The sequence below is a fragment of the Manihot esculenta genome, chromosome 18 (assembly GCF_001659605.2).
Source record: "Manihot esculenta cultivar AM560-2 chromosome 18, M.esculenta_v8, whole genome shotgun sequence".
NCBI classification, from domain to species: Eukaryota; Viridiplantae; Streptophyta; class Magnoliopsida; order Malpighiales; family Euphorbiaceae; genus Manihot; species Manihot esculenta.
The window spans coordinates 3,461,685-3,588,382 of record NC_035178.2 but is presented as its reverse complement, the minus strand read 5'-3'; the positions used below and the strand labels follow the sequence as shown (position 1 = coordinate 3,588,382).

Sequence of the window (126,698 nt, the reverse complement as noted above, 5' to 3'; positions counted from 1 at the left end):
TTCTGCTTCTTCTCCTTTTTCTTCTTTTGCTTTTTTTTCTTCTTTTTCTTCTTTATCTTCTTCTTCTTCTTCTCATTCTTCTCCTTCTTCTTCTTCTTTTTCTTCTTTTTCTTCTTTCTCTCCTCCTTCTTCTTCTTCTCCTTCTTCTTCTTCTTCTCCTTCTTCTTCTTTTTCTTCTTTCTCTTCTTCTTCTTCTTCTTCCTCTTCTTCTTCTTTTTCGGAGGAGGAGGAGGAGGAGGAGGAGGAAAAGGAAAGAAAAGATAGGGACTATTTTGTTGATAAAAAGAAACAATAAGGATGTTTTAATAGATCTGAGAAAAGATAGGGACTATTTCGTTGACAAAAAGAAACAATAAGGACGTTTTAATATATTTCTAAAAATATAGGGAGAGACGATTTCGTTGACAGAAAGAAACGATAAGGATGTTTTAATAGATGTGAGAAAAGATAGGGACTATTTCATTGATGGAAAAAAATAATAAGGACGTTTTAATAGATATGAAAAAAGATAAAAATATTTTAATAGATTTTTGAAAATGTAAGGACTAACTTGTTAATAATTACAATATACAAGGACTAAATAAATGGTTTTATTTGAGGGTAAAATTGGATTTTAAAAATTTTCTCTCTCCTCCTTTATCTAATTTTAACGGAAAATAGGACGGAAGGACTATTTCGTTGACGGAAATAAAACATAAGGACGTTTTAATAGGTTTCTGAAAATACAGGGACTGACTTATTAATAATGGCAATACCCAGGGACTAAATCGTAAATTACCCTTTTATTAAATGAGTTTTTATTTAAATTTAAATTTCATTCCATCAATCGATAAGATTTTTGTTATTTTTATTTTAAATTTTAATTATGAACTAAAATAATATTTTAATTAAATGAATTTCTTATTTTAACTTTAAAATTTAAATTTCTTGATGAATATAATTTTACTATAATTTTTAATTCAATTATAATTATAAGTTTATACTTAAAAATATTAAAATTAAAATTATACAATAAATTATTTTTATTAATTTTTTTATTATAATTAAAATTATTATAAAAGCTTTCAACGTAGATATAAACTTGCTCTTACAGTTTTAATTACAGTTTTAATTTGGAGGTAAGTGCATTTAAATAAATTCGAGAGATCTATTTTTAATTATTAAATTAATTTTATGTTTATCTATATTTGATTTATTTTTTTAAATATTTTATGCAATGCTCATACAAACTGTAATTTTAAAAATTATATATATAATTTTTTAGTCTAAAATATATAAATTTTTTTCATATAAGCATCCCATTAAATAAAAAAGATACTAAAAAAAGAAAAAAGAATTTTCTTTAAATTTAAAAAATAAAAACCTTTGTAAATATAAAGTGCTAAAATTTTATTTTTTGACTATATATATTATTTAATGTAATAATTGAGTAAATTATTTTAAATATTTATTTGAAATTAATATTTTTATTTTAGATTTGAATTATTTTATTTAATAAAATATAATTAATAAAAAAATGAAGTGGAATGATTTTATAAAAGTGAGATGAGGAAAGAATAATGAAATTTAATAATGGATGCAGTTGAATTTGATAATTGTAATTTAATTTTTAATTTAACTGGTTAAATATTTTTTATTTGAATATAAATTTTATTTTATAAAATAATATAATTTTACTTAATTAAATATATAATTTTTTTATTAAAAAAATTCTTAAATAATCAAAACTCTAAATAAAATGCTTTTTCTTTTAAAATTAAAAAATTATTTTTCATTAATTATTTTATTATATAAATTAAAAAAAATATTATTAATAGAGCTATAAACCATTAACAATTTTAAAAAATTTTATATAAAAGCTTTTGTTGATATTATTTTATAAATTACTAATTTTCATTAACGTGCTTTTAAACATTATCCATATTTATTAAATGCACATTATTCATATTCGTTGAATACACGAGTATAAATAACTCTAATTATTATTTTTTTATAATATAATCATTGAAGGATTATTGCAAACGATAATAAAATATAATTAATAAAATATTAATATTAATATTAAAATATAAAATTACATCACATTTTATAAATTTAACTAATTTTAAAAAATAAAGTAAAAACGTGAGGTTTAATAAATATATTTGAAATTATTAATTTTAAATAATAAATTATTATAAAAAGTAAAATTCATTGATTTGATAGTTATTTAAATCAAACAATATGCTAGGTGACTAGATATAATAATTTTATATAATTTTAAATTCATCAATAATTTATTTTATATAATTCTTTTAACCAAATTCAAACACGTGTGTATAAAAAAAAGTAATTTTAAACTCATCTATATATTATAAAATAAATTATTATTAATTGAATAAAATCTATTTGTTTAATTATAGTTTTTAAATTAAATTAAAAATGTGCATTTTGATAAATAAAATTATAATTTTCAAATAAATTATTAATTTTAAATAATAAATCATCATAAATTTAACTAATTTTAAAATTGAAGTAATAAAACCTACAGTTTTTTTGTCTATTATAAATTTAACTAATTTAAAAATTATATTAAACAACGTGCAGTTTAATAAATATATTTAAAATTATTAATTTTAATTAATTTAAATAATAAATTGTTATTTATTATATAAACAAATATTATTTAAATAGTTATCTAAATCAAAGGACAACCTTGCAGTCTCCGCCCTTTGGGTAGGGGCTCCTCCTCTTTGCGGGTTTTTAGCAACTGGCCACAGCTAGCTGGACAGTTGCATTCCCCTTGTCTCTCCAACTACTAGCAACTAATTCGCTGTGTATATTTTTGCATTTTAAAAACGTCTAATTATATATTTCCTAGCTTAGCTTAGAGTAATAGTTAAAAACACATCACTAATTTTCACAGATTTATTTGATAATAATTTTAAATATATTATTAATGTCTGAATTAAGAAAAATATATATTATAATATTTGACAAATCACTGTCATATAATTAAAAATATTTAATATTATTAAATAAAACTTAAATTAACTCAACATATACTTTAACTAATAAAGAAACGAGTATTCGATCGATTCAATTTAAAATTAAATCGAATTAAATAAATTAAAAATTAAAATTTTAATATTTATAAAAACAGAATCAAACTGATTTTAATCAGAAATTAAATCAAATCGAATTGATCTGATTTGATTTAATTTAGTTCGATTTAATCAGTTTTAATTTTTAATAATTTTTTTTTATTTTTTACATTTTATTTTTAATATTTTGACATTTAATTGAAATATTTTAATTTTAATATGATCTAATTTCTCTAACAATAACATATTATTATCACTAATCGATTCAGTTCAGTTTTTTCGATTTTTTCTCATCAAACTCAGATCAAATCAAAATAATCGAAATTTTTAAAATTAAAAATCAAATCAAACTGAATCAAAATGAGTAAAAAATCGAACTGAATTTTATAATTAATTAATTTTATAATTAATTTAATTCGATAAGTTTTTTTAATTTAAATCAAATTATCAAATTTTTCATCCATTAAAAAAATATATTTATTTAAAATTTTCATTTATCTCAAATTATACATGATTTTTTATACAATAATTATTTATTAGATTTATAACATATCTTATTTAATATGTCTGAAATATATATTAATTACATTTTTTAATCTAAAAATTTATATAAAAATAACAAGACTTATTTTTATGTTCCTATTTCAAATAATAATTAAAAAAAAACTTTTTTTTTTTTTTGAAAAGAAAGAATAGAGCCCCTTAATTTATTATACGATCATGAAAAATATTCATACAGTCAGCATCCAAGAGGAGTTCAATACTAGATGAAGGCAAATTAATAAGACTCATACCAAAAACTCCACCATGCGCACTATTCGCAAGATAATCAGCTACCATATTAGCTTCCCTATATATTTGCACAACCTTAACCTCTCATTCCCGCCGGATAAGAGCTCTGCAATTAATAACAGTCTATAAACACCACTGCCTTGACATTGAAGAAGCTGAACAGCAATTTGAGAATCAGTTTGAATAATAATTCTCCGCCATCCCCTACTCCAAGCTACATTCAAAGCATGATATATGACCCATAATTCTGTCTCAACCACACCACAAACTCCCAACACACAATGAAAATCAAATAGCCATTTACCAAAACTGTCTCGAAAAGATCCCGCACAGGTTGCAGCTCCTGAATTTTGACGCACACTACCATCTGTGTTGATTGTAATTCACCCTATAGCTGCTGGTGTCTAGGCCACTCTAATCACTCGACATTGACGTTGAATAGAAGAAGAAAAATAACCATTCCATACTTGATATATTTCCTTAGCCTTGCCCAAGATTAGTGGGCGAGAAACTGATCTTTGAACTCCAAGATTAAAAGATCGTTCATTGCGAAATTTTTATACCCACCAAACTGTAACCATAAAAACTACAGGTCAGGCAAGCTCACCAATACAAAAACTTATTTTATCGGAGAGAGAGTGAAATTAAAATACTTACTTTATTATGCTTTGATGGTTTTTGTCGATAAGGCGTGAGTTTTTATTAAAGCTTTAATTAACAAGAAAATTCGAGTCTTCAAATTAGTGATAGGTGAGAGAGCCGACAGACAACACAAGTCACCATTTTGGACAAATCACAATTTATCCTTTTTACGGCAGCGGTACGTGGCTATCATAAGGGATGTCTAAATTCATCTAAATTTTTGAACAGAATGACTTTGCAGTCATAATTATATTTTAATTTTTTCTTTATAATAAAAATTCATTTAATTTTTTTATTTTACTAATAAAATAATTTATCTGTAAATTTATTGTTAATCAAACATATGTTAAAACATGTCATTATAAATTAAAATAATTAAATTATTATAAATGTTTTAAAGATAATAACTTTATTTGTGTTTTCATTTCAAAAACTATTAAAAATTTATTTACATATTAAATTAAACTTTAAAGTAAACTTCTTTTCAAATAAAATAATCATGAAAAATATAGATTTTAATATCATCTAAATCAAAATTCATTAGATTTTATTTTTATAAACTATAAATTAAGAATAATAATTTTTTTTCTGACTAATTAATGTAAAATATTTTCTTTTTTTTTTTTTTGTTTACTGAAAAAAAACTTCTTTAGTTTTTCCATTTATCATTGCTAGAATAAAGGGATAAGAAATCATAGTTGTTATCCAGAGAAAGAAACAAAAGATTCTCCAATTATTTGATTTAACTTATTTCAGGTCGACAACAGAGAAAATCCTAATTTTGTTATTGCTGACCAAGACACAAGAAATTATATGGTAACTTTTATATAAATAATTAATAAAAAAATTATTTAATATAATTTTAAATAAATTCCATTTATAGATTTAACCTAATAATAAGTGCAAACATGTAAATTTGAGAAATATTTTATTTTATTTTTTTAATTTTTAATTTTTATTTTAAAAAAAAGGCTTAATTTTAAATAACGGATACGTGGATAAATAAATATAATTCTCAAAGTTATTTTTTTAAAAGGTATTTTTAATTGAAATAATTAAACTTAAAAAATAAAATTGATAAAAAATTAATTTAACTAAATTCTTTGAATTAGGGGATAGAGTATTTGTATGAATCACGATTGGTAGAGGAGTAAGTAAATATCCACGTGGCATTCCCAATTGTATCCAACATTACATAAAATTGAACATGTAAAAAGCTTCTATGATTATTTTAATGCTAATTATAGATGAATGTAGAAAGAAGTTGTCAAGAGAGATTTGAGTTTAACAAGGGCAGAGAGATCGGGAAGTTTGGACTGAAATCATTCGATTTTATCGTCTACAGTACCATTCAGGTTGAAATTCTCCAGAATCATACACTATTTGATCACTTGCCATTTGCAGGCATCGCTTTCTTTGGCACAATGTAGATGTGAGAGTGATCTGCACTGGACAAATCGTGGGGTTTGGGTGAATACATGAGATTGGAGAGCATCAAGTATTTCTCATGGTTGGTTTGGGCAGGTGGGTCCGTGGGGAGCCAAGTCTTGGGTTGGGTTTGAGGGGTTTGAATCAGGAAAATATTATTATTAACGAGTTTATTGTCAATGAAAAATAAAATATCTAGTATATTTTGGTTCTTTCTAATAAAAAAGAATGTAGATGTAAATACTAATTAATTTTATTTTTAAAATTAATGGATATATTTTTAAATAATAATAAAATTTTAAATTAATTGAATATCTAAATAATTAACGACTAGAAAGTGAGGTAAACTAACCAATTCGATACTATTAAATTTCTCTATCGGTAGATAGTAAATGTTAAAGTGTATAAATAGTTTTATAATTGTTTTGATATGCAGGTCCATATTTTTTATATAACTTTTTTATTTTTATTTATTTATCGTGGTGAATTTGAATTGTAACTGCATTATCACCATCGATGGTCAAGGTAATCCGAGTATACTCCTTAAATAGCTCTTTGACAATATTAGACCGAAAACACCAAAGGTCTAACCCTATTCCAGCTTTTGTGCACACTAAGCTTATTGGTTCCTATTTGAAGCTTGTTTGTTTTAGTTGCTGGTATTTTGTTCCGAAACCTAGGTTTCGGCTTGATCTTGTTGGCTTGGTTTCTCTTGTCTCAACTTGGGCTGTTGCTTTTTGTTGATGGTTCTAGTTGGTTGTGTAGGGTGTTGGTGGGTTACTTTCTCTGGAGGTGTTTGCATTGTGCGCTTCAATGTTGCTCGGTGGCAGTGTGTCGGTGGGTTGTGCAGGTCGTCATCTTAGGGTTGGAATGTGTTTTTAGATTTGGGCTGCATCTTCGTGTTGGGCTTCTCTGTTTATTGAGTTGTGAGGTTGGTTACACATCTGTAAAGTTACAGTGATCCATTTGACAGCATAGTGCAAACTAATTTGTATGGTTAAAAAATAAATTTTTAAAACTCTATTTATTTTATAGGAAATATTTTTTAAAAAAATATTTTTATATATTTTAACATTTGTAATGTTTAAAAATTTTAATTAAAAAAATAAATAACTTTATTTTTTCACACTTTGAAGTTTTTATTAAGGTAAGACATTTAATCGGAGTGACGATTGGAAAAGCTGTGAGAAGCAGCTATCGCATGGAAAAAGTGGGAAGAGGAAGTCTGGCAGTTGTTTTTGCAAAATTAAGAAAGAGATATTAGGTCTTTCATTTTAAGTGAGGTTTTGAACTTTTTGAAAGATTAACGACATACAAATTCTGTGGTAATTAGTTGGTTTTTCGTCACTAATTTGTTGGAGATAGCACATTATATATTTTTTTTTCTCAAATTTGTGAATTTTTTTCCAATAAAAATAAAATTCCTCGCTAAATTTATCACATTTATTTTTTTTTACGGTGCAAGAAGTATCTATATATATAAATAATAAAAAAATATATTATTCTATTAAAAAATATTTTTCATAAAAAATAATTTATAATTTTCCGTAAACAAATGAGTCTTAAAATTTTTTTTTTAATTCTTTATTTTATTATAGTTACGCTACAGGTGCCCAGAACAGATGTATATATACACACATACAAGGTAGACTGCAGACAAGTAGGGAGATGGACGAGTACATAGGAGAGAGATGAGAGGTGATGGAGTATGTCGGCCAAATTTGGATTTATCTTGACGAAAGATCAACGTGGCGCCCGTGCCCCAACGAGACACTAGCAGCCAAGTAGGAACTCCTGTGTCCTACCCCTCTCTCTCTTTCTCTCTCCATTTCTCTATATTTCTTCCTTTCTCTTCCTTTGTTTCTTTCTCTCTCTATATATATTATATAAACAAACCATGGTGTCAAGGGCAACCGTTCTGGCCTTATGCGATTGAAACGACATATTCTTTCCGACCTCTTTTACACCAAAAAACTTCATTAAAACATGGAGGGGGAGTGCTGTTCAAGTTCCAGCTCCACTTCCCCCACTACAACCACCGAGAAGCGCAAGCACAGGCAACAACAAGACAAACCTTATAGAGGCATAAGGATGAGGAAGTGGGGTAAGTGGGTTGCTGAGATTAGAGAACCCAATAAACGGTCTAGGATTTGGCTTGGCTCCTACTCAACGCCTATCGCCGCCGCACGTGCCTACGACACCGCCGTTTTCTACCTTCGAGGCCCTTCCGCGAGGCTTAATTTCCCCGATTTGATATACCAAGATGACGAACTACGGGACATATCTGCTGCTTCTATTCGCAAGAAAGCCACTGAAGTTGGGGCTCAGGTGGACGCCCTGCAGCAAACAGGACTCCATGCATCAGAAAACAACTCCAACCGAGTAGTCTCAGAGAAACCTGATTTGAACCAGTATCCGACCCCAGAAAATTCCGATGACGAGTAAACAGAGTATCGTTGATTAGTTAGTAATTAAGAACTCCTTGTAATCATTTTATGTTTTATTTAATCTTTTTTTTTTATGATATAATTCGCTTAACTAGCCAGCCAGCCGCCATACGTGCCTGGGAAAATTTCACAAAGGAAAATTGAGGGGTGTGTTTATAAAGATTTTAAAAGAGAAATAGATATGAGAAGGATTCTATTTCGACCTGGGTAATGAAACGGAAGCAAGTCTCCTCTATCAGTTTGTAATAGAAATGGTTAAAAGCAGCAAGATAGTTTCTTTTAGTTAGTTAAGCCATCAAGTTTAAATCTGTGTTTGTCTTGTAGTAGCATTAGCAGTTGTATTGTTGATTCTCTTATTGTACGATTCCAATAACATGGTTTGGAAAATTATATGATGATGAAGAGAAGTTAGAAATGGGAATGGAATTTTTAACTGTAAGAATATGAAGAAACAGCGATGGCCTACCATTATAAATCTAAACATAAATATACATCTCTTTTTTTTCTTTTTTTTTTTTTTGGTATAAGACTAAATGGGTAGCTCGCCAAAGGAAACGAATCAAGTAGATAAGAAGATAAGGGAGAGGGCTGGGCACCATGAAGGTGGCAGTGGCTTGACGTGCTTGTGGACACCACAAAAACACAAATGAAAATATGCGAGAGAAAGAGAGGGCAAGTGGTCCTCAATGAGGGAGGTTGTCACCGTCATGAGATGGTGCAAAGCTTACGAAAGTTTGTTCGGTGGGAGTTGATGGGTGGCGAAAGGTGGGCGGTGAGTGAGCGTTTTCTTTTATATATATATATTTGATGTCTATTTTATCAGACGTATATATGTATTTAATAAATTATACGGTCTATATATGACCAGTGTGGGACCATTTTACGCTGCTACTTGTATCGTTTTCTCAAGTTGTTTAAGTTTGGACGGTTGCTTATTATTAGTTTTGCTGTGACCAAAATCTGCGGCTGCCTAATTGTAATCTAATACAATACAATTGCATTGCCTTCCAAGAAAACAACTACTAAGCATGATCTCATCCATGATTGTTATTGTTATTGTTATTTGTTAATTATATTTCTTTTGTTGGGTTCCCATATCTATCATTTAATTTTTCTTGATTAATTACCTAATTATTTTTTTCCTTACCTTTTTTTCTGACTTTATTTAACAATATTAAAATAATCAATACATTCAAATACAGATAAAAAAAAATTTTCTACTCAATTTCACTTGCTAATAGATTTCTTTGCAATTTGCATGTACCACCTTTCTTTAATTGTTTTGCTCTGATTCCTTTTAAGGAAGTGGGTTTTTTTTTTCTTCTTTTCTAATTCCAAATTTTGGATTTGTAAGATTAATATGGATTCGGAGTTATTATTTTAATTTTTTTAAATGATGATATTATATTTGATTAATAAGTAATAAAAAAATTTATTTTTTATAATTAAATATTATCTTTTTAAATTACTTCAAATAGACTCAACCGTTATTTATACTATTAAAAAATTAACAGAATTAAAATATCACTACACTCCACAATTTATACTATTAAAAAATTAATAAAATTAAAACATCACAATATTTAAACGTTATTTATATCATTAAAAAATTAATAAAATTAAAATTTCATTCACCCCGTCAATATCATATTATGATATCATATCAGCAAAGTTTAAACTTAATTGTTAAAAAAATTCTATACTATACCCTTATTATAATTTCACCCCATATGTTTTTATAAAATTTAATTTAATATTTGATCAAATACACCCTACTATTACTTTAATTATATAATTGAAGGCTTATAAAATTATCAAGTTATCTTTTTTATTATTAAATGTATTTAAAAATTATTATTTATATTATTATTTAATTTTTTTATTTTTATAAATAATTTTATAATAATAATTTATTTTAATTTTATTTTAACTAAAATCATTATTAACTTTTTTTTTTCCAATCCATGGAATATACTTACTATTTAACTTTCTTTTTAAAATTATTGTTAAGAAAATAATTTTATTAAATATATTGATAATGAAATATTAAAAAATTAAGATAATATTTAATATAATTTGATTTAAAAATATTAAAAAAAATAAAATATTTTTAAATTAATTTTTTAAAATTTTAATAATATATAAATTAAATATTTTATTATCGATTAAAGTAATATATAATTTATATGAAATTATAAATTTATTTATTTTTCTCATTTTCTAAAAAAAATTATTAATAAAATAAATAATTATAAAAAATATTATAATTTTAATTTTATTATAATTTTCTTTAAATTTTAAAATTATTATTAATTTTATTTTAAAATTTTATTTAATTTTATTTTAAAATTTAATTATGTGATATATTAATGTGATAATTTTATTAATTTTTAATAATATAAATAATAACAAGTATTTTTAAAAAATTAAAATTTAATTGATAAAAAATAAAAAAATATAATTATATTAAAATTAAAAATATAAAAAATTTTTTACCATTAATTCTTAATATGTAGTATTATCATTGATTGGACAGTTATTAACACAAGTACATTTAATTAGTCGGCAGATGCTAAAGCAATTTTCAAACCACATCCAAATGCTTGATTTTTTATCCATTAAAAATTACGTGTTCAGTTTTTCTGGCTTAGTTAAAACTTTTCAGTAATAGAGTTTTTTTTTGTTTTTTCCTATGAAATACTCATATTTAATGTCAGTGCATATCACGTGTAAGAAATTTCTAAAAAGCAGTGAGTTCAATTTTTTTTTTTCATGATATAACTCCTGATTGCAGTAAAATTATTATAATAAAAATAAAAACTGTAATTTAGACTATCTAATTTAGTGGGATATAATTTTTTTTCTTTCTATTTTAAAAAATTTTTAATTTAATCCTTCATATTTAAAAAAATTATAAAATAGTACATACTATCAAATTTTCAGTTAACATTCCATTTATTTTAAGAAAAATAACTAAACTACCATTTTCTTCTTATCATTCTCCTTCTTTTCTTGATCATTTTCTTCATTTTCTTCTCATCTTTCTCCTCCTCCTCCTTCTTCTTCTTCTTCTTCTTCTTTTTCTTCTTCTCCTTCTCCTTCTTATTTTGATCCTTTTTCCTCCTTCTTCTTCTCCTCCTCCTTGTGATCCTCTTATTTATTTTCTCCAAGTGTAGTTTAGTTATTTTTATTAAAATAAACGGAAGGTTAACTGAAAATTCGACGATAAAAATTATTTTATAATTTTTTAAATGTGAATGATTAAATTGAAAATTTTTTAAAATAGAGAAACAAAATATTATATTTCACATCAGAGAGATTAAATTATAATTTACCCTAATAAAAAATATAAATTTAACATTCATACTCATAAATTTAATTGATAGTAATAAATACATCAGAGAGAGATCAGATTTCAATTCCCAATCCTCAACGAATTAATTCAATAATGGAAACCAATACCATGTAACAATACTAAAATATAGTGTCGGATGTACTCAATAATTTCGCTCTCAAGACGATGGCTGAACCGTGAAGTTTGGAGTGTGGTGGTCCACAAGCACAACTGAGGATTAGGAGTGGATGGTCCACAACTGCAAGCTTGGGAGTTGGAAGGAGATGGACACAACAAGAAGTCTTGACCATGATATTTTGAAACCAATACCATGATTGGACAACTAAATGACTCTGTCAGCCACTTGTCCAAATTAAATGTATTTCACTGCCACGTGTAACACAAATTATACGCTAAGCTTCTATGCTAGTACACGATGTTGCAACCTCAATAATCCAAATCAATTATTAATTAATCACCTTTTGCTCTGTAATTTGTGCATCATTTGTTTTAATTATAAATTCCCTATTGAACGCTTCTATATTCTATCTTAAAGTTTCTCAACTGGGTAATTAATTAAAATACTAGCCCAATATAATTTTTTTAATTTATGTAAATATAAACAAGATGCAAATACTTTACGTTTTCAAAAAAAAAAAAAAAATTCTCATATGTGCAGACAATGGGTTTATAATTGAGATGGGCTTGTAAAGCTTCTCTTCTGGGTCTATATAATATATTCCTTCTTTGGTTTATTCTAATCCTAGTTATAATGTATACTCTTTTTAAAATATGAAAAAAATAAATTTTATTCAATATTTTTAATAGAGAGATCCACGTATTTATTTTTTTAATCGTAGCAGTTTGGTTAAAATTTTTTGCACAAATGCCACCTGGACTTTATTTATTATTTTTATATAAGCTCTTTCTTCTGACTCAGATGTATACTTTACAGCCCAAACCATTAGTAGAGCTCATTAATAGTAGGCCCCAGAAAACAGAATCTTAAGCCCAATAATTTAATTTTCTACCTTTTTTTTTTTTTTTTTTTCTCAAAATAGTTTTCATTCTTTTAAAATTATTAACTAGTAAAATCTATTTAAGTAAATACACAGCTATTTTTAATAAAATTTTTAAAATTTTGTGATTATCCAAGTTATATTTAATATTTATTGGAATACTTTTGATAAAAATCCAGAGCATTTATTTAACTCATAATGGGAATTTAAATTCAAAATGTCTCAAACTTTAAAATAAAATAAAGTGATTATACAAATTATTTAATTATTGGATTCCCTCTTATTCCTTGCAATCCTTGGGGTCCAAATGGGTCGAAATTGGAACCCGAAATATTTCCAAAACCATAATTAACATTTTGAAATTGTTAAAAATGAATAACATGTGTATGTGATTCCCGAAATGTTAATATTTTCACAGAAACGTGACTCCCTTTTTCTTTCCGCATAATATTATTCTGTCAACTTGCATGGCTGCAATCACCCATTTAACCTAATGATAATTGTATCAAAATTAAATTGAAAAATATTATTTTTTTTTTAACTAAATGTAATGAAACATGAAGTTATTATAATTAATTTTAAATTATTATTTATTTATTTATTTATTAAATATATTTATACCGAATGTATATATATATATATATATCTCCCCTTGAGCTTGGGATTGTGAATTAATGTGTTGTGTAGCAATATTTTCAAAGGGATCATGATTGCATGTTGATTAAATAATAATATCATTGTCATCAATTCTTTCACTGATTAATCCAGAAAATCCAAAACACTAAATCTAATCCCAAAAATTTAACTTTTATTTATTTTTCTTTCTTTTTATGGTGCTACTTTATTTGCTATCTTTAGCTATCGAATAAGTTTTGGACATATATGGAAAATTGCACCTCTGCTAGCCCACATTAGATTTACTTGGTTTGAGTTTGATTTCTAAAAAAATTAGCACCAAAATAAAAATATTTAAATCCTACGACTAATATAGGGGTAGGAATTCACTTCCTCGAGATCATAAAATATATTGATAAAAATTCTGATATTTCAACTTTTTATTTTATTTATATTGACATAAATCGGATATTTAAGTTATCAAAATCTCTAAAAATGAAAATATGTGCATAGTAACAAAAATAAATAGATACTAAAAATTACATTTTAAGACCCATGCTTTCTATTCCATGACACCTTTATGCTATATATATGCATGCATGGTGGATTGTGAGTTGTGGCACTTTGGGTGTATTTGATTGGAGAATAGTTTTTACACACTTAATGAAAAGCTCGAATTTATGATGAAAAAAAAACAAAAAAGAGAGTCTACAAGTATAGCGACTTAAAATATTTTTAAGTGGTGAGATGAGACGACACAAATCATTTATCTTTTAATTAAAAATTTAGAATTTAAAATTCTGTATATGAAATATTTTTAAAAATTTAAAAGAAAATATTTTGCCTCTTTAATAATTTTGTATGGTGCGAATAAGATTTTGAATATTTTATACAAAAAATAAGAGTTAAAATTTAATTTGAGTTTATAGAAAGTATGGGTGGAGTCATATGGATAAAATTTAAAAAAAAAATCAAAAGAAAGCAAGAGAGGACTTAAAAAGAAAAGAAAAAAGAATGTGTAAAGGGAAAATAAGAAAAAGGATGGAAAAAAAAAAGTTAGCATATAATGAAGATTTTTTCAGTGCAATCAATTCAATTAATTAATTGTGGTAGGACTGTCATCCATTTACTCTCAAAACAAAATCCCTGTACTTTACACATTTGCACTCACTTTTCCTTACACGACATGACAATTTTCTCACTAAGTGATCATGTTCCTCATCCTACAGCTTCTTTCTAATATTTTCTTGGACTCTTTCTCGAGAAAAAAGAAAAAAAGGAGAACGAAAAAGCAAAGAGAATTAAACTGTAGAACCATAAAGTCATGAGCTAAGTATATACCTAAATCTAGTTGGGAATATATTTCAATCTAAACAATGATGCCTCCCCACATTCACTTTATTTGTCACCTTGCATATTAAAGTTTTTTTTTTTTAAATATAGTAATAATCATATGTGAAAACAGAAAAAAAAAGCAGGCTCAGTAACAAAGAGCAGTACGCAACGATCCCTTTCTATCAATTTCCAAGCTAGAAAGGCTTCCAAGCAAAACGAAAACTAGAGTATAGAAATATAAAGTGATTAGCAAAAGTGGGTGAAGATGACCCTTTTCGTTAATTTTTACTCTGTAATTTTATGATTAATTTGTGTGTGAATCCCATTTCTTGCCACATGTCCCATAACACTTTTCTCCTACCGACATCTTTGTCCCATGGATCAACTTCCAACCGCATCTCAAATATTTTTTCACTTTCTACCTTAATTTCTTCTTGGATTTTAGTTCTTTTAACGGTCTTCCAACTACAACCGTTGGATCCATTCCAATTTTCCTTCACTTGGCTGAACCACTTGATATCTGACCACAACAACAATTACCCCTTCTTTTATTTTTTAAGAAAAATCCAATCTTTATGTATTATTTTTAGTTATTATAATAAAAATTAATTATTACATGTCATATCATAATTAAATTTAATAATCCAGTTACGATGAAAGAAGAATTTTAATGTTTCATGCATAAATATTAAAACTCGTAAAAGGGAAATAATTACGAGTTTGGTGTGGTGGTTCGAGAAGTAAAATTAGAAGATTTTAAATAAAAGTTTGGGAGCGAAGTATGAGGTTTAAAATTAGGAAGAGGAGTAATTGAATGAATGGTGATGCATAGGATAGTGTGGGGGTGTGGCCCATGACACGTGAAAATGATGGCATTGTCTTGTCTAATGATGAATTCGCACCGTTTCTTCCACTGTGTGGGATCCACTCTTATCATGCAACCCTACTTCTCTTTGTTCTCTTTATCTTTGACCAAAACGGAATCTCATTACCAAACAAAATAATTAATCTCTCTTCTTTTCTTTTCTTTATTTTCTTTTAAATACTTAAGTTGCTCCAATCAGTGTTATATTATTTATTTACATTATTACTAAAATATGGGTATTTAAATTAATATCACCTTTTGAACGCCTGCAATTTTAATTATATCAAAATTAATTATTAATCAAAACATGGTTAACATTTAAATTATTGAATAGTGAGCTATCTAATCACTTAGTCGTAATGAGCTCACGAAAAGATTACTACGCATAGTCTGACACTTGAATGAATGATTTGTATGGATCAATTGCACAATTCATCTTTAATTATTAACTTGTAATCATTACTTTTGAAGAAAGTATGTTCCAATATATATACTGAGAAAAGCTTTGTGCTCTCGAAACTCCTTGCTTTACAGAAAGTAAGAGCTACTATTATGTAAGCAGCCGTGGCTCTCGTTGGCCAAAATGAAACAATCCCAGCGCTAGACATTTAAATTAAGGTTAGGTACAGAATGATGCCCTCCTCTATGATCATATCTAACTTTGTTAGGTTAAGATTTGAGAGAAACTTATTATTATTATTATTTTCCTTGTGTGTTGATGTCGTGATTGAAGGGGCCAGGGTGGATAATCGTAGGTGTAATTAATGAGGCAATGGGTATGTGAGTTACGTGAGGCCAAAACACATGGGCTCAACTTCATATATAATTAAGTAATCTAATTATATGTCAACATCTGATATTATTATCCAAAGCATTGTAGTCAAGCTGGAATGACACCTGGCCAATAGAGTTTAACCTCAGTGAAATTTGCTTTTGGAAGTAAGATCTTCCTCTTTTGGAGCATTATAATAACCAGGACAATATAACTACTTTTCTCTAGGAGCACTGATGAGATGCCCATGGTTTTATTACTAGCCAGAGTAATTAGATGATCATTTGAATCATAACAAAAACAAATAATTGAAGATGAAAATGCATAAAGCTTCCCAACTGGATCCAAGAGGTTTAAATCTTGTCTGTGTAAACCCATAAAGAGTTTAGAATGAGCTGTTAAGCAAATCTCAGAATCCAAATATCACGCCAATTAAATTTGTAAGGGAATCTCTTGCACTGCATGCATTCACAAATCAAAGGTCGAGAGAGACAAGGAGAAAGGGTCACATCAACCCGGCAACTAAATCTTCATATTTGAAAAACTCCTTGTTGATTTTGCAGGAAACCATGAAGCAGATGCATAAGAAATAACATGGGAATGTTCTACGTAGCTGCTGTGGTAAGATCAGGAAAATGACTGCTTGCATTAGTCTTTTAATTGGGAAGATGGTAGCTCTGTAGGCTTTAACTACTACTTGAAAACAAGTGTTTTTGTGAAGAAAAAACCACAACCCTTTGGGCTGATTTCCACAATCACCCCCCACAAAATCAGTGCAGATAGAGATTGATGGTAAACCCACCGCAAAAACCAAGTAAAATAATATAAATATTAAAAAAAATCTCCAACTGTTACAGTTAAAATTTAATGCAAGAAATCAAGAATGTAGGGAGCATACGACACAATTGAGGTCAAGATTCTTGCACCTGCTTCTGGACATGAATTCTAACCATTATCCATTACCAGGAAAATAAAAATGAAAATCCAATTTTCCTATGTGAATAGTCAAAATAATTTTATATGTCCACATTGCCTTCCCATGAGAGAATATTCAAATTAAATTACATGCACATTAATCTAATTGTTGAATTTAAAATGAATGATTAGTTAAATTCATCGTTTTGAGTTAATGATATTTCTTTTCTTTTTTAAAAAAAAATTTAAAAAGTAAATGCTTAATTATATGTTGTAAATATATTAAAAATAATTTTCATATCAAAAGAAATTTTAAAAAATAAAGCTATTATAATGTTTTGGGAAGAAAGAAAAAAAATAAGGATATAAAATAAGTGTAAAAAAAAGTAATGATTTTTACTTACTTGGGAATGGTGATGAAAAATAAAAATATATAAATAATTATAATTTTATTAAAAATATTGTCTGTCGTCAAGTCATGATAAATTTAATAGAAATAAAAATTTAAAATTTCTCTTAACTATTCAACTCAACAAATAATTAAATTTCTCTTACCTTTCCAATTAAACTGGTTTCATCCTTAGTTTAAAATTTGGATAAGATTGAACCCGATAATAGAATCATGAAGAACAAAACCAAACTGGTTTTTCACCCACTACTCATTACCCTATCAAAAAAAAATAACATACACTCTTTAGTATTAAAAAAAGGAGAAGGAGACACTGTTTCTTTCTGTTAAGTTTCAGAAGCGAAACAGTCTGAGCTAGAACAAGATCATGATTGAAGGAATTAACCATAGCAGCAAGGTAATTGATGATAAACAATTCGTGGAAATGATTTTGAATTGAGCATAAATTCTGTTCATGTTTCACTTGTCACTTGATGATATAAACATGCCCAATCACACGTGCATGCACTTGACAGTACTCACCAAGAATTGTCCATGATTGAAGTCCAGATGCTTCTGCAATGCTGGTTTTACTCAACCACTCATCATAATTTACAAGGAAGCAGAATTATTATTCACCCCTTTGTTATAATACGTACTGATTATCAGCTCATCAGTGGCCATAGAATACCCAAATATGGCGTTGCCGGACACAATAGACCAGACCAAGATAATGGGGTTTAAAAAAACTGAAGGTGGGGTTTGGGTTTGGTGGGTTTGTATTAGTTTATACTATTTGGGAAATTGGAGCTACAGTTCCAAAAGAAGAGGGATTGGATATGGCAAGCACTAACAAAAGATTTGGTCTTTATTGTAATGTTTTTTCAACATTCTCTCCACCACATGGAAAAGACGACGGCATTCATCACCTGTGCTTCTCAGTTTTCACTCACCACCAATATCCGTATCTGGAAAAGCAAAACAAATTCCATTTTCAAGTATTGGGATTGGAGGAATCTTTTTTCATTCCTCACTCTTCATCTCCATCTTCCTCTAGCTCTCTACCTTTTTGAGAAAAAGCTTGAGAGAGGCCACCGAAAAGCATACACACCTTATCATGAAAGCAAGAAAAAAAACGACCCGACTAGACGGGCCAGCCCACACGCATATACACACTCTCACATACCCACACGCTCACAACAATTATCTTCTCTCTCAGTCTCACTGTTTCTGGTGTGTCTTTTCCTCTTTGCTTTTTAAAAAAATGGAAATCCCAAGTCAACCTCGCCTCATGATTTGGTCTTGGGTTCTCCTATGCACCACCTCATATCCCACTTTCTTTAGCATCCTCTATATAATTAACACTCTCTCTCTTTCAGTTCTCCACCATGGGAAGCATGAAGGTGCATCAGTTAGCACGTGCATTCTGGGAGCACGAACCCTCTCTTACTCTTGGTTGCAAGCGTCTTCGCCCTCTTGCTCCCAAGCTGGCCAACACAGATAGTGTTTCCTCTTTCGATCTCAAGAGCTTCATTAGACCCGAAAGTGGTCCTAGAAAAATTGGATCCTCTGACGAGAAGAAAGATTCACCTCAGGTGATTGTCATTCTTAACTACATATATGTACTTCCCATACTTCTTTGTCTCTATATTATGTGTCCTTTACTATCCAAACGGCTGCTGAAAACTTCACAACACCAAATGGATAGATATGCAAGTTATAACACTATAGTTCAGCAACAGACAGTTCTAGCAAGCTTATAATTGAGAAATGGGACTGAATATTATTATTACTGCATTGTTCAAGGAGAACTAGGGCAGAGTATCACTTATGGCCTGTATATTGGTGATGATGAAACATAATTATATTGATGTAGGTGGAGACACACCCAGGAGGGACCCGATGGAATCCGACGCAAGAACAGATAGGGATACTGGAGATGCTGTACAGAGGAGGAATGAGAACTCCCAATGCCCAACAAATAGAACAAATCACTGCACAGCTAGGCAGATATGGCAAGATCGAAGGGAAGAACGTGTTTTACTGGTTCCAAAACCACAAAGCCCGAGAAAGGCAAAAGCAGAAGCGCAATAGCCTTGGTCTAAGCCATAGTCTGAGAACCTCAAGCCCTATTACCGCTATATCTTTGGATTCGAGGGTATGTATTCAGTCGCTATTCAATGCTGTTTTCTTTTCAAACAAATTCTACTAGATTCCTTTGAAAGCCGAAGCTGGTTTGATTGAGGTGTGTATAAATTTATACAGGTAGAAGTTGAGAGAGACCAAGACAGTCCATATAAGAGAAAGTGCAGGAGCTGGGCATTTGAGTACCTAGATTTAGAAGAAAGCAGATCATGTAGAGAGGAAGGAGATAGAACTCTGGAGCTTTTCCCATTGCACCCGGAAGGCAGATGATGGGGTTCGAAAAAATTTCTAATTCATCAACTTTGTTTCATTTATGATCAGGAACGTGCTTGATGTGTTTTTTTCCTTTAATTCTTCTTTTCGAGAAAGAGGAAAAACAAGGTGTCTCTTTGTACTCTATTTTCTGACTTGGAAGCAAAGCTCTTTGTCACCCTTTTATTCAAGCTCTGGTTGCGATCCTTTTGGGGTTTTGACTAACAATGGCAAAGCTTTTTTAGGTTAAAAAAGAAGTAGGCTATGGACACTGAAGTCCAAGCTTAAGCCTGCCTACTCCGTTGATATATATTTTAAGTTTCGAATGGGAAAGGGTGTCGTGTCTTCTTCCATCAATACCAATAAAAAAAATGACAAGAGTTGCACTACTTGGAAGACTTTTATAAAGCAATGTATCAAATATCGGCAGACTTTTTCTTTTCTTTTCTTTTTTTTTTGAGAGAGAGCGATTGACATGCATTTTCCAAGGAGAGAATAATACTGCTAGTGTTGTAGTGGGGTTGCCCATCGCCATCAGCCTTGCCGCTGGGGTTTTGGGGGAAAGATTGACGCCTAAATTTGAAACTAAATTGGAGGGTTTGGTCAACCCAAAGCTCCAACTTCTTACCACGACTATCCTTACTAAGGCCTACGTGAACTGGTGAATGAAGCCGTAAGCTGTTAGTTTTTACTATTATAAATAATTGATGGTAATTGATTTATGTATGCAGGTTATATGTATGATATAATTTATTTTACTGTAAAAATATTAATTATTATATCAGACTATTTAATTTATTATTAATATTATATTTATCCTAAAAGAGTAGGAGGTAATCTCAAATTACTCTAATTTCCTAATTTTTTGAATTGTAATAATTTAGGATCTATTAGTTAAACAACAACTATTACATACTTTTTAACAGATAAATTTATAGCAGCGGTTGAAAATTAATAAGTAATAGATATCTCCGCTCATTATATGTTTTTCTTTCTTTTGGATAAATGAAACAATGTTAGAAAATTTCTCCATGTAAAAAGGCCAAATTTGCACATAAATAGTACCAAATTTTACCTTTCAATTTAAATTTACTAAATTAAATGACTAAAAATCAATAATTAATAAAAAATTATAAATAGAGAGTCCTCTTATTTTAAGAGAAGCAAGTCAAGGACTAAATAATTGAATTTTCAAAATTAAAGAATCAGTTCATAATTATTTACAAATTCTGAAGTCTAAATAGTGAAATTTTCAATATCAAAATCTATTGTTAAGTTATGAACGGATTTAATAAATGGCATTATGTAAACTCACATTTTTATCTCATTTCAATACTTGAAAGAAAACCGAAACATGTTTGTTAATGGACATGCAGAGTTATTGTGTTTTTGGTGGATGAAAAATAGGGCTCTAGTGGGAGTGGGCTTTTTCTGTTAATTTGGCGTTGGGCTTCTGTAAGTAACTCCTGTCTATTGGCTCTTAAACCAACAACTATTGCAGTTCATTTACAAAAAAAGGGCCAAACCTAATAGAAACCCTCGTTCCTTGATTTCCAATTTTTGCTAACTTTCAAGTTGCGTGACATGTATCCTAATAGCCATCAGTTTCTCAAGGATGAGACGCAATTTTAGTGAGTGATATACACTGCTTCCTGGCCAGATCGGGCACCAGATGAGGGGATATGCTCTTATTGCTCATCATTGTCATGTATACAATTACGTGCTCAAACTTCTCTCCCTAGTATTTTTTTTCACAGACATTTGTCTTTTGCTTTTGATGTCTGCCCTCGTCTCTGCTGAGAGTTGTCGGTTTTTCATGTCCTCAACGGATAGAGAAGGCTTTTCATCCTAGCCGAAGTGCGGATTTTCTTCCCCACCTTTATTGAGATTGTATATATATTTTATTTTATTTGCAATTTTTGGTACAAAATTTATGCTTCAAAGAAAAGGATTTCTAGTTGTGGATCTGCAGTTTATGCACTCTGCCGCTCTAAATGGTTGGTTCATCTCCTGCTTTGTTATGGAAGAGTCTTTTTATTTTATTTTATTTTATTTTTTTTTATGGCTGTAAATATCTCTAAGGTCGCTGAGCCGTTTTTCCCTTAGATTACTTGAAGACCAGAGAAAATTAAAGACTACTTTTAGCGCTCTGCTGGTAGCCATAATGGGATTCAGCTTGTCAAAATTTGACTAAGCTTTATTGGCTTGTTTCGGGATAGATTTGCAGGCTTTGCACATGCGTTTTTCCTTTAAATTTAGTGGTGTAGAGATGTCTCTCTTTCGTGGCAACTCGGTTCTTCTCACAAATTTGATTCTATGGTGTAAACTTGTATTTTCTCTCTTAATTTTGAGTGGCTTGAGCTAGACATGGCCAATGTCCGTGCCACGGTCCGATATGGATGGTAAATTAGATATATCAAATTTAAAATTGAATTAATTAATTAATTTCAATTTTAAAATAAGACTAAAATCGATTTTAATTTTTGAATCAGATTAAAATTGATTTTTTTATGCACTAAAATTAAAATTAAATTAGAATCGGTTAATTTAGATAGGTGATAAGTTTAATTTTGATTAATTTTTATTTTTAAAATAAATTATTTTATAATATTGTGTCACTTAAAATTATATATAAATAAATTAAATTATTAAATAATTAAATTTAAATTTATTTTTAATTTATAAAAAATATTATTTACATTAAATATAATATTATTTTATTTTTTACTTCAAGTAAATGAATACATTTTATATAGTTTATTTATTTGATAAAATATATATTTAATAATATTTAAAAGTTATATTTATTTCTTTACATTTTATTTAAATTTTTTATTTTTAATTTTTTAAATTGAATTTACTGTTTATAATTAAAATTAAAAATATAAAAAATTAAAACCATGAACACTTTAAAATCATATCAAAATCATTAAAAAATTAAAACTGTTTCGATCATTTTAAATTTAATTTAATTTAATTTAATTTGATAAATAAATTGAACGGCTGGTTCCGGCCATCTTAGAAAAAAAAAATTTTTTTTTTTCGGGCGATGATTTTAGTTTGGGGCAAGTCTTTTACGGCTGCGATACCTCTTCTTAGTTGAACGTATATATTAATACGGCAGGTTGTGGGCCTTTTTCTTATAATGAACGTTATTTTTGAAAAAAATAATAGTTCATCACTGTTTTCTGATTTTTTTTATTTTTATTGATTCTTAAAATTTTTCATTTTCTTCCAGAATCCATCTTTTCATTTAAGGTTATAAAACAAAGTTGAATTGATATTTAAAAAGTTTAAATTTAATTCGTCTAAAAAAATTTTGATTAAATTTAAACTTTACATATTTTGAATTAGTATTAACAAATTTAAATTTGGTTCAATTAATAAATAATTTTATAAAAATTAAATTTTTTTCGAATTTATTTTTAAATAATTTAATTTATTTATAGATATAATAAATTTTAATTTAAAACTAAATAATTTACTGTAGCTCGCAAATTTTTAAATGATTAAAGTTTTAAATTTTAAAAATTAAAATATTTATAAGTTTTTCAAATATAATTAGAGTATAATTTTAAAAAATTTAAATTTAGTGGATGAATGTTGATGTAAAATTTGAATTTAATTTTTTATGAAATTAATTTTATTTTATTTAATAAAATCATTCAGAAATCTGTATGATCATTCTTTAGAAAAAAATCGAACCCATAAATTTTAGCAAGTGAATACGATAAATTTTAAATTTAACTGATTTATCAATGAGTCTAAATATTAAATTAAAATTTAATTCATTTAAAAATCAAATTAAACTTAATCAAATTTTTATTAAGCCTAATTTAATAAAATTTTTATTAAATCAAATATCAAATATCTCATACAGATTAATTCGTTTACTCCTCCATTATTTTTTTTTTACTATGAATTAAATCGTTGGTAGCCCCCTCTTCTCATATATTTCGCTAACCAAATTTGACCATTTTTTTACTTTTTCAATTTTTGTTTTTGAAAAAAAATCAGAATCCAATAATTTTCTTGTTTGAATGCCATATTATTTGTCAGGTCGGTGAAAAGCACCGATCTTGCACCTCAATTAATTTTGGAAATTTTAAATACTATCCCTTTTGGTAAACAAAAGAATACAAAAGAAACTAAGAAGCGACAGAAACATCTATCACACCATCTTTTTTTGGATTGAATATCACATTGTTTGCAGATTTATATTTTATTTCCATTCTCGCGCACCACTCCTCAAAGGTTTTGTTTTGTTTTCTTTCTAACCACACCAAGAAATCATATGAAATTATTGGACTTTGAACCTGGAAAGTTTTTAAGAACAAAAGAAGTAGCAAAACTTGTAATTCACTGCCATATAAACCTCAAGTAAAAATGCCACAATTTGAAAATAGCACGAATGAATAAGAATCCATTTGAGGAAAACAAAAATAAAAAACCTCCATTTCAGGAAAAAAGAAAACAATAGGAAACCTCCAGGAAAATCTCAGAATTGTAAGTGATTACGAAAATGACTTTTTAATGAATCTGATTTGTGATTGCGTGGAGCAGGGATGAAGTAGGTGAAACCCAACAAATTATTAAATATTGTATATTCATACTTCAAATTAATACTATTTATAATAAATAACTACAAAAATTTTAAATTTAATAAATTTATTTTAAACTTTTATTTTCATGTATATATATTTTAATAATGGTATGAATTTAATTGATAGTTTTTATTATATGTTTTAATATCATTGGTCTGAAGCACACTTATCATGTTGAGCCATTATTAAAACATTATACATATATGGAAATGAAAATTTTATTTAAATTTATTAAATTTTATTTTTTTAATTATTTATCTTAAATGTTATTGGCTCAACATGATAAGGTGTTAACCTGTAGCACCAAATACTCTTTCCATAAACCCAACATGCACTTAAAATAGCATAAACATAAAGCCAAAATGGCGTGAGGGTGAGTAAAGAAAAGCAACCAAGACCACCAGGTACTGCCACTAGCAATGAATCCCAAAACTGTACATCACATCTCTGAGTGCTTCATCAAGCCCCACCGCATCTTACCAGAAGCAATGCGCCCTTGGTATTTGACGCCATGGGAGCTTGTTATGCTCTCTGTCAACTACATCCAAAAGGGCCTCCTCTTTGCCAAACCAACATCACATCAAGACTTTAACATCGTGGACCTGCTGCAGAAGCTCAAGCATTCCCTCGCTCTCACGCTTGTCCATTTCTACCCACTCTCTGGCCGCCTTGCAACCTCAAAGACTGAAGACCCTGCTTCCTATGTAGTCTACGTCGACTGCAGTAATAGCCCAGGAGCCAGATTCGTCTATGCAGCTCTGGACATGACAATTTCTGACATTCTTTCGCCTGCTTATGTGCCTCAGGTGGTTCAGTCTTTTTTCGACCATGATAGATCTCTCAACCATGATGGGCATGTGCAATCTTTGGTTACAATACAAGTCACAGAACTCATCGATGTGGTCTTTATTGGGTGTTCTATGAACCATGTTCTCGGTGACGGAAGCTCTTTCTGGCATTTTTTGAACACTTTGTCTGAAATTTTTCAAGCACAGGGAGGTGGTGTTCCGATCACACACCCGCCAGTGCTTGAACGGTGGTTTCCTGATGGTTGTGGTCCAATAATCAGTCTTCCCTTTACCCACCATGACCATTTCTTATCCCCATTTGAAGCACCCTTGCTCAAAGAGAGGATCTTCCACTTCTCATCAGAATCCATAGCAAAACTCAAAGCAAAAGCAAACGCAGAAAGCAACACCAACAAGATTTCCTCCTTCCAGTCCCTGTCTGCTTTCATGTGGAGGTGCATAACCCGAATCCGTCATCTCCCACATGATCAAATTACTAGTTGCAGGTTGGCCTGCAACAATCGAGATTGAACCCACCTCTATCTCCAAACTACTTTGGAAGCTGTATTGATACATTTAGAGCTTCAACGACAGCAGGTGAACTGTTAGAGCACAATCTTGGTTGGTCAGCATGGCTAGTCCACGAGGCTGTGGTTACTCAAGGGGATCAAAAGATCAGGGAGCGGCTTGACTCGTGGATGAAATCACCTTCCTTTTATAAACTTGGTCAGATATTTGATCCCTGCAGTGTGATAATGGGGAGCTCACCGAAGTTCAACATGTATGGAAATGAATTTGGAATGGGGAAAGCGGTAGCAATTCGAAGTGGGTATGCACATAAATTCAGTGGGAAAGTGTCAGCCTACCCAGGACGTGAAGGTGGGGGAAGTGTGGATCTGGAGGTTTGCCTTCCCCCTGATTTAATGACTGCTCTCGAGTCTGATGATGAATTCATTAATGCTATAGCATAGCAATGTAGCTAGTTGAAGCTGGTTGCTCGTCCCCAAACACCATCCAATTGAAAATGTAGCTTCACTGAATAATAATGGGGTAATTATGCTAATGATGCCCAACATGGGGATAAATCTCCTTTAAAATTTAATGGACGGTGTTTAAGAACTCATGAATTTATAATAATAAAATACCATAACTTTAGTATATATAATGCGAAACCTCTAATCTTTTAACTTATGTAAAATAAAAATTTATTTACCCTTTCGATTTCAAGGATTTCAAGCTACCCACCATTTTTGAACCATAGCATAATATTATTTCTAACCACTGTAAAAATTTTTAGATTAGTAATGGATTTTTTTCGTTACTAAACAATGAAAAATCCATTACTAATTAGTTCACTGACGGATTAGTAATAAATTTATATTTGTTACTATGAAACTCGTTGCTAATATAATAGCAACCGATTAGCAATTCGTTACTAATGTTGTAACAAATCTATAATGAAATTTAAAAATGGATTCAAAATCTGTTATTAATTTAATACAAATTTAATATATGTATTAAATCCGTTACTAATTTAATAAAATAAAAAATAAAAAATATATTTAATTTATATTTTATTATTAAATCTGTTGTTAATTTTTAAAAAATATTAAAAAATTATATTAAATTGTTAATTTATTTCATTATATTTTACATTAAATAATAATTTAATTATGATAAACTATTAATTTTTTCATTATATTTTACATTAAATATTAACTTTAATATTTTAAATTTTATTAATTTTATGTGAAAATTATTATAAAATTATATGAGATAAATCTGAAAAAATGAAAAAAATGTGAGAGAATGGAAAAAATGAGATACAAAAGAGAAAATAAGAAAAAAAAGAAAATAGAAGAAAATAATGATAAAAATGAAGAGAAAATAAGGAAAAAGGGGAAAATTAAAGAAAATAAGAAAAAAAAAGGAAAATGAGAGAAAGATGAAGAAAAAATGAAGAAAAATAAAAGAGAAAATAAAAGATATAGAAAAAAATGAAAGAAAAAAAAAATAGAGTATACTTATGAGAGAAAAGAAAGCAAATGATGAATAATGAAAGAAAAAGTATGGGAAAATAATAGAAAGTGGAAGAAATAATAAAAGAAAATGAAAGAAAATGAAAGAAAAGTATGTGAGAAAACAAAGAAAATGAAAGACAAATACAGAGATAAAAGAAAGATTAATAATGAAAGAAAATTGTTGAGAAAATGGAAGAAAATGAAAAAAAAGAAAGAAAATAGAGTTAATAATGAGGAGAAGAAAATCATATATGGAAAAAATGAAGGAACGATGAGAGACGAGGAGATAAAATAAATGAAATGAACGAAAATAAAACATGGAAGTGTATAAATACGTTAATTATTAATGTATTGAATTCGTTATTAAATTTTAAAAAATATGCGGGTGAATTAAAATAAAAAGACGGTATTATTATTTAAATTTTAGTTATAAATTTTTTAATCCGTTACTAAATTAAAAAAAAAAAACGATAGAATTTTAAAATATAAACGCAGTACTTTATTTTTTAAAATTTAGTAACGGATTATAAAATCTATTACTAATTTAAAATATATAAAATTTTAAAAAATAAAAAGTTAATTTTTTTATTAGAAAATAGTAACGGATTAAATTTGTTACTAAATCCGTTAATAATTATATAATAAATTACATTCCGTTATTAAATTTATTATTCTTTTATTCATTTAATTTATTTATTTAGTAATCGATTTAATAATAAATTTATTAATGGATTGTTAATTAGTAACGGAATAACGAATTTTAAAATCAGTTATTAAATTTATAAATAATTTTATTAAGTAACAGATTTGGTAACAAAATTATTAATTCATTACTAAATAATAAAAATTAATTATAAAATACAAAATTCATTACTAATCCATTATAAATTTGTAATGGATTTAAATTCATTATTAATATTCGTTATTATTCGATAGATTTTTGTAGTGAACTTTCTATAATGTTTTTAACACTAAAATGAATATTTTATTTTATTTATATATATATATATATATTTTAATATTATTTTTTTATTTAAATTTTATTTATCCAATTTCACTCTTAAATGTTTTAATTATATTTACGGTGATGTTCATGAATGGTTCAGAATATTATAAAGATTTTAATTTTTGAACTGTTGGATTATACCTATTTGCACAAATACCTCGACGATTCCGCTTGTTAATACATAGAGTCCAATAAGCATATCTTGAGTTGGTACGAAAATAGGATCTCCAATAACCGGAGATAGAAGATTCATATGAGAAAATATAAGTAAACGATCCTCCGCTTGAGCCTCCAACGATAAGGGGATGTGTTTATTTATCTATCTCTCGACTCAAATGGGAGCATGTTTGAAAAAGTAACTTAAAGTGTTTAAGGTGAGATTAGAAAATGAAATAATCGAGAATCCCTAGTAATTGGCCGATCCTGAAAAAAAATTAGTGTTCCTATGCCAAATATAGCATAACACTGCCAATACACAAAATTGACGCTAAATTATAAAGCTGCATTGGAATATCAACTCTAACGCTAAAATTGAATTTGAAGTAGCAGTTTGTAGTTAGTCTTAGACCTGAAAGTGATCTTAGAAAACTTGGATCCTCTAACAAGAAAAAAGATTCACCTCAGGTGATGGTCATTCTCAACTAAATATATGTACTTCCTGTACTTCTTTGTCTCGATACTGTATTATTTTCATGCGTCCTTTACTATCCAAACGGCTGCCAACCACTTAATGACACCACTTCTAAGCCATAGTCTGAGAACCTCAAGCCCTATTACCGCTATATCTTTGGATTCGAGGATATGTATTCAGTCGCTATTCAATGCTGTTTTCTTTTCAAACAAATTCTACTAGATTCCTTTGAAAGCGAAGCTGGTTTTGATTGAGGTGTGTATATTTATACAGATAGAAGTTGAGAGAGACCAAGACAGTCTATATAAGAGAAAGTGCAGGAGCTGGGCATTTGAGTACCTAGAATTAGAAGAAAGCAGATCATGTAGAGAGGAAGGAGATAGAACTCTAGAGCTTTTCCCATTGCACCAGGAAGGCAGATGATGGGGTTCGAAAAAATTTCTAATTGGTCAACTTTGTTTCATTTATTATTGTTATTATATATTTTTCTTTCTTTCGGATAGATGAAACAAAGCTAGATACAATATTGCTAATTTTGTTTCAAATGGAGCTTAAACAATCCTCTCATACTGTAAACTCTAAATTTGTTGAAAACTTTGTGAAATCAACATATTAATATGAATTTCTAGAATTTTCCGTGGATCCATATAAATTAAATTTTTTTTTCCCTTGAAGTAAACCGAAGTGATGTTTTACAAAAGTGAACTATGTGTTTAATTAAGCTAATGCATATGCGAGTTATTGTGTTTTTGGTGGATGAAAAATAGGGCTCTAGTAGGAATGGGCTTTGTCTGTTAATTGGTGTTGGGCAGTAAGCAACTCCTATCTATTTGGGTCTTAATACAACAACTATTGCTGTTCATTTAATAAAAGGGCCAAACCTAATAGAAAGCCTGGTTCCATGATTTCCAAATTTTGCCGACCTTCAAGTCGTGTGGCGTGTACGCTAAACGCCTTCAGTTTCTCATGGATGAGACGTAATTTTAGTAAGGGTGATATGCACTGCTTCATGGCCAGATCGGACACGAGATGAGAGGATATGCCCTTAACATTTTTTATGCTCTCATTGTTCATCGCTGTTATATATACAATTATGTGGCTTTTTCCCTTTTTGGGTACAAAATAAATTTATTTGACAATTTAAATTTATATTAAAATTATTTGTCAAATAAGAGTGTAACCATCAGATCTCACTTATAATATACTCATAAAATTATAAGGAGTATTCATTCAATTCGAAAGATAAAATTTTAGTATTTATAAAAATTAAACTGATTTTGATAAGAAATTAAATCGAACTAAATTAGTTTGATTCGGTTTGATTCGATTTAATTTAATTAATTTAAAATTTTAATAAAATTTTTATTTTTTAATAAATTATTTTAAAATTTATTTAGAATATTTTAATTTTAATATAATCTAATCTCTCTATATTATTATTATAACTAATCGGTCCGGTTTAATTTTTTTATTTTCTTATTAAAATTAAACCAAACTAAAATAATTAAAATTTTTAAAATTAAAAATTAAATCAAATTAAAATAAATAAAAAATTAAATTAAAATTTTAAATTAATTTAATTTAATTAATTTTTTCAATTTGAATTAAATATTATTATCTCTTATATAAAACATGTATATACGGTATAAATATATTTTAATAAAAAATAACACGTCAGCATTTTTTTTTTCAATTTTAACTCAGCACCACTAACGTGGCGCTAGGTAAATGTTTTTTAAAATTTTTTTTAATTATTAATGTATTATAATAATATATTTTTATTATATTACTTTATAATATTATTTAAAATATAATTTTTAACAATAAATATTTTTAATTATTTATTATAAATATATTTTATTATTTTTAATATATTATTGTAATAATATTGTAATTAAAAAGTATAAGTTAGACGTGTATACTTTATAATTTATTCAAAAAATTAATTAATTAATTAATTAATTAATTAATATAAATATTTAAAATTATAAAAATTAAATTTATATTTTATTGAATTGGCCTAATATAATCATATATATCTAATTATAGAATAATATTAATTTTATAGTACTGAAATTAGTAATATTTTTTATTTAAATATTTATAATAAAATATATTAAATATATTAATATTTAGAGTTATAAAATTATGTTATACTGCATGAAATCAGTGAATTATATATAATTAATTAAAAAAATTAATTAATTAATATGAATATTTAAAATTATAAAAATTAAATTTATATTTTATTTAATATTTTATATCATAGTATATATTTAATCACAAAATAATATTAATTTTATAATATTGAAATTATATAGTGTTAATAATATTTTTATTTAAATATTAATAATAAAATTATTAAATATTAATATATAAAATATATTAATATTTAAAATTATAAAATAATATTATATTGTGATTATATGTGTACGAAATTATTATATTATTTATAATTTATTAAAGAGAAATAAATAAATAAATTAATTAATTAATATAAATATTTAAAATTATAAAAATTAAACTTATATTTTATTTGATTATTCTCGTTTAATTTTATAATATTAAAATTATATAGTGTAATAATTTTTTTATTTAGATATTAATAATAAAATATGTTAAATATTAATATATTAAGAATTATAAAAAAATATTTATTATTATAAAAAATTATAACATAAATAATATTATTAAATTAATATAACATAAATATATTATTATAATATATTAATAATTAAAAAATTAAAAAAAAATAAATTTCTTTTATCCGGCTCCACTTACACAAGCACTCTGGCAGATATTTTTCTGCCAACCCATATATTTTTTAAAATAAAAAAAAAAATTAGAACCTAAATTGTTAAATAAACTTTTTTATTCTAAAAAAGCAAAAAGTCCCAATTATGTGCTCATTAAACTTTCTCTCTCTAGTCCTCCAGAGATTTTTTCTTTTGTTTTTGATGCCGCCTAAGTGGATTTGTAGACTGTTGGTTTTTCATTCCCTCTCCAAATAGGGGAGGCTTCTCATCCCCGCCGAAATGCGGCTTTCCTTGCCCACCTTTAGTTAGGGCTGTATATATGTTTTTATTTTATTTGTAGTTTTATTATAATTATTTGGAAATCGAACCATTATCGATATTAGAGTTTAAATCGATTGAAAGTTGTCGAAATACATAGTAAATATATTATACATCTTGTTACGCTTAATATAATTTTAAATATAATCATAAAAATATATAAAAATATTTTTATTTCATAAACCAAAACTCGACATAAACATGCAATATAATTGAAAATATAAAATTTATATTGAAACACTCATCAAATTCTCCGGTATGGTTATTATTACATTATATGTCTCAACTTAATTCAACAAAATTTAAGCTTTAAAATTTTTATATAAAAAGATAACCAATAATGGATTATAAAAGAAAATTTGGACAAAATACAATTTTAATCCACAATATGAATTATATGTTCACAGTTATACTATCACATCTTAACTATACCAAATAACTCTGCTAATCTCCCGAAGTAACTCTAGTCCTGCAAACCTGAGATTAGGAGAAAGGAATAAGTTACAAGAGTCTAGTGAGTAATAGCATAAACAAAAACAGTTTAATAAAATATACGATCATATAAATGTGTCACAATACAAACAATTCACATCAAAATGAACTTATCACCAGTAACCCTCCATAATTTCAATAGTGTCCGACCAGCAACAGGTGCTCTTCAGAACTTTCTCTAAGATATAACATAATATATATATAATGTCAGAGATGTAGAATGAGCAATCTTGGTCTTTTTCTTACATAATGTCAGAAGTGCATAGTGAGCAATTTTGGTCTTTCCATATCTGTCATAATATATCATAGTATGGTCAAGAGCTAATGGGTTATCCAATATCCATCCACAACAATAATTAATTATGTAATGCATTATATTCGTGAATTCTAATCCAAAATAATACAATCATATATACACAATATTCGCGATGTATGAGTATGTTTAAAACGTTTAATTTCTTTAAAAAATAATAGTTTAGTTTAGTTTTACTCACCTTTGACTGACGCAAGTCTAGTTCTGAAGTAGTTATCTCACTACTGTTCTCTACGGTCTTCCAAATCTGATTTTATATAGATGAACTTAAATGATAAATTAAACATAATTTTTACAATACTTGAAACTACCCCAAGAAAATCCTATAAAAATATAAGAAAATATGTGGAAAACGAGCTAAAAGTAAGACAATTCGATTCATAAACTTTTCAAATGGAATCACTGTCTTCAAAATGATCTCTTTTCCTGCTCTTGACAACGAAGTGCCTTTCCACCACTATAGTCGTTTCCAATCTTTGTACGGAACATAATTGAAAACATCATTTCTGTTTCTACCAATAACCAACGGAAGACCCAAGTAACGATTAAAAGCAAAAGCCTCCTTAACCCCAAGTAATTAGCGAATATCATTCTGAACAAGCTCATCAGTATTGGAAGTAAAATAAATATCAGACTTCAAAAAATTTATCTGTCGGCCAGAAGCTGTCACACCCAATCCCCAAACTGTAGAGACTGATCTGACCCGGAAAACTGACAGAACTTCCCCTGATAATTATACTTGTCCAACTATCAGGTTTTTCTCTTATATGTTTTATCATTTGGAATTATAGCAGGTTACATGTTTTTATAAGTATAATTATCAGGGGAAGTTCTGTCAGTTTTCCGGGTCAGATCAGTCTCTACAGTTTGGGGATTGGGTGTGACAATTTTTGGTATCAGAGCAAAGGTTTATAGATTGTGTAGACTTGCCTCGAGTCCGTATTTTGAATTATATTTTGATAATTCTTTTCCTTGTTTCGTTTGTAGGACAATGCCGCCTAGAGTAGGTAATAGAAGTCGGGGCCGTGGTGTTCGTACAGCTAGATTAGCTGATATTGGTCGACCTCTTAGGGATCCTACAGTTGCACCTCCACCTCTTGAAGGGGTGGCAAATCATGAGTTATCTGAGAGCCGAGAAGGACATGGAGAATCTGTTTCTCATGGTGTTGAATCAGGGGCATATCCGACTCCACCATCGCTTTCCTCGGCACCTCCTGTTGCACCTGCAGTTCCACCTTTTGTTCCACCTGTAGCACCAGCCCATCCTTTCCAGATAAATGCAGACTTGGGTGCTTTTGTGGCACAAGTAGTTACAGCAGCTGTTACAGCCAAACCTAAAGATCCGTGGGAGATAGTGGATCGTGCTAGACGTTTGGGAGCTTATGATTTTGAGGGTTCCTCTGATGTTGACATTGCAGATAAATGGTTAAAGAAAGTGCTAAAAGTGTTTGAATTAATGAAGTTGACTGATCCAGAAAAGGTAGATAATGTACATGGTTTGCTTCAGGGTAAGGCTGATGCTTGGTTCGATGGCATCCGTCGCAGACATGGAGTCAGACTGACTTGGGATCAATTTATTCATGAATTTCGCCAGGAATATTTGTCAGATAGTTACAGGAAAGGAAAACAGGATGCCTTTTTCAGGTTGTTTCAGGAAAGCCTCTCAATAAGAGAGTATGTTGAAAAGTTTGAAGATCTTTATTGCTTTGTTTCAGATATATTGCCTTCTGAGGAAGCAAAATGTGACAGATTCAGACAGGGTCTACATGTTAATATCAGATCATCTATGACCTGGTTCAGAGGTAAGTACTCCCAAAAATACCCAAACTCAACAAAAATACTCAATAAGCTGTAAATATTATTTAAATCAACCTATGAAACTCATAACTCACTTACCCAATTTTGGAGCCTCAAGAAGAAATTATTAAATGTCTGAACAGGATGTAGGTTTAATCAGGATCTTGCTAAAGGATCTTAGAAGTTTGTGGGTTAATTGGGTTAAGAAGGAGGAGATTTTTAAACTACTAGAGCAAAAGCTATGTTCTCTCTCTCTCTTTTTTTTCTTGCGAGAAAGAAGGGTTCTCTGGTTTCGGGAATGTTTCGGGACATTCCCGAAACAAGAGCTTTAATGCTCATTTTCTTTTTTTTTTCTTTTTTTTTAATTAAAATTAATAGGCCTAGGCCTGGGCCTTATAGAAGCACTCTGATAAAGGGCTAAATAATGCTGAACAATACGTTCTTTCTCTATAGTTGCTTTGAAAAAATACAAAGCGTCATCGACAAAGAAGAAGTGACTAACAAAAGGAGCTTGCAACACCACCTTACAATCAGAAATCAACCAGAAATCAACCGTCGTCGCTCAAAAGTACCAAGAAAACATAAAAGTGTATAGGCATAAATAATAAATAAATACGGTAAAATAGAATCACTTTACCGAAAGCCCTGAGATGAAACAATAGGGCATATAAATTACCTTGATGCGAAATATGATGTCATTGTACTTGCAAGTTTCATCACCTTGGCCACCCATCGATTGCTAAAGCCCATTTTCATCATCAATTCCTGCAAAAACAGCCATTCAACGTGACCATAAGCCAAATTCATAAGTAGTTGGTAATACCCTCTTCTCATATATTTGGCTCACCGAATTTGACCATTTCTTTTTTCTTTTTTTTTTTTTTTTTACAAAATAAATAAAAATCTATTTTTTTTTTCTTGTTTGAATACCCCATTATTTGCAGGTCTGGCAAAAGCTATATTTATTAATTTTTCACCTCAATTACACCTCAATTACTGCAAAGAATCTTTCTATAAATAGTTAGCGTGTTACACCAGTTTCAGAGAAATTTGGGTCTAAGTGCAATATAGATATTGGTATTGATATAAATTTAATAAAGTATATATAACCTATTTCAAAAATTATTAAATAATTTTAATTAATTATTTTAAGTTAAATAAAAAAAGTTTAAAAGTTATTAAAGATTCTTTTGAGTTGGTATGTTATAATTGATATCAAAATTACTATAAATTAAAAAAATTTGTATAGAACAGCGAGAAAAAGACTATTCTCGTGTAGCAGACTGAAACACTAATAAACTTATTACTCAAAAATTTAATTCTAGCCTTGCAATTACATCCGACTCAATATAGCACAATAAAATTGAAAGATTGCAATATCGGAAAAATAAATTTAATAAAGTTTGAAGATGAGAAAAATTTTATTATAGAATTATCTGATTTTACGGTTCTTGTTCTTCCGAGATCAGCGGAAGTTCTAACTCTTTGATAAACTCTGTTTTTTGCTTATAAATAGGAATTATCATGATACGGATATTGAAATTGATGTTAAAATTATCATGAATATTGTTGAGTCAATTAATGACTATTAATCATAACTTGGTCAATTAATAGATGAGTGTAAAATTCTTGGTTCTTAAAAATCTAATTGGATTCGATCTTAAATTTCAAAATAAACTAATATAATTGTTTATTTATTATATAGAATAGTCATATTTTATACTAATTTTAAAGTTTAATCTGAGTTTTCAACTCTATTTGTAATATTCTTTATTATAATATTAATTCAGAATATTTCACTTAATTTTTTAAATTTTAAATTGGATATATGTGGATAGTATTGATGGCTTGGATTATTTGGAACCACTAAATTAAGTTTTTTTTTTATAGATTAATAAAATTTTGATTAAAAAGAAAAGCTACAGAAACATCCACCACACCATCCTTTTTTGGATTTAAGTTCACACTGTTTGCAGATTTATATTTTATCTCCATTCTCGTGGACCATTCCGCAAAGGTTTTTTCTTTTCTTTTCTTTTCTTTTTGTTTTTTCAAAATAATGAAATTATCAAATTTATTAGCTAGGCCCCACCGCCCCAGGCCACTAAATGAATTATTGTATAAAAAAAAAAAAAAGAAAATAAAGTAGGCGGACTTACAAGTTATTATTCTTTGTTTTGGTGGTTGGGAGTAGGGGTGAGCAGAATCCGGTTCGAACCGAAAAAACCGACCGAATCGAATCGATTTGAAAATTTAGTTCGGTTTTTTATATATTTCGGTTCGGTTCGGTTTTAAATTTCAGAAATTTTAGTTATTTCGATTCGATTCGGTTTTGATCAGAAAAAAACCGAAAAAACCGAACCGAACCGATTAGGAATAATAATATGTTTTTTCAATAATATTGAGAAATTAAATTATATTAAAATTAAAATATTTTAATTAAATTTTAAAATACTAAAAATAAAGTGTAAAAAATTAAAAAAATATTAAAAATCGAAACCGATCAAACCGAACCGAATCGAACCGAATCAGACCGGTTCGGTTCGATTCGGTTTCTGACCAAAATCGGTTCGGTTTGGTTTTCATAAAATCTAAAATTTTGGTTTTCGGTTTATTCGGTTCGGTTCGGTTTTGAACCGAACCGACCGAATGCTCACCCCTAGTTGGGAGATGTTTAGAGCTAGACCTTGTTGGAAAAATAAATTAAGATATTAATGTATTTTAATTAGTTATTTGTAATTGAGTATATTTAATTAATAAATTAAGTGAATCTTATCCATATGTGAGCATTGAAAAATCGTATTATTTGTTGCGAGTGAAATTTCATTATATAATATATGTTTACTTTCTTAAAAATACTCTTTTTTTTTTTAAATATAACTATGGGATCACTTTATTCCAATAATGAGATATCAAAACAAAAAGAACAAATGATATTAGAACAAAATTAACATACATAATTGTTTATCAAAAAAATAAAAAACATACATAATTGTGGTTTGATTTGGATTATTTAGAGAAATTATAATCGAATGTTTGGATTTTTTTGATATGGTATAATTTAGGTTAAATTTATAAATTTTTTTATTTTTATTTTTAAAAAAAGAAATTTAATTTTAATATAAAATATAATTGAATCAAACCAATCTATTTCAATTTAATTTTTATTTTATTTAAGGAAAAAGTTTGATGGATCCACTTGATCCACAATAAATGTAGATCAACGAGGTTATTCAAATAATTTCATAATGTGTTTTTACTTTATTGCCCTATTCAAGTAATGTTTTTATTTTATTGTCCTATTCAAGTAATTTCATAATGTGTTTTTACTTTATTGCCCTTCTTCTATTTTTTCTAAAATAATGTATTGAATTTAAAATTTAAATTTAAAATTCTCTCTCATCCATTAAGTGTTTCAATTTTCAAAACAGATTTCTATTTTCTATAAGTATGTCGACTATTTTATGTTGCCTAATTTATTATAACTGCATTGTCAAGTTTTCTCTTTCATTTCGTATTCCTATACGATTTCTTTTTCTTTATTAAGTCTTCTTCTTAGACTCAAGAATACCAACCTTTACTTTTATTTTCTCTTAAAACCTTCTTAATTTTCATTTTTTTTACACGCCAACTCTTACTACAAGATCATTTTCTTTTATATATTTTTTTTCTTTGTCTTTATCGAGAATACCTTCTTAGATTCAAGAACATCAACATCTCCATCTATTCTTGAAGGATGATTTAGACTTTATCTTCACTTATGTAAGAACATCCCACATCTATATAAAAAGACACTTCTTCTCATCTTTGTATTCATTTTCATCATTCTTTTGAATTCTTTTCATTATTCAGCGGTATATTTTGCTATGATGAAAGAAAAGAAGATACAAAAGTATTATGTTATTTTTGAAGGTGTTAACCTTGAAATATACACTTTTTGGCATGAGTGTGCACCTAATGTTATTGGAATTAGCAAGAGTTTATATAAATCTTATATTATAAAAGCAGAGGTTATTGAAGCATATAATTACTATGTTGAATAAAAAAGAAACGGGAGTTTATATGTAGATAGAGAACCTTCATTATGTGCAACAACATCAAATGCAAGAGTTATAGAGAAAGCGAATGAATTTGATAATGCAAATTTTAATTAGTTGATGGTTGCTTTATTTATTGGGATGTATATATGATTTTGTTTTTTAATAAATAATAAATTTTGATGAAATATAATATTTCTTACACTTTTATATGACTATCAGTTGTTTAACATGTCAATTAAAGTATTACAACTAATATTAAGAAAGTAAAGTATTTGCTGAAAAAATGATAACATAATAATTATTAAGAATATAAGATTATATCAATTTTATTTTCTAATGCTAAGTTTAACCGTTATTTTTAAGATTTATTTGCTGACTAAATATATATCATGCAAATCTTATGTAAATAAAGTAGATTTTAAGTTTTAACTCAATAAGTTCATGCAATAAAAAAAAAAATTGACTGAATTATAACATTGAAACACATGTATGACAATTTGGTTTTCATGTTTTTATTATACTATCCTCGATAATGCATTAAATATTTAATAATGTAAAAAACAAGTAATCAAGAAATCATGATAAAAACAAACATCTCATAGAAAAAGGCCTAACATCACTGTTTTCATTTCAAGTATTAACAAAAAAGATTACCGTGTTTGTAAATGATCTCCATTCAAAAGAAAATAAATAAAAACGTATTCTTCAAAAAGAAATTTCATTCCATAAAGATAACTACAACTCATCATATTTCAGAAGAATTATAAGAAATTTGCACAATTTCATATTTCCTTATGACCTCTTTTTTTCCTTTTTAATGACTTCCATCATCATTTCATACACATTCAAGAGTGGAAAATCTTGCAACATCATCACCTTCATATTATCTTTCCTGTACAAATGCATCATTTTATTGATTAGTTGTTTGAGTTATTCCTTCAAATCAATCAGTTGCTACGTCCAAAAATACCCTGAAGAACATGTCTAACCAGGCTGCTATTGTTGTGGCGAGATTGATCAGAAAATCTATTATTGATGCTATGGCCGAGTGATCATTCCATTTTGCAAGAAAATGAGTAAAACGTGCAAGGAAAGTAGGAGAGACGAGTGAGAACATGAAAGAGAAGTAGGAGAAAAATGTGATAACGTGCGAATAAAATAGGAGAGAAGTATTATAAGTGGGCAGAAATGATAAGTATTAAAATGAATATATTTTTTAATCATTATTTGTCTTGAAAATGATAACATAATTTATGTTGTTTGCTAAAAGGGAAGATATATAATTAGAGGAAAATTAATGGGCGAAAGATATTGTAACGTGAATGGTTAATTTACCTTAAAATTAATAAGGGTAAATGTGACATTTTAAGTTGATGGGACTCATTTGAGCCACAATAAATGTGGCTCAACTTGAGCCATCAATCATGATATTTTATTTAAAATCAATTTAATTTTATTCTATTTTTGAAATGAAATTATTAGACTTTGAACCTAGAAATTTCCAAGAACAAAAGGAATATATTTTTTAATTATTATTTATTTTAAAAATAATAACATAATTTATGTTGTTCGTCAAAGAAAAGATATTTAGTTGAAAGAAAATTAACGGTGGAAAGTGATCGTAACTTGAAGGGTTAATATGTCTTAAAATTTATAAAGATAAATGTGATATTTTAAATTGATAGGATTCATTTGAACCACAATAAATATCAATTATGATATTTTATTTAAAATCAATTTGATTTTATTCAAAAGAAATTGTTAGACTTTGAACCTTGGAAATTTCCAAGAATAAAAGACAGCAAAACCTAAGTAATTCACTGCCATATAAATAAATCCAAAGTAAAAATGCCAGAATTTGAAAATAGAACGAGCGAATAAGAAACCTGAAAAAATTTAAAAAAAAAAAAAAGGAAACCTCCAGGAAAAATGTCAGAATTCAAAGTTGACTGCGAAAATCATTTTTTAATGATTCTGATTTGTGATTGCGTGGAGCAGAGGCTAGGTAGGTGAAACCCAACAAGCACTTAAAATAAGAAACATAAAGCCAAAATGGCCAGAGAGCGAGTAAAGAAAAGCAACCAACAGCACCACCAGGCAGTGCCTATGGCAGTGAATCCCAAAACTGTACAACACATCTCTGAATGCTTCATCAAGCCCCATCGCATCCCACCAGAGGCAATGCGTCCTTGGTATTTGACGCCATGGGATCTTGCTATGCTCTCTGTCCAGTACATCCAAAAGGGCCTCCTCTTTGCCAAACCAACACCGCATCAACACTTTAACATCGTGGACATGCAGGAGAAGCTCAAGCATTCCCTCGCTCTCACGCTTGTCCATTTCTATCCACTCTCTGGCCGCCTTGCAACCTCAAAGACCGAAAATCCTGCTTCTTATGTAGTCTTCGTCGACTGCAGTAATAGCCCAGGAGCCAGATTCGTCTATGCAGCTCTGGACATGACTATTTCTGACATTCTTTCTCCCGCTTATGTGCCTCTGGTGGTTCAGTCTTTTTTCGACCACGATAGATCTCTCAACCATGATGGGCATGTCCAATCTTTGGTTACAATACAAGTCACAGAACTCATCGATGGGGTCTTTATTGGGTGTTCTATGAACCATGCTATCGGTGATGGAAGTTCTTTCTGGCATTTTTTGAACACTTTGTCTGAAATTTTTCAAGCACAGGGAGGTGATGTTCCAATCTCACGACCACCTGTGCTTGAGCGGTGGTTTCCTGATGGTTGTGATCCAATAATCAGTCTTCCCTTTACCCACCATGACCAGTTCTTATGTCCATTTGAAGCACCCTTGCTCAAGGAGAGGATCTTCCACTTCTCATCAGAATCCATAGCAAAACTCAAAGAAAAAGCAAACTCAGAGTGTAACACCAACAAGATTTCCTCCTACCAGGCCCTGTCTGCTTTCATGTGGAGGTGCATAACCAGAATCCGTCATCTCCCCCATGATCAAATTACTAGTTGCAGGGTGGCCTGCAATAATAGATCGAGATTGAACCCACCTCTATCTTCAAACTACTTCGGGAACTGTATTGATGCGCTTAGAGCTTCAACCACAGCAGGTGAACTGTTAGAGCACAATCTTGGTTGGTCAGCATGGCTAGTCCACGAGGCTGTGGTCAACCAAGGGGATCAAACGATCAGGGAGCGGCTTGACTCATGGATTAAATCACCCTGTGTTTATAAAATTGGTGAGATGTTTGATCCCCACAGCGTAATGATGGGGAGCTCACCGAGGTTCAACAAGTATGGAAATGAATTTGGAATGGGGAAAGCGTTGGCACTACGAAGTGGGTATGCACACAAATTCAGTGGGAAAGTGTCAGCCTACCCAGGACGTGAAGGTGGGGGAAGCGTGGATTTGGAGGTTTGCCTTCCCCCACATTCAATGACTGCTCTCGAGTCTGATGAAGAATTCTTTAATGCTATAGCATAGTAATATGTAGCGTTGCAGCAGGTCGCTCGTCCCTAAACACCATCCAATTGAAAATGTACCTTCATTAAATATTAATGGTATCATCCTTTTTTTATTAAATGGAAATAAAAGATGGTACCATCTGTTTTTTATTAAATTAGAATAAAACATCAGACAATTAAAAGATAAAATCTCTTAAATTTATTTAAATGTATTTCAAATTTTTTAAATTTATTTAAACGCACTTACCATTAAATTAAACGTGTGAGTACAACAAAAATATCCATCCTTTATTTATTAAATAATACAAAATCTCCTTTAAACTTTAATCAACAGTTCTTAAATTATTTTTATATAAATTTCATGGCAGATCGAATAAATGGAACACTTGAGACATTTTATATTTTAATTTTAATTTTTAAATTTTAAATAAAGATAATGTTAAGTGAGGTTTATTGTGATTCAAATAGGCCATCAATTTAAAATACCATATTTATCGGGTCATCAACTTAAAATATCATATTTACTCTTAGTAATTTTTGAAGTAAATTAATCTTTCAAATTATAATTTCTTTCCTTTTAATTTCCTTTTAATTAGATATTTTCTTTTTTAACAAATAACATTAAATTATATTATTATTTTTAAAATAAATAATAATTAAAAATATATTCATTTTAATATTTATTCTTTCTATTCACTTATATTTTTTTACAAACCATCTTCTTGCTAATATTCTCTCACACTCCTCTTTTATTTTCCTTGCACGCTCTCACATTTTTCTCTTACATCTCTTGCATGTTCTCATTCGTTTCTCCTACTTTCTTTACACGTTTCACTCATCTCTCACACTCCTCTTCTATTTTCCTTACACGCTCTCACATTTTTCTTTTACATCTCTTGTATGTTCTCGTTCATTTCTCCTACTTTCTTTACACGTTTTACTCATATCTTGCAAAATAGAAGCATCACTCAGCTATAGCATCAACAATAAATTTTTTTATCAATCTTGCCATAATAAACGACAGCTTGGTTAGATATCTTCTTCAGCATATTTCTGAACACTAAAATCAGAGTGTAAATGAATGTAATAATAAAAATGAGTTAAGTTATGTTCATATGGAGATGTAAATAATGACTAATTTATACTATAATTTAGATTCAATGTCTTTATGAAACGATCAGCAATTTGTGTTGTAATTTCATGTCCATATTTCCCCCGTGTCCAATTACAAGCAAGCACTTTTCTTGCAGTGGAATGTGAACAAAATTGTTATGCCGGATGATGGTAGGAAAAAAAAAAGAGAGATCTCTGATAACAGCTGTTTGACCTGGCTTTATCATCTTTTTGTTGCTGAGGAAAAAAAAAATCTTATATATTTTTTTCCATTGATTATAGAGTGTTGCTTGTCCTTTTCTTATGTGGGAAAACTGTACTTTTTCATTTCTCGATTTTCTTTCATTAACAAGGCCTCTTCCTTTCTATTTTCTTAGGTTGCATGGGCAGATTTATCTTGATGGAAATTTTGCTGTGAAGAAAGGCAGAGAGGAAGAAGTTAGTGCATAGATATTTTATTTTATTTTTTTGCTAAGAGATAATTAGATTTCATTCAGAAAGGCATAAGCCCAGAAATAAGGGTCCAAAAATACAGCTTAAAAGAAAAAAGAAAAGCAGCCCAAGCCTATAGAAAAAAACAACCCAAGAGATAAGCCCACAAAGAAACTCTTAGCAGATTACAGCAACCGGATCCCTCGACCCGAGTATGAAACCCCGAAAAAACTAAAACAGAGGCGCCGCACATCGCCGACGGGAAGATTGCCGAGATGACGCTTGTCTGGGAATGATCATGGAGGAAACACAGAAAAGAACCATTAAAGGAGCAGTCGCTTCCATCAATCAAATCTAGGCATCAGATTAGCAAGAAAAAAAAAACGACGCAGGCTTGCAAAAGAAAACAAAGGCGTAACTGAAACTTGAGCCACTGTTCTCGTACAGAAAACTTCAGAACTAAGCCGTACCACTGGATGCATGCAGTGCCATGGCTACCCGAGATGGGGAGGAGGCAGAGCTCTGGCCATCTCACTCTCTTATAGGCATTAACGGACCGGGAGCTTCAGAAAATCTCCGTGAACGTCCGCACTATAATCTCCTATCACTGAAGCTTCGACATAGACCAAGAAGATCTTCTAGGAGAGGGAAACCATACCTGTATGCAAAATCCCAACACACCAGCAACAAGAAAACCAACAGAAAATAAGTAAAAAAGCAAAGAACCAGAGCAAATCTACAACACTCTCTCTTTAAAACCGCCGAATCTGCTAAAAAACAACATCAACAAAAATATTTACACCCATCCAAAGATGGGAGAGTGAACCCATATTCTGGATGGGGAAGGCCGCTCAACGGCAGAAACAAAGGAGCCTTACTCCTAAAAGAAAATCCTAAAACATAGACAGAAGCGACTCTCTCTGGAAACGAGAGAAAGAGTGAACATTGTATTAGATCTTTGATTTTCAATAAATTTGCATAATGACTTTTACTCAAGGTGTGCAAATTGACAAAAGTATGAAAGCATATTTGCTATTTCAGGTTAGGCTAACTATGCATGTGCCTTGTTTCGCCACCCAGAATTTTCCATATTAATCTGATCTTTAATTCTGTCAAATGAGCCGGTAATAATCTATTGCGTGAACCAGCTTCTTCATGTGGCCTTTTTTGGCATGAAAAAAGCCTACGTGAAGAAGTTGCACTTCATGTAGGCTTGAGATAGTTATTATTCTCTGAGAGGTAAGCGAGGGATGGCAACGGGTAGGGTACCCGCGAAATTGGGAGTACCCAAATTTAAACTCGATTATATATAAAATTTTCAAACCCGTCCCAAATCCGTTTAGTGTTTTAATTTTACTACCCGTATCCGTTCCAAATCCGTTTAGCAATACCCGCACACTACCTGAACCTGACCGACTTGTAAAACCATTCTTCTCAGCAGTAGGGTCAACCAGATTCAATGGTTTATGAGAATGACGCAATCTGATATTAGTGGAGTCACCACCTGATGGAACGATCAAGGGTGCCCCATCCCCAACAAGCCCATCAAAACTGATTGTTTTTATAGTATCTGATTGTAATTTCAGCCAATTTTCCTTTTTCAAAACTATTTTAAGTGCCTGAAAAAAGAAAAGAGTATTTTTTCTTTCATGTTTCTAGCATAATTCCAGTATGTGTTACTTTACTACTAAACTAGCAGTGCCGAAAATAGATAGCTACTGACTACAACAAGCATGTCAGCCAGAACCCCCAGTTTGCAGTATAATATTCAAAACAATATTGACAAATGCCAAGCATCCAAAAAAACCACAAGAGAAGATGACAACAGCAAAAAGAAAGGTTAGGAAAACCCCTGACAAAAGATGCTCAAAAAATCAATCCATGAGACTAAATATATCAATGTGCCAAAAGATGTAAAGTTTATCTGCATAACATTTAAACTGGAAAATACATTAACCTGGTAAGTGAAGAGTTGTCTCCGACTGGGAAGTGGGAGATGTCGCCACACTGGAGAGAGAGAAGGAGATATCGCTGACCGGAGAGAGAGAAGATTTATCGTCAACTGGGGAGAGAAAGGAGACGTTGCCGGTGCCGACTGAGCTGCCGGTACTCGTCAAGTGAAGTGGGGGAGAGATGCGTTGACTGGGAAGTGGGAGATATCGCCGACTGGAGAGAGAGAAGGAGATATCGCTGACTGGGGAGAGGAAGCAGATGTCGCCAGTGCCGACTGGGCTGCCGGCAGTCGTCAGTGAAGTGGGAGAGAGGCGTCGATTGGAAATTATGGGAAGGGAAGGGGGGAGAGAGGCGCCGTGTAACGACCCGAAAATCGGACCGTTACCGGCGCTAGGATCCAGATCGGCTTAAGGCCGCCGGGACCCGTAGCAAGCCTGACATGCAACCTGTAAACCTGTTTAATCCCATACATGATCAACAATCATACATAAAAATTTAAAACTTTTCTTTCATACATTCTATCATCCACCAAACTCAACCTGTGCATGCACTGAACATATACATAATCATAAACTCGACCCCTCTGTGGGATCTCAACAATGCCCCCAATGGGTGGCATAACAAGAGTTGAGTTGGCTAAACATGGACATCAATAACATTAAGATCATGTTTCAAAAGGGATTACATTAAACTATGGTCAAGCACACTTATAATCTCAATATCCTTACATTACATATCTATACATCATTATACAATCTGTCATGTCCACTTTCTAACTATTACATACATAAGACTTCTTACTCTTCTTGACTTCTCTGTCTAACCCGTACCTGCAAACCTGGGGAATTTGGGAGAGGGGTGAGCTACTAGAGCCCAGTGAGCAGAATAGTAAAGCATTTAAAACATATGATAACATGAAATGCATCACATCACAACTAATCATATCAAGGATGAACTCGTCACCATTTAGCCCTCTACATAATCCAATCATGCCAGGGGCGTAGTGCAGGCCACACCTGGTCTTTCTCTTATACATAACATAACATAACATACATAATCCATGATGCCGGGGGCGTAGTGCAGGCCACATCCGGTCTTTCTCTTACATAGTGCCAGGGGCGTAGTGCAGGCCACACCTGGACTTCCATATCATATCATCATGTCATAACATATGAGGGCTAATGGATCATTCAACATTCATCCACATCATCAACATATTATGCAATGCAACATATTCGTGATTTCTAATGCAAGCATCCTAGAATATCACATGGCATCCGTGATGCATGAACATGCTCAAAACTGATTTATTTATTTATTTAAAACCATAAGAGTCATTCCACTCACCTCTGGCTAGCTCTAACCAGACACTGGGGCAATAGACTCACAGCTGGGGTCCTCGGTTCCTCGGGTCCGAACCTACACAGGTGGACTCAAATGAGGGACCAACATACTAGAACATAACTCTAAAACATCCCCCAAAAACCCCCTAAAACATCTCAAAACATCCATGCAAAACATGCAAAGAAAGGCTGGACAGGGCACTTTTGGCGGCAGGTTCGGCGGCCGAAAGTCCCTCCAGAGCCGAAAGTCAGGCAGGTTCGGCGGCACCTTCGGCGGCCGAAACTCCCAGACAGAGACGAAACTCATGCATGTTCGGCGGCACTTTCGGCGGCCGAAACTCCCAGACAGAGACGAAAGTCTCCTTTCGGGGGCAAGCTTCGGCAGCCGAAGGCTGCCTCCACAAGAGGGTTCGGCGGCCGAAAGTCCCTTCGGCTGCCGAACCTGGTTTCTCCCAAATGGCAGAAACTTGGTTCAAACATGCACAAAAGCCTCAAACTCATACCATCATGCATTTAGCTCAACCAAAACATGCACACAAGCTCCTAGGGGTCTCAAACTACCTTAAACCCCAACTACAACACACATACACAAGCATTTGCAAGCCACATTGTTCATGAACATACATTTATACCCATAAACATAACTTTAACCTAAACATGCATTCTACCCCCATGAACTTCATAAAACTTGCTTAAAACATAACATAAGCTAGAGATCGACTCTTACCTCTTGAAGATCGAGAGTAGAGGCGACCAAACTTGGGGTTGGGAGAGATTTAAGTTCTTGAACCTCAAAACTCCAAAACTTTGCTCAAAAGCTCAAATCTTCAAAACAAAGTCAAAACAAGTGAAAAACTTGAAGGATCTAGAGGAAAAGCATCAAAGATCGGAGAGTGGCGGCGGAGAGCTCACCTTGGCCGAAAATGGGGAAAAGCTCGCCCGTTTTCGGCTAAGGGACCCTTTTATAGTGGCTGGCCAGGCCACGTTCGGGGGCCAAATGTGCCTCCGCATGCATGCCATGTTCGGCGGCCGAACCTGGACTTCCCTCACTTATGCTTTCGGGGGCCTAAAGCGCACCCGCAACGCATGCATGTTCGGCGGCCGAACCTGAGCTTTCCTCCAAGGTTGTTTTTATTCAAAAACTCATTTCCTTTTTACTTAAAATCATCAAAAACATTAAAACATTTCATGAAAACATGGTTTTACCCTTCTAGAGGTCTCCGACATCCGAGATTCCACCGGACGGTAGGAATTCCGATACCGGAGTCTAGCCGGGTATTACATTCTCCCCCCCTTAAGAACATTCGTCCCCGAATGTTCCTCAACTAACACATAGCATGGCATACACATAACATACACATAAAACACATGAAACATATAAGAAACTAACCTTAGAAAAGATAAGGGTATTGCTGGAGCATGGACTCCCGTGTCTCCTAGGTGCACTCTTCCATATTGTGGTGGTTCCATAGAACTTTCACCATCGGGATTTCCTTGTTTCTTAGCTTTCTGATCTGGGTGTCTACGATCCGCACTGGCTGCTCAACATAGGTGAGATCCTCTTGGATCTCCACATCAGGCTCACTAAGAACCTTGCCCGGATCTGACACAAATTTCCTCAACATTGAAACATGGAAAACCGGATGGATTCTTGCCATTGAAGCAGGTAAATCCAGTTTGTACGACACATTCCCAATCCTTTGCAAGACTTCAAAGGGTCCGATGTATCGTGGGGCTAGTTTACCTTTCTTCCCAAAGCGAACCACTCCTTTCATTGGAGACACCTTGAGCAATACCAGATCCCCCTCCTGAAACTCTACCTGTCTTCTGCGGATGTCTGCATAACTCTTCTGTCTGCTTGCAGCAGTCTTGATTCTCTCTCTGATTATGGGTACCACCCTGCTGGTGATCTCTACAAGCTCAGGCCCTGCCAAGGCCTTTTCTCCAACTTCCTCCCAGCAAACAGGTGACCTGCACTTCCTCCCATATAAAGCTTCATATGGAGCCATCCCGATGCTAGCATGATGGCTGTTATTGTAGGCAAACTCCACCAAAGGTAGATGCTGCCTCCAAGAACCGCCAAAGTCCAGCACATACATTCTAAGCATATCCTCAATAGTCTGGATGGTCCTTTCGGACTGTCCGTCCGTCTAGGGGTGGAAGGCAGTACTGAAATCCAATCTAGTACCCATGGCATTCTGCAGACTCCGCCAAAATCTGGAGGTGAACTGGGGCCCTCTATCCGACACTATCGAAATCGGAACCCCATGCAGCCTGACGATCTCATCCACATATACCTGCGCCAACTTGTCCACAGAGTAGCCACTCCTGACAGGGATAAAGTGAGCAGATTTGGTGAGTCTGTCCACAATCACCCATATGGAGTCCACTCTGTTGGACGCTGCCGGTAACCCCACTACGAAGTCCATAGCTATATTCTCCCATTTCCACTCTGGAATAGGTAGCGGGTTAAGCATTCCAGCCGGCTTCTGATGTTTCAGCTTCACCCTCTGACACACTTCGCAGGCTGACACGAACTGTGCCACTTCTGTCTTCATCGCTGGCCACCAATAAACCTTCTTCAAATCTTGATACATCTTGGTGGCTCCGAGGTGAACGCTGTATCTTGCATTATGAGCCTCTCTCATAATGTCTCCTTTAAGCCCTATGTCATCTGGTACACACAATCGACTCCCATAGCGGAGGATCCCCTTATTGTCAAATCTGAACTCACTGTCCTTGCCTGACTGAACAGTCCTGGCAATCTTCACTAACTCTGGGTCCTTATGCTGTTTCTGAGCCACTTGCTCCAGAAACACAGGTGTCACTCTCATCTGGGCCATTAAAGCACCGGTACCAGACAACTCTAACTGTAGACCTTCATCAATGAGCTTGTAAAACTCCTTCACCACTGGTCTCCTCTCTGCCGTGATGTGGGATAGACTGCCTAGTGACTTCCGGCTTAGGGCGTCTGCCACGACATTCGCCTTACCCGGATGATACTGAATCTTGCAATCATAGTCACTCAGCAGCTCTACCCATCTCCTCTGTCTCAAGTTCAAGTGTCTTTGACTCAGGATGTACTGCAGGCTTTTATGATCTGTGAAGATCTCACATTTTACCCCATAGAGGTAGTGCCTCCACATCTTGAGTGCAAAGATTACTGCTGCCATCTCAAGGTCATGTGTGGGGTAATTCAACTCATGCTTCTTCAGCTGCCTAGAAGCATAAGCAATCACCCTCTCATTCTGCATCAGTACACAACCCAGTCCCACACGGGACGCATCACAAAAGACTGTGAAGTCCTCATCACTAGATGGCAGAGCTAAAACTGGTGCTGAAGTCAACCTCTTCTTAAGCTCTTCGAAACTCTCTTCGCACTGGTCGGTCCACAGAAACTTCTGATTCTTCCTGGTTAGTCTGGTCAGAGGAGCTGCTATCTTTGAGAAGTCCTGAACGAACCTCCTGTAGTAACCTGCCAAACCCAAGAAACTTCTAATCTCTGTCACTGAAGTGGGTCTAGGTCAGTTAGCCACAATTTCTGTCTTCTTGGGGTCCACCTCAATCCCATTCTCTGACACTACATGCCCCAAGAACGAAATGCTCCTCAGCCAGAATTCACATTTAGAGAACTTGGCATACAAGCCATGTTCCCTCAAAGTCTGCAAGACCAACCGCAGATGATGGGCATGCTCCTCTGCATTCCTGGAATACACTAAGATATCATCTATGAAGACAATAACGAAGTGATCCAAGTACTGGCTAAACACTCTATTCATGAGATCCATGAATGCTGCAGGGGCGTTTGTTAACCCGAACGGCATTACAAGGAACTCATAATGCCCATATCTGGTCCTGAAAGCCGTCTTTGGCACGTCCTCATCTCTGATCCTTAGCTGATGGTACCCAGATCTCAGATCTATTTTAGAGAAACAACCCGCTCCTGCTAGCTGGTCGAATAGATCGTCGATCCTTGGCAAAGGGTACTTGTTCTTGGTAGTGACTTTGTTCAACTGCCTGTAATCGATACAAAGTCTAAGGGATCCATCCTTCGTTCTGACAAACAAGACTGGAGCACCCCAGGGTGAGGTACTCGGTCGGATGAAGCCCTTGTCTACCAGCTCTTGCAACTGTTCTTTCAATTCCTTCAACTCGGCTGGAGCCATCCTGTAGGGAGGGATAGAGATCGGTCGAGTTCCAGGCATCAATTCTATCTCGAACTCTATCTCCCTAGCAGGTGGTAAACCTGGCAACTCGTCTAGGAAGACGTCTAGAAACTCTCTAACCACTGGCACCGAGGCGGGCTCTCTAACCTGACTGCTAAGCTCTCTCACATGAGCCAAATACCCCTGACATCCCCTCCTAAGCAACCTACGAGCTTGAAGAGCTGATATCAGACCTCTAGGTGTACCCCTCCTGTCTCTTCTGAAGACAACCTCTGACCCATCCTGACCTCTGAACCTGACTACCTTGTCCCTGCAGTCCAAGGTAGCACCATGGGTAGATAACCAGTCCATCCCTAGAATGACGTCAAAATCTGTCAAGTCTAGAACCACAAGGTCGGCGGATAAGCATCTTCCCTCAACAAACACAGGACTACATTGGCAGACTGACTCTGCCACTGATGGATCACACTTGGGTCCACTGACCCAGAGAGGACACTCTAACTCAGAGATCATCAACCCTAACCTCTGGACGGCTCTCGGAGTAACAAAAGAATGAGATGCACCAGGGTCCATCAAGGCATACACATCTGAACAACCGATGACTAAGTTACCTGCCACCACGGTGTTAGATGCATCTGCCTCCTGCTGTGTCATCGTGAAGATCCGCGCTGGAGCTGATGGACCTTCACCTCTGAAACCCGCTGAAGAAGAGGCTGCTCCTCTCCCTCTGCCTCTGCCACTGGCCTGAGTCATGGCTGGAGCTGCTGGCTGCGCTACACTGGCTGAAGCTGTCTGCTGGGACTGTGCCATCGGGGCTGCTCTTGGACAATCTCGAGACATATGCCCCTCCTGACCACATCTGTAACAGGCCGTCGTCCCAAACCGACATACTCCCCTGTGTGGCTTACCACACCTTGCACAAACTGCATTATCCGCACCAGAGCTTGAGCCACTCCCTAGTCCCAGACTGGACTTAACCTTGTTCCAGAACTTGTTCTTCTTAGACTTCCTGGGACCTCTGTCCCACTTCTTGCTACCTGAGGTTGCTGCACTCATTGAAGAAGAGCCTGGGGTCTTAAAACCAGAAGGCTGTGCCACTGACTGTTTAACTGATCCTTGAACGATGGCACTGGCCTCCATTTTCCGAGCCATATCTACTATGGCATGGAAGCTCTCCCTATCTGCTGACTGGATCAAGAAGGAATATCTGGAGTGGAGTTTCATGATATACCTCCTTGACCTTTTCTGGTCTGAGTCAAGACTTTGCCCTGCAAAAGGCAACAGTTCCAAGAATCTGTCTGTGAACTCCTCTACACCCATCTCATCAGTCTGCCTCAGCTGCTCAAACTCTATCATCTTCAGTTCCCTTGAACTATATGGGAAAGCCCATCCTGCAAACTCGTTTGCAAACTCTTCCCAAGACATGCTATCCACTTTCGGGTTCACATAATTCTTGAACCACTCTCGTGCCTTCTTGCACTTAAGTGTGAACCCAGCCATCTGTATGGCTCTACTATCATCAGCCCCAATCTCATCTGTGATCACCTTAACCCTCTCCAGATACACAAATGGGTCATCCCCTTTTTCATACTGGGGAGCACCCAACTTCATGTAGTCGGTCATCTTGACCTTGCTCCCACTGGCTGAGCTAGGTCTAGGAGGTTGGGTAACTGGGGCTGCTGGTTCTGCTGGAGGAGGAGGTGCAGCATCCCCTGGGGTAGGGTTTGCTGGATTTGGATAGTAAGGTGGAGGTGGATACATTGGGTACTGAGAATATGGTGGGTAGTAGGGTGGGTATGGCATCTGTGAGGGATAAGGGCTAAAGCTGTGGTAGTCCGATGTGCCTCCCATCGAATACCCAGGGTTTTGTGAGAAGGGTGGGTAGTAAGGTGGCTGAACAAATCCTGAGGCCTGAGTGCCTCCTTGGGATTCTCCCATTCCTTCTTCTGACATACTAACTCCCAGACTGCCATCCCTCCTCTGCTCTACATCCATATCATCCCCCATGTCCTCTGACGCTCCTCCCTGAACTGTTCCTCTGACTGATCTGCTTCTTCCCAGATCCAAAGACCTTCTAGGGTCTCTTACTGCTCTTTCTCTGCTAGACCTACTAGACATTGCCCTAGGCAATGCTGGAGGACGGGCGCTCGTGCCCTCATCCTCAGGTGGTACTCCAGTTAATCTTGCTGATCGACGAGTTCCTCTCATCCTGTTTTCTGAAAAACAGTACACATCACATAAACATTAGCATCATATGGTTCATGTGGGCACACATGAACCCGCATCGCACATCATAGCATATCATTCATATCATAGCATTTCACATCATCATGTAAGATAGGACTCCTCATCCTATCCTAGTGGACATGACCTTCCTATTGTGCTTGACCTTCTATAACATCTATGAGCCCGACACTCTAGGTCCGACCATATGAACCTAGGGCTCTGATACCATTCTGTAACGACCCGAAAATCGGACCGCTACCGGCGCTAGGATCCAGATCAGCTTAAGGCCGCCGGGACCCGTAGCAAGCCTGACATGCAACCTGTAAACCTGTTTAATCCCATACATGATCAACAATCATACATAAAAATTTAAAACTTTTCTTTCATACATTCTATCATCCACCAAACTCAACCTGTGCATGCACTGAACATATACATAATCATAAACTCGACCCCTCTGTGGGATCTCAACAATGCCCCCAATGGGTGGCATAACAAGAGTTGAGTTGGCTAAACATGGACATCAATAACATTAAGATCATGTTTCAAAAGGGATTACATTAAACTATGGTCAAGCACACTTATAATCTCAATATCCTTACATTACATATCTATACATCATTATACAATCTGTCATGTCCACTTTCTAACTATTACATACATAAGACTTCTTACTCTTCTTGACTTCTCTGTCTAACCCGTACCTGCAAACCTGGGGAATTTGGGAGAGGGGTGAGCTACTAGAGCCCAGTGAGCAGAATAGTAAAGCATTTAAAACATATGATAACATGAAATGCATCACATCACAACTAATCATATCAAGGATGAACTCGTCACCATTTAGCCCTCTACATAATCCAATCATGCCAGGGGCGTAGTGCAGGCCACACCTGGTCTTTCTCTTATACATAACATAACATAACATACATAATCCATGATGCCGGGGGCGTAGTGCAGGCCACATCCGGTCTTTCTCTTACATAGTGCCAGGGGCGTAGTGCAGGCCACACCTGGACTTCCATATCATATCATCATGTCATAACATATGAGGGCTAATGGATCATTCAACATTCATCCACATCATCAACATATTATGCAATGCAACATATTCGTGATTTCTAATGCAAGCATCCTAGAATATCACATGGCATCCGTGATACATGAACATGCTCAAAACTGATTTATTTATTTATTTAAAACCATAAGAGTCATTCCACTCACCTCTGGCTAGCTCTGACCAAACACTGGGGCAACAGAATCACAGCTGGGGTCCTCGGTTCCTCGGGTCCGAACCTACACAGGTGGACTCAAATGAGGGACCAACATACTAGAACATAACTCTAAAACATCCCCCAAAAACCCCCTAAAACATCTCAAAACATCCATGCAAAACATGCAAAGAAAGGCTGGACAGGGCACTTTCGGCGGCAGGTTCGGCGGCTGAAAGTCCCTCCAGAGCCGAAAGTCAGGCAGGTTCGGCGGCACCTTCGGCGGCCGAAACTCCCAGACAGAGGCGAAACTCATGCATGTTCGGCGACACTTTCGGCGGCCGAAACTCCCAGACAGAGACGAAAGTCTCCTTTTGGGGGCAAGCTTCGGCAGCCGAAGGCTGCCTCCACAAGAGGGTTCGGCGGCCGAAAGTCCCTTCGGCTGCCGAACCTGGTTTCTCCCAAATGGCAGAAACTTGGTTCAAACATGCACAAAAGCCTCAAACTCATACCATCATGCATTTAGCTCAACCAAAATATGCACACAAGCTCCTAGGGGTCTCAAACTACCTTAAACCCCAACTACAACACACATACACAAGCATTTGCAAGCCACATTGTTCATGAACATACATTTATACCCATAAACATAACTTTAACCTAAACATGCATTCTACCCCCATGAACTTCATAAAACTTGCTTAAAACATAACATAAGCTAGAGATCGACTCTTACCTCTTGAAGATCGAGAGTAGAGGCGACTAAACTTGGGGTTGGGAGAGATTTGAGTTCTTGAACCTCAAAACTCCAAAACTTTGTTCAAAAGCTCAAATCTTCAAAACAAAGTCAAAACAAGTGAAAAACTTGAAGGATCTAGAGGAAAAGCATCAAAGATCGGAGAGTGGTGGCGGAGAGCTCACCTTGGCCGAAAATGGGGAAAAGCTCGCCCGTTTTCGGCTAAGGGACCCTTTTATAGTGGCTGGCCAGGCCACGTTCGGAGGCCGAATGTGCCTCCGCATGCATGCCATGTTCGGCGGCCGAACTTGAGGTTCGGCGGCCGAACCTGGACTTCCCTCACTTATGCTTTCGGGGGCCTAAAGCGCACCCGCAACGCATGCATGTTCGGCGGCCGAACTTTGAGTTTCGGCGGCCGAACCTGAGCTTTCCTCCAAGGTTGTTTTTATTCAAAAACTCATTTCCTTTTTACTTAAAATCATAAAAAACATTAAAACATTTCATGAAAACATGGTTTTACCCTTCTAGAGGTCTCCGACATCCGAGATTCCACCGGACGGTAGGAATTCCGATACCGGAGTCTAGCCGGGTATTACACGCCGACTGAGAGAGAAGCTCGAGTAAAATGAGAAAATGAATTAGAGATAAGGAATTAGGGTTAGTATAGCTAAACGGGTTCGGGTAACGGGTATCCGATCACCTAATCCCGAACCCTACCCGAATCCGAGACGGGTAAAATTTTTCAAATCCGAATCCGCCCAAATCCGTTTTGTAAATACCCAAATCCGTCCTAATAGGGTTTGGGCGGATCGGGTACCCGTAAAAACCCGCCCGCCTGCCATCCCTAGGTAAGCCTCTTGCTATTGGGAGTTGAAATTGAATGGTTATTTCCCCAATTTCTTATCAACCATTCTATTAATTAACCTCTATCCTCTCATGAGGCCATTCTAATCCATTTTTGTTGAAAGTTACTCAAAAATATACTGCTAAGAGTAATTGTGTATTAGGCTAATAATTAGATTTTCCATTTGGGGATTATATTTTAATCCCTTTTTGGCCTATAGCGTTTGCCCTAATGGATGATATTCTTTGCACCTAAAGTCAAATTACTAGGCCAAAATTTTATTTAGACTCCAATTTTGATCACGTCAAAGCGTGGAAGCTTAACATGTGATTGAACCCACCACCACATACTCACACACAACAAAATGTTGGCATCATATGATGATAGGGGAGGCTTTGGCCTTTTCTTTATGTGGTTAGGTTGGCAAATATTTTTCTTCCTTGCCAAAGCGATTATGGCCTCCCTTTTATCCGCCTCTTTGAATCCGGAGCTCAGAAGTTCCGGCGAGATCTTCTCATGAACATACTCAAGTGGATCGGTTTTGTCGGATTCAAATCTAGGAGTGGAATTAGAAAATATTTTAAGAGTGTCAAAATAAATTATTAATTTTTACCGTATAAAAAGAATTTCTTTAAAATAATAATAATATGGAGGCAAAAAAATGTTTTCATATGCACCCTATAATTTTAAGGAATACATATGTTAAAATAATAAAAAAATATATTCTTTATTACTAACCACACCAATAATAACAATGATAATATTATTCAATTCATAATTTTTATCCATTTTATTTTTTTACATATATTAAAAAATAATTTTTTTAATTATATCCAATTTAAATACAGTAAATTTTATTAATTATTGAGAAATATTTTAAGAAATTTACTAAAAATAAAATGAAATTAAATAGAGTTATAATTATTAATTTATAAAAAAATAATTTTTAGGATAATAAAAAAATATAAAATTAGTAATGGAGGAAATAACATGTAGCATTTGAACATAAACAATTATTTTATTTTATATTAGTTGTTTTAGTAACTCATTAAAATAAAATTTTGATTAGTTATTTTTTAATTAATCTTTGAAATATACATTAATAGTAAGATTTTTTAAATATGTATTTTTAAGACTTAAATGTCATATGATTTTGAGGGCCATTATAAATAATTAAAATAAAATTTAGTATTTTGTAAAAAAAATAAAATAAATATATATGGAAGTTTGGGCATGCATCGTGTAAATATAAAATTATTATTAATTTAAATTTAAATATAAAGTTTATTATAATTTTAATTAATAAGTTATTTATTTATTAAATTATGTATAAAAATTTGTGTTTGTTTCCGATAAAAAACAGGAGTGAAGGTAGAGACGTATTCATTTAAAATTAAAGTATAGTTTTATCACTCACGTTTTTGTGAGATGATGTATTTATGATAATTTTTTCACAAACATAATTTGATTTTACTTTTTATTTTTTTTGAATTGAATTATTTAATGATAAAAATAATGAAATTTCAAGAATTAAATTAACTTTAAATTATATAATAAAAATTAAATTATAAGTGATGCCAAATAAAATTATCCAATAAATTAAAAGAGAGAGAAGGGATTAATTTGGTGAAGGGCCTAATTGGGGACACCTTTTTAGCAGAGTTGTTTCTATGTGATTAGGAGATGGACGCATCTGCTACTTTCCTTTTGTCTTTTGTATTTTTTATATTTTTTTCCGCAAATCTTTGTTTGAAAACTGTTTCTCTCTATTAAAAAAAAAAAGAAAAGAAATTCTCTCACTTTGGGTTATTTCGTAAATTAACGATTACTGTCTCTTTTAATTTCCCTTTTTCTCTTCTACAGTGTGTTCCCAATCGCATATCCATCTCCTTCAAAGCCTCCTTCTCTCCTCTTCTTTGCATTCTTCTCTCACTGGGGTTTTGTTTTCTTTTCCTGCTCGTTTTTTCTCTTTCTTTTCTCCAGAAAGAGGTATAGCATCGCATCCTTAGCGAACTAGAGATTTTCTTCAATTTTTTTGCTATTTTTGTTTTGCTCATTTCTTTTTCCTTTATTTTGGGTTGCAGATTCTTAGATCGATCAGGCTTCTCTATTCCTATTTCTTAGGTAAGCTCTTTAGATTTGAATTTTTGTTTCTTCGGCTCGATCGATTGATGATGAGATGGGGTGTGAACGGTGTTTATTTTTTTTTTTAATTTTTTTTTAATTTTTAAAACCTTTCTTTTTTTTTTCCCCCTTCTTAATGCTTGCCTCAATTTATCGGGTTATTAGGTTTAATCTGTAAAGCTTTATAGCAGGTTTTTGGTTTTGTTTCAATTTGTTAAAAGCCCCTTTTTTAAGAAAATAGAAAACAACCTTTTTTTTTTCGGTTTAACTATGTTCCTGGTTTTTGCGTTTAGATGCTGTGGGATTTACAGATGTCCCTTTTTTTTATATATATATTTTTACTATGATACAATCTGATATTGAATTAGCCGTTCCTCGTGAGTTACCTAGTTTGACCAGGTGAAGCTTTAGGAAGCATACAAATTTTTACCTATTAATCTGAATTTCATGGTTTGTCTCTGCGTATTTAGTTCAGCTTGCTCTACCTTTTTGATGGTAAGCAATAAGATGGATTTGTGGTCTCCTGAAATGGTCTCCCCCTCTCTCTCTCCTTCCTTTTTTGCGGTGTTTGCTGCGGGGGTGCTGGGGTGGTGATGAAGGGGGGGGGGGTGCCGTTGCTATTCCTATTGGGGATTCCAGTTTGTAGTTGCTTTATCCCTTGTTTGGAATAAAAAATTTCACAATAATTCAATTAAATTCTTTTCTATCAATTTTTTTCCCTTGGAATGAAAAATTTATTTATTTTTTAACCTCCAAAATTTTCATTTAGATATCAAAGAAATCATAAATGATTTTGTAAGAAACTTCTTTTCTTGTAAAATGAATAATACCAAACACAGTGTTGGTGAACTTGATTATGATTTAGGGTTGAATACTCTCTTCTGTTGGGTGCCTTGTACGATTGTAAACGTGTAGTACTGTTCTTTTATAATGTCCATTGCTGATGTTTGAGATTGCTTCTTTGCAATTGTTGTGGGAATATGTTAATGGATCACAAGGCAGCAGTATTTACTTCATATTGAGATTACAAAATGCCATCTTTCAAAAGTATGGGCAACTTCAAGGCCTTTGGAACCACAGTTAAATACTTAACATGTATTTCTTGAGATGAGGCTGAGCACTTTCTATCTTAAAAACTGAAGCAAATAAACGTTTATATATTCTGAAACACCTGCAGAACACACCACTTTGCACCCCATTCTTCTTTCTTACAGGATGGAACAAATCAAGGAGAAGTAAACTGGTAGAAGTAACCCATAACATATTGTAGATGGGTAAGGATATATTACTAGGTTCTGCTTGTGGGGCAAAATAAATTTTAATGTCCTTATCTTCTTGTTCTTGCTAAGAATGCTATGAATACTTTTATATGTCTCTTATAATATAAATGATCATGCATATATATCTTGTGAAGCTCTTTTATGATAAATTTATTATTCATCTGTTAAATTTTGATTTGTTGTGCCAGATTTAGCAGAAGTGTGTTTGCTGTTTGCGTTGGAATTTTCTACAGCTTCTGCCCATAACTTATAATCTAGATTATTAGCAGCAGCCCTAATGCAAGGGCAGAGGGGTATTGTTGGCTCTTTGCCAGAAATGCTGGACTTTGACCATGGATCTACATCAGGTAATGCTATCATAGATCAGCAAATTTGCTGGAATAACATTCCAAACCCTGCAGAAAACCGATTAGCAGACTTTATGCTGTCGCCTAGTCACATGACCAGTGCATATGTCAATTCTGTTGATCAAGAACGACAACATACCGGTGGATGGAGTTTGGGTGAACCCAGTTCTAGTGGTGCACAAAGTGATGCAAGTCATGAAGAGCAGAAGTTGGAACGAGGATGGTCAGCTTCATCAAGTAGTTGTGCTGGAGCTGGTAGACAGTTAGGAGAAAGGCAATATGAACCTAGCAATATTCTTTCACGGGAGAGTGTAAACGGGAATCCTCAATTTGTGCAAAGTTCCAATTCCAATGCGATTCCACAGAATCTCAACCTGAATGCGGGTTTTGTGTGTCATAGTGATAATGTTCAAGTCATGGATGCCTCTAACGTGTACAAGTCTGGGGTAGCAGAAAATGAGCGGGTTCCTCCTGCTGGTGGTTCCAACACATTCCTTCATCCTTCTGGAAGCAGTGGATACACGTTGGAAGAGAGTGATGGAAGACCAGGTTGTTCCTTGGATGGTCATCGTCATTCATGCAAAAGAAAGGCAGTCGAGGGACATATTGGACAGTCCTCTGTGAGTGGAGGTTCTAGTTTCTTTCCATGCGCAGAAAGTAGTGCATGGCCTGGTGTTGCTTCTCATTATGGTGCAGGCAGCAGCTTAAGTATATCTGCTCCAGAACAGGTGAACCCCAGGCTTGGATTAGGTTTGAGAGGGCTAGCTTCTGATGATGTGTCAGAACGTCCTGAAACATCAGTTGCAGGACGTACTGAAGCCTCACAGAGAAATTTTCGATTGAGAATAAATCCTTCAACTCATGAATCTCTCCCCCCTGCTTTATTTTCTACGGGGAGTGCTGTTAGGCGCTCCAGTGTACCATCTGCCCAACGCTCTTTAAGACTTCTCCCAATTGATCATCCATTGGACTTTAGGTCACTACCAGCATTAGAAGGTGCAACGGCACAGAGTCAGCCTCCTGTTGTCCCTGTTCCTCCTTTGCCACAAAATGTCCAGTCATTTAGGTGGAATGAAGGCTCTAGCTCCAGAACTGGTAGCTCATCGAGTTCCATCTCTTTGAATGATAGAGAGGAAGGCAGCTCAAGAAGCATATCTAGAAACATTTGGGCACATCCTATGTTTGTACCAGCAACTGAGTTGAGGACCTCAGTTAGAAATCCAACAAATAGAAGTGTAACTGGTGGAAATGCAAGTGCTCCTGGAAATATTGCTTCTACATCACGGTCTGGCTCAAGCTCGAGTGTCCATCCTTTATCAGCTCCAACTTGGGTTTCTCATCCAAATTCTACTTCAAGAAATTCACGGAGATTAGCTGAATACGTTCGTCGATCTCTGTTTTCTTCTAGTGGTGCAGATTCTGGAGGCCAGAGTACTAATTCTCCTGTGCATTCGGGTTCTTCTGGAACCCCCGAAGAAGCAATGGTTTCTTCGGGAGTTGGTACCCAAGTGCATCATCGATCACATCCAAGGTCGGCATTGTGGATGGATAGACAGGGTGATGGTGTACTTGGAATTCCTTATCCTTTGCGAAATTTGGCTGCTGCCAGTGAAGGAAGAAGCAGGCTTCTTGTGTCTGAGGTCTGTTCTGGACTATATTGTGTAGCTTTGTTTTTTCTTTTTGAAATGTGAATTTTTCTTTGGGAAAAATCCAAACTAGTAAAATTTTCCAATTTATAATAATTGCTCGAACTACAGAAATAGCCCATTGTAATGATATCTTTTATTCAAGTTTCTAGTATTGTGACTGACAGATTTAATGGTTATGCTAACTGGCACTAAAATTCTGTGTTAAAATATTTAGTGAGTACATAGATGGCACAATAGTAGGTTTAGTCAGATTATTTAGCACAAGTATATCTTAATATTCATCAAACAGCATTGATTATTTAAGAACTTCTAAGTCATAATTACTGATAGAATAGAAAAATTTACCAATGAAATAAAGGAACAGAAACAAATGGAAATAGCAAGAGAATTTTTGAGAAAAATCTTTAACTTTTGCTTATTTTAGTCCATCTGCCATCCCTCTCTCTATTCTCTCTGTCTCTGTTGTCTGTGCGTTGATGTCTAATGTATTAAGTAATGGTGTCCTTCTTACAGTCTAAACTAAGTCCATAATGTTGCAAACAAGCATTCTTCTGGAACTCACAATGACCTTTTTTCTAAAAAATTTTCTGTAGCAGATTCGCAATGTCTTAGATCTCATGCGAAGGGGTGAGAGCTTGCGATTTGAGGTTAGTTTGTCCTTCTCATATTTAAGCTGCAATTCCATGTCAATTTGGTCATTATTAAGTGGAGAAACAACCAGATAATCTGTTTCTCAGTCCTTTGGTGTTGGCCACTGCTTCAGAACTTAATCAATAAGCAGTGAAACTGGTTGCTTTTTTAGCTTGAAAGGATGATTCAAGCGGACATTAATTATTTATTTCAGTGTTATGACAGTAAATGATGTTTTTGGTTAATCAGAAGCAGAATGGTGCAAACATTACCAAATATTTCCACTTTTGCATAATTTATTTTGCATTACATATTTAATATGTGAGACAGAAGATAACACAGTACATGTTTATGGCTGTAACACTTCTTTTGATCTAATTAATAGGATCTAGTTTTTCTAATGTAATGACAGACTTTCTGAATGCCTAATCTAACATTAAAAAAGAAAAAAAAAATTAAAGCACTATACAATGTTCTTATATAGTTGTTCCTGAATATGCAATGGGCACATGCTTAATTCGTGAACATTGTTATCCTATATGACAATGTTCCTGGCTCTTGTTCTTCTTCTTCTTTTTCTTCTTCTTTTCCTGCTTTTTTCACTTGTTTGACAATTGACATGCCATGTATATCTAGCGCATGATGTCAAGAAGAAGAGTGTTTTTTGTGAGGCTTACGACATTTGATGTTATCATATATGAACATTGAACCTTAAAATCATGACAGACACATGATTAGTGAATTTTTGTGTTCTTATAATAAAATAATATTTATTTGATTTGTGCTTCTGCTTCAGGATGTCATGATTCTTGATCAATCAGTACTTTTTGGAGTAGCCGATATTCATGATAGGCATAGGGATATGCGGCTTGATGTTGATAACATGTCATATGAGGTAAAATAGGAGGTTTTTGGACATCTAACTTTCTGGTTGATTTTTTTTTTACATTGGTTTCATAATGCAATCTTTTTTATTGTTGTTGGAATTGTAGGAATTGTTGGCCTTGGAAGAGCGCATTGGAAATGTTAGCACTGGATTGAGTGAGGAGACTATCTTAACCCGGCTAAGGCACCGGAAGTATTCTGTTGCAGCAAGGGCTGAAGTGGAGGCAGAACCTTGTTGCATTTGTCAGGTAACCGATTTTTGTCTTGTGTGTTATTCCTTAAAGTACCTCCATCATTAGCTTATATAATGGTTTACTTGCGTGCAGGAGGAATATAATAATGGAGAAGATGTGGGCACGCTAGACTGTGGGCACGATTTTCACACTGACTGTATTAAGCAATGGCTGATGCTTAAGAATTGGTGCCCCATTTGTAAAACAACGGGACTGGTACTTGATAAGATGATTTGATGATTAGGCAATTAGTTTATGCTCAGAATACGAGAAGGTTGGTGCATGTCATATGTTCTTGGTGATTGGATTCTTAACCTGGCGAGTAATGGCTTGCATCGAGTCTTAAGGTTTGTCCGTATGGACTAATCTATGGCATAACGCACCAGAGGAAGGCATTTGTTTCTTCGAAAGAAACAAATTCGATGGTGGTGATTGAACTGTCTTAAGGAAAAATCGGAGTGCAAAACTGGCTTTGAACATTTTATTCTGTGTTCATTGAACAATTAGTTTTTGTTGGATATTCATTGTGATCCCCCTCCACCCTTTTTGTTTTTATTTATTTATTTAGTGTATCAATGCGTCTGGCGACATTTTTGGGTAGCCTAATGGCAGGCCAAGCTCATTTTATGATATATTATCTTTTAATTTCCCTGATGTAACCAAACATAATTGTTCAAAGATGTTATCATTTATTGGCATTGCAGTCCCTGCATGAGAGGGTACAGGGAAATGTCATAGAAGACCAACCATCGAATATGATGATTTGGGTTTGATTTTGGAATGGTCTTATTTTTTGGCCCACACTTTCATCGCCCATCTTATAGCTTTGTTGTTAATGTACTTGCATCATTTCTTTGAAATTATTAGAATGAAGACAGGAAAAACGGCTACACCAAGGCTTTATTTTGCATCTATATGCCTGAACTCCCTACCCCATTTTGGGGAGAAAAAATGAGTAGAGTTCTCCCTGCCCCGTATTTTCCCTCTCTCTCCACCTCGTTTGGCCTGTTACCTCTACTGCGGTTGCTGACGACTTCTTTGCTAATAGACACCGCTACAGCCAAAAAGGTTGTTTAAAGCTTGTGACTGATTTAAGGCACAAGTCGGTGGGGTTGTGGGTGGACTATAAGCACTTCGCTGTCTCTGGTTTGTGGGTAATGGTGTTTTGGGTACAATTACAAACCACCTGTGCTTTGGCTTTTTATTTAATTAGAAATGACTTGTTCAGCATTTATTTTCTGGTTTTGGTGCAAGTTGTGTGAGTTCTAAACTTGCAAAAATGATGGTTAATTTTCTCATAACCCTTCTCTTATCCTGGTAGAAGTATTGCAAAAAAACCTGTGTTTTCCATATTTTCTTGATCTCTTAAAAATAGACCTAACTTTAGTATATTTTTTCCCTTCGTATGTTGACGTAACTTACTCTTTCATTATAAATCTTGTCTCTTTTTTCACTTTCAAGTAACTCATGCTCCTTCATGCTCTACCTACTATGCAAGTAAGGATTCCTAGACTTTCTGGTGGTGACATTTTTGTAGATGTTGAAACCGCTAAACCATTAGTACAATGGTTGTGTAAACTTAATCGGAGAGAAAGATGTTCCTTCCTTTTTATCGCTTTCCTTTTTATTTGCTAGTGACGTCTAACCGCTTTTCTGTTACAGTGCCATTTATCTCTGTGATTCAGATTCGTACGTACGGGTGTGTCAGAACTCTTATCCATACTAGGCGGTCATTTAATTTCTCTCGGCGCGCATGCGAGCAGGGCTGCGAAGTGACTGGACTAACTATTCTCCCTCACGTCGCATCACCGGACTGGATTATCTCCCGTTGGACCTGGGCTTACAGTGGTCCTGGTCAGAGCTTGAGACGTTGGGTTGGTCAGCTAAAGGAGAGCTTGATGGTTTTTGGATAAGCATTCTTCTCTTGGACCCGGCTTCGCCTAGAATAGAGAAAGTCCGACGGTAATCAGAGTTGATTGATCACCCAAACAAAAGAGTTGATTGATCACCCAAACAATGTTGAAAAGATTATTTTTGAAACATATGTTGCAACTAACCTTGATGCTCAGGTTTAACTTACTAGCCAAAATGATTGATTCATTGAATTTATAAGCTATAGGGGTCTAAAACCCAGCTAGGAGTCTGCAATACATATCATGAGAGTAGATTTGCAAGGGAGTTCATTTGATTTGCATATTCTTTTTGCTTAAGATGGAGATTGTAACGACTTGGAAACCGGACCGCTACCGGCGCTAGGGTCCAGATCGACTTAAAGTCGCCGGGACCCGTAGCAAGCCTAACAAGCAACCTGTATACCTGATAAAATCCCATACATGATCAAATATTTACATAAAAAAATTTAAACTTTTCCATATACCAAGCCTGTCTCACATACACAATACCTGTAACATATAAATCCCATATTAGAGCCCTCATCAAATGCTCTAGTTGGGTCAACATCTCTTAAGACGAGCTTGGTTCAACATCAGTGTCATTAAAACCTTAATAAAAACAGATCATGTATAAAAGGGATTACAACAGACCATAGGGCCAAGCACAATACTATACTCATATCTTTACATTACATTACACTTTATAACATTTACAAATCATGTCCACACTAAACTATTACATTGACTACCTCTTTACCCCTGCTCACTTCCTGATCCGACTCTGATCTGCAAGCCTGGAGGTTAAGGGAGGGGGTGAGCTAAAAAGCCCAGTGAGCAGAACAATAAAATATTATATAAAACATGCTTCATGGAATGCGTCACAACACAATTAATTCACATCACGGATGAACTGACCTAAAATTCCCTCCACTCTATGCCCGGCCCTCGAAGGAGCTGCTCAGGACTTCTGTTACATACAATAAGCTCTGTGCCCGCCCTCGGTGGGGCTCCTCAGGACTTCTGTTACATACAATAATATCTGGAGGGCTAGTGAGTCGTCCTGTTGTCCATCCACACCCACAATGAATAATGCAATGCGGCATATTCGTGAGTTCTAATGCAATCAACCTATTATACATCATGATGCATGAACATGCTTAATACGTTTGATTTCTTAAAATAAAAGATTAGTTAGTTCTACTCACCTCTGGCTGACTCTGAACTGACTCTGAAGCAGCTGCCTCACTGCTGGGGTCCTCGGTTCCTCGGGTCCGAACCTACACAGGTGGACTCAAATGGGGGACCAAACACACAAACATAACTCTAAACATCTCCCCCAAAAACCCCCCCTAAAACATCACAAAACATTCATAGAAAACATGCAAAGGAAGGCTGAACAGGGCACTTTCGGCGGCAGGTTCGGCGGCCGAAAGTTCCTCCAGAGCCGAAACTCAGCCACTTTCGGCGGCACCTTCAGCGGCCGAAATTCCCTTCCAGAGCCGAAAGTCCAACTTTCGGGGGCAGGGTTCGGCAGCCAAAAGGTTGCCTCCACAGGCAGGTTCGGCGGTCGAAAGTGCCTTCGGCTGCCGAACCTGAGTTATTCCAGAAGTGGCAGAACTCAGCCCTTATGCACATATGCATCCCTAAACCTTCCAAACATGCATTTAGCTATTCTACAACATACATAAACTCATTCTCAAGCATATAGGGGCATAAAACTAGCCTAAACCCCAACAAACAACAACATAACATCACATTACATACATTTATCCTCAAATCTACATAAACCCTAACATTTTTACAACTAACTTAAACATGCATTTCTACCCCATAAACCTTCATAAAACTTACTTAAGACATCGAAGGAGGCGAGGATCGACGCTTACCTCTTGAAGATCGAGAGAAAACGTGACCCAACTTGGAGATTTGGGAAAAATGGGTTTCGGAGGTCTCCAAGCTTCCAAACTTCGATCTTTGCTTAAAAACTTCAAAACCAAGCTAAAACTTGTTAAAAACTTGTAGGATTTGAGGAGCAAACACAAAATCATCAAAGGGGTGGCGGAGACTCACCTTGCTCGAAAATAGGGAGAGAAAACTTGCCCATTTTCGGACAGGGGGCCTTTTATAGGTGGCTAGCCAGACCACCTTCGGAAGCCAAAAGTGCCTTCGCAACTCCACCAAGTTCGGCTGCCGAATATGAGGTTCGACGGCCGAATCTGGATTTTTCTCCTTTGTCCTTTTTCTTTCAAAACTCAATTCTTTCTTACTTAAAACCTTGAAAACATGTAAAAACATTTTAGAAAAATATATTCTTACCCTTCCAGAGAGTTCCGACATCCGAGATTCCGCCGGATAGCAGGAATTCCGATGCCGGAGTCTAGCCGGGTATTACAGAGATCAAGACATTGCTGCTCTTTCTTGGTCTTGATTAGAGAATAACTGTTTCAGAATTTTGTTATTTATCCTGATAGCACTTTTGTTGCGAAGAAAGGCACAGAGAGAGAAGTTGGAATGTTAGTACGTATCAATTTTGGTACACAGATCTTCTATTAGATCTTTGATCTTCAATAAATTTGCATAATGACTTCTACTCAAGGTGTTGCAAATTGAAAAGAGCATGCTAAACTTTATTCTCTGCTCCAAATGCCTACTCATATGGCTTTGGCATTGTATGAGAAAACCCAATAACCTGCATCTACATGGTGGTTTGGTCGGTGCATTCATTGTGATTTGAAGGCCACATGTAATTTTACAATGTTGCATTTATGTATGCATTACAATGCGTTTCTCCATTTTTTTTTGGGTTTTTTGAACCTGTCAAGTGATAGGGATTTTAGGATTTGAAATCCCAACTATTAACCATCTAACTATTAATGCCTTTTTTTACCCTTGCAATGCAAAGCTTGCAATTCATTGAAAGAAGGGCACTATTGCTGCAAGCATCACATAAACCGAGTTAACCTGTGGCGGATGTGGAGAATAAACCAACATCTTCCATTGTAACATTCGTTTATTCCTTAGCTGTAGAACAACTCTTGAGATGTTTTCTGTGATAATTGCTTGCCATTTCTCTGTGTCCCTGCCCGTTTATCGTACGGAAAACATTTTTTAAAACAAACATTTTTTTTATAATATTTTAATAAAAAAATTATTTAAAAAAAAAAGAATATTATTTTTAGACTTCAAAAATCTTACTAAAAGCTCTAAACTTTCTATACCTTGAATTTTAATAATATTATTTTTCTAGCATTGCAACTAAACAATAGAGAAAATGTAACTTTATAAAATAATTTTATTCCAAAATTTTGGATTTTTAATTTTATCAAATGAGCCGGTCATAATATGCTGCGTGAATCAGCTTTTTCATGTGAGCTTTTTTAGCCTGAGAAAAAAAAAGAGGCCCAAATGAAGAAGTTGCTCTTCATGTAGGCTTGAGAGTTATTAATATCTGAAAGGTAAGCCGCTTGCTATTGGGAGTTGAAATTTAATAATTATGGTGGGTTAGTAGTAACAATAAGTCAATTTGGTTTCCCCATATGTTTGAAAAAAATTTTCCCCAATTTCTTATCAATCATTCTATTAATTAGCCCTTATCCGCTCTTGAGACTTTTCTTTCATCCTTCTTTTTCAAATAGAATTTTGAAAGGTTTGCTATGTGTTTAGTCATTATTTGCTATCCACCCTTAACCTTCCATCATTTGTAAATGAAGTGATTCATCTAAATTTGAATGTTCTGGCAGATGTTATAAAGGCACACAATATTTGTTTTGGCCTAAAATAAATTCTCCTATGGTCGCAAACCCAGTTTTGTTGAAAGTTAGAAAAATATTGGTCCGAGTAATTGCGTATAAGGGTAATAATTGGATTCTCAGTTTAGGGATTATATTTTAATCCCATTTGGCCTATGGTGTTTGCCCTATGCAGCCATATTCTTTGCTTTACTGGGCCAACTTTTTGTTTAGACTGCAATTTCAACTGCGCCAAAGCCTAGGAGCTTAACATGTAATTGAACCCACCACCACGCTTTCACACACAGAAGAACGTTGGCATGATATGATGATATATAAGTGGGGACAGGATTTGGCCTTTTCTTTATGTGGTTAGGTTGGCAAATATTTTTCTTCCTTGCCAAAGCGTTGGTGGTTTCTAAATATTCATATGAGTGGAAGAATAATCAATCTTATCTTGTTTGATTAGTATTCTAAAAACGCTTTGAAATTTGCAATTACGCGATGGATTATTTAAGCATTCTGATGGTGAGACTAGAGTCTACCCACCTTGCCTAAAGCAAATACTAAAAACACCCTGTTTAAAAAAAGCAAAAATACCTTCAAAAACAAAAAAGAAAAAGGAAAGAACAAAGGTAGGGACTAGGGAATAGGGACCAAGGATACAGTAAGAGGAGGAGATTGTAAGGAACTTGAGGCAGAAACTGCTAGGATACATGCAATGTATTCAGGATTCAACGATTCACACATATTCTAAGCAAAGTAATGAAAGCTAACAAACTAAAATTTTCCATACCCTTTCATCTATTCTACCTAAATTTGCTGATAGAACACTCAAAACAAACACCCACCTCATGCTTTTACTCTTTTGGTTTAATTCCTCCTTTACCTTGTAAAAGCCAAGATGATCATTGATATGGTCAAATGAAATTACAATTTTAGGTGGAGAAGGAAGTCTTAGTCATCGAAATGTGGGACCGGAGCAATTATGCCTGTAGCACGTGTGCAAACTATGTAAAAAAAAAATATACATATATATATATTTTTATTCTTAGGTCAGCCGAACGCCTAAAAATTACGAAACACACAGACAGAGGGAGGGAGGGGGAAGAAGAGGCACGTGATTGAGGGTAAAAAGAGAGGTGCTTGGCGTGAAGAAGATGGGAGCAAAGAACGAGTGAGGTGGGGCTCCCTGTTAGGACCTACGGCTCACATCGCGAGAAGGGGCTTTTCTTTTATTCGTATGTTCTTTATTTTGCTGCTAATGCTATTATGGAAGATGAAATGGAATTTAGAGCGAAATTGTTAGAGATTTGTGTGTTGTGATTCAAGCTCTAAATTCAATGAGAGAGATAGAACTCACACAAACTATTGCCTTCTCCTTCTCTGCAACCTAAATAGCCGTCGTTGAGAAGCTCATATAAGCCCTCCGCTTGACGATCCTCTATGGCTCTGTCTCTCCAATCACCGCCTATGTTTCTGAAAGACCATCTATAGCTGTCTCGTTGGCGACTATTTCGCTAACTGAACTTCCAAACTTCCACTTGGCGAATGCTCGACGATTATGGTCTCCCTTTTATCGGCCCCTTTAAATCCAGAGCGCAGAAGTTCCAGCAAGATCTTCTCACCAACATACTCAAGTGGATCAGCCTTCCTGGATTCAAATCTCATTCCCAATTTGCATGCATCATGTAACTATAAAATTATTATTAATTTAAATATAAATATAAAATCTATTATAATTATAGTTAATATGTTATTTATTTTTTAAATTATGTGTAAAAGTTTGTGTTTGTTTCGGAGAAAAAACAGGAGAGGGTAGAGGCTTATTCATTTAAAATTGGAGTTTAGTTTTAACGCTCACGTTTTTGTGAGATGATGTATTTATGAGAATTTATTTCACAAACATAATTTGCTTTTACTTTTTTTGTTATTTTTTTTTTGAATTCAGTTCTTTAATGATAAAAATAATTGAAATTTCAAGAATTAAATTAATTTTAGATTATAAAATAAAAATTAAATTATGAGTTATGCCAAACAAAATTTTCCAATAACTTAACAGAGAGAGAAGAGAGTAATTTGGTGAAAGGTTTTGGCAGAGTTGTTTGTTTCTATGTATTTAAGTGATGGATGCAGCTGCAACTTCCCATTGCCTTTTGTATTTTTTTAATAATTTTTTCCACAATTCTTTGTTTGGAAACTGCTCTTTATCTTTCTCTCTATTTTCAAAAAAGGGAAAAAAAAAAACAAAACTCTCTCTCTTTGGGTTATTTCGTAAATTAACGATTACTGTCTCTTTTAATCTTTTTATTTTTATTTTCTCTCTTCTACATTGTATTCCCCATCGCATATCCTTCTCCTTCAAAGCCTCCTTCTCTCATTCTCTCTCTCTCGCCTTCTCTTTGCATTCTTCTAGCGCTGGGGTTTTGTCTTCTTTCCCTGCTCCTCGTTTTCTCTCTTTCTTTTCTCGAGAAAGAGGTATAGCATGGCATCCCTAGCAAACTAGAGATTTTCTTTAATTTTTTGTTGCTATTTTTGTTTTGCTCTTTTCTTTTTCCTTTATTTTGGGTTGCAGATTCTTAGATCGATCAGGCTTCTCTTTTCCTATTTCTTAGGTAAGCTCTTTTAGATTTGATTTTTTGTTTTTTCGCCTTGATCGGTTGATGATAAGATGAGTATGAACGGTGTTTTTTTTTTTTTTTTTTTTGTAATTTTTTTTGAACCTTTCCTTTTTTTTCCTTTAGTTTTTCCGCCTTAATGTTTGCCTCAATTTATCGGGTTATTTGGTTTAATCTGTGAAGCTTTATATGAGTTTTTTTGGTTTTGTTTCAATTTGTTAAAAGCCCTTTTTTTTAAGAAAAAAGAAAACACTTTTTTTCTGTTTAACTATGTTCCTGGTTTTTGCGTTTAGATGCTGTGGGATTTGCAAAGGTCCTTTTTTTTTTTGTTACAATGATACAATCTGATCTTGAATTAGACATTACCTAGTTTGACCGGGTGTAGCTTTAGGAAGCATAAAAATTTTACCTATTAATCTGAATTTCATATTTTGTCTTTGCGTTTTTAGTTCAGCTTGCTCTTCCTTTTTGGTGGTAAGCAATAAGATGTATTTGTAGTCTCTTGAAATGGTCTGCCCCCCTCTCTCTCCATGCTTTTTTGTGGTGTTTGCTGCGGGGGATGCTGGTGTGGTGATGAAGGGGGTGCCATTGCTATTCCTATTGGGGATTTCAGTTTGTAGTTGCTTTAGTAAACTTGATTATGATTTAGGGTCGAATACTCTCTTCTGTTGGGTGCGGTGTACGATTTTAATCGTCTAGGACTGTTCTTCTATAATGTCCATTGCTGATGTTTGAGATTGTTTCATTGGAATTGCTGTGGGAATATGTCAATGAATCATAGGGCAGCAGTATTTACTTCATATAGAGATTAGAAACGTCATCTTTCAATAGTATGGGCAACTTCATGGCCTTTGGAACCACAGTTAAATACTTCAAATGTATTTTTTTAGATGATACTGTGCACTTTCTATGTTAAACACCAAAGCCAATACATATTGATATATTCTGAAACACCTGCAGAACACACCACTTTGCACCACATGCTTCTTTCTTACAGGAGGGAACAAATCAAGGAGAAATAAACTGGTTGGAGTAACTGATAGGGTTTATATTGTAGATGGGTTGGGATATATTACTAGGTTCTGTTTGTGGAAAAAATAAATTTTAGTGTCCTTATGTTCTTGTTCTTGCTAAGAATCCTATGAATACTTTTATATGTCTCCTTTAATATGAATTCTCACGCATATTATATCATTGAAGCTCTTCTATGATAAATTTATTATTCATTTGTTAAATTTTGATTTGTTGTGCCAGATTTAGCAGAAGTGTGTTTGCTGGTTGCGCTGGAATTTTCTACAGCTTCTGCCTATAAATTATAATCTAGATTATTAGCAGCCCTAATGCAAGGGCAGAGGGGTATTGTTGGCTCTTTGCCAGAAATGCTGGACTTTGACCATGGATCTACATCAGGTAATGCTATCATAGATCAGCAAATTTGCTGGAATAACATGCAAAACCCTGCAGAAAACCGATTAGCAGACTTTATGCTGTCTCCTAGTCACATGACCGGTGCATATGTCAATTCTGTGGATCAAGAACGACAACATTCTGGTGGATGGAGTTTGGGTGAACCCAGTTCTAGTGTTCCGCAAAATGATGCAATTCATGAAGAGCAGAAGTTGGAACAAGGATGGTCAGCGTCATCAAGTGGTTGTGCTGGAGCTGGTAGAGGGCTAGGAGAAAGGCAATATGAACCTGGCAATAGTCTTTCACGGGAGAATGTAAATGGGAACCCTCAATCTGTGCAGAGTTCCAATTCCAATGCAATTCCTCAGAATCTCAACCTGAATGCAGGTTTTGTGCGTCACAGTGATAATGGTCTAGTCATGGATGCCTCTAACGTGTACAAGTCTGGGGTAGCAGAAAATGAGCGGCTTCCTCTTGCTGGTGGTTCCGACACATTCCTTCATTCTTCTGGAAGCAGTGGATACATGTTGGAAGAGAGTGATGGAAGACCAGGTTGTTCCTTGGATGGTCATCGTCATTCATGCAAAAGAAAGGCAGTCGAGGGACATATTGGACAGTCCTCTGTGAGTGGAAGTTCTAGTTTCTTTCCTTGCTCAGAAAGTAGTGCATGGCCTGGTGTTGCTTCTCATTATGGTGCAGGCAGCAGTTTGAGTATATCTGGTCCAGATCAAGTGAACCCCAGTCTGGGATTAGGTTTGAGAGGGCTAGCTTCTGATGATGTGTCAGGATCTCCTGAAACATCAGTAGCAGGACGTACTGAAACCTCACAGAGAAATTTTAGATTGAGAATAAATCCTTCAGCTCAAGAGTCTCTCCCCCCTGCTTTATTTTCTACAGGGAGCGCTGTTAGGCGCTCCAGTGTACCATCTGCCCATCGCCCTTTAAGACTTCTTCCAATTGATCATCCATTGGACTTTAGGTCACTGCCAGCATTGGAAGGTGCAACTCCTCAGAGTCAGCCTCCTGTTGTCCCTGTTCCTCCTTTGCCACATAATGTCCAGTCATTTAGGTGGAGAGAAGGCTCTAGCTCCAGAACTGGTAGCTCATCGAGTTCTATCTCTTTGAATGATAGGGACGAAGGCAGCTCAAGAAGCATATCGAGAAACATTTGGGAACATCCTATGTTTGTACCAGCAACTGAGTTGAGGACCTCAGTTAGAAATCCAACAAATAGAAGTGTAACTGGTGGAAATGCAAGTGCTCCTGGAAATATTGCTTCTACATCACGGTCTGGATCAAGCTCGGGTGGCCATCCTTTATCAGCTCCAACTTGGGTTTCTCATCCAAATCCTACTTCAAGAAATTCACGGAGATTAGCTGAATACGTTCGTCGATCTCTGTTTTCTTCTAGTGGTGCAGATTCTGGAGGCCAGAGTACTCATTCTCCACTGCATTCGGGTCCTTCTGGAACCTCAGAAGAAGCAATGGTTTCTTCTGGAGTTGGTAGCCAAGTGCATCATCAATCATATCCAAGGTCAGCATTGTGGATGGATAGACAGGGTGATGGTGTACTTGGAATTCCTTATCCTTTGCGAACTTTGGCTGCTGCCGGTGAAGGAAGAAGCAGGCTGCTTGTGTCTGAGGTCTGTTCTAGACTCTATTGTTAAGCTTTGTATTTTCTTTTTGAAATTTGGATTTTTCTTTTGAAAATTCCAAACTAGTAAATTTTTCCAATTTATAATAATTGCTCCAACTACAGACATAGCCCATTGTAATGCTATCTTCTATTCATGTCTGTAGTATCATGCTGACGGATTTAATAGTTATGTTATTTTTCTGTTAAAATATTTAGTAAGTACATAGTTGCATATTATTAGGTTTAGTAAGATTATTAGCACAAGTATATCTTAATATTGATCAAACATCATTGATTATTTAAAACTTTTTAGTCATAATTACTAATATAATAGAAAGATTTACCAATGAGTTAAAGGAACAGAAACAAATGGGAATAGCAAGAGAATTTGTGAGAAAAATCTGTAACTTCTGCATATTTGAATCCCTCTCTCTAGTCTATCTGTCTCTGTGTCTTTGCATTCATGCCTATCTATTAAGTAATGGTGTGCTTCTTACAGTCTAATCTAAGTCTATGATGTTGCAAACAAGCATGCTTCTGGAACTCACTCTGACTTTTTAATGGTGTGCTTCTTACAGTCTAATCTATGTCTATAATGTTGCAAACAAGCATGCTTCTGGAACTCACACTGACTTTTTTTTCAAAAAAAAAAAAAATTCTGTAGCAGATTCGCAATGTCTTGGATCTCATGCGTAGGGGTGAGAACTTGCGATTTGAGGTTAGTTTGTCCTTTTCATATTTAAGCTGCAATTCTTTGTCAAGTTGGTCATTATGAAGTGGGGTAACAGGCAGATAATCCATTTCTCAGTCTATTGGTGTTGGCCACTGCTTGGGAACTTAATCAATAAGCAATGGAACTGGTTCCTTTTCTAGCTTGAAAGGATGATTCAAGAGGGCATTAATTATTTATTTTCAGTGTTATGGCAGTAAATGATGTCTTTTGTTAATCAGAAGCGTAGTGGTGGAAACATTACCAAATAGTTCCACTTTTGCATAATTTATTTTGCGTTACATATGTGATATGTAAGAGAGAAGACAACAAATAGTTCCACTGCTCAGTCATGGCTGTAACACTTCCTGTGATTTAATTAATAGGATCTAGTTTTATCTACTATAATGATAGAGACTTTCTGAATGCCTAATCTAACGTTTAAAAAAATTAAAGCACTATGCAGGTTCCTATATAGTTCTCCCTAAGTATGCAATGGGCACATGGTTAATTTGTGAACTCCGTTATCTTATATTACTATTTCTTCTTCTTCTTCTTCTTCTTCTTTTTTATTTCTTTTTTTCCCCCCTTGTTTGACAATTGACATGCCATGTATATCTAGCGCATGATGTCAAGAAGAAGAGTGCTGTTTGTGGGGCTTCCAACATTTGATGTTATCATATATGAACATTGAACCTTAAAACCATGACAGACAAGATTAGTGAAATTTTGTGTTCTTCTTATGATAAAATAATATTTATTTGATTTGTATTTGTGCTTCAGGATGTCATGATTCTTGACCAATCGGTATTTTTTGGAGTAGCCGATGTTCATGATAGGCATAGGGATATGCGACTTGATGTTGATAACATGTCATATGAGGTAAAATAGGAGGTTTTTGGCCATCTAACTTTCTGGTTGATTTTTTACATTGGTTTCATAATGCAATGCTTTTTACTGTTCTTGGAATTGTAGGAATTGTTGGCCTTGGAAGAGCGCATTGGAAATGTTAGCACCGGATTGAGCGAGGAAACTATCTTAACCCGGCTAAGGCAGAGGAAGTATTCTGTTGCAGCAAGGACTGCACTGGAGGCAGAACCTTGTTGCATTTGTCAGGTAACCGATTTTGTCTTGTGTGTTATTCCTTCAAGTACCTCTGTCATTAGCTTATATAATGTTTTACGTGCGTGCAGGAGGAATATAATAATGGAGAAGATGTGGGTACGCTAGACTGTGGGCACGATTTTCACACCGACTGTATTAAGCAATGGCTGATGCTTAAGAATTGGTGCCCCATTTGTAAAACAACGGGTCTTGGTACTTGATAAGACGCTTGATGATTAGGCAATTAGTTTGTTCTCAGAATATGAGGAAAAGGTTGGTGCATGTCATATATTCTTGGTGATTGGATTCGTTATCCTGGCGAGTAGTGGCTTGCATCGAGTCTTAAGATTTGTCCATCTGGAGTAATCTATGGCATAACTCACCAGAGGAAGGCATTTGTTTCTTCAAAAGAAACAGATACCATGGTGATGATTCAACTGTCTTAAGGAAATATCGGAGTTGCAAAACTGGTTTTGAACATTTTATTCTGTTTCATTGAAGAATTAGTTTCTGTTGGATATTCATTGTGTCCCCCCGTCCCCTTTTTTTCTTCTTATTTTATTTATTTAGTGTATCAATGCGTCTGGCGACATTTTTGGGTAGCCTAATGGCAGGCCAAGCCTATCTTATTATATTATTTTTTAATTCCCCTGATGTAACCAAACATAATTGTTCAAAAATTTTATCATTTATTGGCATTGCAGTCCCTGCATGAGAGGATACGGGGAAATGGCATAGGAAACCGACTATCATATCTGATGAGTCGGGTTTGAGTTTGGAATGGTCTTATGGTTTGGCCAACACGTCATCGCCCTTTTCATAGCTTTGTTGTATTGCATCATTTCTTTGAAATTATTAGAATGAAGACAGGTTCTTACGTAAACTGTACCTGTATCTGCAAAAAACGGCTGGACCAAGGCTTATTTTGCCGCTAAATCTGAGCCTGAACTCCATACCCCATATTGTTCCTCTCTCCCCCCTCCATTTTCCGTTACTTCCTCCGCTTTTGTAGACGGCTTCTGGGCCAAAAGACACCGCTGTGGCGAAAAAAGCTGCGTAACGCTTGTGATTAATGCTCAAGTCGGGAAGGCTGTAGGTGGAGTATGAACACGGCTCTGACTCTGGCCTGTAGGTAATGGTGTTTTGGGTACAAACAACCTTTGCTGAGGCTATTTTTTATTCGAAATGACTTGTTCACTCTTTTTTCTCCGGCATTACCTTAAATTCTTGTTCGGGGAAAAAAGATCTTAACGGGGATTGTTGAAGATCGAGGTTACTGTGAAGTACTCCATATACCACTGGCGATATAGGGTGAGAAGTAGGTGGAACTTTCCAGATTGAGATTGGGTTAGGTCTAGATGGAGTAAAACAGTGTTGGTTAAGTGGATCATATTTCGCTAACACGCCACTATAAGTGACATCGGGAATTGCACCTCTTTTTTTCTAATTTTTTGTAGTCCAGCGATTTAATTCTGCCTCTTCAGGCTAAGATGACGTTTTCCTCGATTATAGAGATTCTCTTTGACTTTTAACCCCTTCCATTATTTTTCTATTTCACCCTCTTATCCCTCAGCATCATTAATTGAATATACATTTTATCAATATTATTACATTATTTTATTAAATTTTATTTTTATTTATAAATGAATGGCTATTTTAAAAATGTAATTTACAATTTAAAATAAGTAAAAAAATAAATATAAACATTTCATGCAATTATATAATATTGCAAATTTGAAAGAAATTACTTGATCAATAATTGTTAAAAAAAAAATCACAAGGGGAAGAAAAACGTTCAGCCTGACGCTAAGGGTATAATAGAGAATAAACGAGGGGAGAAGTGGCAGAAATTGAGAATAAGATAAAAACTGGGCGTCTGAATACAATTATGGAAAACAATAGGGAGTTTGAAGTAAAAGAAAAATAAAGAAAAGCTTTTAATTAAGGCGGGAGATTAATCAAATTTGATCAAAGCTCACCGGCTTCGTATATCAAAAAAGCTTCATTAGCTAATAAACCCTTTCCCCAAGAGACCAAAAGCGAACAAGCACAGAAAAAGAGAACACAGGTCGGGCAACGACGGTTTTACAAAGACCAGACTCTCACCAAGAATCTATCATTGCTTTCTCTATTATCTTTTCTAGTTGCTCAGATTTATTTATCCATGGCCGATCTGTACGGAACTGCTCCTTCTCCAGCTCCGGAGCCTGAAGAAATCTCCTCCTTCCTTCACCAACTCCTTCACCATTCCTCCTCTTCCTCTCCCTCTGCTAAATTCATGCACCATGCTCTCTCTTCTCCTTCTCCCCCGCTGCCGGCGCCGGCGCCGGCGCAGACTAAACCTCCGGCTGAATTGTTATTCGGCCACTCCCAAGATTGCCGAGCAGACGGCGGCAACTCCTGCATCAATTTCTCTGATCCCGGTGGTTATTTCGCCAAAGAGAGTGCGGAAAATGCTGTCTCTTCAGTTATTTCAAAGAGAGGGGTTTCTGAGGAGAATGATCTAGGTGGCTTAAGCTGCGATAGCGAGGTAATTGTTTGATTTGATGTTTGCTTCAAAGATTTGTGTCGTTTTTTTAATAAATTATCTTTTTATTTAATCATGTGTCTAGTTAATAGCAATTTAAAGTGATATTTATCAGCGATGGCCTACTAATTGTTCGAAATTTTGGTGACCATGGTTTCTTTATATTCTCCTCCTTTTAGAAGGGTGCAGATGTGTCAGAGGTGCCATCGGAGACGGTGCGGCCTAGAAGCTCCTCGAAGAGAAGCAGAGCTGCAGAGGTTCATAACTTATCCGAAAAGGTTAGATTTTGAGACCTCATTTCTACGTGTGCCGGTGTTTAAAATTGAAATTTGATTTATGAGTTTACTTGGAAATGGCTGAATTTGTTAATAGAGGAGGAGGAGCAGAATTAATGAGAAAATGAAGGCTTTACAGAATCTTATTCCAAATTCCAATAAGGTAATCCGCCAACAATTTTCCTAGTCTAGGAGTTTGTAATATTGAATTTCGAAGAAATGATTTGATGTTATTTATCACGTTATGATAGACCGATAAGGCTTCAATGCTGGATGAGGCAATCGAATACTTGAAGCAGCTTCAGCTTCAAGTACAGGTCAGTGCTCACCTTCACTAAATCCTTGTTTGAAATTTTAATTCAGGTTGCAATTAAGAGCAACCGGCTTTCTGTTATGATTCTCTTCTCATTATTTTTTACTCTGTTCCTGTGGATGAGATCATCCAAAATAATCGAGAGCTTTATCCTCCTTTGCAATCTATATTATTATGAGGACTGGAAACTATTTTCGTCAGCCAATGAATCTTTAGGCAGTTACCTGATACAAAATTGTTGATCACGGTTGCTAGATTAACCTTGCATATCCATATTTTGGCAGCAGAACAATTTTATGATGATGTAGTGGGCGTAATTATTATATCTTCTACCTAATTTAGATATTCTTTTCTATTTTTTCTCATAAATTCTAGATTGTCCGGGAAGAGTAAGAATATGGAATTAATGGATATTTCCAATGCTACAAATGGTACTGGATCTTCTGTATATGATTTGAGAAATAAGTGAGCATTTTTTGTGAACCAGAAAACCTGCTATTTTATGTTGGTTGACTTGATTAAACTTTATAATAAAAGAGGGGGGCAAGGGTATCCCTGAGTGTGGCATATCTAAATCTATTTTTAGCTTGGCATGATGGTGGCAATCAGTGAGAGGGCATGGAAGCAAATATGACCAGATTCACTACTACATACTTAACTTTCATAGATTTCACAAAGTCAGCTGCTGCATTATGCTCATGTAACTAGAACTAGAACTAATCCGGTTGCATTTGTTAAAGCTTTCATATAAAAGTGTGATAAGGAAGAAATAAAAATGGTGAGAAAAAGGAAGGGGAGAGATGAGAACACAATATCAATATTCTAATATGTTTGACTATTCATGGATGCATTTTGGTTTTAGGCTTTCATTCTAATTGTGATCCAAGAACTAACATCCATAAAAATTTCCTTACAATGCCTGCACTCTAATTCGATTGCTCTTGCTTTTGTCAATTCTACGCCCTCAGCTAAACAGGTTCCAATTGATTACCTAACTTTGATTACCTTATGGCCTTAAAAAGTTTGTAGGGCGGAATTAGGTGTTTGAACTCCATGTGGTTCTCAAGACAAATTGTAACACATTTTTATTTATTCTATTGAGGCTGGTGAAAGAGCTACGAGTTAATTTGGGTTCTTCACACATGCACTCCTGAGATGGGGTAAGGACCTAATCCCCAACCCATCCTTAATTTAAAAAAGCAAAGGAAAATGACCATCTCTGTTTGGTACTGCTCCTGTGCACATTAAAGAGCTGTTATATCTTCAGAGTTGCATAGCCATGAAGATGCTCGGAATAGAATCATATTTGAGTCTTTTGCCATTGTGACTGGCTGCAGATGTTAACAATGAGAAATGGATTAAGTTTGCATCCCATGTGCTTACCAGGAGTTCTACCACCTATGAACCTGCCCATGACAGGATTGACCTTTGATGAGGGAAGTGGACTATTAGATACCAATGCAGCAACAGTTACATTTTCTGAGAATGGAGAAAACTCAGCACGTACTGCTCTTAGTCATCCCAACAGGTGCACTGTATCAAATCAGACAATTGTTCTGCCTTCAGCAACAAACATCACCTCCTCAGAAACCTCCTATGGTTTTGAGCCACTTATTCAGGTTCATTATGAACCCTTCAATCTCTCCACATCTTCAAAGGTAAATCCTGGTGTCAAGTTTTAGTGAATCTACCTGAATTTGTTTGGATTAACACAATTTTCTTGCAAAATGAAGGAAATCTGCAGGGAAGGCACATCACAGGCACCATTAGATACAAATCAAACAGTGAAGACCACTTCATCCAGTGCGTCCTAGTTGAGATCTTACCTTAGATACGGGATCAACAAAACTGTTTAATCAATCTCTTCTTCCCTCTTCCCTCCTCCCTGTTTTCCCCATGATTGCCATATAAGGTGCAAATGGTCCATGAAACTGCTGCTGACATTTTACACCTAAACAGGTTAATTATGTTGTGACAGATTCATACAACTGTTCGGAACCAAAGTGTTTGATATCCCTTAGAAATGTTTTGTCCAAAATCTCTTAAGGTGTTTATATCATTCAGAAAGTAAAGATGATCCAGTAGGTTGACAGGCGTGGTTATTACTGCACTGTCTGAAGTCTGTACTCAAAAGGAGAAAGTAAAGTGGAAGGATGTATTGCAATGCTCGTTTTTTTTATGTGCATATGACTAAATATCGTAGTCTTTTTGTTTTTTTGTTAATCTTTGCTTGTGGATCACTGTGAAATGAATACCATTATTACGAAGGAGTAGGCGGAATGCGTCCAGTGGAGTCATTATATACAAGTTCTTTTTGTTTCCATTATTGGATTCACCTATAAATCTTCTCATCTCACTTCGTGGCATTTGAATTTGAAATCTCAAGATTGTACTACACATAAAACGGTGTTTTCTAGATTCATCATCGCCTTATAAAAACTATCCTGTCGTGTACAAATTTTGATAACAGACAGCTTTGGGCTTCCATTGTCTCTGTTTTGCTTTTGTCAAGTCCTGAATGATCTTAGGCTGGAAGTAATTCATGTGCAAAGCTTAGATCATTAATAAGATGATTTATCTTGAATTGTATACATGAAAACCGTAACGGAAGCCTCAAATAACGTGAACTTGCATTGGATGGAGCAGCAGGTTCTTTAGGAACCAGATAATGGTCTTGCTGTATTATATTTTACTAGCAGCAAGTTAGTTACAAAATGATTGTTGGCCTCGCTTAAAACAAAATATCCAGCTATTCCTTGTCAAAAAAGCAACTTCGCACTAGGTGTGCAAATAAAACCTAAAAGCCATTACATTTTTTAATTTCTCCATGTTTTTGTTTATTATTATTTATAATCAATATAAAATTAAAATTTAACTTAATTTGTTCAGTAATTAAATATTATTCACCTAAGAAATTAAGTTCGAGACTATAGACCTGCAATATCCTACTAATATATATAAATAAAACAAATTCTCTAACTTTAAAAATAAAAGAAATATTATTATTATAGAGCACAAGGGCGAATCATTTTGTCTTAACAACCCTTGTATCTCCGGGTATCAAGTTTTTGAGGAAGAAATGAACATATATAAGTCACTGTGTGCAGATTCTATGATTAATTAGGATGATTTTGTATTAGTTTTCCATAAATAAATAATGAGAAGCAAAATAAATTTCAGAAAAATATTTATTTAGACTCTATTCACCAAACCAATCATAGAATATAAAATGGGTCCCTCATAAAAAAAAAAAATCAATATATTTATATCTTAAAATTAAATCGATACACCGATCTAAAATCTTTCCAATTGGAAAAATTATTAGAAAAATGAAAACGAGGGGTTGTTGAGCCCGCAGTTTTGAAGACGCATTTCTTTACACATGACACGTAGGAAGCCACCACTTTGTCTTGGCTTTATGCCTTGCAATACGTACGTACGTTATACGCGTATACGTTTCCTTGGTTTGGTGGTGGTGGAGAATGAAGAGTGAAAACTACCATATTAAAATACCATATATAATTTTTTTTTTTATTGATGGCAAAATGGAGGTATACAATTGCTCATTGTTATTTTCAATTCTGCATTATATGCACAACAATTACAATTATCTATTTCTAAAATCCATTTTTAATACATCTTTAAATTTTATTTTCAATTTTATGTTAAATTTAGAAACATATTTTAATCTATTTCCAAAATTATTTTTTATTATAGACTTTCATTCATTTTTAAATTTCATTGCTTTTTTCCTTTTTAATCCATTGCTAAATATAATATAAAAATTTAATTTCTTTTCATTGGAATTCAATTGCAAATTATATATATATATAAATACACATTTTATTTCCACCGAATTAAAATAAGATGTGAATATCTATAATAAATTAAATTCATCCGGTTATTTTGCTTCAATTTTGTATTTACTAATCTTAATTTTTTTTCTTTATGTGTAGTCTAACTTGATTTCATCTCTAATAATATATATATTGCTCATTTGATAGACTTAAATTCGAGTTCTCATATTCTAATCTCTTACTCTAAAAATTTAATTTTAATTATAGTCAATGATTTATATTCTTTACAGTTATATTAACATCAGTTAAAATTATTTTCAATAAAGTTAATATGTTTTAATTTAATAATATTCAAACTATTTGTAAAATTAATAATAAGAATAATAATAAAATAATCAAAATTTGGGAAGAAGAGGGTGATGAATTAAGTTTGCATAGTGGACCCGGGTTGGGAAATCTTTACATGATGTGCTTAGTTTCCGTTTTTTGTTTGGAAGCCAAATAACGGCATTGTCCCATGATTATATTTTGGTATCTTCTCCTCTTTTGCTACTCTAAAAATTCTTCCTTTTCTTCCCTTACACATTCTCTCTTCAATCCAAACATGTCTTCAAATAAAACCCATCAACAAATCCCTTCAAGAGTTCATTCCAATTCCGATAATCTCCCTTTTCTCTGTCCAAAAAAATTGAGCTTGGAGACACATAATTCAAGCTCCAATAGCCTCACACATATGGAGACACCAGATGCTCAGCTAGGCCAAAAGAGAAACAGAAAAGGGGTTGCAAAAGATGGAGAGACTGTTAATTCTGTTGGTGGCGCTGAATCAGAGCATGAGGTTCACATCTTGACTGAGAGAGAAAGGAGGAAGAAGATGAGGAACATGTTCACTAGCCTTCATGCTTTGCTTCCTCAACTCCCCGCTAAGGTATTTGTAATTGTTCAAAATTGATGTAAATTATATGTAAAAGATATAGACTAAACAGAAACACATAACATATTTGCTTTAATGCTCCTATGATATGCAATAGTGGGTGTCTTGATATGAACGCTAAGAAACTTCATTAGCATTGCCATTCCACTCATCTCTCTTATTATTTTAATCGATTCCTCCCAATTTAAAAAATAATGTATATGACTAAATTTCAGGCTTTACTACTCCTGTAGTGTGATCGAGTTCTCCTACCTTTTTGTTAAGATTTGGAGAAGTGGGTGATCAGTTTCATAGAACTGAATACCTATGAAGAAGCCACACTGCAGCCTCCAGCAAGGAAAATCCTTTTCCTTTGCATGCAATTAATGGATTCCAAGTTGATTCTTCGTATACTAGTTCATGATGAACTTGTTAGCTTTAATTCGTTGATATCTTGGTTGGGAATTTGCCTGCCAGAGGACATGCCACAGTAACTTCGCTTTTTAGACTTTAGGGTTTTCTGATTCAAATGCTCTCAATCATAAATATTGTCAGTTTGTGGTTGATCACGTACGTCTATTACTGTTCCATGGTCCTAGCTACTAGCAGTCACAACAGGCGCCACTGTAGTTAGAATTTATTATCCCAATTAAATACATACAGTTCAGCTTTTGATGGCTCTAGAATTGGATGCATATTGCTTCATGAATGTATACATAGATATGTTAATTTCTAAAGTCCTTTATTAACGGGGCAAATTCATGACAGCAAAATTTAAGGATTTAATGCATGGTCAAATTGTAACCCTGTTACACTTCATAAATATAAGTATCATCCAAGTTTTGCTCTTATGCAGGCAGACAAGTCCACCATTGTCGATGAAGCAATAAAATACATTAAGAACCTCCAAGAAACTCTTCAAACGCTACAACACCAAAGCCAAGAAAAGCTTCAAGGAGTAACAATTGTTGACAGTGAACCATCAGTTATCACATCACATACAGAAGCACTTGAATCCAGGGAAGCTTTTATGGCTCTTCAGGGATCATCAAAGAGTTTCACTATGGCTACGAACATGCCTCTTTCGTTTCCAGTTTCTCTTCCCCCGTCTTGCTTCCAGACATGGTTTTCTCCAAATGTTGTAATGAACATGTGCGGGGGTGATGCACAGATTAGTGTGTGTTCACTGAAGAGGCCAGGGTTACTCACCAGCATCTTCTATATCCTGGAGAAGCATAAACTGGATGTTGTATCTGCTCATATTTCCTCAGATCAATTTCGTAGCATTTACATGATCCATGTTCATGTAAGTATATTTTATATATGATAGTCTTGCTGGCTTTTTAAGTTTTTATTTCTTTGTTTTGGATGGGTCCATACGCATGGCTAGGGTTTCTTTCATTTAATTGGTTGTATACTGTTTTCTTTTAACTTTTCAAGAATTCAAGAAGCTTTAAGAGCATAATTCTTGTGGATAGCCGTCCAGTGTGGCAACAAACATTTGTTGGTCTTAGGCAAAAAGTGACACTTTCATTATTATCTCCCTTGTTTGCTTTTTCTAATGTTGGGAGGCTTTTTATGATCAGGCTGGTGGGGTTTCTGGTCAGTATCCAGAGGCATTGTCAGTGGAAGACACATTCAAGCTAGCAGCAGGAGAGATGAACTTATGGCTCCTGTCATGTTGATTCCAGACAGTCAATGGGAAACAAGAACTTCCTCTACAGCTATACCTTCCTCTACAGCCATACCTTGCTCCACAGCCAGCAGGAGAGATGCATCTGAAATACCTGAACTTTTAGAGCTACCTTGCTTTACTAGGAGTTTATGTGTATCCAGAGAATATGATGTTCTAATTAGCTTGCGTATAGTTAAGCCATTACTCTGTAGAAAAATGCGTTGTATTTCTGCAACAATGGGGACCAAAAAAAGAAAAAGAAAAAAGTCAAGTGTATATAGAGATCAAAGAATTTATAGAAGTCAATTCTCATATATACATATACCCATTTTGTCTGTCGAATTCTTTGCTGATGAATATTCCTCTCATGGATTTAGGCTTTTAGTTTTCATAAAACAGATGAAGATGATGCACATAAAATTGATGCTGTATACAGGTATCATGTTGTAAGTTTTCATTATCAATTTTAATTTACTATAATCTTTAGTATTATTTAAATAATAAACATTATTTAAATTTAAAAAATGTGATGGTTCTGAATTTATAAATTTAACATATTTTAATTAAGTTTAACCAGACAAGTATCTAGCAGTGGTAATATAAAAATAAAGTTAATTAACCTATTTTGATTATAAATTTTCTATTTAAACAAATTTTTAATAATATCAAAAAAGTAAAAAAATAAAAAAAACTTTTGAGCAGAAGAAGGTATGATGCCTAGCTAGGACCCAAGTTGATAAAAAGTGAAGTTGAAGGAAACATTTCCTCTGGTGTGTTCATAATATATAGGAGAAAGACAGTCTGATTTCCTACTCATTTAATGAGATGGTGAAAGAGTATGGAAATCATGGAAACTACTGCTAATGACATTTGAATATGACACCAAAAAGTAACAAGATATTAACCATGAAGCCATTGGGTCCAACTCCAAGCACTGTGGTTTTCCCAGACTGCTTTAATTTCTTTTATTGCTTGCTCTCTCTCAAGGATAATAAGTGTCTCCCCTCTCTCACCTTCTAACACAAAACCTCACATTGCTTAGAAGCTATAACTCATTATTCACCCCAATATGACTATGCATTTAATGCTACAGGATCCACAAGATTTTACATCTTTGTGGATCACTACTGCTGCTATTATTATGGTTCCTATATCAAAAGGATAAACAAATTAAATATATAATTTCCTTCTTCAATTAATTTTTAACACTTAATTTTTATAAAAAAAATTATAATTACTTTATTTCTATCTCCATGACTTACATACATTTTAATAAATTTACCCTTAAATTATAATTTAATAATAATTTAAACATATTTAACTTTTTAATCATATATCAACGGTAAGAAAATCAAATGCTATAAAATGAATATTTAAATATTTGAATTTTATCTAATTATATGTAGAGACTAACCATATATAATAAAGAAACATTACAAAAATACATAAAAGGGCAGATGACTACTGAATGAGTTAAAAATTTGGAGAAATAAATAATAAAGAGATTGAATTGTGGTTGAGAGTTCTCCAAATGGGGACCAAAAGCATCTAATCTAATCCACAACTGAAGTTGAAAGGCATGGAGTTATGTACCTCTTCAATTGGCAATCTTGATTCTACTCCACTTCCATTTACTAGTGATGGGTTGGATTGGCCCCCATGGCAGCTTGTGGCCCACACTTGCTTAATATTGGGCCCATATACACAACCCAATTCCTCCTTTCTCTTTTATTGTCATATTCTCTTCTCCAAATTGAAAAAGCCAAATGCCTTTCTTCTTCTTTGTTTTTCTTTCTAACTTCTTATTACAATTTTTTTTTATAAAAAAAATAATAAATATTTTGCTCAAAGTGGCATAAATGGCTGTGGAAGCATCCAAAACCAACCATAAAATCCCACCAACACCAAACCCAAACCCAAAATCCAAAATCAAATAAACATAAATGTAAATTAGACCCTAGTGTTTGTAGAGTAGATTAGATTCCTCCAATCCATTCCACTAATTTAAGTGCCTATATTAGATAAGACCCACTAATGCATAATTTAGACTTTTAATTACAGTCACTACTAGAACCATTTGGCAATTCCTGCTTTCTAGAAGTCCCATCAATGCCAGCTGCTTCCCTTCTCTATCTCAATTTCTAACCCCACTCACTCACTTCTCACTTCACTGTTCTATGACTCCGTTTTTAATCTTCCCATTTTTCTCTTCTTTTGTTTTATGAACTTTTCAGTTTATTCCCTTTCTGCCACTGCTCTGTACTTGTCTGCATCTCCTTCTTCTTTCTTCTTATTCTCTCCTGGGTGCTGCCTCAAGGAAGAGAACAAGTGTAAGTAGTAGTAGTAGTAGTAGTAGTAGAAGAAGAATAAGGAGGAGAAGAAGAAAGAAGAGAATCAAATGTCTAATCATTCTTTCTTGAGCGATCAGATGTCCAAGAGAACCTCAATCTTCGGTTTACGTTTGTGGGTGGTAATTGGTATCTGTGTTGGGGCTGCCATAGTTCTTGTTCTGTTCCTTATTTCTCTCTGGTTCACTTCTAAACGCAACAAGAATAACAATACTGCCGCACAATCTAAATTCAAGTCATCTATCAATAATCCCACAATCCCCAGCGTCTCCAAGGAAATTCAGGAGATACGCTTAGACCCTTCGCACCTGGCACCTGTCCCTAAACCGCTTAGCCCGGACCCAGTGCCGGAATCGGAACCAGTCCTGCTTCTACAGTATGAAGAGGGTACTAGTCCGGTCGGTGAGCGAAACAGAATTCACATTGAGATTGGGAAGGATCACAGAATATCGTATCCGGAGCGTGCTGGTGGGTCGGGCCATGGAAGCGGAGAGACCCGGTCCGGTGCTCGTTCCGGTGATCAGGCCGGTGCATCTATCGCGGTACCAGAAGTTTCACATTTGGGGTGGGGCCATTGGTACACTCTTAGAGAGCTTGAGGTCTCTACCAATGGTTTTGCTGATGAGAATGTGATTGGCGAAGGTGGGTATGGGATCGTTTACAGTGGTATCATGGAGGATAATACTAAAGTTGCTGTCAAGAATTTGCTTAACAATAGGTATAACATCATTATTAATACTTTTTTCCATGCGGGTTTTTATCTGTACCTCATAATTTGAGTATACGGGTTTTATTTGCTGGATGTTTATGCATTGGCTGTCCTTGTTTTTCTCCTCATTTCTTCGAGTGTTATGGTTTTGCTCTTCTAGCTTGCAAACTTCGTGGTCACCGAGATAGGATGGGATTCAAAAGTTTGTTCTTTTTATGTAGGGGACAAGCTGAGAAGGAGTTTAAGGTAGAAGTAGAAGCAATTGGTCGGGTTCGGCACAAGAATTTGGTGAGGCTGCTTGGTTATTGTGCTGAAGGAGCTCATAGGTACTTACCATTTTGTACTTTAGACTATTGGTATTTGTGTTTCAGTAATGCAAGTTGGGATTTCTCTCTTCACTCTTCAAATTTCAAAGTACCTTTCCGGCCTTTTATTTGGTTGTGTTATATTGCTGAACTGAAGAAAATTCATGGTTGTTATAGGATGCTTGTTTACGAGTATGTTGACAATGGAAACTTAGAACAGTGGCTTCATGGAGATGTTGGACCTTGCAGCCCTCTTACATGGGAGATTCGCATGAATATAATACTTGGAACAGCAAAAGGGTACTAATTTATAACGCATAATTAATCATAAGAGATTCAATTCTTTGTGTTTTCTGCCCTTCCTGAATGTCTGCAAATGTTAAAATATAGGTTGACATACCTGCATGAAGGACTTGAACCAAAGGTTGTTCATCGTGATATAAAATCAAGCAACATTTTACTAGATAAGCAGTGGAATGCTAAAGTATCAGACTTTGGCCTCGCAAAACTCTTAGGCTCAGAACGGAGTTATGTGACCACTCGTGTAATGGGGACATTTGGGTGCGTCCTAAATTTTATTAGTTGTACTTCTATTTGATATACGCTCCCCATGATCTTAGTCCAGTTAAATTTGATGAAATTTATGTTCTTTTGTTCAACAGATATGTGGCACCAGAATATGCCAGTACAGGCATGCTGAATGAGAGAAGTGATGTATACAGTTTTGGGATTCTTCTCATGGAAATCATTTCTGGAAGAAGCCCAGTCGATTACAGCCGCCCTCCAGGAGAGGTTTTTATCCAAATTTACTTGATGATGTATTTCAACCAGTTCAATATAATCTTCCTAAGGTTTTTCTATTTGATTTTTACGGTTGAATCTAACTTTCAGGTGAACCTAGTTGATTGGCTTAAAACAATGGTGACAAATCGGAATGCAGAGGGAGTTTTGGACCCTAGGTTACCAGAAAAACCTTCTACAAGAGCACTGAAGCGTGCCCTTTTAGTAGCTCTTCGCTGTGTGGACCCAAATGCACAAAAGAGGCCAAAGATGGGGCATGTGATACATATGCTTGAAGCTGATGAGTTCCCCTTCCGAGATGTAAGTTCATATAGGTGTGAAGCAACTAATCATTCTTTTAAATAGGCCTTTTGGTTTTCAAGCTAACTGTTGTACACCTTGTTAGAGTTCCTTTTCCATGTTTCTTTTGTTTTTATTGTGAAATTGTATCATACAGCTTCCCATGGTTATATTGCTTTAAAGTTTAAGAGGAATCACTGTCATGCATTGAAAACATTTTTTATGGTAGCTCTTCATGTGTTCACTTTAGTTTTTAATGGGAAGTTTAATGGCATTGTGCTTGGATTTTCTAGACTTTGTTATTATCAACTCACTCGATGCAATCCTAAGTACTGAGAGGGGCAATAAGCTTTAAAATTTGATCTTAACTAATTTGCACGTATATTATGTTTGTATTTCTTCTGTAAACTTTTGTTTAATAAAATATAGATAAAGTTAAGATAATAATTTTTTCCCAATTCACTTGCTCTTGGGTTTATGGTTTATGGAATTCTGGTTTTGTGGGGTTGTTGAGGGGTTTGAATTCTTTGGTTAATTTTAATATTGCAGTGAGGATTTCATTTCTTGAACATGCAAGCAGAACAATATAAGCTTAAAATCCTTTTCTTTTTCAATAATGCCTTGTGCTCTGATTTCAGGACCGCAGAACTGGAAGGGAACACGGGCGAACTCATTGTGATGTTGAGAAAACAGATAAACGTGTAACTGAATCAGGGGACAGCAGTGGTTACGAAAGTGGTGCCCGAACCAATAGATCATTGTGGAGAAAACAAGATCCTGAAGAACAGTAAGTAGCCTTGCTGAACTTGTACAAGATGAGCGGATTCACCCTATTTTTGTTCATATTGTTTCCGTTCAGATCTGGCATATACAAATATCACCGACAGATCCACTCTTACCTGTATATGCATACGATTACAAGTTTGCAGTATTTGTAGATCATGCAGCATCATGTGTCATTGTGCATGTAATCTGAAGTACTGTTCTTTCCCTGATGTGTGAAATCTGAATTTTGTTTGATTTTATCCAGCGGTGTATATCATTGTCTATGTAATTCATCTTAGAAATGATCAATCTGGTAGAAATTTCGAAAATTATTAGTTTTTTCTTTATGCTGTATTATATATATGTTGATGTTCATGAAATGCGTCCTTTTATGTTAAAAGGAGATTTCTTTTTGGCGTGTGGTGTGAGACTGAGGGTGGGGGAGGCTTTTGGTGGAGGTTAGGGTACAAGATACATTAGCTTTTATGGTCAGCAAAATCTAACTACAGTTGTTTGTCTCACCGACAAAGAACTAGTTGCAGACATTTGCCATAAAGCTGGGCAGGTGGAATCACTCCAGTTATTTCATGAACCATTAAATCAGAATAATTGAGTATAAACTTTGAATGTTTGAACATAAATCCCCTCATCAAAAGTATTTTAAGACAAAATATTTGTTAAATTATATTGCCAATGGATAAGAAAACTTGTGACCTGCAATTCGCATGTGGCACTATTGCAAATACTCCTGCAAGCTTTTAAGGTTGTGGGGGCCGAGTCGTGACAAGAGAAACCTTGACAGCTAGATATGAACAAGGGATACGTTATCTTTGGGTCCCAACAATGTGTTTGTCTAGGCCGATTCTGCTCTTCAAAGAAAAGGTATGATAAAGCTTTTTTCTTCTTTTTCTATATTCGGCTTTGGTCTGTCTTATGGCCCGTAATCTCATGTCTACGTTTGGAGGTATGCTATTTAAGTTTTGTGATTGTCGCTTCTCTTATGTTTAGTGGTCTTAAATTCATTGAAATTTTTGGTGGGCCTGCCAATATGGGCCACAGTGTAAAAATCTCACACGTGAAAGTTGAATGATTGTTATGGCAGGTTTTTTCCCACTTGAAACATGTTCATTTTCGAGAAAATTTCATTGAAGAAAAATGGTGGCAAAAATAATTTTTTAAAATGAGAAATTATCACGATTTGATTAAACTTACATATTACGCTTCCAAAAAAAACAGGAGAGCCACGTGACAAATGCTGTGGTCATAATGGCCGACCCAAATGGTTGAATTCAGTACGCACCTGAAAGTTGTGCATAATCTGCCACAACATTGCATCCGTTCATTTTCATGTACGGCTTGTCTTAGCTGTACAAAGATGAAGATTTTTTTTGCTTAAAACAGAAAATTTTGTTTGACTGAGGATGGTGGAAGCTCTCGCTTACGTCCACCGTTCCATCATTGCTCCGATTCCCATTCTTTTGTTTTATTTGGGTGCTAAACTTGCTACTGTCTGTAAGCTTCGATTTCCCAATCTAGTTCTTTTCCTTCGCTGCCCGACTTTGCTTTAACATTTGAAAATTAACCTGCAATGGATCTTCAATTGTTGTATGCAGAAATTGCGTTGTTTTAATCTCTGGTTAGATGCGTATAAGCATTCCTTGTGAGCGTGTATGTGTGTCTGTTCTTGCAGTATCAGTCATCTTCTTTGTGAAATTGATGGAAGTGTTTGATATAACTGGGTACTGAATTGAAACCTGTTCCTAACTCCTAATTTAACTGGAGGAATGTCCAACTCCTTAAATTGAGTATTAAATTCATACTATTTTCCACATGAATGTAGTTCATTAGTAATAGAGTGACTAAAAGTTATCAAGTTCCAACTCCTGTCAAAACAAATTGTACAAAAAAAATCCACATGAATGTCATACACTTGGAGGAAAACTTTGCGGATATTATGACAAATAAATTAACTAAGAGAGCTGTTAGAATTTGACAGCCACTAATGGGCTAGACACCACATGGTCATGCCGATCAATCCATTTGAGATAACCATATGCCACAGCAGGGGCTTCTTTATCCATCTCTAGACTCAGAAAAACTTTGCTTCTGATATTTTTTAGTGAAAGACAAGGTACTAGGCTCTACTGTGATTCTCATTTCAGGAGGAATCTCTAGAGTTGCCTTGTAAACAGCTGTGTCATCTCCCACATTTGTCACAACCCTGCTAAATTTCTTCACTGTTGAAGGGCCACTTTGATTTGTAAATATGGCAATAAAAGATGGGTAATTTAGGTCGCTCGACTCTTTGCTGCAATTCCATTGACTTCGTCTAATGATAGCAGTCATCTGGCTTTTAGTGTAGCCAAGGCTGCATAAGAAGTCAATGTAATCTTGCACGCTCATGTCGTAGATTAGTCCAGGATCCCTGGCTTTGTTTGGATTGATATGCCCAGCCCCAAAATCTAGAGGTGTGGCTGGAAGACCTGTCCACTGGTCCTTCAAGATTGAATTTGTGTTCTGTTATATATGTTGTGGTCATCATAGCTGATCGGATGGCTGCTGGGCTCCATTCCTGATGGACATTTTTTAGTAAAGCTGCCACTCCAGCAACATGGGGTGCTGCCATTGATGTGCCTGAAAGCAGTGCATAATCTGTCACAAGATTGTACCTGCCAATTTCCATGTATGGGTTGTTTGGTGTAATTGCTGCTAGCACATCCACTCCTGGAGCCAAAATATCTGGTTTTAGAACACCTGGACTAATTGGGTCTGGTCCTCTGGAAGAGAAATAGGCCACTTGGGGGGCTGGTTTGGTGCCCAAATTAGTGGAGATGAACTTCATTCTTTTAACCTTTGGCATTGTCACCCCAGTCGCATATTCTTTAACCAAAGCACCTGCAGCAGTTGGTAGAACCAAGCAAGGAATAGTGTAGTCGCTTGGATCCAGAAGTGGCATATCTGTCATGAATATTCCAGCATATGCGCCTACCCTTTGAAGCTCCTCCTTTTGTCCCTCAACATCTGTTTCAGTGGTATTATCACAGAGGACTATCTTTCCATGAACCTCACTCTTATTTAATGCACCATAGTAGCAGATTGCTTTGCTTCTATTACCGTTGCCATAGTATAGATAAGCATCAGTAATGTAAATGCTTTCTGGGAAGTATGTTGTTCCTTCAACTGTCAATCCATTTTCCAGGGTCATGGTACCAGTGAAACTCCGATCAAGTGTTCCAGCTCCTACTGTTATGATCCAAGGAGCTCCATTGTATGTTGTATTATGGCCTCCATCATTACCAGCTGCGCATACAACCAAAATTCCTTTCTCTATTGCTGAAAGAGAAGCTAGTGCAATGACATCATTGAAGTAAGGTTTCTGTGTAAATCCGAGAGACAGCGACATGATGTCGACCCCATCCGTTATCGCTTGGTCCATTCCTGCAAGAACATCACTTGCTGCACTCTCTTCTGAATCTGTTGCGAAGAGGACCTTGTACATGGCAACATGTGCTCGTGGTGCTACACCTGCTGCAGTGCCTCTTGCATAACCGAAGTGACTTGCACCAGGCATATGGTTTCCAGCAGCTGTGGATGATGTATGGGTTCCGTGGCCGTAAAAGTCTCTCGGTGAGTCATAGTCAATCTCAGTGGAAATACTTCTACCTGCTGCTTTGAGTCCTTTGCTAAAAGATCGTGCTCCAATGAGCTTCCTGTTGCAGCTAGAAGTGCTAAATGCTGTCCCATTCTCACACAGGCCTTTCCATCTCTGCGGCACTGACGGGATCCCCTTGTCATTGAAACTCTCACTTTCTGGCCAAATTCCAGTATCTAGGATTCCTATTATCACATTTTCGCCATATGATGCACTTCGCCATAGGCCATCCTTTTGTGTTAGTCCAAGAAACTTGGGGCTGTATGTTGTGAATAGTTTGCCAAAGGACTCCTGGTATGTGGCGAGATGAGCTGGAGATTTCTCTATTTCATATAGTTGAGATAGTGTGAGCCTTGCACTGAATCCGTGAATGACATGGTTGTACGAGTACAAAAGCATTTCCTTTTCATCAAAAGGATAAGATAATGACTTTAGGGTGTGACGATGCCAGGATTCATGAGTTAAGAATGAAGTAGGCTTATGGGAATGATCCATGTGAATAATATAAGTCTGGAGTTGTTCACTTTCTGAGACTGCACTGGCACTTTCCAGCACCAATAATAATAGCCAAGGCAATGCATGGTGCAGAACAAGATCGAAAAAACTCATCTTTCTGGCCATGTCTGAGACCGATAATGAGGAGTCTAAATATATATGCGATACACACAAATTGTTAGCTGTTGAACATAAACTTTAAGGTTCAATTCATTGATTTTTCCTAACTTAAGTTACACAATAGTAATTGTCAATTCCTTATATTATTCATATTTCTTTTGGTTTTTTTTTGGCAGCAGTGTAAGTGTTTGTTGCTTAATGGAACAAAAGATTCTAGATGAGTGCCAATAATAAAATCTTTTCTTTTTGTTGGCTTTGTTCTTTTCTTTCCCTTTGATTTCTTTTTTTTGTAGCAACCGGTCAATGATTTCATCCTTGATGACGAGCCTGCGAGAGAACAATTAGAAGCAAGAGTTGCAGCCAATTGGAACGTGGCTGATCTTTGCTTCATTTTATGGAATGAGCTCCTCCATTATGTTGGATTATTATGAAGTTTAATGAAATATTACTGATTAGATTTTGTTAGAAATTTTAACCAATTTAAAAAAACTAAAGGTTAGAGGCTGAAATCTGTTATTGAAAACAACAAAGAAAAGAGTTATTTATAATAATAAAATCCTAATATGAAAAATTAAAAAAATTTAAAAAATAACAAAAATGCAAAATTGACCCCTTAAACGATGGAATTTTTGCCTTGAATTTATTGATTAGGCCTACGACTCTTGTCATACTTTTAAACCTTTGAAAGTCGTATATCTCGAAATGTCTTTTCTAAAAAGCTATAGTGGGCTTCCAACGAACGTTGGCAGTAGAAGTTATGTCCGGTCCAAGTTTGCCATAAAGTCTAAGGCTAATTGCTCCGCTTTATTCGCTTTTCTTATAAAGAACTTGACCTCGAGTTGTCATCAGCAGGATAATATTAAAATAGATTCACCACGTTAAACGTTTTGAAAATTTTCATATAATCTAGTTGGTCAAGAATATAGGCATTGTCATTAACCTTTTGTATAATCTGAAATGGACCAATCTTCTTTGGGTCAAGTTTTTTTTGTCTCCACCGTATTCTTTGCGCAAGTACACAATAACTTGATCACCGACATTGAAGGACTTGAAACGCCTATGTTTATCAGTTGTAGTTTTATACTTATCATTAGCTTCCGTAAGACATTATTGTATCTGTTTGAGAACGTGCACATGTTGATTTGTCAAGTTGTTTGTTGCAATACTGTTATGAAAACATGTAGGAAAGGCAATCAGGTCAACTGAATGTGCAAAAATTTTCTTGTATACAACTGTAAAGGGTGACATCTTTGTAGAGCTGTGGACAGAACTGTTGCAAGTAAATTCTGCTTAGACAAGAGCAAGATCCTAAACAATTTTTTTATCACTGCAAATGCAACGTAAAAAATTGTCAAGAGTATAGTTTACTACTTCAGTTTGGCCATCAGTTTGGGGATAGGCCGCACTACTGTATTGAAGTTCAATTTTAAAATGCTTCCATAAAATCATCCAAAAATGAGTTAGAAACTTCACATCTCTCTCAAAAGTAGTGGTCTTAAGAATGTCATGTAAAGAAATAAACTCTTAGAAAAACAATTTTGGAATATGAGAAACATCATTAATTTTCTTGCAAGGAATAAAATACGCCATTTTGGAGAACCTGTCAACAATAACAAAAAAAGAATTAGATCCACGTTGAGCACGTGGAAGACCAATAACAAAATCCATGACAAGTCATTCCAAGGATATTCTAGAATAGGCAATGGGGTGTATAAGCCCGTATTCTACGAATAACTCTTATGAGTTTGACAAACTGGGCACTTTTAAACCATCCGACCTATATTTTTTTTAATTGTGGCCAATAAAAATATTCCTCTAAACCAGCAATAGCCTTATCATGCCCAAATGATCACTCAAATCTCCTCCATGGATCTCCCGAATCAATTTTTCTCGCAAAGAAAAGCGAGGAATGCACAACCTATTCTCTTTAAAAAGAAAACTATCATGTATCAAGAACCCATTAGGAGGCTAGCGAGCCTGGACCTTCGCCCATATATCAACAAAATCATCATCTACAGCATACAAATCCTTCAGAAATTCAAAACCCACGACCTCCTAACTAACTGTAATCAACAGAGCAGTCCTCCTACTCAAAGCGTCTACTATCTTAATACTATGGTCAGCCTTATATTTTATGACATAATCAAAAGTTCCAAAATAAGCTGCCTATAGAGTATGCATCTTATTCACATATTCTTTAGTCTTAAAGTAAATCAAAGATTGATGATCGATGTGAATAATAAACTTCTGCCCCATTAGATACTGTTTTCAAGTTTTAAAGGTCCGAAATACTGCATATAATTCCTGCTTATAAGTAGACCACTTCTTTCTAGTATCATTCACTTTTGCACTGAAGAAGACAATAGGCCTATTAGACTGCGATAACACACCGCCAATCCCAACTCTACAAGCATCACATTCAATATCAAACAGTTTATCAAAATCGGGTAGAGCAAGAATAGGGGCAGAAGTAAGCTTATCTTTAATCTCTTCAAAGTTTTTGCTGGCAGTGTCAATCTAAGTAAACTTCTGCACTCTCTCTTTCTTCAAACAGTCTGTGATAGGGACAACAATACTGTTGAAATTTCTGATAAACCGCCGATAAAAAGTAGCAAGTTTATAAAAGCTGCGAACTTCTAAAATAGTTTTAGGAATGGGTCAATTCCATATTGCTTCTACCTTCTTCTCATCAACATGTATCCCTTATGCACTAACAACAAATCCAAAAAATAGAACGCCCTCTATCATATAGATCCATCATCGTCATCCACTTCCTTCTCATATTCAACCACCTACTCAACCACATTAACTTGTCGACAATCGTTATTAACTCCTCTGTATTCTGGACAACCATTCGATCGATGACCAAGTTGCCTACAGCAATAACATATGTCTCCTGTTGATTTCTGATAAGGATTGATTCTGTCTCCTTTGTCTATTGTAGCGGTGATTGCTTTTCCCTTACTGTCTCTCCTTTCTTCCACAATACTCTGAGGATTGCCAGAATTTACAATCCTAGAAGGTTGTCCACTGTAATTACCTCTATACTACTGAGTTCCTGTTGAACTAGAATTTCTGTAATTAAAATTTCGATTAGATTGAGGTCGAGACTGCCAATCAACACGTTCTTCTGCTCTTTTTTCCATTTCAATAGCATCTACCAAAGTGAAAATCGCAGCGACTCCCATCATACAGCGAATGTCATGATTCAATCTCCTTTGATAATGAGCAACCTGCTGGGCTTCGTTCTTATAGTTTTCACACCTCGCCTACAACCTCAAAAACTCCTCTATATGTTCATCCACCCTTCAACTCCCTTGAATACAATTATGATACCAGTTATATAAAATCTGAGCGTGATCACTAGGCAAGAATCGTTGTTCAATCGTCTACTTCATCAACAGCTAGTTTCGTCCGCCAACCAATTAAGGACAGATTCTACATCCAACGAACCAGAAAAGTTTTGAAAATCTGTCTTTATCTTGTAACTTTTGTGATAATCCTATTGGGGATTGGCAGTCATAGGATTTGCGATCACAAGATTTACGACCACATGATTTGAAAATGGTTGTGGGCTTTCGGCTTTAGTGGGTTGGTTATTACCCTATTGTAGGGCTAGCTGTCCGATCATCTCTCTCAATTTTGCCAAGAATGCCTCAATTGCACCGAGTCATGCCAATTGATTGTCGGCCATGGATGAATTTCACTTTGATACCAACTGAAATAGGACTTATTAGAATCTTTCAGGAGTTTTAACTAATAACGTTTAGCTAAGACGAAATTTAGAAAAACGAAAGGTTAAAAGAAGAAACTCTTACTGAATTCTCGAAAGTTGAAAAAAATACTCAAATAGTCAAGAAAATGGCTATTTATAATAATAAAGCCCTAATATGTAAAAAAATAAAAGTGTAAAATTAACCATTTAAACGATAAAATTTTCACATTGAACTTTGTGACCAGGTTTATGGCTCTCGTCACACTTTTAAAAGTCGTGTGTCTCAAAATTTTCTTTAAAAAAAAATATTGTGGGTTTTTAACGGACGTCGGCAGCATAAATTATATTTGGTCCAAGTCTGCCATAAAATTTAAGACTAATTACTCTGCATAATCTAATTTGTCTTTCCTTGATATCAACTCCCCTTGCAATGGCTTTTTAATTTAGAAGCTAATTATTGTCTACTTGTGATCTTGATAAATTTTCTTTTTTTGTTTCCAATCACTGTGGGAGTCACAAGATTTCTGAAATCTGAACATTTACTTAGCTGAATGAATAAAAAGTGCAGGAGCCTATATTTATTGGGGGAATCCTTTTCTTGTAATACCAAAATTTTCTGCATGATGTCAAGAGTTTGGAGTTAAAATCTCTAAATTAGAAAGTCATACAACAATTAGACATTAATGATATTATACATATAACGATTGTATTATAAGATTTTTCTTTCATTTAGTCAGTTTTTGTGCTATGTCTTAGGTTATTATATATTACTCAATTCAACTCATTGTTTACAAATCATTATGGCCTGCAGAGTTGAATTTATGTAATATCTATCTAAAGTTTTCCCTTTTTTATCCCCTTAAAATTTTCACTGGCAAGTCCACTCCCATGCATTAGTCTACAAAACATAAATACTCTTTTCATCCTTAATTATGATTTCATAAGAAAGTGAATATATAAGTAGGTTTCAGATCATAGGCTGAACTATTGCAGAAGATAGAGGATGCGATAACTACAAAGAAGAGGTGGAGAAGACGGCAAATAAGCCATTTGTCACTGTTTCGTGATACGAATTTCGTTGCAAACTTGGGGGCTTTTGTTTGATCACTTCTGCAAAGCTTTACATTCCTCAAGCATCTTATGTTTTTTTTTTTAATGCTGTTTTTGTTTGCACTGCAGGCTCTGCTTCCACATTTTCTTTCTTGTCCTGTGTGTATGCTGCATACGATTTGAATTATTATTAGTAATTAATTAATTAATTATTAAATTAGTTTATCATTCTACTAAATGTTAAACAATTCTATAACTTAAATTCATTTTAGAATAAGAAAACATAATTCTTGATTAATTATGAAATTTTATTACGTAACTATTAGTATGTTTAGAATAAAATAATTTAAATTTTTTAATTAAAAAAAATTGAAATATTGTATGACTTTTAAAGCATTTATTAATGAATTATGCCAAATAAGAAAAATATAAACACATATTGGTGGAAAGCTCCTTTCATCTAATATTATATGCTTGAAGGAAAAAATAGACATTTCTTTTAGACATAAATTGGACATAAATTTCTGGTTCATTCCCTGTAGGTTGGACCAGTAATCAATTAGTAATTAGATAGGACGTTTGTGGCCAAGGTCGGAGTGGATCGATATTATCAAAATTATTATTATTATTATTATTATTATTATTATGGATAGTGATTTTTTTTTTTTTTTTCATCTTTGTGGATAGTGATTGAACTTGCAATAAGAGGTGACTCTCCTTCTTGTAATAAATCAATCTTTGGACATAGCAAATCTCGAATATATATGAAAGCTGACCATTGAGTTCTCAGATTTTTGTCATTATCCTCTAGTAATCAACAATAAATCAAATATGCCTCACGCCTCATCCTATATCTTCAATTAATTAAAATATATTATATATTTAAAGAATGATAAATCACACCTACATATTAGACTTACTATTAATTGAATATTTATAAGTATTTATAAAGTATTAAAATTTTGGTCAATTAATCTAAAAAATTCTACATTTATTATATATATATTTACATTTTAATTCTATTTTTTTAATTTTAATTTAATTGATTCAATTTTTATAATTTAATATAATTTTAGTCTATATGTAAATTTTTAAATTTTAATAATTTATACGCAATTTGATAATTTAAATAATATATCACATGTAATATTATTATTTTTTTATATAAACTAATAGTCAAATAATTGAAAAAATTGAACGTTTATATTATTTTATATTCTAATTCAAACGTTTAAATTTTAAATAAATTGATTTAACATTTATATTTATATATAATTTTAATTAATTTTTAAAAATAAAAATGTAAGGATTCAAATAAAATATTTGAATATAGTATTTTATTATTTTTAAAATATAAATTAATTTTATATATGAAAATAATGTCAAACTCATATTTTATTTAATTTAATTGATATATTTAATTTTAAAAATAATAATAATTTTCATTTAAAAAAATAATAATTTAACTGTTAAATATATAATATAAATATATTATTTTTAATTATTGTTATGCTCTTTATTGTAGATTAAATAATATATTTGTTATAAAAATATTTATAATTATTATTATAAAATAAAATTTATTGCGATGAAAAAATGTGAATTATATATTTAATAATTATATTTTTAATTTTTAATTTTAATTTTAAAAATTGATTAAAATTATATTTAAATATAAAATGTTATACTAATTAATTTAAAATTTAAATAATTAAATTAAAATATAAAATAATACAAACATAAGATTTTTTTCGGTCGGTTAACTGATTAAAATAATAATAATAATATATGTTGCTTACTATTTAAATTATCGAATTGCAAACTATTAAATTTATAAATTTATAAATTAAATAAAATTATACTAAAATAAAAAATTAAATCAATTAAATTAAAATTAAAAAAAAATAAATTAGAATAGAAATACGACGTCAACATTAATATTTTTAGTCGAATATCCTTAAATTTTTCATGACTCATTTTTTATTGCATTATTTCCTATACGAAAAATAATACTACATACGTACCATCATAAATTCAACTATATATATGAGCGGATGAGGAGGCGATCCATGCAACAAAGCAAAGTCTTCAGAGATAATGGGGGAAAAAATGAAGATGCTTCCCCTTTTCCTTTTCTTTCTTGCCTGCCCTTGTTTCTTCGATGCTCGTTCTGCAATCTCTGCTTTAGAAGACAGGGCCACGTACATCGTCCATATGGACAAATCTCTGATGCCCAAAACCTTCAATAACCATCAAGACTGGTACTCATCAATATGCAATTCCCTCAAATCTACCTATAACAATCTCTCGTCGTCACACAATGACCATAGTCTCCCATCATCATTTGTCTACTCTTACGATAACGCTGCTCATGGTTTTACTGCTGTTTTATCTTCTTCTCAACTTCAAACTCTAAGAAATTCCCCAGGTTTCGTTTCTGCTTACAAAGACAAGACGGCCACAGTGGACACCACTCACACTTACAAATTTCTTTCCCTCAATCCATCCACCGGCCTATGGCCTGCTTCCAATTTCGGTGAAGATGTTATCATTGGAGTCATCGACAGTGGTGTGTGGCCAGAGAGCAAGAGCTTTAGAGATGATGGTATGACTGCAGTACCTTCCAGATGGAAGGGAATTTGTGAAGAAGGAGAAGAGTTCAATTCCTCCATGTGCAACTCAAAGCTCATTGGAGCTAGATATTTCAACAAAGGAGTTATAGCTGCCCATCCTGGGACTAAAATTTTCATGAACTCTCCAAGGGACATTTTTGGACATGGGACCCACACTTCCTCCACAGCTGCAGGGAACTATGTTGAAGATGCAACATATTTTGGCTATGCTACTGGTACAGCAAGGGGTATGGCACCACGAGCTAGAGTGGCTATGTACAAGGTACTCTGGGAAGAGGGTCGCTATGCCTCTGATGTTCTTGCTGGTATGGACCAAGCTATTGCTGATGGTGTTGATGTGATTTCTATCTCCATGGGCTTCGATGGAGTGCCACTGTACGAGGACCCCATTGCCATAGCCTCATTTGCAGCAATGGAAAACGGAGTGGTGGTCTCATCTTCAGCAGGAAATGAAGGGCCAGATCTTGGGACCTTGCATAATGGGATTCCATGGCTCTTGACTGTTGCAGCTGGTACCATTGATCGCTCATTTGCTGGGACTTTAAGTCTAGGCAATGGCCAAACCATTATTGGATGGACTTTGTTCCCAGCTAATGCATTGGTTGATAATCTGCCGTTGATTCACAACAAGACCTTTTCAGCGTGCAACTCCACTAAGCTGTTATCTCAAGCTCAGTTTGGCATCATCTTATGTGACGATATTGGGGAAGTTTTTAATCAAATGAATGCTATTGCAGCCTCTCCAAATGTGGCTGCTGCTATTTTCATTTCAAATGATCCATCTTTGTTAGAATTAGGCGGCAGTTATAGTCCTTCCGTTGTGATTAGCCCCAGTGAAGCATCGGCCGTCATTGAATATGCCACAACTTATGAGAAGCCTTCCGCTAGCATGAAGTTCCAGCAAACCATTACAGGCACAAAACCGGCGCCAGCTGCAGCTATATACACTTCAAGAGGTCCCTCGCCGAGCTATCCTTCCATTTTGAAACCGGATATAATGGCCCCTGGTTCTCAAGTTTTGGCCTCTTGGATTCCAAATGGACAGTCAGCTCAAATTGGATTGAACATATACTTGTCTAGTGATTTCGATATGATCTCTGGCACATCGATGGCTTGTCCTCATGCTTCTGGTGTGGCTGCCCTCTTAAAAGGTGCCCACCCTGAATGGAGTCCTGCAGCTATTCGGTCTGCCATGATGACCACTGCAAACCCATTAGACAACACTCAAAATCCAATCATAGACAATGGTGCTGAAAAGTTTGCACATGCATCTCCATTAGCCATGGGAGCTGGCCAAATTGATCCTAATCGAGCACTGGACCCAGGTCTGATTTATGACGCCACCCCACAAGACTACGTAAATCTCCTATGCTCCATGAATTACACAAAAAATCAAATTTTGGCGATTACAAGATCAAAGCGTTACCATTGTTCAAACCCATCTTCTGATCTCAACTACCCATCTTTTATCGCTTTGTACGATAACAAAACAACATCAGTGATGGTCCAGAAGTTCAAGAGGACAGTAACAAATGTGGGAGAAGATGCTGCTACTTATAAAGCTAAGGTTACTGCACCAAAGGGATCAATAGTTACCGTCTCACCGACAACTCTGGTGTTTGGGAAAAAATATGACAAGCAAAGCTATTGTATTACCATAAAGTACAGCGGGGACAAGAAAATGAGTGTCCAATTTGGTTCCCTCGTTTGGATAGAAGAGAATGGAGTTCACACAGTTAGGAGCCCTATCGCAGTTTCCCCACTGGTAATTGCTGGAGGAGTTGTGGCCAATGCCGTTTGATGTACAACAATAATTTCTAGTTCTTTCAACCTATGTTTGGATGTGGGGAAAATAAGGAAAGGGAAAGTGACTTTTTCTTGTTGGAAAAAAAAAATTAAATAAAATAAAAGAAGAAAGGTAAATAAGTTTTTTCCTTATTTTCCTCTAATTACTTTGGAGAGAAAATAATAAAATAAAAGATTGGAAGTTTTTTTTTATAGAATCTCAGGCAACATTGACAAATACAAATAAAATAAAAGATAGTTGACAATAACATTGATTTAGGCAAATATCCTTTTCGAAAAGGACCAATAACAATTAGTAATGATTGAGGCTATTGATTATATTATTATCCCAGAAAGCATCTAAAGACAATATGGCCTCTATAATTATTTTTTTTTAACTGTAGGTTTAACTCTATCAAATAAAATCAGATGCAATAATAATTTAATTTAGAGGTTAAAACATGAACTACACCTAATTACAGTACATCTAAATTCTCTTGGATTGATTTTGAAATAAAAAAATTTAAATGAATTCTTATAAAAATTAATACATAATTTTATTTGTTTTTAAAAATAAAATTTTTATAAATAAAAAAAAATATTTTTTTCATTTTAAATAATGAAATTAACAGAAAAAAAAATAAATTAAATTAAATTTTTATTAAATCTTTCATTCTAAATAAGAGAATTATAAATAAATGAAATTATTTAGTGTAATAATGTATTATTTAAACATAAGCGCAATAGGTGAGAAGTATAAATTTTATCTCTAAATTAAGATTTTTTTTATTGTATAAAAATATTTCTTTTTATTTATTCTAAATTATAGACATTTTTTTAATGATATTGTATTTATTATTTTACTGACGCACCCCTATCAGTATATACAATAAATTAAGTTTTATTAAGTAAAAAAGTAAAAAAAAAAAAAATTCTATATTTTTACTAATTTTATTTTATAGTATGTGATTTTGAATCAAAATAATATTAGTAGTATTATACCGTTAGTAAATAGTGATAATTTTTTAATATTATTAAAAAATATTGACATGATGAATAAAATATATTTATTAATTAAAAATATAAAAAATATTATATAATTTCATTTATTTTTATTTTAGAGTCATTGATTTAATTTATATTAAATTAATATTTTATAATATAATTTTTATATTAATATTTTTAATAATATTTAAAAATTATTTTATTTATTAACCGTATAATATTATAAATATTATTTTAATATAAATTAAATAATAAATTTTAAAGTGAAATATCGATACAACAATATAATATATTTTTATTTATACTTTTCACTTTTTGTTAATTGAAGGAATAGTTTAGTAGTAGAGTAAATATGAGCAGAAAGAATAGAAAACATAATAAAACTTTAACTATCTTAACTATATTTTGTTTAATTTATATAAAATAATTAGTGGCCTATTTTTATAATACGAAGAGAGTGTAAAGTTTTGATGATTTCTACGTCCGACTCGTGGAAAGACTTTAGAGTTTTTACCAAGTGTAACATGCTTTTTATCAAATGTCTAGCAGTAGAAATTTATGTAGAGTTTTTTTTTTATTATTATTATTTTTAAATTTATTATTTATAATTATTTTAAAATAATTTTAAATAATTTTTCAATAGAGTTTATTGTTAAATCACTCAACATAAACAATTAAATTTTTTTATCAAAAAACTTAATGTAACTTAAATAATTGATTCTTTTTAATTTATTTAAATTATTTTTTTTATCAATATATTATTAGATATTTGAATAATTTCATCCTGAAATTGATATTAGAAGAGAACGTATGAGAACTGAATTAAAAATCGAATATCATAATAATACTAATTGGTTGGAAAATGAAATTTTAATTTATGAAATTTTAAACAAAATAATAACAGAATTTATAAAATTAATTAGAGAATTATCGACTTATTGGAAAATAGACGATAACTTTTAATTAATTAATTTGATTTTATTCGAGAGAAAATCAATTACTTTAGAAGTATTTGCTTCAATTGAATCAGGTTTAAAATTAAGGTATCCTAATAATTAATATTAATTATTTTAAATATTTAATTTAATTTAATTATTTTATTTTAAATTTATAATGATTTTTCATCATTATAATCTAAATAATAATTAAATTTATAAATATTTTAATATTTAATTTTCAAATTTTATAAATACGATACAATTCTCTAACATCTCATAGACGATTTTATATACTCATGAATATCGCTACATCTCTCAATGCTCTCCATTAATATTGCTCAATTATTAAATTGAAAAAAGTTTGATGGCTCAACTTGATCCACAATAAATATGAATCAATGAAGTTATTCAAGTAATTTTATAATGTATTTTTACTTTATTATCCTTTTTAATTTAAAATTCAAATTTTAAATTCTCTTTATTGAAATCTTCTTAATTTTTATTTCTTTTACACGTCAACTCCTGCTACAATATCATTTTCTTGTATATATTTTTTTTTCTTTGTCTTTATTAAGAATACCTGCTTACATTCAATAATATCAACATCTCCATTTATTCTTGAAGAATGATTTAAATTTTATCTTCACTTCTATAAAAACATTCGACATATATATAAAAAGACACTTCATCTCATCTTTATATTTATTTTCATCGTTCTTTTGAATTCTTTTCACTATTCAGCGGTATATTTTGTTATGATGAAATAAAAGAACATATAAAAGTATTATATTGTTTTTGAAGGTGTTAACCCTGGAATATACATTTCTGGGTACGAGTGTGCACCTAATGTTATTGGAGTTAACAAGAGTTTATATAAATCTTATATTATAAAAGCAGAGACTATTGAAGCATACAATTATTATATTAAATTAAAAAGGAACGTGAGTTTATCTATAGATGGAGAATCTTCATCATGTGTAACAACATCAAATACAGGAGTTACAGAGGAAGCTAATGAACTTGATAATGCAAATTTCAACCACTTGATGGTTGCTTTTATTTGTTGAGATGTATATAGGATTTTGTTCTTAAACAAATAATAAATTTTGATGGAATATAATATTTCTTACACTTTTATGTCTATCAGCTGTTTAATATTTCAATTAAAGTGTTACAAATAATATTAAGAAAATAATGTATTTGCTGAAAAAATTATAACATAATAATTATTAAAAATATGAAATTATATTAATTTTATTTTCTAATGCTAAATTTAACAGTTACTTTTAAGACTTATTTGCTGACAAAATATATATAATACTTTATATTATTTAAATAAAGTAGACTTTATAAATGAAAAAACAGTCATGCAAATCTTATACAATAAAGTAGACTTTAAGTTTTAACTCAATAAGTTCATGCAATTACAAAAAAAAAATTAATTGAATGAATTATAACATTGAAACACATACATGACAATTTGATTTTCATGTTTTTATTATACTACCAGTAATAATACATAAAATATTTAATAATGTAAAAAGTAAGTAATTAAAGAATCATAATAAAAATAAATATCTCATAAAAAAATATCTAATATCAATGTTTCCATTTTAAATATTAACAAAAAGAATTACAGTGTTTGTAAATAATTTTCATTCAAAACAAAATTTATTATTTATTGAAGAACTACAATGTTTGTAACTCTTCATGTTCATTTTCATTAGAATCTTCTATAATATATGCTCTATCTCCATCTTCATATTGATCATAACTTAACTCATCTTCATTGTCAACTTTATTTACACTCTGATTTTGGTTATGTCCAAAAATATCTTGAAAAATATTTATTGTGACAAGATTGATCAAAAGGTCTATTGTTGATGCTATGGTTGAGTGATTTTATAATAAATACGTAAAATGTGATGTAAGGGAAGTAGGAAAAAAAATATGAGAACATGTAAGAAAAATAGGAGATGAGTGTCAGAAAATATTGGAGAGAAGAAGTTTTGTGAAAAATGTAAGTGGGTAGAAAGGATAAGTATTAAAATAAATATATTTTTTAATTATTATTTATCTTAAAAATAATAACATAATTTATATTATTTGTTAAAAGCAATAAAGATAACTAGTCGCAGAAAAATTAATAGAGAAAAGAGATTGTAATTTAGAAATTAATTTACCTACAAAATCAGTAAGAGTAAATGTGATATTTTAAGTGATGGAACCTTTGAGTCACCATCAATCATGATTCAATTATTCTTAAATTTTTCCTATTCATATTAAATAGAAATATTAAACAATTAATTTATAATTATATAAAAGGCAATCTAGAAAGAAATTGTCTGAACCCAAGAGTATGATTGCACTTGCACAGGAAACACCTTGTCTGTAGGTTGCTTCATTATCCAAATACCTCAAAGTTCAAACATGTTGGCTATGCCTTGGGGGAAAAAAAAATAATAATAATAACTTCATCGCTGGCAGAACGAAGATTATCACTGAACAACGTAAACCCTTGGGTCCAATCTTCCTCAGAAAAAGATGAAGCAGAAACCCCATCGTACATCTTGAAGAAATTTACTTAGAGAGATAAAAAGAGATTTTTTTCCACTTTCAATTAATTATTATTTGACATTTTTTCCCACTTTCTTGGCTTATTGGACGATATGACACCCCACCAAAGTTTTTGTGCTGGGTATTCATTGGAATGAGATAGATCATCATAACTAATTAATTTATGGCGAAGAATAAACAGAAATTGAGATAAATTAAATTAAGGAGATAATAAGAATTGCATGACACAAATACAAAGTAATATTTCAAATAATAATGGTAATTAAGAATCGTGATTTTGCTTAACCAGCAAATTAATCAATATCTCATTCCAGCATAAGCTGCTTAATTATTTCTGAATTCAAAATTTAAATTTATCTGAACAATGTGAATACGTGACTGAGATGAGTTCAACACTGGCGGGCTATGAATCTATGAGAGACCCTACCAACAACCAAGCTTCGTATTCCAGCTTGTGGTGGGCCATTATCCAAGAAATCTCTTTCAATTAATTTAACTTTTTAGGCTGACTTCAAATATCGAGTCCCCTATAACTTTTTTTTTTTTTTCCAATTTCAAATATTCTCGGAATCAATTTAGCAGCATTAAATTTTTCTCAAATGTTCTTAAATAATTTTTTTATGTTAATTTTATGAATAAAATAATATATCATCTGTTTTAAAAAATAAATGCATTAACTTTGTTGTTAATTTTTTTAAAATCTCTATTTGGAGGATGGTTATGACTTTGAATTAAATTAAAATTGAGTAAGTTAATGAATTAAATTAAATTAAAATAAGTATATGATAAATATACTTGTTTGAAAATCGAATGCTAAAATTTAGATTTTAGAATGTTGGTGTCCTGGGCGGCGGACGGTGGCCCCTTTTGCAACCTCCCCTTCTCTCTCATCTCCGCCTGCAAACAGTTTCCTAGCCTCGTCATTCACATGCATTTGCTTATAATTATATACCAACACAAACACAATGGTCCCTCCTTTTATTTTATTTATAACTTTATAAAAATGTGAATTTTTTATTTTAATAAAGTTTTCAAAAGTTATTTAATATTTATTATATTATTTCAATGTCAAAAATTTAATCGTCTAATCTGAACTATGATAAACATTCGCTCAATTTCGTTTAAAATCGAATCGAATCGAATAAATTAAAATTAAAATTTTAATATTTATAAAAATCAAATCGAATTGATTTTAATCAAAAATTAAATCGAATCGAATTGATCTGATTCAATTTAATTTGATTTAATTTGATCAATTTAAATTTTTAATAAATATTTTATTTTTTACACTTTATTTGTATTATTTTAAAATTTAATTAGAATATTTTAAGTTTAATATGATATAATTTTTTTATATTATTAAAAATAATATATTATTATCATTAATCAGTTCGGTTTGATTTTTTTAATTTTTTTTATTAAAATCAAACTGAATTGAAATAATTAAAATTTTTAAAATTAAAAATCAAACTAAATTCAAATAAATAAAAAATTAAATTAAAATTTTAAATAATTTAATTTATTCAATTTTTTTGATTTAAACTAAATTTAAAAATATAGATGATATTAAATTTAGTGTGATATATTATCGTAAGCAAGTGCGAAATTTATTTAAGATTTTTAATATATTGCAACAATTAATTCTAATCATTACCTAATATAACTATTGAATTTCAAATATAAGAAAGTTCGTCGATTGATTTTTTTTTCCCTCAGGATTCCTCAGTTTCATATTCAATATTAATTAAATTTTGGGGTTAGTGAAGAAAATAAGTTATATTATATTTGAAATAATTTATTTTTAATTAAAATATAATTTATATTTAAATATAAAACTAAACAAACCAATTAAATTAAAAATGTTATAAATTATACTAAAATTTAATATTATTTTTTATTTATTAATCTCATTTATTCTATCCTTTCTTCCTATTATTTATATATCATATATCATAGAAAAATATTTATAAATCAAAAAATATATGCCAAATTTATTCCATAATTTTACCTTTACTTGCATCTAATATTATTGATTAATATGCAAAATTCTATATAAAATGATAACGCAATAAAAATTTAATAAATAGAAAAATCATACAAACCAAAAAACAAGAAGGTAAATTTATTTAAAAATAATAATATTAAATTTTTTAAGGGGTTGCTATTTACGGTATAATTTTTCTTTGTATGGGCCAACATGGATTCCACTATATATAAATGGGTTCCCACTATATATGGAAGTGATTAATCAAGCATTAGCATTTGATTGGACGTTCCACAATATTAACAGTTAGGTATTCTAGATGCAGTAGCAGATAACTATTTAAATAGTATTTAATTAATTTTTTATAAATTATTTCTTTAATTATTAAATAATAATATTTTAATCAAATCAAAATATTAAATATTATTTTAAAAATAATTATTGAGCATAATCTTAATAGTCAATAGTAAGCAATCAGTAATCAATGATTCTAATTTTGCATCAATTGCCCAATTATTTAACAATTAAAAGTGCAAAATTATAAAATTATTAGAAACGATATGATTTTTTTTGCTTATCATATAAAAAATACGAAAAATTCTTACATACAAGGTAGATTTGTGTATTCAGTTAATAGAAATTAAAAATTTATATTAATATATAGATCTCATCATATTATATATAATTTTTTTCAATTTTATATTATATGTCATGAGAATTATATTTAAAAAATGTATATAACTGGATACGTAAAAGAATTTTCTAAAAAATATACATTTATCACCTGCAACTTTTTATTGTTTATTATTTTTTAAAATTTTAATTAGTATAGGTAGAACTCCCTCTCTCGTATAGAAGGTTGAAAATTTTAATAGCTTATACCGCTTGAACTTATAAAAATTAAAGATAATGTTTAAGATATTAATTATCATGTACTTACAGATACTTTGGTGATAAATATATCTAAATAAATTTAAAAAATCTTAAATTATACTCGTTCAATCCCGTTTTCATTTCAAAAAAAAAATTATCAATTATCATGATATGTTTAATTTGGCAATAAATATTTCGAAAAATAAAAAATAATAAAAAATAAAAAACAAAAATTTAATTTAGAATTTATATTTTCACATCAAATCTAGTCACAATCAAATTTATAAGAGAATAAGAAACAAAATCATATTTAAACTTTAATTTCCTAATAAATTATGTCATGCGTGTGGCTAAGTCTTTTTTTAATAATTAAAATTACAGTTCAATTGGTTGTAAAATTCAGATTTTCTTAAATTTAATTATTTATTTTTTTAATTAATTTTATTTATTTTTATTTCTCTATATTAAAAATCTCTATTTTATTATTTTTTTATTTTAAAATGGAGATTGAGGTTTGAGTTGGAAATTGCTTAAAATTTTTCAAATTTACTCAGCTTATCATAAGTCTGTAAGTGTATTTTATTTTTATTTCTTTATTTATTTAATATAATTAATACATTATCTATTGAATTCACTCCGCTTCACATTATCATAAATTTTATTTTAAATAAAAATTTATTTTTAATAATTTTGAACTTTAAAAGGTATTGGATTCAACACCACAACTCCAGTCTCAACCATTAAAAATCAAATTTAAAAGCTAAATCAACAAATTTATACTTTCAATTCGGTTTTAAAAAAAGTTATTAACAGCAATAGTAACGCTTCATTTGGAGCAATCTATAATGGATTGTTAAAAAATCATGTATGATTTTTTTAAATGAAAATTTTTAGTTAAAAGGTTTTTTTTTTATTTTAAATAAAAGAATTAATATAAATAATAATTAAATTAAATTATTATGAAATTATTAATTTTAAACATAGGGAAAAAAATTCACAATAATAAAAAGCACCTAGTAAATAGAAACGGATTCATATTGCAATTAGTGCTTATAAGAATTAAGTTCATAATTATTTTAACAAAATAATTTACTAGCCCTTCTAATTTTTAAAATTTCATCAGTATTATCTTTTTAGTAGTTTCAAGAATAAATATATATGAATAATTTATCAATTATTTATAAGATTTTTTTATTTATTCGCTTATAAAATTATAAGTTTCGTTTTTTATTATTTATTTTCTTATAAAATTATAAGTTTTATTTTTTATGATGCATGAGATTTAATAATAAGTTTAGGTTTAGGGTATATTTTTGTAAGTTTGGTTTTCATTTCTCACTCGTTTTGTAACGATCCGGAAATCCGGACCGCTACCGGCGCTAGGATCCAGATCGGCTTAAGGCCGCCGGGACCCGTAGCAAGCCTAACATACATCCTGTACATCTGGTATAATCCCAAACATGATCAAACATAAACATAAAAGTTGTAAGACATAAAATTTGTGAACTTTTTCTTTCTTTCATACACCAAGCTTAACCCGTGCATGCACAAACTCATAATCATAAACCCCAACACTAGAGTTCTCATCATCAACTCTAATGGGGCAACATAAAATAAGCTTGGTTTTCCTCCCTCATTAAAGACATACATAAGAACCATATACAAGGGATTAACCACACTTCTAGGGCAAAGCACAACTCTATCTATTACATTACATTGATTTCCATCATAACATTTTACATTTCATTACATATCTGAACCTTACATCATGTCCACTACTAATCTATTACAAGAGTCTGACCATAGACATAACCTGCTGATCTTCTGACTATCTCTGACCCTGCATACCTGGGGTTAGGGGAGAGGGGTGAGCTATAAAGCCCAATGAGCGGAAACCATACTAGCAAACCAGTTCATTTACAAATATGCCATCATAGAATGCATCACATCACAAACATAACACATCAAGGATGAACTTGTCACCTTTAGCCCTCTACATATCGAAATATGTCCAACTATGCCAGGGGCGGTTAGGCCTCACCTGGGCTTCCTTTACTAGCTCATATCATAACATGTCCAACTATGCCAGGGGCGATTAGGCCACACCTGGACTTTCCTTACATATACATAATGTCAGGGGCGATTAGGCCACACCTGGGCTTTCTATCTCATACCATGTCATCTCATATCGCATTATCTCATCTCATACTGAGGGCTAAGGATCATCCAATATCCATCCACATCATCAACATATTATGCAATTCATCATATTCGTGAATTCTAATGCAAAACAACCTAATACATATCATGGCATTTTATGATGCATGAATCATGCTCTAGAATCATTTAATTTCTTATATTAAAACATTAAGTTTAGTTCCACTCACCTCAGGCAGACGCTGGACTAACTCTGCAACTGCTATCACTGATGGCCTCCTCGGTCCCTCAGGTCCGATCCTACATAGGTGGACTCGAATGAGGTGTCGAACATACTCTAAACAACTCATAAACAACTCCCCAAAAAAACCCCTAAAACATCATAGAGACATGCATAGAAAACACCCAAGAAAAGGCTGGACAGGGCACTTTCGGCGGCACTTTCGGCGGCCGAAGGTCCCTTCCAGAGACGAAGTCATGCAGGTTCGGGGGCGCCTTCGGCGGCCAAACCCTTTCTCCAGAGACGAAAGTCATGCACTTTCGGCGGCCGAACATCACCTTCGGCGGCCGAAAGTCTGCTTCATCTCTGAAACACAACTTTCGGGGGCAAGGTTTGGCGGCCAATTCATGCATCCATAGGCATGTTCGGCGGCCGAAACCACCTTCGGCGGCCGAACCTGAGTTCTTCCAGAACTCAGTCCTTGTGCATACAAGCCTCCCAAACCCCCAAAACAAGCATCCAACCTTTTAAAACATGCATAAACTTCTCAAAACCATGCATAAACCCTTAGTCATGCATAAAGGAGCTTAACAACTAGATTAAACCCCAAAAACACATCAAAAGCATACATAGATAGTTTATGACCCACATAGGCCAAAACTATCAAAACAACCCATAATCTCACTAGCTCTTTCCCAATCATGCATACACTCTCCCACATGCATAAACCAGCTCAAACCTTCAACATAGCATCACATAAACACACTTTGGGCACAAAACCCACATAAACCCTAACATGCATATCTACCCATACTCAACCATCAAAACATCATCAAACTTGCTTAAAACTTCTTTAAAACACTAGGAAGGCAAAGATCTACACTTATCTCTTGAAGACCGAGAGGTGGTACGATCCCTAACTCAGAGGTGTGGAGGATCCAAGCTCCAAAAGCCTCCAAGCTCCAAAACTCCTTTTAAAGCTTCAAAACTTCAAAAACAGGGTAGATCTTATGAAAACTTGAAGGATGGGTAGAGAAAAACATGAAAATGACCAAAGGAGGACCAAGACTCACCTGAGCTCGAGAATGGGGAGAAAACTCGCCCATTTCCGATCTGAGGGCTCTTTATAGGTGGCCTGCTGAACCACCTTTGGCAGCCTAACGTGCCCCCTAAACTCATGCATGTTCGGCGGCCGAACTTGAGGTTCGGCGGCCGAACCTGGTTCATTCAAACAAGGCTTTCGGAGGCCAAAGGCACTCCCGAAACCTTCCCATGTTCGGTGGCCGAACTTCACTTTCGGCGGCCGAACCTGGCAAATGCCTCCTTGGTCTTTTCCTTTCAAAACTCAAATCTTTTTCATTTAAAACCATGAAATCAGTAAAAACATTTTAGAAAACACCTTTTACCCTACAAGAAGACTCTAGCATCATCAAAATCCCAGATTCCCACGGAGATTCCGCCGGGAGGTAGGGATTCCGATGCCAGAATCTAGCCGGGTATTACACGTTTTCTTTTATTTTCCTTCTATTTTGTTTTTAGTGATATATAATTGTCGTTCTTTTTTATACCCTTTGCCATATTCACGTTGAAAATACATACGGATATATTATTTCTTTTTTGTCCGATGGTTATTTAATTCCATCCGGTACCACCTGTATATGATTCCGGGCACTATGGAGTCTGTTCTTGCATGGAGGCTATCGGGTATTTGGAGCCAGGATCCTACGATTAGATTCGCATTCAACCCGATTTGCCTGCATCGGCCCTGAACCCATGGAGGGTTTAGAGTCGGGTATTGGACTCTCATGGAGTTTGGGCCCAGTTCTTCTAATTTGGGCTACTTCAGGCTTGGACGTTTGGAGTCCGGTAGTTATCAAGTATCCTTTTACCTGTTCATTAATTGTTTCATAATTTATGATGAGGTAAATTTCGAGATCCAATTATTACCATGTGACTCTAGGGGGGTTCTGTTAAAGCATCTTTCTCTGTCTTTTCCATTTCAAAATTGTGCTTTTGCTCGTTGCTTTGTCTTTTATGTTGCTTCTGCTATCTTGCCATCTTTCTTTTTTGTAACTTTGAATCTTCGATCCGAGGTATATTTCGCTCTTTTCACGGCTTCTATTAGGATCTCCAAAGTAGTCGGTCTAGTCTCTTCCATCACTCCTTCTTTTTCTAACTATTTTTCTCACAACCTTGTTGATACCACAATTTTCAAGATTAGGACTCTCTTACCTAATGAGCGCATAGTTCTGTTTATTCCACCGTCGGAAGGCTTTTTAGATGCCCAGCAGGAGGGTAATTTGATCTTTTTTATAAAACAGCATGAGTTCGGGCTTACTTTTCTATTTACCCTGATCAAGCATAATTTAGCCACATTTTTATTATATTTATTACTGTTTATTTACACATTTTTCTAGCTTAATTTGTGTTTTTGTCATGTTTTTGCAGAAAAGGAAGAAATTGGAAAGTTGGAGAAAAAGTGAAGAAAAAGCTGGAAAAGTGATTGGGTCTGAGTGATTTGGCCAAATCACTCGCAGGAACTGGCCAAATCACTCGCAGAGACAGAGACAGAAACTGGACTGAACCCCAGGAAGCGATTGGGGCAAAATGAGCAAGTGATTTGCCCAAATCACTCGCAGGATTTGCCCAAATCACTTTAATAGCAGAAAATACAGCAGAGGCGGGAAAAGAGCAGAAATTAGAAATTCAAAGCAAAGAAGTCCAAGTTCACTTCAAACACCACAAGATCAGTTCCAAGAGCCACGCCCTTCACTTAGAGAGTTCCATTCTCAATCAAACACAAAATTCAAAGAGGAATCAAAGACTACAAAGAAGACCAAATCAAATTGAGATTACAAAACCCTAATCAAATTGGACTTGGGACTCTCCAGCTATAAAAGGGCAGCATCAAAGGCAACTCATCATCTCTTTCAGCATCTGCCATCCTCGAAAATTCTCCAGCAACACAGCAGAAACTTTCCTTCTTTCTTTTCTTCTTTATTTTTGTATTTTAGTCACCATGAGTGGCTAAATTCATTATTTTCTAGTTGAAGTTGAGAATATTCAGATTTGTGATGAATTGGGAGGTTTAATACTCCATTGTTGAACTCTTGCTTGTTTCAATATTTATGCAATCTGATCTTTTCTTAATTATTACTTTGCTTTTAGAATCAATAAGGGCCCATTGCTTTTAAATTGCTTAAAGTGATAAATTGTTTGAATGATTTAGGTCCGTAATTGCTTAAATTGTTTGAACATAAATATAATCAGTTGCATAACCTAGCCTTGACCACGCGGTTGGCAAGGATAGAATTGGGTTTCTCTAAGTCTTAATGCGATCAACGGTTGTTCGATGCTAAATGCCCCAAGGACGTTCCTTGGCAACTTGTTGATCAGTGTTTGATTAGCGAACGTTTCCTAATCAAACTAGAACTAAGGAGGAATTTGGATTGTGAGAAGCGTCTTCCACAACCAAAACTGATTTATTGAAATCAAATAGGAGTCTTTAATAATCAATGATCAATTCTGAAACAAACTGAATTAAGCTCACACTTCAGCTAGAATCTCTTTCCCATTGATATTCTGACTTATTTAAATTATTGTTCTCTTTTGCTTTTAGATTTTAACTCATCAAAACAAACCCCCCTCTTTTACTTATTCGTTATTACTTGCCTTAGTCGTTATTAGGAAGATACTTGGTGTCAATTCCCTGTGGTTCGACCCTATTGCCACTATCTGCAAATTTATTTGTTGATTGATAATAGGTTATTTTTGACGGCTTCGACAACCGCCTATCAAAAATTGGCGCCGTTGCCGGGGATTTGATTTAAACTAACGTATTTTCCCTTTATGACCAGGTCTGGCCGTAAAGACACACTTCTTTACGACCCTGAGATTGAAAAAACTGCCAAGAGCTTAAGGAAGCAAGCAAATTTGAGGAACCAAGCCTCAAAAGCATCTTCATCAACAACACCATCTCACAGACCACCTACTGCCCCTGCTGAAGAAATTTCTGCACCAGCAGAAACTTCCACCACCACACTTGCTACCACTGATTTAGCACCAGAAACTGAATTTCTGGTCATGGCAGAAAATCCAGCAATGGCGGCACCACCTGCTGCACATGTAGAAGCTGAAAATCAAGCAAGAAACATGCCCATCCAAGCACCTCAGCAACGGGAAAGAACCCTTGGAGAGTTAGCTGAGCCAACAGGAGATCAAGCACCCTTATGCATTGAATATCCCCTATTGACAGCACCATTCGAGCTAAGGACAGGGCTGATTCATCTCCTACCTAAATTCAGAGGCCTAGAAAATGAAGATCCTCACAAGCATTTGAAGGCATTCCATGTTGTGTGCTCAACCATGAGACCCCAAGGCATTCCAGAAGATGATATCAAGCTTAGAGCCTTCCCTTTTTCCCTTGAAGACTATGCCAAAGAGTGGCTATTCTACTTGCCACCCGGATCCATCACATCATGGGCTGATATGGTAAGAGCATTCTTGAGAAAATTCTTTCCAACCTCAAAAGCCATAGGCATCCGTCGAGAAATAAGTGGCATAAAGCAAAAGCACTCTGAAGGCTTGTATGAGTATTGGGAAAGGTTCAAAAAGTTGTGCACAAGCTGCCCTCGGCATGATATTTCTGACCAATCTCTCATTGAGTACTTCTATGGAGGATTGCTACCCTCAGAGAGAAAATTTATTGACGCAGCATGTGGAGGAACAATTGAAAAAAAATCACCTCGAGAGATGAGGGACTTAATTTCCTCCATGGCAGCAGCTTCTCAACAATTTGGAGACCAAGAGCTGCCAACAAGGAATGTAAATGAGGTGAGTAATTCCATTTTATCATCCCAACTTTCTGAACTCACCAATGCTGTCCGTAGCCTTGTTGTGAGTCAAACCCAACAAGTCCAGCAGATTCAGCAGCCCAAGCCATGTGGAATATGTGCCAACAACCACCCAACTGATCTATGTCCTTCCCTTCAAGAGGAGGACCAGCAAGTCAATGCTGTTGGAGGTTTCAATGGGCAAAGAAGGTATGATCCCTATGCAAATACTTATAATCCAGGTTGGAGGGACCATCCAAATTTTAGCTATGCAAGGGGAAATCAATATCCAAGCTATCAGCAAAGGAATCAAGCTCAAGCTGCACCTCAGAACTCCAAAGTACCTCTTGAAGAGATTGTGCAAAATTTAGCAAATACTGTGCAAAGTCTTGAGAAACAGATGAGTCAAATGGCCTCTTCAATGAGCAAATTGGAGTCTCAAGGGAAGCTACCCTCCCAAACTGAAATAAATCCAAGACAAAATGTTAGTGCCATCACATTGAGGAGTGGAAAAGAGTTGCAAGATAGCAAGGTTGAAAAATTGAAGAAACAGGCCATGGAAGAAAATCTGCCAGAAAGTGATCAGGGCAGTGATTTGCCCAAATCACCCAGACGATCTGCCCAAATCATCTGCGGTAATCTGCCCCAATCGCCAGAAAAGACAAACTTGACAGAAAGTGATTTGCCCAAATCACCAGATCAGGCAGAACCCAGTCAAGGGCAGAAACAGCAGCCAGCAGAGAAATTCAAGGTACCTCCTCCCTTCCCCAAAAGATTTGCAAGGTCTCAAAAAGAAAAAGAGGAGAAAGAAATACTTGAGACCTTTCGCAAGGTGGAAATCAACATTCCCCTACTTGATGCTGTAAAGCAAATTCCAAGGTATGCTAAGTTCCTCAAAGAGCTATGCACCAACCGAAGGAAACTTGCTGAACGTGAAAAGGTGAGTGTGGGGGAGTGTGTCTCAGCTGTTATTCAAAGAAAAATTCCAGTCAAATGCAAGGATAGAGGGATGTTCGCTGTTTCATGCAAGATAGGCAACGTGGGGATAAAGAAGGCCATGTGTGACCTTGGAGCTTCAATCAATGTCATGCCTCTCTCTATTTTTAATTTATTGAATGCAGGTTCACTAAAAAGCACCAGCATTGTAATTCAATTGGCTGACCGATCGATTGTCTATCCCAAGGGAGTGCTTGAAGATGTGTTGGTGCAAGTGGACCAACTAGTCTTCCCAGCTGATTTTTACATCATTGACATGGAGGAAGACAATAGCAATACCACCTCTGACATCCTACTTGGAAGGCCATTCTTGAGCACAGCAAGAACCAAAATTGATGTGCATGATGGCACATTAACCATGGAGTTTGAAGGGGAGATTATCAAATTCAATGTTTATGAAGCTATGAAATTCCCTAAAGATGTTTCTCCTGTTTATGGCCTTGATGTCATTGATGACTTGAGCCAAGAAGTCTTTGATTTTGATCTAGAGGAAACACTCCATGCTGATTTGTGCAGATATGAAGAGATGGACAGAAACTGCTCAGAGACAGACCAGATAGTGATGTGGGCAGATTCTGCGAGTGATTTGCCCAAATCACCCAGGCAATCTGCCCAAATCAACCAGCAGACAGAAATGACAGAAGGTGATTTGCCCAAATCACCGGATGATTTGCCCAAATCAACAGGAAATCTGCCCCAATCAACCAGCAGACAGCAGGCTAAGACAAAGACAGAAAGTGCACCAGATCTGAAGCCCCTGCCAGATTGTAACAGCCCGGACGTGATCCCCGGCACTGTTACCGTTCACACCCAGGGCTATCCCTCGCCTGGCCTCTTGCCACCTCGGGCTTTCCACTGGCGTATGAACAGCTCTTAACATCCCTTCACCCTCACGGGTTCCGGGCAGGATTTGTCCCCTTGGGTTCTCGTCAAACGCATCCTTCCCCAAGTGGATTTGGCCCAATTTCCTAAGGGAAATTTGGGCCAAATCCACTTGGGGAAGGATGCGTTTGACGAGAACCCAAGGGGACAAATCCTGCCCGGAACCCGTGAGGGTGAAGGGATGTTAAGAGCTGTTCATACGCCAGTGGAAAGCCCGAGGTGGCAAGAGGCCAGGCGAGGGATAGCCCTGGGTGTGAACGGTAACAGTGCCGGGGATCACGTCCGGGCTGTTACATAAAAAGGTAGAGAAGGCTATGAAGAGAATAGTCTGTCACATGTTTGTAATAGATAGATTTGTGGACATGACAAATTTGTAAAATGATGTATAGTTGATTAGTTTTTTTTTTTTTTTTTTATGTATTAATGTTATTGAGGATAGAGCTGTGCTTGACCATAGTATGTGATAATCCCATTTGTATCTTTACATGATCTTTATGTTATGATGTTTAAGTAAACCAACTCTCCATATGTTGTATAGCCCTTCGAGGCTTATTGAGATCCCACAGAGGGACTTTATTTATGTAAATGATCAGAGTATGCACAGGTTGAGTTGGCGATTGATAGCATGTATGCAAGAAGAAGTTTTAATTTTTATGTATGATGTTGATCATGTATGGGATTATACAGGTGTACAGGTTATATGTCAGGCTTGCTACGGGTCCCGGCGGCCTTAAGTCGACCCGGATCCTAGCGCCGGTAGCGGTCCGGATTTCCGGGGCGTTACAGAGTATGTAACAGCCCGGACGTGATCCCCGGCACTGTTACCGTTCACACCCAGGGCTATCCCTCGCCTGGCCTTTTGCCACCTCGGGCTTTCCACTGGCGTATGAACAGCTCTTAACATCCCTTCACCCTCACGGGTTCCAGGCAGGATTTGTCCCTCGGGGGAGCCATTACGGCCCGCCCTAGCCCGAGTGGATTTGGCCCAATTCCTTCCTCTGGGAATTAGGTCGCCTCCCCCACTGCTCGAACCCTTGACCTCCCACTTTAAGGGAATAGTCTGGTGAGAGTGAGTACCAATTGTTCCAATGGCACAATTGGTACTCACTCTCACCAGACTATTCCCTTAAAGTGGGAGGTCAAGGGTTCGAGCAGTGGGGGAGGCGACCTAATTCCCAGAGGAAGGAATTGGGCCAAATCCACTCGGGCTAGGGCGGGCCGTAATGGCTCCCCCGAGGGACAAATCCTGCCTGGAACCCGTGAGGGTGAAGGGATGTTAAGAGCTGTTCATACGCCAGTGGAAAGCCCGAGGTGGCAAAAGGCCAGGCGAGGGATAGCCCTGGGTGTGAACGGTAACAGTGCCGGGGATCACGTCCGGGCTGTTACATAAAAAGGCGCCTTTTTATGTAACAGCCCGGACGTGATCCCCGGCACTGTTACCGTTCACACCCAGGGCTATCCCTCGCCTGGCCTTTTGCCACCTCGGGCTTTCCACTGGCGTATGAACAGCTCTTAACATCCCTTCACCCTCACGGGTTCCAGGCAGGATTTGTCCCTCGGGGGAGCCATTACGGCCCGCCCTAGCCCGAGTGGATTTGGCCCAATTCCTTCCTCTGGGAATTAGGTCGCCTCCCCCACTGCTCGAACCCTTGACCTCCCACTTTAAGGGAATAGTCTGGTGAGAGTGAGTACCAGTTGTTCCAATTGGAACAATTGGTACTCACTCTCACCAGACTATTCCCTTAAAGTGGGAGGTCAAGGGTTCGAGCAGTGGGGGAGGCGACCTAATTCCCAGAGGAAGGAATTGGGCCAAATCCACTCGGGCTAGGGCGGGCCGTAATGGCTCCCCCGAGGGACAAATCCTGCCTGGAACCCGTGAGGGTGAAGGGATGTTAAGAGCTGTTCATACGCCAGTGGAAAGCCCGAGGTGGCAAAAGGCCAGGCGAGGGATAGCCCTGGGTGTGAACGGTAACAGTGCCGGGGATCACGTCCGGGCTGTTACACAGATCATCTCAAATATGCCTACTTGGGGGCTGGAAATACACTCCCAATCATCATTTCCAACCAGCTCAACCAAGAAGAAGAGGAAAAACTCCTTGATTTGTTGAAAAAGCACAAGAAGGCAATTGGGTGGACCTTGGAGGACATCAAAGGCATATCACCCTCAACATGCATGCATCGAATACATATGGAGGATGAGTGCAAACCTGTTCGTGAGGCACAGAGGAGGCTGAATCCACCCATGATGGAGGTTGTGAAGAAAGAAATAGTAAAGCTCTTAGAAATTGGGGTCATCTACCCAATTTCTGACAGTAAATGGGTGAGTCCCATCCATGTGGTGCCAAAGAAGACTGGGATTACCATTGTCCCTAATTCTGAAGGAGAGCTAGTGCCCACTCGAGTACAAAATGGGTGGAGAGTTTGCATGGATTATAGGAAACTCAACACAGCCACAAGGAAGGACCACTTTCCCTTGCCCTTCATGGACCAAATGCTTGAGAGACTTGCTGGAAAGAGCCATTACTGCCTCCTTGATGGATATTCAGGCTTCTATCAAATCCCTGTTGCACCTGAAGATCAAGAGAAGACCACCTTCACATGCCCATTTGGCACCTTCGCATTTAGGAGGATGCCCTTTGGCCTTTGCAATGCACCAGCCACTTTCCAAAGGTGCATGATGAGCATCTTTTCTGACTATGTGGAGAAGATTATTGAAGTCTTTATGGATGATTTCACGGTGCATGGCAACTCATTCCATGAATGCCTAGCCAACTTGGAGAAAATACTCCAAAGGTGTTTGGAGACAAATCTGGTTCTCAACTATGAAAAATGCCACTTTATGGTCAACCATGGCTTAATCTTAGGCCATATAGTTTCAGCAAAAGGGATTGAGGTGGACAAAGCTAAAATTGACACCATCAAAAATCTGCCCTACCCAACCAGCATTAGGGAAATCAGATCCTTCCTTGGACATGCTGGTTTTTACAGGAGGTTTATCAAGGATTTCTCCAAGATAACTCAGCCCTTGTGCAGGTTGTTACAGCAAGATGTGCCATTCGAGTTTGATGACAACTGCAAAACAGCTTTTGATTTGGTCAAATCATTACTGATTTCTGCCCCAGTCATCCAGCCACCTGATTGGACTCTCCCATTTGAGATCATGTGCGATGCCAGCAACTTTGCTGTAGGAGCAGTGTTGGGACAGCGTATAGGTAACTCTCCTCATGTCATTCACTATGCTTCACGTACCTTAGATGCTGCACAATGCAACTACTCTACCACAGAAAAAGAGTTGCTGGCTGTTGTATTTGCATTGGAGAAGTTTCGGTCCTATCTACTTGGGACAAAGGTGATTATCTACTCAGATCATGCGGCACTAAGGTATTTAATCAAGAAAAAAGAGTCCAAACCTAGGCTGGTGAGATGGATATTGCTGTTGCAAGAGTTTGACTTAGAGATCCGAGAAAAGAAGGGAAAGGAGAACCTTGTAGCTGATCACCTCAGCAGAATTCTGACCAAGATGGAGACCTACCCCATCAATGAAAAATTCCCTGATGAGCACCTCTTTGTTGTCCAAGAAGAGGAACCATGGTATGCTGATATTGTGAATTTCCTTGTCACAGGAAGTGTACCTACTGATTTGCCCAAGTACAAGAGAGACAAGATCAAGAAAGATGCAAGGTATTATGTGTGGGATGAGCCCTACCTATGGAAGCATTGTGCAGACCAAGTCATAAGGAGATGCATCCCAAATCATGAGATTTCTTCTGTCATAACTTTCTGCCATTCTCACAGCTGTGGAGGCCACTTTGGGCCACGCAAGACAGCCATGAAGATCCTTGAAAGTGGGTTATTTTGGCCTAACATATTCAGAGACTCTTATTTATTTTGTAGGTCATGTTCAAGGTGCCAACAAACGGGAAATATTGGCAATCGAAGTGAAATGCCACAAGCACCCATCATGGTGTGTGAAATCTTTGACATATGGGGCATTGACTTCATGGGGCCATTCCCACCTTCCTTTGGCAACACCTACATACTTCTTGCTGTGGACTATGTGTCCAAATGGATTGAGGCCAAGGCAACAAGGGCTGATGATGCAAAAACAGTGGTTGACTTTGTGAAATCCCATATTTTCTCAAGATTTGGTATGCCCAAGGCCATTATCAGTGATCGAGGCACCCATTTTTGCAACAAGGTAGTAGAAACTCTCATCAAGAAGCACCATGTCATCCATAGAACCTCTACTGCCTATCATCCTCAAACAAATGGGCTTGCCGAAGTGTCAAATAGGGAGATCAAGTCAATTTTGGAGAAAATAGTCTGCCCAAATCGCAAGGATTGGAGTGTGCGCCTTAATGATGCTCTATGGGCATATAGAACAGCCTATAAAACCCCAATTGGGATGTCTCCATATAGGCTGATTTATGGGAAAGCTTGCCATCTACCTGTGGAGCTTGAACACAAAGCCTACTGGGCTGTAAAGAGCTGTAATCTTGATGAAAAAGAAGCTGGAGTCCACAGAAAATTGCAAATTCAAGAGCTCGAGGAGATTCGATGTGATGCATACGAAGCTTCATGGGATTACAAAGCAAAGACTAAAGCCTTCCATGACAAGAATATCTCCAGAAAAAACTTCCAGGTGGGTGATAAGGTCTTACTCTTTGATTCCAGGTTCAAATTATTCCCTGGGAAGCTACGGTCTAGATGGATTGGACCATTCTTGGTTGAGCACATCTATCCACATGGAGCTATTGACATACGGAGCCCACAAACAAGCAAAGTCTTTAAGGTTAATGGGCACAGTTTGAAGAAATTTTATGAAGAACTCACTGCCCATCTTGTGGAAGAGGTTCCCTTGGATCCCCCTTCCCAAACTACTGAGTAAGATACTGCTGTCCAGCCCAAGACAGAAAACAGGGCGCTACTAGGAGGCAGCCCAGATGAAGTGATTTGCCCAAATCACTGGGGCGATTTGCCCAAATCACTGGGGCAATTTGCCCAAATCACTGGGGCAGATCATCTGACTGTAGCATAATTAAAAGTGATTGGGGCAGGTGATATGCCCAAATCGACAGGCACATCGACAGGGAGAATAAGCTCAAACAAGTCGGTCGAACCCAATGCGTGATTTGGCCAAGTGATTTGACCAAATCACCAGGCCAAAACACCCATTCAGCACATCATCACGAGGAGTACCGACATAGCACTGCAATGAGGAAAAGTGATTTGGCCAAGTGATTTGCCCAAATCACTAGCCCAAATCATCCTGTCAAAGAATCCAGAGGACCAGCAATTAATGATCAGGGCAGTTCAACCGCCCAAATCACTTTAAGTAATTTCTCTTTCATTTTTTATTTCTTTTTCCTTACGCAATCTTTGTTTCCTCTTCTCCTTCTCTTTCAAGATCCTACCCACCGGCGACATCAAGAAGCACCATGGCCCGTAGCAAGATGATGACCACCGGCGGCCCCGGAATATGGAAGTCACGCGGAATGACTAGGCCCGTCCGCCTCCCCACTGACAGCGACGAGGAAGCAATGGACAGCCCTCCATCAGTGCCAAACAACGACGGCGTC

At 34.3% G+C, this 126,698-nt stretch overlaps 9 protein-coding genes, 1 long non-coding RNA gene and 2 pseudogenes across 17 annotated transcripts; 10 read left to right on the top strand and 2 right to left on the bottom strand.

Moving 5' to 3' along the window:
* Positions 1-7,605: 7,605 nt before the first annotated feature.
* LOC110605879 (ethylene-responsive transcription factor ERF011) lies at positions 7,606-8,787 on the top strand. The gene has a single exon (XM_021744549.2). It carries the CDS (start codon positions 7,932-7,934, stop codon positions 8,388-8,390), a length of 459 nt encoding a protein of 152 aa, XP_021600241.1. The 5' UTR covers positions 7,606-7,931; the 3' UTR covers positions 8,391-8,787.
* A 10,218-nt stretch (positions 8,788-19,005) lies between these two features.
* LOC110606337 (WUSCHEL-related homeobox 4) lies at positions 19,006-20,223 on the top strand. The gene is made up of 3 exons (XM_021745093.2): positions 19,006-19,230; positions 19,512-19,793; positions 19,901-20,223. Exons 1-3 carry the CDS (start codon positions 19,024-19,026, stop codon positions 20,048-20,050), a joined length of 639 nt encoding a protein of 212 aa, XP_021600785.1. The 5' UTR covers positions 19,006-19,023; the 3' UTR covers positions 20,051-20,223.
* A 4,786-nt stretch (positions 20,224-25,009) lies between these two features.
* On the top strand, positions 25,010-26,395 carry LOC110607174 (annotated as a pseudogene).
* Positions 26,396-40,753: 14,358 nt separating this feature from the next.
* LOC110605902 (uncharacterized acetyltransferase At3g50280) lies at positions 40,754-42,419 on the top strand. Its single transcript, XM_021744581.2, has one exon. The coding sequence runs from the start codon at positions 40,851-40,853 to the stop codon at positions 42,252-42,254; it is 1,404 nt and encodes a 467-aa protein (XP_021600273.1). The 5' UTR covers positions 40,754-40,850; the 3' UTR covers positions 42,255-42,419.
* A 1,371-nt stretch (positions 42,420-43,790) lies between these two features.
* On the bottom strand, positions 43,791-45,176 carry LOC110606950. Its single transcript, XR_002486589.2, has 2 exons — positions 44,251-45,176; positions 43,791-44,066 (listed from the first exon to the last, which is right to left on the bottom strand). It is a non-coding gene; the product is annotated as an uncharacterized LOC110606950 (long non-coding RNA).
* Positions 45,177-58,061: 12,885 nt separating this feature from the next.
* On the top strand, positions 58,062-64,102 carry LOC110606384 (probable E3 ubiquitin-protein ligase RHG1A). Of its 4 annotated transcripts, none has more exons than XM_021745170.2 (7): positions 58,062-58,245; positions 58,341-58,380; positions 59,849-61,647; positions 62,253-62,303; positions 63,083-63,181; positions 63,279-63,419; positions 63,498-64,102. In XM_021745170.2, the coding sequence occupies exons 3-7, from the start codon at positions 59,938-59,940 to the stop codon at positions 63,639-63,641; spliced, it is 2,145 nt and encodes a 714-aa protein (XP_021600862.1). In that variant the 5' UTR covers positions 58,062-58,245; positions 58,341-58,380; positions 59,849-59,937; the 3' UTR covers positions 63,642-64,102. The 4 variants fall into 4 exon arrangements, with proteins under 4 accessions (XP_021600862.1, XP_021600860.1, XP_043809235.1 ...); XM_021745168.2 differs by having other exon boundaries at positions 62,250-62,303; XM_043953300.1 differs by lacking the exon at positions 62,253-62,303.
* Positions 64,103-71,324: 7,222 nt separating this feature from the next.
* Positions 71,325-77,196, top strand: LOC110606386 (probable E3 ubiquitin-protein ligase RHG1A). Of its 4 annotated transcripts, none has more exons than XM_021745172.2 (6): positions 71,325-71,502; positions 72,897-74,692; positions 75,350-75,403; positions 76,178-76,276; positions 76,370-76,510; positions 76,588-77,196. In XM_021745172.2, the coding sequence occupies exons 2-6, from the start codon at positions 72,983-72,985 to the stop codon at positions 76,717-76,719; spliced, it is 2,136 nt and encodes a 711-aa protein (XP_021600864.1). In that variant the 5' UTR covers positions 71,325-71,502; positions 72,897-72,982; the 3' UTR covers positions 76,720-77,196. The 4 variants fall into 4 exon arrangements, with proteins under 4 accessions (XP_021600864.1, XP_043808925.1, XP_021600863.1 ...); XM_021745171.2 differs by having other exon boundaries at positions 71,331-71,639; XM_021745175.2 differs by having other exon boundaries at positions 71,332-71,639; positions 75,353-75,403.
* Positions 77,197-78,455: 1,259 nt separating this feature from the next.
* LOC110606071 (transcription factor SPATULA) lies at positions 78,456-81,798 on the top strand. 2 transcript variants are annotated; one of them, XM_021744814.2, is made up of 6 exons: positions 78,456-79,028; positions 79,208-79,303; positions 79,398-79,463; positions 79,552-79,617; positions 80,951-81,271; positions 81,347-81,798. In XM_021744814.2, the coding sequence occupies exons 1-6, from the start codon at positions 78,663-78,665 to the stop codon at positions 81,425-81,427; spliced, it is 996 nt and encodes a 331-aa protein (XP_021600506.1). In that variant the 5' UTR covers positions 78,456-78,662; the 3' UTR covers positions 81,428-81,798. The 2 variants fall into 2 exon arrangements, with proteins under 2 accessions (XP_021600506.1, XP_021600505.1); XM_021744813.2 differs by having other exon boundaries at positions 78,459-79,028; positions 79,205-79,303.
* A 2,102-nt stretch (positions 81,799-83,900) lies between these two features.
* Positions 83,901-86,316, top strand: LOC110606922 (transcription factor bHLH95). Its single transcript, XM_021745931.2, has 3 exons — positions 83,901-84,338; positions 85,180-85,629; positions 85,910-86,316. Exons 1-3 carry the CDS (start codon positions 83,928-83,930, stop codon positions 86,006-86,008), a joined length of 960 nt encoding a protein of 319 aa, XP_021601623.2. The 5' UTR covers positions 83,901-83,927; the 3' UTR covers positions 86,009-86,316.
* Positions 86,317-88,088: 1,772 nt separating this feature from the next.
* LOC110606921 (probable serine/threonine-protein kinase At1g01540) lies at positions 88,089-91,552 on the top strand. The gene is made up of 7 exons (XM_021745930.2): positions 88,089-89,064; positions 89,277-89,381; positions 89,538-89,660; positions 89,751-89,921; positions 90,023-90,152; positions 90,252-90,461; positions 91,079-91,552. Exons 1-7 carry the CDS (start codon positions 88,397-88,399, stop codon positions 91,229-91,231), a joined length of 1,560 nt encoding a protein of 519 aa, XP_021601622.1. The 5' UTR covers positions 88,089-88,396; the 3' UTR covers positions 91,232-91,552.
* Positions 91,553-93,065: 1,513 nt separating this feature from the next.
* On the bottom strand, positions 93,066-95,478 carry LOC110606920 (annotated as a pseudogene).
* Positions 95,479-102,305: 6,827 nt separating this feature from the next.
* Positions 102,306-104,822, top strand: LOC110606862 (subtilisin-like protease SBT3). The gene has a single exon (XM_021745845.2). The coding sequence runs from the start codon at positions 102,335-102,337 to the stop codon at positions 104,669-104,671; it is 2,337 nt and encodes a 778-aa protein (XP_021601537.1). The 5' UTR covers positions 102,306-102,334; the 3' UTR covers positions 104,672-104,822.
* Positions 104,823-126,698: the final 21,876 nt, after the last annotated feature.

Bases quoted from the DNA above. Each gene is read 5' to 3' on its own strand.
- LOC110605879 (XM_021744549.2), top strand. From the start codon at position 7,932: ATGGAGGGGGAGTGCTGTTCAAGTTCCAGCTCCACTTCCCCCACTACA.
- LOC110606337 (XM_021745093.2), top strand. From the start codon at position 19,024: ATGGGAAGCATGAAGGTGCATCAGTTAGCACGTGCATTCTGGGAGCAC. The intron at 19,231-19,511 runs GTGATTGTCATT...ATATTGATGTAG, and splicing joins AGAAGAAAGATTCACCTCAG to GTGGAGACACACCCAGGAGG. The intron at 19,794-19,900 runs GTATGTATTCAG...AAATTTATACAG, and splicing joins CTATATCTTTGGATTCGAGG to GTAGAAGTTGAGAGAGACCA.
- LOC110605902 (XM_021744581.2), top strand. From the start codon at position 40,851: ATGGCCAGAGAGCGAGTAAAGAAAAGCAACCAACAGCACCACCAGGCA.
- LOC110606384 (XM_021745168.2), top strand. From the start codon at position 59,938: ATGCAAGGGCAGAGGGGTATTGTTGGCTCTTTGCCAGAAATGCTGGAC. The intron at 63,182-63,278 runs GTAAAATAGGAG...TTGGAATTGTAG, and splicing joins TTGATAACATGTCATATGAG to GAATTGTTGGCCTTGGAAGA. The intron at 63,420-63,497 runs GTAACCGATTTT...ACTTGCGTGCAG, and splicing joins AACCTTGTTGCATTTGTCAG to GAGGAATATAATAATGGAGA.
- LOC110606386 (XM_021745172.2), top strand. From the start codon at position 72,983: ATGCAAGGGCAGAGGGGTATTGTTGGCTCTTTGCCAGAAATGCTGGAC. The intron at 74,693-75,349 runs GTCTGTTCTAGA...AAAATTCTGTAG, and splicing joins GCAGGCTGCTTGTGTCTGAG to CAGATTCGCAATGTCTTGGA. The intron at 75,404-76,177 runs GTTAGTTTGTCC...TTTGTGCTTCAG, and splicing joins GTGAGAACTTGCGATTTGAG to GATGTCATGATTCTTGACCA.
- LOC110606071 (XM_021744813.2), top strand. From the start codon at position 78,663: ATGGCCGATCTGTACGGAACTGCTCCTTCTCCAGCTCCGGAGCCTGAA. The intron at 79,029-79,204 runs GTAATTGTTTGA...TCCTCCTTTTAG, and splicing joins GCTTAAGCTGCGATAGCGAG to AAGGGTGCAGATGTGTCAGA. The intron at 79,304-79,397 runs GTTAGATTTTGA...ATTTGTTAATAG, and splicing joins TTCATAACTTATCCGAAAAG to AGGAGGAGGAGCAGAATTAA.
- LOC110606922 (XM_021745931.2), top strand. From the start codon at position 83,928: ATGATTATATTTTGGTATCTTCTCCTCTTTTGCTACTCTAAAAATTCT. The intron at 84,339-85,179 runs GTATTTGTAATT...GCTCTTATGCAG, and splicing joins TTCCTCAACTCCCCGCTAAG to GCAGACAAGTCCACCATTGT. The intron at 85,630-85,909 runs GTAAGTATATTT...TTTTATGATCAG, and splicing joins TTTACATGATCCATGTTCAT to GCTGGTGGGGTTTCTGGTCA.
- LOC110606921 (XM_021745930.2), top strand. From the start codon at position 88,397: ATGTCTAATCATTCTTTCTTGAGCGATCAGATGTCCAAGAGAACCTCA. The intron at 90,153-90,251 runs GTTTTTATCCAA...TCTAACTTTCAG, and splicing joins ACAGCCGCCCTCCAGGAGAG to GTGAACCTAGTTGATTGGCT. The intron at 90,462-91,078 runs GTAAGTTCATAT...CTCTGATTTCAG, and splicing joins ATGAGTTCCCCTTCCGAGAT to GACCGCAGAACTGGAAGGGA.
- LOC110606862 (XM_021745845.2), top strand. From the start codon at position 102,335: ATGGGGGAAAAAATGAAGATGCTTCCCCTTTTCCTTTTCTTTCTTGCC.